The sequence below is a fragment of the Pelodiscus sinensis genome, chromosome 1 (genome assembly GCF_052426305.1).
Source record: "Pelodiscus sinensis isolate ZL-2025 chromosome 1, ASM5242630v1, whole genome shotgun sequence".
Lineage (NCBI taxonomy): Eukaryota > Metazoa > Chordata > Testudines > Trionychidae > Pelodiscus > Pelodiscus sinensis.
Window position 1 is genome coordinate 65,236,436 of NC_143052.1, and position 105,880 is coordinate 65,342,315.

At 43.1% G+C, this 105,880-nt stretch overlaps 1 protein-coding gene across 2 annotated transcripts; it reads left to right on the forward strand.

Moving 5' to 3' along the window:
• Positions 1–24,852: 24,852 nt before the first annotated feature.
• Positions 24,853–99,316, forward strand: RAP1B (RAP1B, member of RAS oncogene family). Of its 2 annotated transcripts, none has more exons than XM_075931443.2 (8): positions 24,853–25,024; positions 72,655–72,740; positions 79,608–79,676; positions 86,039–86,095; positions 87,850–87,990; positions 90,745–90,888; positions 94,530–94,645; positions 98,075–99,316. In XM_075931443.2, exons 2-7 carry the CDS (start codon positions 72,684–72,686, stop codon positions 94,614–94,616), a joined length of 555 nt encoding a protein of 184 aa, XP_075787558.1. In that variant the 5' UTR covers positions 24,853–25,024; positions 72,655–72,683; the 3' UTR covers positions 94,617–94,645; positions 98,075–99,316. The 2 variants fall into 2 exon arrangements, with proteins under 2 accessions (XP_075787558.1, XP_075787564.1); XM_075931449.2 differs by lacking the exon at positions 24,853–25,024 and adding an exon at positions 25,822–25,859.
• The last annotated feature ends 6,564 nt before the right edge of the window (positions 99,317–105,880 follow it).

Sequence of the window (105,880 nt, forward strand, 5' to 3'; positions counted from 1 at the left end):
ACCTTTTCACAATACTGCCAGATATGACTTTGCAGAAATGTATCAGCTGGCTAGGACTGATCTATGACTTTGTCTTTTCACAACTACAAGTAAATGGCCTAAGATTAGAATAATTTGCATTAGAGAGTGAGAGGTAACAGGAATGCCAAAGGTCACCCTTATTATTTGCTGTAACCATAAGAATCAATGGCTGTAAAAATTAGGTCAGAGATAATTTTTCAAAGGGATTAAGATAGATTCATGATAGAATCTCAATATACAGGCAGTACAAGATAGGGACTGTAGGTTTGTTCTTAAGTTGAATTTGTATGTAAGTCGGAACTGGTACATATTGTAGGGGAAACTCTAGCCAAACATTTCTCCAGAGCTCAGTTTTATTCTCCCACACCTCACTTCCCTCAGTCCTTTATTCTCAAGCTGAGGTGTCTGCTGAGAAAAGCCGCTCTTGCGTCTCCTTGGTCTGCTGCGGGGGGGGGGGGGAGCCCAAGCTCCGCGTCTCCCTGGTCTGCTGGGGAGGGGGGAGGGGGCCCTAGCTTCGCGTCTCCCTGGTCTGCTGGGGAGAAGCAGCTAGTGCCGGGTTGCCTCACCCCGTTTGTAAGTAGGGATCCGATGTAAGTCGGACCCATGTAACCCGGGGACTGCCTGTACTCTCAGTATCTTTCTGCCTGGAATAAGCACTCAGGCTCTTGGAATTTGGAGTAGTTATTTGGGATTTAAAGTTAATGAATCCAATTCATATCTGTTCTCCATCTATCTGTGGGCTTTCTATTGCATCCCTCACCATGATATGTATCTAAGCACTGATAAAGTTACATGGCCAGCTGCTAGTGGACATTTGGAAGAGCCTCTACCCTGTGCAGAGGCTAAACATGGTCACTTTTTGCACTCATCTGAGCATAGAGGCCTAGACCTACAAAGATATGTAGGCACTTAGCTCCCCCTGAAATCCATGAAAGTTAGGAGCCTAAATGTCTTTGTGGATCTGGCCAAAGATTGAGAAAATAGCATCACTAGTCATGCCAAAAGGGATGGCAAGGAGACAGGATTATGATTCCTAGCTTTAAAACAACCTCTAATTTGATAAGGATTAAGAAAAACATTTTCTTTGGGCACATTATTACATAATGGATCATTTAAGGTTTCATGCATAATTTTCTGGAGAATCTGGTAATCACTGTAAGAAAAAAAATATAGATAGACTCTCTCGCATGGCAATTCCCATATCTCTTTCCTCTCTCTCCCCTGCACCAGCCTGCAGACATGGTCATCTACAGAGAGAAGGATATGCTGCTCCCTGTTGAAGTGTGAAATAGCCAATACACTCTCATGCACACGCAGGTGTATCTGGGAGGCCCTGTGTGGGCCTGTGACTACAAGGTACAATAGGACCCTCTTGCAAGAAAAAGTGAGTCAATCAAAATTTGTATTTATTTTGGCTCAGCAGTTATCTGTCTGTATGTGCTAACAAAAATACATTCAAAAGCAGATAATTCTTGAACACTCTCTCCAAGGAGATCATCACACAAAAAGTGTGACCAAACCTTCCCCAATCAATCCACCTCCTTTAAAAAAGGGCCAGCTAAACAGATGACCTCAGCAACATGTCTTGAAGGTCAACAGACTTAGGCTCATTTTGATGAACTAACACTGTACTCCATCTTCTTTTATCTCTTATTATCCCAAGAAAAAGTTTGACACTCTTTGAAAGTGAATAGCTAGGTTCATATGGAAAAGCAAACACGCCACAGGTAAGCTAGTCTTTTTAATGTTCATAAGGGAAATATAAGGGATTGCCTTCCTAACTTGCACATAGTACCCCTAAAATATGTAAATAACATGGATACAAATCATGGAAATGCTGACTTGATCAAGGGCTTATATTTACATATCTCTTGAGAGAAAGAGAGAAAAATGTAACATGAAATCCTTTCCTTTGTCTTTCTTTTTCCTCCCTTTTCCCCTCCCCTTCCCATTTTCCCCTTTTATAAAATGAAATCCTTCTCCCTTTTCCCCTTGCCCCCTTTTCCTCCTTTCTCCCTTCTTCCCTTTTCCTCCCCTTTTGTCCCTTTTCCTCCCTTTTGTAAGATGAAAACCTTTCCCTTTCCCCCTTTCCTTCCTTTTTTCCCTTTCCCCCTTCTTCCACCCTTTCCTAAATTCCTCCTGCCTTTTTCCTTAAAGGAAAAATGCATGCTCAGTCCCCCCCAGATATATGATACGACTTCCATTGAAATCAGTGTCCTAAAGGGCACAATTTGTCTCTATATTTTCCTAAAGACAGAATTTTTACCAAGCTTCCCAAAAGCTATTTAACTGTACAGAGTATTTCGAGATGTGGTTTGTGTAGAAGATGCCATACAAAAGCATGTATGTTTTTTGACATGGGATAGGGGAGGTGTTGCCCCCTGAAACTGCAAGCCTGGAGCAGGTGCGAAATTTGCTCCTTCCCCACACATGGCACCATTGGTTTAACTGGAACTGGCCTCTTCCTCAGCTATAGAAGTCAAGGGAGGCCTATGCTCAAAAGATGAGTTAAATATAATACTACAAAGCTAGATTTATCCCTGGCTCTTCTGCGGCGTGTTCGTGGAGAGCACAAGGAGCAACCTTGTAAAGTGACCAAAGACAACAGCATTCCTTGACCCAAGGAAGCAAATGTATTGCCTTTTCTGTGTGCATTTGAAGAGAGAGGAAGGAAGCAGGGTCCTTTCTACATTGAGGAAATGGGCTAACCATCATAAAGGTTGGTTCAGCCTGCACACTCACCCTGTACAGTGGAAAACTAATACCTTAGGCACAATTTCACTCTCAAAAAGCTAGCCTGTCAAAAGGATGTGGTTCTGCATACCCATTTCATCAGACTGTGGGAAGCTGGTACAATGGAATCCATAATGTATTTCAAACAGGCATGAAGGGTTGCCATAAGATCATCTCTTTGGAAGAGAAAGAATTTAACATTTTGAATAACCCAGAGCTGAATTTAGTTTAACACACAATTCTTCCCCCGCCCCCTCACCAAGTTCCTACAATTCCACTATAACACCTTTACACTCTAATTATCTCTTAATGACAAACTTTTAGACACCCCCCCCCCCAGGACCGTTTTCAAGAGACATACTGAACAATGGGAAACATGCCTAAAATGATCTCTAAATTACACTTTGTTTTTTGAAAGAAACTCAGCTAGAAATTAATTCTATAACAACAGCAATGCAAAATGCAGCTGCAGAATAAGAATAATAATTGGCTAATGTTCATAATGAATTTGAAGATATTGCATGATTCTGATGGAAAATAAGGCATTTCCGCAACATTTTGGCACCTGAGGCAGGCAGCTCAAATGACACCCCCATACCCCCTCGCTTGGGCCAAAACTTTGAAAGGTCTCAATTCTGCCCTCTTTCTCCAGCACAGCACTCCACCATCTCTGTGCATCTAGAGCAGAGAGAATACACATGCGCCAGCAGCAGACACAATTTTCTACACTCTGGGTCCTAGTGGTGCCCCCCATCCCCCTCCCCAGTCTGGCTCCTGAGGCGGCCGCCTCAGTTCGCCTCATGGTTAGGCCAGACCTGCATTTCTGAGGTTTTCTGTTCTTTGATACTTTTTGTTTACAGAGAATTGCATGGGTACATGTTACTGTACAAACACAGAGGAAATCAATTTTCTGCACTGCGTTTATAAAGTAATGTTTCAATCCCACAAAGGAATACATGGAAGTAATCTCTTTACAGGATCAGAACCTAAATCCTACAATAGATGCAGCCAAGCTCTACTCAGTGGAAGAATGGAAGGAGTTACAGAGGTACCTTTTATGCCTCTTTTCTACTACCCAGACGTGCCAGTTAAGACCAGAATCCAATTTAGAGCAGCCCTCTAGAACATGCAGCTCAGGTGCAGGGTAGGGGGCACAGAGCCTGGATTCCCCCACCCTGAAATCCTCAAGTGTCTTCTTACCCAAAGGCTTTCCCACTTGTCTGATCTTTAAGCAGACCAGAGCCATCTTATATTATATGCTGTAAATTGCTTGAATATGAAGGGGTGCAGACTTCATTTCTGAGGAGATAGACATTACAAGAATTTGTGAAATAAATGAATTCTAATGAGGCTTTTCTTAAAATGTAGTACATTATAATAAGCCCTTTACAAATACTTACTGCCAACTTCACACCCACACCAGAAACACATTACAATTGGTAACTTCTCCTTCAGGTACTCTCACTTTCTCATCCCTGTTCGAAGTGAGCCACATCCATTCTGATTTAATTAGCACTGATGTCACACTCCCATCTCTGTATCCCTTCCTTTTTTTTCTTTTCTCTTCAAGCATCTGAAGAAATGAGTTGTATCTCACAAAAATGTATGCCCTAATAAATTTGTTAGTCTTTAAGTGCCACTGGACTTCTTGTTTTACATGCAGTTAGTTACCGAATGTGAGGGAAGAAGTCATGCAAATGAAAGAGAAGGGCAAAAAAGGAAATAGTTAAGAGAGTCTGGGAAGAGCAGAGGAACTGGAGAGAGAAGGAGGAAATGAGAGATGAGCTGTAGATGGGGAGAAGTTGTAAAAGCTTGGTGGTGAGATCAAGCTGCTTGTACGCTGTAAATTTAAAGAGGGAAGTAATATGGTAAGAGGAAAGAAAAGTGAGCCATTTGGAATTTACTATTATTTGTTTAATGCAGTGCATTGCTGGCACTTGATGACATATATCATATCACATATATCCTCTAATGTGATATATGCCATCAAGTGCTAGCAATGCCCCTCTGCCATGTATATTGGCCAAAGTGGACAGTGTCTATGAAAAAGGATAAATGGACACAAATCAGACATCAGAAATGGTAACACATATAAACCTTTAGGGGAACATTTTAACTTACCTGGGCACTCAATCACAGATTTTAAAGTAGCCATTCTTCCACAAGGGAATTTCACCAGACAATTACAGAGAGAGAATGCGGAGTTAACATTCATCTGCAAATCTGACACTTTCCCTGGGCTTCAACAAAGACATTAACTGGATATTGTATTATAAAGCCAATCTCCCTTGCCTCTAACACTGTATTTTTACATCAAAAGCCAAGTATGGGACACTTCCAGACCACTTAATTAGCCTCATTAGCATTGGCTCTGCAATTGACAGATACTTTTTTCTGTTATAAAATACCTGGTTTCTGTTATTTCTACTCCAGCTCATCATCTGAGGAAGTGGGTTTTGCCCACAAAACCTCATGATGCTATATACTTTTGCTAGTCTCTAAAGTGCCACAGGACTACCCCTTTTTACAGTTCTCAAAATGTAACCATAAATAGAGAATCATCACGGAGCAAGAGTCTTTCTAATGAGGTCTTGCAAGGATTGTTTCTTGGGCTTACACTATAAAATAGTTTTATCAATGACCTGGAAGAAAACATAAAATTATCACTTAGCAAATCTGCAGAAGAAACTAAAATCGGGGGAGAAGTAAATAACAACTAAGACAAGCCACTGATAAGGACTATCTGGGTCACATGATAAACTGGGCCAAGCAAATAATATGTGTTTTAATATAACTAAATGTAGCTGGATAGATCTGGGAACAGTGCAGGCCATGCCTGCAGGATAGGTGATTCTATCTTGGAAAGCAGTGACTCTGAAAATGACTTGGGGTTCAAGGCTGATAATCAGGTGAACATGATCTCCTAGTGCAATGCTCTGACCCAAAGGGTTAATGCAACCGTTGGATATATAAAAGGGAATATTGAATAAAAGCAGGGGTTATGTGACCTCCCTATTTAGCATTAGTGTGACCAGTCCTGGTGTTCACAATTCAAGAAGAATGTTGATACATTGGAGAGGGTTCAAAGAAGAGTCATGGGAATTATTAGATTGTCTAACATACCATAAAGTGATAGGCTTGAGGAGCTCAATCTATTCAGTTCAACAAAGAGAAAGTTAAGGGGTGTCTTGATCACAGTCTGTGAGTACCTGCATGGGTAACAAGTATTTAAGAGTGGACTCATCAATTTAGTCAAGATATAGCAAGATCCAATGGCTAGAAGTTGAAACTAGACAAGTTCTGACTGCAAATAAAGTACACATTTCTAATAACAGTCAAGGTAAATAATTAGAACAATTAGAACAAATTATTCCGGGTTTTGGTTGATTCTCCATCAATTGAAATTTTTAAATCAAGATTGGATGTGTTTCCAAAAGCTATGCCCTAGTTCAAACACCAGGCTAGTTTATGATCTGTATAATGCAGAAGGACAGATGTGCTGACCACAGCAGTCCTTCCATCCTCATCATCTATGCATTTATAGCTCTTCATGGCTGATAAGACAAAAATGGGTCAGATCCTCAGCTATTAAAAACTGTTATAGCTCCTCTAAAGTTACACTATTGATGTTACCAGAACTGGAGGAAAACTAGGAAAATATGTTGTTCAAGAACTTTTGAGATTCTGTCAAACTAATTGAATTTTTATGAACCGAAGATTCTTGCCCCTTCATAATTCAGTGAGAGTTATGATGAGCAATTCAGGATTGGGTCCTTAATTTTTGTAGAGCTAGGAATATCTGTTACAGGTAAACTGACAACTGTACATTGATACAGACGTTTTAAAAAGAGCTAATTCAGTGATCTCAGACTTTAAGACCAAGAGTGACACATCAAAAGCTCAAAAGTACTTGGCAAATCATCTTTGGCATTTTGATTGGTATGGTTATAATGCAAGGGTGGACAAATTCTGGCCTATGGCCAGATCTAATCTGCAGGGTAAATCCCTGGCAGGCCACAACTGCTATGTTTACCTATGCCTCTGCAGGTATTGGATAATCACAGCTCTCAGTGACTGAGAATGGTGATCTGCGACAAATGAAAGCTATGATCGTCAGATATCTGTGGAGGCACAGGTAAGCATAGTGGCCGCAGCAGCGGTACCAGGGACTAACCCCTGGCAGGCCACTGCTTTTTTATTGCCCACCCTTTATAATGGATTCTTATACTATACCTTTAACCAATCCATAGATCATGTGGTTGCAGCCATGTACAACCAGTACATGTACCACAGTTTGAGAACTCTGTTTAAGTCATTATGAGCTGTTTCTTGCTTACTGTTGGAATAATCTGTTGTTCCCCGTTGTGACAGTGGAGCTGTAAGTCTGGTAGCCTACAGTGGGACTGAGGAATTTGTATCCCAACTTCAGTCAATTAGCAAAAGCCACAGAGTAAAACTTCTACAGAGCCCAGGGTTTGAAGTAGCAGGATTGTGGTGTTAAGATGTTCTTAATTTTAATGAACCACAAATGTTGAAGCAAAAATATTTTTGTTTTTCTGTGAGAGACAAAGTGGGTGAGGTATTAATATATCTTATTGGATCAACTTCTGTTGGTGAGAGAGACAAGCTTTCAAGCTAATGCAGAGCTCTCTGTCAAGTCTGAGAAATATATTCTGAGGCTACATCTATACGACAAGGTTCTGGCACAAAAACGGCCATTTTTGCGCAAAAACCGACAGAGGATCCACACCTCAAGCGTGTTGTTGTACAAGTAAATTGGCAGAACAGAGGGCTTTTGCTGTAGAGTTATTCCTCTCCCCATGAGGAATAACTCCTTTTTATGCTACAGCTCTTGCTTGTAGGGAGCGAAGGGGACTTTGTGCAAGAAAACCCTATTGGCAAAAGCACAGGTGATCTGATGGCCATTCTGTGAAAGGCCATCAGAGCTTTCTTGCACAAGAGTGTCCATGCAGTGTGGACGCTCTCTTGCGCAAAAGTACATCGCTTTTGCAATGCGCTTTGAGGTCTGAATGAGCTTTTGTGTAAGAAGTTTTTGCGGAAGATCTCTTCTGCAAAAGGCTTCTTGAGCAAAAACCCTGCAGTGTAGACAAAGCCTCATGAGGAAATAATTATAGTGCAATTAGTCGCCCATGACTGAGCCATGCTACCTGACTCAGGCTAAGGGGCTTGGGCTAAAAGGTTGTTTAGATACCCATCCAGATATTACCTCACCCACCTTGTCTTTCTAATATCCTGGGACAGACACAGGTAGGACTACCTCATATTCTTATTTCCAGGGACCATTCAAGGCAAAATGGCTTGTTAACACCTCTCCATTCATAATGAGGAAAGAAAGGAAGTAGGGCAAAAGAGGCAGCTGGCAGGAGTGTTAGTGGGTTATCAGTTGATTTTTGGTATTAGTTTTGTGCAGTGGAAAAAGATTGTCACTTGATTGGAACAGCTGAGCGATGTATATAGCATACTTCCTATTGAATTTCACAATTATGTACATCTGGGCCCTGCCTGCAGAGATTCTAACCTTAGGATGGAGCTGAAGCATTGCCAGGAGTCTGGCGTAATGGGGAAGTTATAACTGCCACAAAACAGAAGCCCAGCAGTGCCAACAGCCACCCCGGGCTCCAAGGTAAGGTGTGTGGGGGCCGGCTCTGCACCCCTCAAAAGGGTGGGACCGAGGGCAGTCAGTCCTTGATGCCGGCCAGACCACAGTGCATCTCCTCCTCCCCCAGAACACAGAGACACGTGGAGCAGCACTCCAACACTCTAGCAGCCATTCAGAGGGCCCAGAGCAAGGGTTGCCAGGTGTCCGGTTTTGAACCAGACAGTCCAGTATTTGAGCTTTCTGTTCAGGAAACAAATTGAGAAAATAGAAATGAGAAAATAGAAATGTCTGGTATTTTCTAAATAAGATGTAATGTAGATTGTGATGTAATGTCAAGTGTGTCCGGTATTTTTGTGGAAATCATCTGGCAACCCTACCCAGAGCTCCGGCCACTGTCGCTGCTGCCACAGTAGCAGAGGTGGCAGCTGGGAGATCTAGACCCCTTTGAATCACCGGGCTCAGGGCAATTGCTCTCTTTGCCTCCCCATCAGCAGGCCTGCGGAAGGCTTCCAGTTTGAGGTCTTTCACTGCAGCACTAAATCCACACAATAAAAGTAAAAAAATCCAAACAAACAATCATGAGAATAATTTACAAATTGACTTATAAACAAGAGGCACTAATCTTCCCTGGAACTCTATGCTATGTAAGGAAGAATCTGAAATAAAGATGGGTTTGACAAAAGTGTCTTCAAGAAGCAGCTACATCCCTTTTTGTTTTCTGCCACAAAAGGGGCATAAATGAATAAAATGAGATCAAGTGCTGATCTCAGGGAACAGGTTTTAGTTTTATGGCAGCAGTAGCAGAACTTAAAAATTGTCTTAAAGTTGATTATATCTCAAACCCACACTTCTGAGCTCACTTGAAAACATCTTCAAATTGCTGCATTGAAAGGAAAGGGAGACAAAATAAAACATACAGGGCAAGGGGGAAAGTTTACTATATTGTAAAATAATGGAATAAAATATAATGGAGTCTGGAATACATTATATATTACTACAGCTAATATTCTGTTCATTTTGGAACCAGTCTTGCATTCTTAGGCATGCCACAAACGTCAATTGGTTCTTTTTTTAATGAAAAGAGAATTATGTAGATGACAGCAAGAACAGTTAAGAAAAGCAGGATCAAATAAATCTTTATAGCAATGATGAGAAGCAAAAAAATAAAATACAACACAATTTTTTAAAGACATGTTTAATTTTAGGTTAGATGATTAAGATCATGGCCCAACCTCTTTACTATTGACACTAAGCAACTTCAAAGCCAGTACAGCTTTTATTACTCCAGTACAGATGTTACAAAGCCAGTCTAACATCTCCTACATTATCCCTTTCCTTATGACTGAAGTAGGGGGCATGGCCATGGCACGGGGTGTGCCCCAGGCATCTCTTTATCCTAGCTATCCTAGGTGCAATGGGCACAAGTTAGAACAGCCTTCAGGCTACTGCAAATCACACTAGGAGATTTTCCTGATGCACCTCTGCCACAGAGTAGTGAAATATAACGGTAATTTAAAATCGTCACCTAGCTTGAAGACACGTTTGAATCCATCAACACCCTTCTGAACTGTTTGTAATTCCCACATATACAGCTGAGAATTTAGGCCTATATTTTATGTTGAATATAATTATACGTTAAATATCTGGCTTTTATTAGAACCGGTTGGACCTCTGTGCAGGACCATGGATGCTGCTGAACCAGAGAACACCAGCAGAAGAGGCTGCTGGCAGCTAGGAGCGGAGCCAGCCGGCAGGGAAACAGAGCCCACCGGGGAGCAGAGGCTGCAGCCTATGGGGCAGGGCAGCTGGGGCTGTCAGAACTCATGGGGCCTTAGAGCCCACAGCTGGTGGGGCAGCAAAGCCAGTGGGACTGCTAGAGTTTGTAGGGCAGCAAAGCTGGCGGGCTGGGGGAGCTTGTGGGGCCAGAGTCTGCTGGGCTGCCTGGGGACAGTGGTGCCGGGTGGCTGGGGAAAAAAGCCCCGCGGGAAGGCTGACATCCCCCCTCCCAAAGCTCGCCTGGTATTGCCAACTCCCTTGTCCAGGAATGGTCAGGTCCTGAGGATGCCGGACCAGGGAGGTCTAACTTGTATTAGAAAGCTGTGCTCAGTAATACTTGACAACCACTAGAAGTAAACTAGGACCCAGAACCTTGTGCTATTGAAATCATCAGTAAATTGGAATGTGTAGATCATTCACGTCTCCTGCTTTACCTTCTTGACATCAGGATGGCAGGCCACTGTTGATAATCTCAGAACATTTTTGGTGTTTGTGGTTCTTGTATGCTTCAAACCATGTGAAATGTTGTGTGCTACTCATCTTATGGAAAGGACTGGAAGGCTGGCATTTTGTTATTTATTTACTTGCTGAGTTTTATAAATAACACAAAGCCAAGAAATATAATAATAGAGACGTCATCTTCAAATGAAAGAAATAAATCACAATAGGCACAGGATATTAACAAAGACGTCAAGTGGCCTGAAAAAAGGGGCAGAGGAAGGGTCTATCAATCTAGAAATAGCAGCTTTGGTAAAACAGTGTTTAAAGTGAACTCCTCCGCAACCCAGCTTGATTTAAAAAAATAAATTGCTGAGTGTGTGACTCCCTTGGCACCCCTCACTTTCAGCAATGGTGATCTGATGTACATCCAATCACATTGTATGTGGACAGAGAAGAAAGAAAAGATTTCCATTGATTATAATACAATGTGAAAAAGTCTTGAAATCGTCAAAAACCAGATCATGGGCCAAATCCTGGAACAATGGTTCAAAAATGTGTCATATACACCCTTCAGAAATAATAAAGGTGATTAAAAAAATCAAAACTTTGATATTTTTAAATAATTTTTTTCACTGAAATTTTAAATTTCAACTAAAAAATTTAATTGGAAAACATTTTCATGAAAAGTCATCCTGTTTTTATCAGACTAAAGTTGACAAATACAATATTTTAATCTGAAGTATTGTTTTTGACCAAAAAAGGATTCATTTTTGTGAAAAATGTTCATGAATAATCTTCATGGGTTTTTTTACAAGAATAAAAAATAACATATACTCTTATTCTAGACATCCCCCCCTGTCCTCTGGCTTATGTCCAGTGAGAACATCTTTCCCAGCCAAAGGATATATATGGCAATGCAGAACTTAACTACAAGGAAAGCTAAAAATTAACCAAGAAGAAAATCACCCTAATGAGGGGATAAAATAAATTCTGCTGACCAGGCTCTATGTTTTGTTCTGCTGATCAAGCTGGGCATCAAGCAAACAAAAAATGTGCCCAATTAATTCCTAATGTAACTTAAGTGATTTCAAGTTATTTCAGTGGCATAACACCAGGAGTGCTTTGGGCCCATTGAGTCTAAGGTTGGATTCTGAAGCTGGCAAGAAGAAAAAAAAATCACATTTGTATTTTAATATAAGCCAATGTGCTAACTGAATTCTGCAGTTGGGAGCAGAAGAAAGACAAAAGAAATACAGAATATTTTAGACATGACATTATTAAATATACTAATTCTTGCTCTAATTTGGGTCAAAACAGAAATGGAGATATGATTTTAAAATATCAATTTTGTTAAACATGTCATGGTTTTGGAAGATTTTTTTAATTTAAGGCCTCCTCCAAACACTGTTGAAGTCAATGGAAAAACTCCCATTGACTTTAACAAGCTTTGAATTTGGCCTTTAGAGACTGTTTCAAATATGAAGGAAATAACCAAAAGGTTGCCAGCATTTTGAAACTGACATACAATTCAAAGTATTGTTTTTAAGGTTCAAGAACATTGTTTTTTCAAGTTTAAATGGCATCCTTTTTTGGCAAGGTAAGATAATTTTTCTCTTCCCAGGGGAAAGAGTGGTCTTCAGAGTGACTAGGACACCCTCTAACTTATTACCCTATCCTTCTGATCAAGTTGGGCTGGACTCCGTCACCTGTTAAGCCCATCAGCACAATCCCTGAATCTCAGTTCTAACTCAGGCAAAACTCTCATTTACTTCAATGCAGACCTGCAAGACTTGGCCCAAGTGCTTTCTTTATTACCTGCACCATTTAGGTTTTATTTTAGATGCAGTGTTCTACAAAGTATATAAAAGCAAAGATGAGAGAGGCTTTGTGTCAGTTTCCAGTAATGTGTAATTCCGAACCATCTGGGAGAAACTGGGTTTTGGTTTGTTAAACTCTATGCAGTCTTAGTATCTTGAAATGTGGTTTCATCTGCTTTCATAAGTTAACCAGGGTTGTGCCTTTGATAGTAGACTTCTAAGAAAAATCCAGGTACTGCAGGAAGTAGAGTTGATGATTCAGGGGGCAGTAATCCTCTTTCTGAGTCAGCATTGAACTACTTACTCTTGACGTGCTTATTGCTGGACATACTGTCTCTTGGAAGAAAAGTAAAGTCAAGGTCCCGATCACTTGAAATCATTAAAATACACAGTGAGATATTTTGCAAATTAGGTGTGCTAGTTCCGATTCTGGCTACATTCTCTCTTAGGTAATTACAATCCCTCTCTAGTTCCAACTAGATACTGTGGCAGAGCTCCGATCATATCCCCTGGGTCCTGTGCTGTGGCAGATTTTTGGTATGCCTCAGAGGCTCTCAGTGATCCTCCCACTGTCTCTTGCTTCTCTCAGGGTATGTCTAGATTACATACCTCAGCCGACAGAGGCATGTAAAATAGGCTATGCGACATAGTCAATGAAGCCGGGATTTAAATATCCCCAGCTTCATTAAAATAAAAATGGCCGCCGCACTGTGCCGGCTCAGCTGATAAGTCGGCACAGCGCACGAATCAAGACGCGGATCGGTCGACAGGGAATGCCTTTGTCCACCGCTCCTGTAAACCTCGTTTTACGAGGCATAAGGGAGTGGTCGACAAAGGCTTCCCCTGTCGATCAATCTGCGTCTTGACTCGCGTGCTGTGCCGACTATCAGCTGAGCCAGCACAGTGCGGAGGCCATTTTTATTTTAATGAAGCCGGAGATATTTAAATCCCGGCTTCATTGACTATGTCGGTAGCCTATTTTACATACCTCTGTTAGCAGAGGCATATAGAACCATAGAGCTGGAAAAGACCTCAGAAGGTCATCAAGTCCAGCCCCCTGCTCTAGCCAGGACCAATCCCAACTAAATCAACCCAGCCAGGGCTTTGTCAAGCCGAGAAATGCCAAATGGCAATTGCTGAATTCTAAATAATATTCGTGTCATTATCTAAACTCACAAAATAATACTCCCAACCATTTCTTAAGAATTGCAAAAGCTGTCCCTTTATCATGTATACTATCAAAATCATGCTCTGGTATGATAAACATTCCCTGGAAGAAACATCAAGCTATTTGGTCCACTTACCAGATAAGACAAGGACTTTGCTTCCCCTAAAAGTAAAGCATCCAACCAGACTGGCCAAGTGACATTTCTATTCCTCTTGGGATAAATGTCTAGAAAAGTACACTGCAGTTCATTGGCATTCAGCCAGCATAACATTTTCTGGCACATGCCCATTAAACTTCTGAGTTGCTGACACAGAGCAGCTGCTGCATTCTACCTCAGAGATAGTGGTGTTTCAATGGCAATAATTAAACTGAAATATACATACAGTGCTAAATTCTGCCCTATTACACACAGACAACCTGGCTGAAGACAATCAGAGTAAAGTTATTAGCGTTACCCAGTAATGTAATGACAGCCTTTTATCAAGGAGCTCTTTTTAGAAAAAAATCATAGAATACTAGTACTGGAAAGGACCTCGAGAGGTCATCAAGTCCAGTCTCCTGCCCTCATGGCAGGACCAAGCACCATTCTAGATTATCCCTGATAGATGCCTGTCTAACCTGCTCTTAAATATCTTCAGAGATGGAGATTCCACAACCTCCCTAGGCAATTTATTCCAGTGTTTAACCACCCTGACAGGCAAGACGTTTTTCCTAATGTCCAACCTACCTCCCTTGCTGAAGTTTAAGTCGATTGCTTCTTGTTCTTTCATCAGGGGCCAAGGAGAACAATTTTTCTCCCTCCTCCTTGTGACACCCTTTTAGATACCTGAAAATCGCTATCATGTCCCCTCCCAGTCTTCTCCTTCCTGAATTAAACAAACCCAGTTCTTTCAGTCTTCCCTTATAGCTCATGTTCTCTAGACCTTTAATCATTCTTGTTGCTCTTCATAGAATCATAGAATCATAGAATCATAGAATAATAGGACTGGAAGGGACCTCGAGAGGTCATCGAGTCCAGCCCCCCGCCCTCAAGGCAGGATCAAGCTCCGTCTACACCATCCCTGACAGATGTCTATCTAACCTGTTCTTAAATATCTCCAGAGAGGGAGATTCCACCACCTCCCTTGGCAATTTATTCCAATATTTGACCACCCTGACAGTTAGGAATTTTTTCCTAATGTCCAATCTAAACCTCCCCTGCTGCACTTTAAGCCCATTACTCCTTGTCCTGTCCTCAGAAACCAAGAGGAACAAATTTTCGCCTTCCTCCTTGTGACACCCTTTTAGATATTTGAAAACCGCTATCATGTCCCCCCTTAATCTTCTTTTTTCCAAACTAAACAAGCCCAGTTCATGAAGCCTGGCTTCATAGGTCATGTTCTCTAGACCTTTAATCATTCTTGTCGCTCTTCTCTGTACCCTTTCCAATTTCTCCACATCTTTCTTGAAATGTGGCGCCCAGAACTGGACACAGTACTCCAGCTGAGGCCTAACTAGTGCAGAATAGAGCGGCAGAATGACTTCACGAGTTTTGCTTACAACACACCTGTTGATACAACCTAGAATCATATTTGCTTTTTTTGCAACAGCATCACACTGTTGACTCATATTCAACTTGTGGTCCACTATGACCCCTAGATCCCTTTCCGCCATGCTCCTTCCTAGACAGTCGCTTCCCATCTTGTATGTATGGAACTGATTGTTCCTTCCTAAGTGGAGCACTTTGCATTTCTCTTTATTAAACCTCATCCTGTTTACCTCTGACCATTTCTCTAACTTGCTAAGGTCATTTTGAATTATGTCCCTATCCTCCAAAGAAGTCGCAACCCCAGCCAGTTTGGTATCATCTGCAAACTTAATAAGCGTACTCTCTATCCCAATATCTACATCATTGATGAAGATATTGAATAGTACGGGTCCCAAAACAGACCCTTGAGGAACTCCACTTGTTATCCCTTTCCAGCAGGATTTAGAACCGTTAACAACAACTCTCTGACTACGGTTATCCAGCCAATTATGCACCCACCTTATCGTGGCCCTATCTAAGTTATATTTGCCTAGTTTATCAATAAGAATATCATGCGAGACCGTATCAAATGCCTTACTAAAGTCTAGGTATATGACATCCACCGCTTCTCCCTTATCCACAAGGCTCGTTATCTTATCAAAGAAAGCTATCAGATTAGTTTGGCATGACTTGTTCTTCACAAACCCATGCTGGCTATTCCCTATCACTTTATTACTTTCCAAGTGTTTGCATACGATTTCCTTAATTACCTGCTCCATTATCTTCCCTGGGACAGACGTTAAACTGACCGGTCTATCATTTCCTGGGTTGTTCTTATTCCCCTTTTTATAGATGGGCACAATATTTGCCCTTTTCCAGTCTTTTGGAATCTCCCCTGTCTTCTCTGGACCCTCTCAAATTTTTCCACATCTTTCTTGAACTGGACACAATACTCTGGTCACAGAACTGGGCACAATACTCTGAGGCCCAATCAGTGCAGAATAGATCAGAAGAATGACTTCTTGTGTCTTGTTCACAACACTTTTGTTAATACATCCCAGAAACATGTTTGCTTTTTTTGCAACACTGTCACACTGTCGGCTCAATATTTAGCTTGTGGTCCACTATGACTCCTATATCCCTTTCTGCAGTACTCCTTCCTAGACGGTCACTTTTCATCTGTATGTGTAAAACTGATTGTTCCTTCCTAAGTTGAGTACTTTGCATTTGTCCTTATTAAATTTCATCCTATTTACCTCAGACTATTTCACCAGTTTGCCCAGTGAAGCAGACAGGGGCTGCAGACAGCGGAGTTTAAGAGAGAGAACAAGAAATCCTGCCACTGAACAGACTGCCAGGTGAGTGTACTAGCGTTTGGTATGAGTGAGTTTGCTCGACTGTTTAAATTTTGAATTTTTATTCTGATTTCAGGTGATCTTAGTTTCGGTGGCAGTTGGGATTGTGTGTCTGCGAGTGTTTGATCCTTTATTCCCTTGATCGCCTTTGATCAGCCTCAGGATCACTTCCTGATCTGATTCCTCACTTCCTCAGAAAAATCCATCAATTCCATATTTCTTTTGCCCCCATAAAACAACCCAACTCCATATTTTTTCCCCCACAAGTCCACCAATCCTTCAACAGACCTCAAATCTATCAGTCCTTTCATCCTCCCCACATTCAACTCCATCAGTCTTTTTACTGCCTTAGGGTCTCTAGACTAGAACCAAGAGTAGTGATCAGGCCTGGGCCCCAACCCTCCCCACATTACTACACAGTCTGCTCGGGGGAGGGGAGGAAGGTGCGGGAGACTATGACTATGATTATGACCATGGAGAGGCTTCACCCCAGTCCTTGGATTTGTCTATGATGAGGATGGCTCAGTAAGCGGTGACCCATGCCTCTAGTAAAGGGCACAAGGTTGTGTGGAGGGTCACAGTGAGCCTCTGAGGCATATAAAAGCTACCTAGATGTGCAGGACATGTGGGGTGCGGACAGAGCTTTGCCACACTTCCAATTTGCATTTTTAATCTATATATTGAATTTCTGAGGGAGCTGACAAAAATATACCCTAAAAGAAAACAATACTGAGACACAAATATTCTCGCCTTTGATCAGTAAATGTACTGTGAATAGTCAACATGTGGAACTCCTTGCCAAAGGATGTGGTGAAGACCAGGACTTTAACAGGGTTAAAAAAACTAGATAAATTCAAGTTTACGTTGTTTAGCAACTAATATGTCTCAGAGTAGTCTCTTTCACAGTAAAAATAATTTTAAAAGAATGAACCCTCTCTGTATTTGATTTCTTGTGACCTGAGCTCTCATAAATTTTCTGTCACCTACAAGGATGAATTGTCATAAGAATAGGCATACTGGGTCAGACCAAAGGTCCACCTGGCCCAGCGTCCTGTCTTACAACAGTGTCCAATGCCAGGTGCCCTAGAGGGAATGAATAGAACAGATAATCATCAAGTGATCCCTCACCTGTCACCCATTCCCAGATTCTGACGAACAGAGGCTACCGACACTATCCCTACCCATCCTGGCTAATAGATATTGATGGATTTATCCTCCATGAATTTATCTAGCTCTTTTTGGAACATTGTTGAAGTCCTGGTCTTCACCGCATCCTCTGGCAAGCAGTTCCACAGAATAATTGTGCATTGTGTGAAGAAATACTTCCTTTTGTTTGTTTTAAATCTGCTACCTATTAAATTCATTGGTGACCCTCTAGTTCTTGTGTATGGGAGCATATGTCTACACTAACCCCCTAGTTTGAACTAGGGTGGCTAATGTAGGCATTCTAACTTGCAAATGAAGCCCGGGATTTAAATATCCCGGGCTTCATTTGCATGTTCCCAGGCGGGCGCCATTTTAAAATCCCCTTAGTTTGAACTGACTGCCCATGGCTACACGCAGCAGTCAGAAGTTAATCCGAACTAAGTCTTTGGTTCGGATTAACTGTTACTCCTCCTGCAATGAGATGTAACAGTTAATCCAAGCTAAGGACTTAGTTTGGATTAATTCTGACTGCCGCATGTAGCCATGGGCAGTCAGTTCGAACTAAGGGGATTTAAAAATGGCACCCGCCTGGGAATATTTAAATCCCGGGCTTCATTTGCAAGTTCAAATGCCTACATTAGCCACCCTAGTTTGAACTAGGGGGCTAGTGTAGACATACCCAGAGCGAGTAAATCATTTTCCTTGTATCTACTTTCTTAAAACAGGTAATGATTTTACAGACTTCTATCATATACCCCCTTATTCTCCTCTTTTCTGATCTGAAAAATCCCATTTTCATTAATCTCTCCTCATATGGCAGTCATTCCAAACCCCTAATCACTTTTGTTTCCCTGCCAAGATATCTTTTTGAGATAAGGTGACCACATCTGCATGCAGTATTCAAGATGTATGTGTACCATTGATTTATATAGAGGCAATAAGATACTCTCTATCTTATTCGCTATCCCTTTTTAAATTATTCCTAGCATTCTTTTTGCTTTTTTGACTGCTGATGCACACTGAGTGGATGTTTTCAGAGAACTGTCCACAATGAGTTCAAGACCTCTCTCTTGAGTGGTAATAGCTAATGTAGTTCTCATAATCTTCTAGGGCTTGTCTAGAAGATTAGACTACGCTGAAGTTCTGAAAGAGGATATGCAAATTCCACGTCAATGTGCTTATCTTCTTTCGATCTCACTTTCTAAAGCAGAGCTTTCCAAGTAAAAGTAGTCAAGACATGTTTTTTCTGGCAACTCCCCTTTTTCAAAAAGCCACGTAAACCTCATTTTTTGAGGGAGAGCAGCTTTTTGAAAGAGGGGAAGAGGTTGTCGAAAAAAACACGTCCCGACTTCTTTCACTTTCGGGGTGGAGCTTTTGAAAGTGAGATCGGAAGAATATATGGAAATTTCCATGGAATTTGCATATCCTCTTTCAGAACTTCGAGGTAGTCTAGACATAGCCCTACATATAGTTGGGATTGTTTAGTAATATGCTTTACTTTGCATTTATCAACACTAAAACTGATCTGCCATTTTGTTGCCCAGTCATCTAGTTCCATGGGATCTTTTTGAAGCTCTTTGTAATCTGCTTTGGACTTACAGAACTGCTCAAGATGCAAAGTTTTTAGGCTCTTACTCCCAAGAAAATGAATCAGAGACCCCAGAGAAAAAAGATCATCCCTGGCTTGGAGGGTTAGCTGAAATAAGAACAGTTTTAGGGTAAGCTTGTGATAAGCTTTAGGGTGTTAGTAATAGCTATGCGTTTTCTGTTATTTTAAATTTGTAATTCACTTCGCTCTGTCTGTTTTCACTTGCAACTACTGTGATGAGGTCAGGCTAGAGGACTAGATTAGAAGGGGAATGAGGCAACTTTACAAAGTAGAAAATGCTCTTCTAATTAGCCATAACCTACTGCAGGGCAGCCAGGAACAGCTGACCTGATGTTATCACAGGTGGAGTGGGAATGGCTGAGGCATGAATCAATAAAGGGCCATCTGATTTCACTTCAGGCAGCTACGGGGTCTCTTAAGAAAGCCTTCCCTTTTGGGGGTGAGGGGGAAATGGAAGAGGAGTCACTGCTGATCGAGAACAGCAGCATTGCCAGAGACAGCAGGGAAAGCGAAGGTCTCCAACAGGGAGCACATGGGCTCCCTTCCCCCCAAGTAGCAAGAGAGTCCAGCTGGTAGCTGGGAAGGACTAATCACCCAGCCCAGGCTGATCAGGGGCAAGTGCTCCAACACCCCTTTTTGCCAAGAGACAGAAGCCCAATGTCAGAAAGGTCAAGTGGGACCTATGCCACAGTACCTAGACTGCAGGAATTGTGTACTGAAACAGGGGTCTGGGCCCCAGGAGTGGAACTGACCTTGCCACACCACTTAAATCCTACTGTTTCTACTTAATACAATCCCTTTTATTTACTACCAATCCCAGTGTAAATAATTACCTGAGAGAGCAATTAGTGTGTACATCCTCCTTTCACTATTAAAGGGGGTTTACCTGAATGAGTTCTGATCCTATTTGGAGAGGGGGTTTCCTGGAATCTGTGCTCAAAATTACATTCTCCTCAGACCTGAAGAAGTTCAGTGTCAGTATTGCTCTTTTGTTGGGGGGGGAGGGGAAGGGGAAGGGGAGGTGATCTCAGCTCTGTGTTTTGGCTGGAGGAGACCAGGAGATCTGGCCCAGCAGGACAGGGTAATGAGGAGCCCCAAAGAGCAAGGAGAGTGTCAGTGGCTTTGTCAGCATCCCCAAAGGGGTCTTCTGTAACCACACCCCGTCACAAATATATCTAGTGGATCTCCTTTGTCCAAATGCTTGTTGACACTCCCCACCCCTGAGAATTCTAGTAGGTTAGTGAGGCATGATTTTTCCCTTTACAGAAACTAATGTTGACTTTCCCCAATAAAATATGTTAATCTCTGTGTCTGACAATTCCTTTTGAAATGTACAAGAGCCCTGTTGGACTCTTGCTATAATTCAAAGGCGGAGGTGCCCTTATAGACCAATCATTAACCCACTGGGGCTCTTGTACATTTCAAAAGCAGAATCGCAGCAGAAGCAGCGCAAGTGGAGACTGCTTCAGTATCCGCTCATGCCATTTCCCACTGTCTCTCTACCTCCCCAACCCTCCCAGAGATGATGCTGGGGGGAGCCAGCTTTTAAGCCAGCTCCCACCAGCACCAGCTCCTGATCTTTCTCTCATACTCACCCCCCCCCCCCCATTGCCTCTGATAGAGACAGCAAGGGGGGGAAGTAACTAGTCACATCTCTAGTCGACTCGTTGCTTACATCCCTACTTGTGATATCAATTTTCAAAAAAGGATCTTATTAGCTATCTTCCAGTCATTTGGTACAGAAGCACATTTAAATGTTAGGTTACAAATCACAGTTAGTAGTTCCACATTTCTCATTTGAGTCTTTAGATCTGTTGAGTGAATGCTATCTGGTCCTGGTGACTTGTTACTGGGTAGTTTATCAACTTGTTCTCAAATCTCCTCTAATGACACCTCAATCTGGGACAATTCCTCAGATTTGTCATTTAAAAGAATTTGGGAATCTCCCTAACATCCTTAGCCGTGAAGACCAATGCAAAGAATTCATTTAGGGCATGTCTAGACTATGTTTTGATTTCGAAAGAGGATATGCAAATTCCTTCTGATGACATTTTCGAAACAGGATCTTTCGAAAGTGAAAGTAGTCTGGACGTGTTTTTTTCGGGGAAAAAACCTTTTTCAAAAACTGTGTAAACATCCTTTTTTTAGGAAGAGCGTTTTTTTTCCAAAAAGGTTTTTTTTTCCAAAAAAAACACCCCGTATCCAGACTACCTTCACTTTTGAAAGATCCTCTTTCAAAAATGCGATCAGAAAAGGAATTTGTACATCCTCTTTCGAAAAATCTTTGTAGTTTAGACGTAGCCTTAGTTTCTCACAATGACATTATCTTTGAGTGCTCCTTTAGCATCTCGATCATCTAGTGGTCCCACTGGAAGTTTAGAAGTCTTCCTGCTTCTGATGTACTTTTAAAAAGTTGTTATTTTTTAGCTAGTTTTATCAAAGTACTGTACAGGTTTTAGCTGTAAAACATCAAGACATTTGTCTAGACTTTGGAAGAGATTTTATGATGTTTTGGATTTTATTTTAGTGCAATGCTCTGAAGAAAAATATTTTAAGGTAAAAGTAAGAATTTCTGTGTCACTTGCTTGGTGCCTTAAATCCAGAGGGAACATCTAATACTGAGATTTGTATGCTCTTTTGGTGCACTTTTACCACCTCTGCTCCAATGCTCTGATAGTATTTACTATAAATTTATCATGAGTTTTATGGACTTCAAATAATTTTCCACTAGCATGCAATTTGGGGAAATATATCCTTTTTTTCCTCTTGTCTATCTCTGTACTGCAAACAGAAAGCCGGTACTTCCTCCACACCCACTCCCTTTGCCAACAACCTCAATGCAACTTCCTGTCAGTTTCATGTATTCTGTGGTGAACTTCCTCTGAGCAAGAGCTTTATCTGTACACAGGTTAACCATTTGCTTACAAAGTATTTATCATATACATAAGTAATTTATTTGTAATACTTAAGTCTTTAAAAATATTTTATTCAAATGAGAGAGAACACTTGTGACTTTAAGAAAAAAGGCATTTTGATATTTGACAATTTTACACTAATAAATTGGAGGAGAAGGATCAAGAAAGGTCATAGGTCCTTCAACTTCAATAGGTCTCCTGCCCTGTGGCAATAGAAGCTAATGATAAATTGTAAGTGTTGGAAGGCTTAATAAGGTATGTCCAGAATAATATTTTGTATTTATATGACACCAATTATCCAAGGATCTCAGAGCACAAATGTGGGTAAGAATTGGGGATATATGCATTTGTGTTAATGTTAATGTTACATTTTCCCCACAGATTTTTAAAAATAATTTAAAGTTATTTTCTTCATAGGTTGAGACCAGGATTTAAACCAATCTCATGGTTTTAACTAATCTATAACTATTAAAATTAGGCTAAAACCTTGGTGGGGAAACAGATTCCTCCTTATATGTCTATAACCCCTTATATGGGATTTCTTACATTTCTTTTTGAAGAATCTGATGCTTGCCTAGGTTGGAGACACATAGGAAACAAAACTATACAGACCATAATGCTGATCCAGTAGATAGGGCAATTCCTACATTGCTAGACAAAATTCTCCTAGAACTAGCCTTCTATTTCAGTTCCTGACTGATGGCAATACCACAGGAAGACTTCATTTTGTTCCCCAAACTCTGAGGCAGTCCATGACAAGGATACAGATACCAATATGAGATAGTGGGTGAACAACTGACTTGGGGACGAAGTCCCAGCCTGCCCCTGACCACTCTATGCCCACCTGGCGACAGGTCTCTGCCCTGCACCCCAGCCCCACTAGCATGGCTGCTGGCCCCTGCCTAAGGCTAGTGCCTCCCCTCCTCCCCCAGTGCCGGGCAGCTGCACAGCCCCAGTTCTCACACAGCCTCAGACTCTGGAGCAGCCAGATAGCTTTGGTGCTACACTGGTCCATAGGGCAGCTGTGTGGCTCAGGCTCCAGCCCCAGGAGCAGTTGGGCAGCCATGCCCCAGCCTTCCTGGCCTGCCAGGAAGCCATATGGCCTCAGCTTTCCCAGCTGGGCATGGATGACAAGTGAATGACTGCTTTAAAGAGGCATGCCCACCTGCTCCCTAAGACCCTGTCCCCATATGCTAGAGCCCTAAAGCCTCTCCCCCTGCCTGTAAAAAGAAAAGCCTTAAGGAGGAGCCTGAAGACCAAAGGATCCTTGGCCTGACCCCAGCCACAATGGGCCAAGCTGCTACTACCCTCCCTCCTAGCCCACCAGACTGAACCTCTGTTCCCCTGCGCACCGGGCTGCACCCAGTGCCTGTTTGCATCCCCTCTCCCTGAGTGCCAGATTGTTCTTAGCATTGGGCCAAGCTGCCAGCAGCCTTTCCAAGTGCCAGCTCCCCCTGCCCTAAAGGTGGACTGTGTGCTAGTTGTCCTGCAGTGGGTTGGTGACAGCACCAGGCAAAGGCATTGCCTTCCTTGGCCTATTACAGCAGCTGTACATGAGCATGGGTGGGACCACCTTGGTCTTTGTGGGAAGGCAATGCCTGCCCTTGCCTACATAAGTTGCCAATGGATGCCATTCATGAGTCATTTGCAATTATGCAAATCCTACTCCCGAATGGGGCAGGCAAGAGGGTAGTACGGTAAGGCCTGAGCCCTCAGAGCATGCTGGCAGTTGCGGCTAACGGAGCAAGTCAGTGAGAACCATTTGGTGTGACATGGTGCATGGGGGGTAAAAATGACTCCATATAAACAAACAAGGTGGGTGAAGAAAGAGCTTTTAGGGGGCCAACGTCTACAGATACTGCAAATGTGGGTCACAAGCAGGTACAAACTAGGGATGTTAAATATCACTTAACTGAATAGTCGACTAACCTTATGAATTCTTATTGGTTAGTTGACTATTCTATAGCCCCCGGGGGTGGGGTCCAGCAGCCAGTGCACCTCACTCCTAAAGAGCCCTCTGCTACTCCGTGCTGCTGCCTCTATATCACAGGCATCAGTGCAGAGTATCAGGCAGGTGTTGGTCTGTGAGGGGAGCCAGTTTAAAAAACAGTTCCTGCTCCTGTCACCCTGTGCTGTTGCTTCTGCTAAAAAGATAGCAGCATATGGTGGCAGCAGCTCTTGTCTGGGTGGAAGTCTGAGCTCCTGGACCCGTGCAAGTTGGAACTGAGCTGGGCTGTTTGCCGGCCCAGCCCCAATGCACTTTAAATGCAGAGCCACAGCACGGGTAGGTGCCAGACTTGTGGCAAGCTAGGACTGAGCCAGGCTGCTGGCTAGCCTGCTTAAAAATGTACTGAGTAGGGGGAGGGAGCGCGGAGAAATGCAAGTAACTCATCGCATTAACCTCTAAGTTTTTGCTTACAGGTTAATCAGCTACACTATTGCATGCCTAGTACAAAGCACAGGGAGTGAGGCAGTGCAAGAACATCCTCCCTCCTGCGCCTCTTTGCCCTGTTTGCCCGCAACCCTCCATCAGTTCGGCCCCACCCCGGGACCCTGGCAGGGAGACGTGCCTGCCCCTCCCCCCGCCACTACCCGATGCGGGCGGGGAGCGGAAATCGGCCGGAATGGGCGCGAGAGGGGAGAGGTTCTGCGTGAAGCGAGGGCGGGACCGTGCGCAGCGAGGCTGGGGCTCGCGCGTGCGCAGTTTGGAAGCAGGGCGGCGAAGTTACCTCCTCTCCCCCCCACCCCCGCCGCCGCCGGAACGGGGTAGGGGAACCAGAGCGAGGCTCGGCGTGCGGCGTCACGACGGCTCCAAGCCTCGCCCAGGCAGCGGCAGCGCGAGAGGGAGCGGGCGTGCGGAGCAGGCTCGGCCGGGCAGGAGGCGACTGGGGGGAGCGGCGGCGGCGGCGCTGTCCGGTAGGCGGAGGTGGCGGGGGAGAGGGCGGCCGGGCCTAGCAGGGGGCCGCTCCAGCCCCGGGCGGGCGGTGGCTGCGGCAGCGGCGTGTGTCTGGCGCAGGTGGCCCCGCGGCAGTGGGAGCGGGGCGGGTGGAGGGGCCGGGGCGGCGGCCCCGCCGGCGGGAAGAGCGCGCGGTGCGGACAGGGGGCCGGTGCCTGAACATGGCGGAGCAGGAACCGAGAGCGGCCGCCGCCTCCTGCGCCCGGCAGCGGGGACACCCGGGCGGCCGGAGTCTGGGGCTTGGCTGCTGCTCGCTCCCCCGCCCCTCGCGCTGGGGGTGCCCGGCGCCCGCCCGCCCGCTCGCCCCGAAGTTGGAGCGGAAGCGGAAAGTTGTAACCCTGCAGCTCTGAGCTGCTCGCCTGGGCCGGCCGGGGCGGGGGTCAGGGGCGGCGGGCGGGCGAGCTGTGAAGAAAAGTTCTCGCTCCCGCGGTGGCAGCTCGCTGTGGGAAGTTGAGTTCAGCCCCACCTAGTCCGGCCGTATCAGCCGCTGCTGCTCACAGTTTCCATCATCCTCCCTCGGCGTGGGAGAGTGTCCACCAGCCTGGCACCATAGGCCTCGTCACTTGTATTGGACTGAGGCGATCCTCCGGCCATGGTGTCGGCCCCCAAAGTCTGGGCATCACGGGTAACGCATTGAGACTGTGCTGGATCTTACCTTGTTACAGGTTCTCTCTTCATGCCAGGAGCTCTTTTTGCTTTAAAACTTGTGGTTTTCTGTGTTTTATATAGTGCCTCAACTGTACTTTGGTCGTGGGGCTAAGAAGGCACGGAACCTGCCCAGAAAGAGCTTGCAATGTAAATAGACAACACTGCAGTCATTTTAATGTTTATGAATCTTCTGGTCCTTGTCCCCACCAGACCTTAAGAAAAGGTCTTAAGTCTGGAAAAAAGGTCTTAAGCCTGTAAGGGGCAATCATGATTATCTAGTTTGAATTTCTACACAATACTGGCTTAAAAACCACACTCAATAACTTCTGCATCAACCCCACAATATTTTAGAAAGATTGCCATGCCACCAGCATGTTGTCAAAATGTTGTCAAAATTTATGCTGCAGAAGAATATAATTAGGCTTTGCTAGGGTTGCCAGGTGTCCAGTTTTAAACCGCACAATCCAGTATTTGTGCTTTCTGTTTGGGAAACAAATTTAGAAAATATAAATGTTTTCTAAATAAGATGTAATGTAATGTCAAGTGTGTCCGGTATTTTTGTTGAAACCATCTAGGCTTCTCAGGAAGTGATGATTATACTGTATTCCAAATTGACAAAGTGGACTATGCAACATTTACTGAAATGTTGATGTTCTTTGACTTTTTTAAATGAATGGCTAATAAATGCTATTTAGAAAATATGACTCTTCATTTTGAAAAGAGTTTCTATATTGTGGTATAAGTGTGTAACTTTATGTGGCTTCAAAAAAGACGATTTAGACAACATCATAAACCAAGCGTTTTAGTGGATTTTGGACACACATCTGGAAGTTTTGATGACACATTGAATTAAATCTAGCAACCAGTTCTTGTATATGTGGGGCCACATAATAGGTGTGTGTTAAAATAGTCAGACAAAGCTAATGGAATTGATGTTTTCCAAGGCTCTTTCATAGCATGTACACAAATTCCAAGTTTTTTTTTTTTTTAAGTAAACACTTCTGAGTTTCAGCTATGCTTTTTGACCAGAGGTGGGCAAGATGTGGGCTGAATCCAACTTGTGGGCTTCGCACTGGGATCCTGGGGCGCAAAGCAGCTCCACACCACTTTAAGCCCCTATTGCTTGGTCAGTAGGAGCTAAGAAATTGTGGTGGGGGTAGTGGCAACGTGCAAAGCCACTTCATCCTCCTCTCCTCGCTCTGCCTGAAGCAGAGCGTCATGGGGAGTGTCCAGCCATTTTGAGCAGCATAGGGCTGCAGCAGATAGGGTGCCTGCCTTGGGGTCCTGCAGGGCTGCTGGCAGGGAGCCCTCTAGGTAAGCAGCTACCTGCTGGAGCCTGCTTCTGCCATTCTACTCCCTCCTATACCCCAACTTCCTGTCCCAGGTCACCACCCATACCCTCTGCACCCCCCTCCTCCAGGTCAACTCCCTCCCAGACTCTGTACTCCAAGCCAGAATCCTCTTCTGCACCCATTCTCTCTCCCTGACCCAACACACCATTCATCTGCCCCTGATTGCAATCTCCTCCTTCACTCAAACTTCCTCTCAGACCCCACACTTTCCTGCATCCCAGTCCCCTACCCCTAGCTCTCTTCTGTATCCAACCTCTCAGACTCTGCACCACATCCATAGAAAAGTGCAGTCCTTGGCCACTTACCAGATCTTGGAGTGGGCCCTCCATGAACAATTATTGCTCACTCCTGTTCCTGACTGCCCTACTTATTTTTACCAACTTATGTCGTGTACTGCACAATAACTAGTCAAATGAGACAGTTATATTTCTTAATACAAGGTCACACATTGACACTGGAATGGACTTTTCTATCTTTGGTAAACTTAAAACATCTTAATGCCCAGTTTAAAAGTTTTTGACTTATACATTTTAGATGGAAACCTAAGTAAAGTGCTGAATTCAGTGCTTCTAAATGTTTTTCACTTATTTTGCTCAGGATTCTAGTTTTTTTTTCTCTGTCAATTGCCAGTAGCCTACAACGGGCAGCCTGCAGGCTAGATCTGTCCTGCTGTAGTCCAGCGGGACCCTCAGACAGGCTCCCTTCCTGTTATAGACCCACATGTTGCTCAAAGCAACTTTGAGGAGCACCCTTTGTGTGGAGGAGGTGCTCCAACGCCTTGCCCACACACGCCATCCTAATAGTCTCCCATTGACTACCAGTTTTCATGGTTTTATGTTTCTATATTGTTCACATATTAGTTGACTCCATTGTTATAAAAAAAGACCCAACAAAAGGGTAAAGTGACTATACAGAGGGTATGATGAAATTGATTATCACAGAGTGCTATAAAATGTTCAGAAGGTAAACAAAACTCTTCTTTTAGGCGTGGTAATCTTGTTAGTGTTAATCTGAGTGGGTACTGACAACAGTAGTGTCCCAGTTACAGGCATCTTGGGAGTGGAGGTGACTTGTAACTCTGAAATGCTCACAACTCTGAACAAAACATCTTGACTGTTTTTTTCAAAAGTTTACAGCTTAACATTGATGTGATAGTCTTTGTAACTATTATGTAGAAGAAATTGCTGATTTTAATCATAATTTGAACAAAAACAAGCACATAAATGGTTTCCTTACTTTGTCAAATCCTTTATATGTACCAGTAATGTATAGTGTGTTTTTTTTTTTTTTTTTTTTTTTTTTGTCTGCTGCTTGATTGTGTTCTTTTGGTTCCAAATGGAGGTGTGTGGTTGACCAGTCTGTTTTGTAACTCAGGTATATTTAACTCTGAGGTTCTACTGTACTATTGCCATGTGGGATGTATACATACTACCTTATTTTAAACCCCCATTATTAGGACAATTCAAGACCTGGAGTAAAATTTAGCCAGTATGAGCCAATTTCTGTTTTGTGCTGTTGGAGAAAATGTTGGTATCAAGTAAAGTGGACTACTGTTTCAGTTTTGTTTGAGATTTGCTGGAATAGCAGCACAGGTATTAATCTAGGAGCGAATAAGCCCACAAAAAGGAAAATAAAAAATCTTGAGAGGTTTGAAAGAGAAGAAAGTTAAACTTCAGTACTCTAATAGTCTAACAGCTAGTTCTGTAATCAGAATCAACTAAAACAACTAACTCAACAATCTCTCCCCCCCGCCCCCATTCTTCCTTGTAGACAAAAATGGCATTCTCTCCCCCCCGCCCCCATTCTTCCTTGTAGACAAAAATGGCATTAAAGCACAATTCAGAATAGTGGTGCCCAATTTTATTACATGTGGGGGGCTAGAGATGTAATAGTGTCAGTTAACCCCTGATAAGCAAAAGTTTATAGGTTAATGCTATAGATTACATGCATTTCCCCCTCTCCTCCCGCCAACAAATTTTTTAGCAGGCTGGCCAGCTGCCCAGCTCAGTTGTGGCTTGTGACGTAAGGGGAGTTGTTTTTTAAACAGGCTCCCCTCATGGACCCGCTCTCGCCTGGCACCCTGTGCTGCTGCCTCTGATATAGAGGCAGCAGCACAGAATGGCAGGGGGCTTCTTGGGAGTAAGGCCGGAGCGCACTGGTTGCCATCCCTGCCCCAGGGACTATTGAATAGTTGACTAACCAATAAGAATTTGAGGTTACTTGACTAATCAATGAACCAATATTTAACATCCCTAAAAGGAGCCACATAAGCCCTGCCTTGGGTAGACCAGTGTTTTTCAAACTGCTTAGGCTCTGCGAGGTTGACAAACTGAAAACATGGATAGGTACAATGCATACAATCAGTGGACTGCTGGGGCTCCGCATAAATTTTTACGCATGTAAAGGGCTCCGGCGCTCAAAGTTGAGAACCGCTGGTCTAGAAACATTTTACATCTTTGAATAAGATTTAAGGTCACCTGTGGATTTTTTTTTTTTAATTGCAAGTTACACTTGTTTTCATATGTATTTAGATAGGTTGTTTCAGTGTGCAATAGTGTCTGTTTTCACACTTGTATAAGCTAAAATGATATAAACATATTGGCAAAGTGCTAATTTGCCATTAGTATATTGTATTGAAGCAAGCCATGGGCTGCAGGTTGAGCAACTCTGTTTTAGATTTCTCAGTTCACTTTCCACTAAAACTAAATTAATTTACTGACATAGTATCACTGAAGTTGTGACATACCTCTTTGTCTAACTTGCAATATAGTTATGATAATAACAGAACCTTAAAGTTCAATATGTGACTCTGGTTAATGGCACTTTTCAGTCTACATTGGATATATGTTTTGAGCAGGAGGTGTGTGTTTGCATCCCTGCTGAATTAGAAACAGAGCCTTGTGTTTGCTCAGTTCCAGTGTATCTATGAGAGTAAGGGATGTTTTGGACACAGTCTTGAGTCACAGGTTTGATTTCACTTCTTTTTAAAGTAGCTGAGATGTCTTATGCACTCTTAAACTTCTGGTCGAGCTGATCGCAAGTTGCCTTACATGAGGCAACTGACAGGCATAGCAATAGTGGAATATAGGAATGTCAGCATGTGGAATACTATATCAGAGGCAGCAAGGAGGGCAAGGCAGGAGCCAGTGGGGGGCCCCCGTGCTGCTGCCTCTGATAGAGAGGCATCAGGACGGATGATGGAGGCTGTCAGGGGAGGCTGCCGCGAAGCAGCCTCTGTCTGCAGTGGGCCTGGGTTCACTGCAGGGGGAGGCTGCTTTAGCATCCCATGTAGCAGTCTCTCTCTGCAGGGAGCTCGGGCCTGCCATGGACAGGGGTTACTGCCGCCCCGCACTGCTGCCGCGTCTGTGTTTTAAAACTGACTCCCTTGTCAGACTGGGTCCACCTGCCACCCTGTGCTGATACCTCTAATACCTCTGCCCAGCAGCAGTGTGGGGTGACAGAGCTTCCTGGCAGTGGGGCCAAGAGGGCACTGACTCCCAGTCCCACCAATAGGGACTATTAAATTTTTGTGTAACTGCTAAAATTTGATGCAGTTACAGGAATGTTCAATTATGTGCTATTCAACATCCCTATTGGAATAGCTAGTCATTCATAGTTCAGGGTAGTGCCCACAGACAGAAGTTGTAGTAGCACAGCTCTAGTGGAATAGCTGTTCTGCTATAGCTGTGAGTCAGTTGCTCCTGATGTTAGCACTTGGCTACCCGTTTGACAAGTCCCAAATCTAGACACCTTACTGATTAGATCAATATCTCTCATCTATCATTGTTGTGATATGATTCCTCTTCTAAAAACGAAATTAAAACCTTATGAATTATTTTTAGCTGGTAAGTACCATATCTCCTTTATATAGAAGAACCTATAAAATATGTAAGGCTACTGAAAAAATGGTGGTTTATTAAAAATTGTTCATACACTATTAAATGGATCTCAGCCACTTCCATGCTGTGACTTCATGTTATTACAGAAAAAGGTTTTTGGGCACTTTCTCCCTTGTAGCCATAAATAAAGGAGGGTTGCAACTGCCAAGATTGAGAACCTGTAAAGTAGGTAACTTTGGATACAAAATGAAAGTGCTGCTGATGTATCTCCATCATTCCAAAGATTTTTCTCCTTAGTGTGGCGGTGGGCAATAATTTTTGATTGGGGTCGGGGGGGGGAGGCACTTCAAGATTTTGATAAGTGGTGAAGGGCTGCACTTGTCTATGGATGGGAGGTGATTGGGCTGAGGCCAGGGGCAGTGTGCAAAGTTTCCTCCCTCTCTCTCTCCCCCTGTCCTCCCCCTCCCCCCCTCGGGTATGCAGCACCTAGAGGGAACCACCAGCCATTTGAGCAGCCTCAGGTTGCAGCAGGCAGAGAGCCCGCCTCAGGATCTCAGCAGGGTGGGCCAGATCAAAAGGCTTGGTGGGCTGTATCTTGCCCACCCCTGCCTTAGTGTCATCATATTTTGACTCCTGGCTCTTCTGAGGTGGTTTTCACTAAGTCTGCTCTATTACAGGGGTCGGCAGCCTTTCAGAAGTTCAACTTATTCATGTCTAAGGATCTGCATGCTCTCAGAGTGAATCTCCATGGGCATAAAGCCCTGGAGCCCTGAGTCCCCACCTGCATCCTGTGTGTCCGGGGTCCTCAGCCCCAGCACCACCTCCTTCCACTGCTGCTGGGCACAGTGCACCTTAACCTGCTGCCAGGGAAGGGGGAGGGCACTAGCCACTTGTGCACCCCGAGAGCCCATCCTGCCCATGCCCCGTGCAGCCCACACTGCAGCCTGCCCCATGGATAACCAAGGTGGACATCCAGCAGCGGGCAGGACTTTTCCATGGAGAGGTGCAGGACAGCACTCCTCTACATGTACTCTGCAGCTGGGGCGGAGGTGAGTTTGCGTTCTTCACCTCCCCGCCTGTCTGTTTATTCTTGTGTATAAACTTGGGCACTTACCACAGGAGCAGTAGTGATAGCTAAGTAAACTTGTATAATGGTATCTATTTTATTCACCTGTGTGCAATTAAACAATTTTTTATCTTTTTTTAAAATTGGGTATCTTCTAGGCCAGGGCTACTGAACTTTGGAAGCCTCAGGGGCCACAGTGATGCTCATAGCACATGCTGACTGCCGCAACTTAAGTGTGGTTGCATATGCATGCAAATAGCTTCTTTCACACTGATGGGCATGAATACAAAGATTAAGGCAAGACTATACAACATGCAGGCTCCACTTAAGTCAGTTCTGCTGATATTAATAAAATGCAATAGTTACCTGATTTGCATCCATAGGACGCACTTCTAATGAACAACGACAGTCCAGGAATTTAACTACTAAAACGCATGTCAACAGAAGACCATTATATTTACTACTTTTTTTTTATTTGGCTCCCATCTGCAGGCCGCAAACAGGCTACGGACTGCATGTTGAGTAGCCCTGATCTAGACTTTGCTTTTAAACAAAAGCAAATGGCAAGTGTTTGCAATATTTTTAAAGCTTAAACATTTGGGATTTAAACATGGAATAGAAATGATTATTGAAGTGTCCATGTGAAACTTGTTCTTGATTTCCATTGGACTTTTTGAAAATCTCATTCTTTACAGTTAGCCAAAAAAAAAAAAAACCTATTTGAAGTTTACTAGGCTTGTAGTATTTGCAGCTGAGTTGTTGCATTAATTGGCAGTTCTACTGAGTAGTGAAGCAAGTGTGCTAGGCGTACATGTAGTCTGATGCAGCTACTTTGCAAATGCTCTTTGCGCTGTGACCTCACAAAATGTGAAGGCTTTTGAATGGATTTCTGGTCTCTTTGTACGATACAAGAGCCCTCTAAACTTTCCTCATTTACAAAGCTCTTCAGGTTCTCAGAATAGCTTCTCATCTACTGCAGCAAGAAAAGATGATCAAGTAGAATGTAGCTAAAATAGTGCCTATGTGAGGCTTACATGAGTTGCCAGTTATAAATAAACAGAAAACCTATGTTAGAAGAATGAAAAGATTGTAAAGCAGGGGTGGGGAACCTAAGGCTCATGAGCCAGATGCGATTCCTGTCTTAGCTGGATCTGGCTCTCGAAGTGCCCCCTCAGCATTGGGGAGCCCATGCTAGTGCTCCAACCCTCCCCCCTCACACACATCATTCCCCATGGAGTTGGAGTGCGCACAGTCTACTAGCCTGGGCCGCGCCTCCTTCTCTCCCTCCCCCCCTGCAAGGATTTGGTATGGGAGGAGTGTCTTTCCTCCTCAGTTGGGGGCCATGTTTGAGAGGTTTTGGTTTTTTTTTCTTTTTTCTCTCACTTGTGTGCAGCCCCCAACGGATTTTTCTGTGCATCAGTGGCCTCTGACCCCCCAAAAGTTCCCTATTCCTGTTGTAAAGTCAAGCATTCAAGCATCAGGAAATGCCAGAATTAAGCATCCCTGTAGGACCTTAATTTGGTTGAGGGTGGGTGGGTATGCTGCTGTATGATCATATATATAAAGAGTATCATTTTTTTCCATGGGTGCCCTGTTACATTCAGTGAAGAATAAATAGTGAGTTCAACTCTTTATCTTCATTGTGTAGCCTCATGCCTTTTATTTGCTGTGTTTAAAACCTCAGTTGATTCCTGTTAATTTTATACATAGGTTTTTCTACACAACCACTCATTACCATGACATCTATTTCATGTTTCACAAACTCTAATGAATTTATCTCTTGATAATTATTCCCAATTCTCAGATGGAGAGCTGAGGCATAGACTAAAGCTAAAAATAAAAATTCATTAATTTTGAGTGCCCAAGTTGATATACCTAAGGCATGTCTTCTCAGTGCTTAAGCACTTTGATTTGAACATATGAAGCACTGTAAAAGCTCTCCCATTAACTTGAATTGCATTTTTAAGCATTTATCACATCTGCAAATCAAGCTTGGGTGGCTCAAACTAGGCAGAGAAAATGAGGAACACAGTGACTATCTGGCAAAGTCAGGGACAGAATTCATTTCAGAGTGACATTCGGTTGCCTTAACTGTAAGACCATTCTTTTTCTTCCTGCCCCCCGTTGTTTCATTTACCATGCTTTCCACCTTCAGCAACAAGTGACTAAAACAGCCTTGTTCTCGGTTCTGCATACTGAATGAGGCAAGGGTCCTGATGGGGGAAAAATAGTATAAAATCATGTAATAAAAACACTTTTTTTTCCTGAGCACATGCCCCCAGACACTATTGGCAGGAGGAGCAAGGGGTTGGCTAGCAGTCAGCATGGCAGTGTCTCTGGGCATCCGGGGGTGACTAGCAGGGGACCCTGACCCACAGTAGAGGTCTAGTCTCCCCACACTCGCCAGCAGCTGTGTGGAAAGGGGAAGTGGAGCAATGTGGCCCCAGCTCATTCTGCTTGCCTGGCATTTCCTCATGGGAGGAGAGAAGAGCAGAACTGCCCCTGACACTAACTGGCAGGAAGCAGTGTGATGCGGCTGGGAGAGAAGAGTGAACTAGGGCTCTGTTGCTTTGCTTCCCCTGCTGCTGCCGCCGGTGAGTCTCTGTATCCCTGGAAAGATTATTTGTATTTCTTTGTTTGCTTTAAAAAAATGCATTCCGTTAGTTAGAACTGTATTGATTCTTGCATGTAATCAGAGTTCAGATTCACAGCACAGACTTTTGTGGATAACTAGTAAAGCTTACAGTGGGGTAACTAGTAAAAGTGGTCGGCTGTTATCCTCTGTGCAGATCAGCCACTGAGTGAGTTGAGGCGCACTCTGCCAGTGATATTCACAGCTGTTTGCTGATAACTGAGAAACTTTGAGCAAGTCAGGCAGTGTTTTTATGCTTCTCACAGTGTGCCAGGAAGGAGAACAAGAGTATATATTTCCTTGTAACAGGTTTTAGTGCTTGGAGGAATGAATACAGAGGTAGTATTACTCAACCCTGGAGTAGAGATTATTCAGTCATTCTGTGGGCATCTGTTGCATTCTCAGTTTGGTTAGCATGTAGGAACAGTGGGTATACAATAATCTCAATGCAAATGCATGATAATGCTTTTAACATCTACTGGGCATAAGATCTACTGATGAAAAGTGCCATGTAAGGGATACAATATAATATGTGATCTGAGATTTTTCAGTAATAATAAGGTAGCTAAATTTAGGCAAATTTTCATGTCAGCTGCGTCCCTGACTGCAGGTGCGATCCCTTTGAAAAACTAAGTCTCGGATCTAAAATATAGGGCAGCAGGAATTCAGATATATGGTTTAAAGACATTTTTAATATGCTCAAAACTCCCTCTTTATTTTTGTGTTAATGCCTGATCTGAAAAATTCAGCTTGAGGCAAAGGTCCGGCTTGGAAAATTTCAGCCTGAGTGGTTGAAATTTAGCAAATTTTTGAATAACTGAAAGCAGGGTCTCATACTACAAGCAATATCTGTATTTTGCAAGTTAGCAGAGCTTTGAAATTCTCAAACTCTTTGAAGAGATTATGAAAAAATAATTTAGTGTAGAATTTCAAATTAAATGTATGTGTTCAAGAACTTGAATCAGGAAATGTCAGAATATGTTGTATATCCAGCCTTAAAAGTGACTTAAAGGGGAAAAAAGGAGTCTGTACTTTTAGGCTATGTCTCTAAAGGTGACTGTAGCACTTTAGCCTTTGAAATATTGCAAGAGCCTCACTCTTGCTACAGCCTCTGCTCTGGTAGCAGACAAGTACAGGATGGAAGAACCAATGGAAAACTTTTTAATTTGCAACAAGTTCAAGTATGAATCTGCAACATGCTGGCCTGCCACAGACTAAAAGTACAGTAATTCCTCAGTTAACACTATAGATGTTTCAGAAAATGATCGTGTTAAGTGAAAACGTGTTATGTGGGGTCAATTTTCCCATTGAAAATAATGGAAAAGGTGGGGGTTGTGTTTCAAGCAGTGGTTTCTGTTGGGACTGGGACACAAGGTTGGGGGAGAAAGGGGACTGGGTTACAGCAGGGAGGAGGGGTTTGGTTCTGGGGAAGGGAAGGGGAGGACAGGGGAGGGGGATTGGGTTGGGAGTATGCCCCTCCTGACAGGTCTGCCGGGACCCGTGCTGCTTCAGCGAGGTGGGGGAGGGGGGTCAGTGGGGAATGTCGCGGAAAGCAGAGAACCCTCCATCGCTTTGCAGGGAGGCAGGGGAAGCCCCGCGTAGCCACCGGCGACAGGCCGGCTGGGGAAACCCAGCCGCCGGCCTGCAAGCGAGGGCAGAGTAGAGGGGGAGTCAGCGGGGAACGGCGAGTCCTGCGAGGGGGAGTCAGCGGGAAACGGCACGGTGAGCAGCGAACCCTCTGGCGCTTTTCAGGGAGGCGGGGGAAGTTTCACGCAGTTGCCGGCAACGGAAATTGTGTTATTCTGGGGATGGCTGTGTAATTCAAAAAACGTTCCCTAAAAAAAAAATCATGCTATCGCAAAAACATGTTAAACAGGCATGTGTTAAATGAGGAATTACTGTAATATTGTTCCTTAGAACATAGGTATAAAAAGATATCCTCAGCAGAGCCTGAACTGATGGATTTAAACTTGGAATGGATTAAAACTTTCATATTGGAAGTTGGTTAAAATTTAAAATAGTGACTCTTGGACTCAATTTCTGCCCCTAATATTAAGCTTCACTCAGAATATCCAAATAATTCTGCTGAAATTATTTGCATGACATTATTAAAATTGTAGACTTAAATTGTGAGGTTAGGAGCCTTCAGCAGTAACAAGTCCTCAGATACATTTATTATCACAGCATAAATATCAGAGCTATCAGTGGCTTATACTGAGAGACAGAGGTATTGGCTCACATTTAGAGAGTTAATTTCAGCCATAAGAATTGGGTTTTCTTAATCTGATAGCAGAACCTTTGTGGAGGTTCTAACAATGATCTATAGACTGAGTTGTACTGAATCTATAAAGTAAATTGACATTGGTATTGACTTTACTGGAGAAATGCTATGCTCTTGAAAGTTGCTTATCAAGTCACTTGTCTGTTTAACTCTTGCTTAATTCAGAGTTTACTGATATAAGCTGTAATAATAAAGCAAGATCTTAAAATCTGTTTGGTGTGTGCATCTTGGCAGGGGAAGTTGTATATGTTTAAGCAGATCCATTTAGTTAAACTTATGTAACTTTTTTCTCATTTTTCTCCTCCCTGCTGTATCTACATAAAGCCTTGGCAAAGACTAAAATTGTTCTAGCGCGGTGTGGTAGCTAATGGAGAAATAAACTCTCAATGGTAAATAAGATCAAGAGAACCAGAAATATCCTATCCAATGCTTTGATTCCTTTGACTTAAGGGCTTCCCTTTTTTTGCTTCAAGAGCAGTAATTCAAGAGGTAATGGATAGTTGGGGAGCCCATTTAACACATGTCAATCCACAGAAAATACTCAAAATGAGAAATGAATGAGAATACAAACTTCTTGGCATTAAAGGCAATTACTACTAGTGATCGGGGAACCTAGTTTTCTGTGATTAAACAAAACATTCTCTGATCTGTATTTCTGCAGTTAAAATGAAACACTGAACTTCAGTTTCCCTAGCCACAATATATAGTTATCAGAGCCATGGCTCATAATAAAATTAAGAGAATTGCAATTTGTTTCTTAAATATACTGAATACAGTAAAACCCCCATTTATTTAATCTATTTGGAACTGGCTCCAGATGGGATAATGTGACGAGTGTCAGCCTGTGCAATGGAGTTTGGCATCATTGGGCCCCGTTTGGTTAATGTAGAATGCAGCATGAAACGCAGATAAATGAGGATCTTCTGTGGGGGGGTTTTCCCACAAAGTGTTCAAACTAAAGATTCTGTGCTTTTAAAAAAGATACAAATTCCATGTTTTTCTGTGGCTGAGGATTTCTAGGATTCCTGGTGGTGATTCATCCAAAATCACCAGTTGCTAACATTTAATGATGAATGTAACATCAGTTAGTTGATTCTCCCTGCTTGTTTATAGCAGACAAAGGATTTGTCACAAGAGGATAACATCGGGGTTCCTGAATTGGGTAGAACATCATCTAATGTCAATAAAGGCCAGTCACATCAAGGGAACCAAACACATAGGCTGACTGGCTCAGCAGGCAATCAATATAACAAGCTGAGCTGAGCTAGAATCAGCAAGTATAAGCAGATATCTTGGATAACTCAACTCAAGCTGGATCTTGTTTGTTTCTGCAGACAATGTTAAAATAACTTGCTTTGTTCAGGGGGAAAAATGATAATGGATTTTTATGTAGTAACTTTTCATGTCATCCCTTATTCTAATTGAGCATTATCCTCCAAAAAGCCCAGTGAGTGTCTTTTCAACGAAAAAGTCTTCCATAACTTTCTTAAAACTTCCACAATAAGACCTATGTTAATATGCTCCCATTCTAACTCTAGTTTCCTGACCTTGAAATTATGGGAGTGAGAAGATTTAATCAGATTTAAAACTCATTTTAGCTTCAAAATATTGTACCACCTCTAGGAAGTGTTGAGTTATGGTTTAGACTTAAGTAGTGATTTTTTATAACTCTATGAAAGGGAAATATCTCAAGTGTACTTATGCTTATCAGATGGTTGACTAGTTGTTTCCCTCCCCCCCCTTGCTGCCTCTATCAGGAAGAGGCAGCAAGAGGGGAGGGAGGAAGGGGTGCTTCAAAGTGGCAGCACACATGGAGCCCAGGGCCAGACCCCAGGCTCCACCTGGCACTGCTGCTTTGAAATGCCACGTGCAGCCTGGGGCCAGCTGGGAGTCCCCAGCTGGCCCTGGGCTGCATGTGCCGTTGTTGAAGAGGCAGTGCTGCATGAAGGCGAGGGTCAGTGTGCCGGCGGAAGGCCCTTATCAACTATTCAGGTAGGTGGAAGCACCCTTATCAACTATTCAGTTACCAAATAATCACAATTTTACATCCCTATCCAAGACAGGGCTTCCATTAGTTAAACATCACCCAATTATCTTTCTCATAAATATGTCAGATACTCTTTTGTGTAAAATCTCATTTAGGGTTTTTTTAAACATGTAGTTCCATGTGGAATTTTTTCAGTCCTCTAACCCTAGCCTGAGCTTCTTGATTGTATCAGGTTTGTTTTGACCTCTGGCTAGTCACAAACATAGAGACCCAGGTTACAAGACTTCTGCAAAGTGCGCTTCTATGGCGGCTTTGTGTATGCTGCAGCTCACTAGCCCTAAACTTTACAAAAAAAGCAACAGTGGCTATAGTAGAACTGAATTTGTAGCAGTTCTGTGTTTCTGACTGACTATAAAATACAGAGCATACTGTGATGTTCTCTGAATCCCCCTTGAGACTGTAACCAGGGGTGCTGATCATATATATCACTGAGCCCACCTACTTTCTCTATGGTGGTTCCCTGCGAACTCTCCCAGCAAAGGCATGGAGTTGGGATGATAGTCTCTTGAGCAGAGTAACACAGACACTGAAAACAGTTCAGCTATGGGAAGACTTGATAGTACCTGGGACCAAATGCCCAAACACTGGTGATACGCTGGGGTGCACGTAGGGGCCACATGTACTCCCATAGCACAAAGGAGCCAGCCAGCGGCTAGCACTGGCAGCAGGAGTTGGCTCCCCCCCACCACCACCACCACTCATTGCCAGCGCACGTGGCACAGCTGCAGGGAGTGCTGGGAAGAGACTGCGAGAGGGGGTCGGGTGAGAAGAGGAAGAGCTGGTGTCCCCTTTCTTTGCCTGTCACCAGTAGCTGCTGCCCCCAAATAAATCCACCTTATTCTGTATTAAGAATGTAACCGTGTAGTCGATTAACGCATATGCAAAAGCATATAGATTAATGCTATAGACTATACACATTTCCCCCCCCTCCCCCAATCAGTACATTTTTTTTTTAGTAGGCTGGCTAGTAGCCCAGCTCAGTTCTGGCTCTCACAGGGTCCGGGACCTATCCCCACTGTAGCTCTGCATGTCAAGTGTATTAGGAGCTGGGTGGGCAGGCAGCCCGGCTCAGTTCTGGTTTGTGCAGGGTCTGGGAGTTCAGACCCCCTTTACCCCAGACAGGGCATGATGCCACCCCACACTGCTGCCTCTTTATCAGAGGCAGCAGCAGAGGGCAACAAGCAGTCAGTCCGTGAGAGGAGCTAGTTTTTAAACTGGCTCTCCTTGCAAACTAGCTCCTGCCTGGCACCCTGTGCTGCTGCTGGCCCCATCCCCCAGGGATTATAGAATAGTCGACTAACCAATAAGAATTCACGTGGTTACTCACTGTTCAATTAACTGATATTTAACATCCTGATTCTCTGTGTAAAATTCTTTTATACAGAACTCTTAAGAGTCTCTCTATCAATGAGAGGTACACAGCTGTGGCTCTTTTCCCTCCCTTGGTAACAATTATACTCGGTTTGATGATAAACAAGTGTTTTATTAAGTATATAAAATAGGATTTAAGTGACTGCAAGTGAAAACAGACAGATCAAAGTGAGTTACTAAAACAAAACACTCCAGTTAAGCATAATACACTAAAATGGTTACAGATCACAATTCTCACCCTAGTTCTTATTTCAGTTAAAAATACTTCAAGGCAGAGCTGATATTTTCCTCTGGATTGGGTATAACAGTTTCTTGTCCTCAGAGTTCTTTGTTTTCAGGTTTCTTCATGTGTATACTCTTAGGGTGGGGAGGTAATTTCAAAGGCCAGTTGAAGGCACGTTGATTGCTTCCCATTTCTTAAATAGATTTTCCCCAAGGTGGTAACCCTTCATTTAACTCTCTATGCCCATGGAAAAATAGACTCCAAATGCTATGAATTACCTACTTGCACCCTAACTTGATTAGTTTATTCAACACAAGTAACTTCTTCCTTATATACTCCTGCTTCAGTAACTTCCACTCCAGTTCATCTGATGGAGTGGGTTTTAGCCACGAAATCTTATGCCCTAATAAATTGTTAGTCTCTAATGTGCCACAGGACTCCTTGTTGTATCTTGTGCAAAATGGAAGTAGTGACACTGCTTCTTTTTATGGAAAAACCCCCTTGTGCAAAAAGAAATGGCAGAAAATATGCTAATGAGATTGTGACTTATGCTAACTTTCTGCTGCAAAAATGTGTCCTATAGACATAGCCTTGGTGATTTAAATCAGTCCACTGTGCTCAGCAGTATCTCTTATTCTTGTCACTTCACCATTCAGTTCACTGGTCTCTAATTTTCTGCCTCCCCCTCCCCCCCCGGTATGCTTATGCTTATAGCCAGGGCTTGACAAACAACAGAATCTACTCGCCCATGGCAAGTAGATTTTAGCCGCACGCTCCATTTACCGGTGGCGCATGCATGCACGATGCAGCTGGCAAGCGGCTTTTGCTGCAGTTTGTCAAGCCCTGCTTGTAGCATCGTGGGGAATTAACTACAAAAACTGTCTAGAACAGCCATGGCCAACACCCCGCCCCCGGCAGTTTGTTGTGTGTGGTGGGTGTGGTTTGTTTGTGGGTTTTTTCCCCACTTTCTTGACCAAATGTGGCTGGGGGCTCCTTTTAAAGGGGCAGTCTTCCCTTTCACCTGTCAACAACTTCCCCCCTCCCCTCCTGGCTCTTTGCACTATATTCACAACTGTTTTGGCTCTTAGTGTGTAACTGATTGGCCACTCTGGTCTAGAAGCTACGAAATGTTGAATATTGGGTATAGGAGAATTCCTGTTTTGTAATGAACCTGGAGGGGATTAGGTGTTCATCCACCTTTTTCTTCTCTCCTGTGACAAGAATATAGGAAGCGTTCTGTGACTGGAGAGGCTATCCTCAAGTCAACTTTATGGATATATGTGCAATCAGAGTGGTGTAAGTATGCAGAGCTATTATCATAGCATCATTCATGACACAGAGCTAACGTACTTTCTTAATTATTTGAGAAAGCAATTTCTATCTCTAGGAAATAGTGGTAAGTTTTATCTGAATATTTGTTTTTGAGGGAAGTTACTGCTTCATTTTTGGACTTCATAAGTGTCGTGCTAGCAGAATGTGCTCTTTGTCTAATCTCTCAATATCCAAGTCCTGTTCTTCTCTTGAACATAATAGGTGTTGGTCTCATTTCACAGCTGGGTGTAGAAATTTGATTTGTAAGCTCTCTGGGATTTTTCTTTACTCCCTTCTCCTATTGCTGCTCTGCCCGACTCTGGTAATGGTGGTCCCTTCCCTCTCCAAGTGTACTCATTACTCCCAGCTTGCAACTTTTCTTCCTAGTGCTGCTGTGGTGCAGAGCTCACAGACTTATGAGGGCAGGGGAATTGTCAGTGGCTGCTAAATTAGTTGAGAACAGCCTACAGTGAAGAGAAAAAGATTAAGGCTTTATTGAATGAGTAAAATAAGGGCAGAAGATTAAATATATATTGGCTGAACTGCTCAGTCTCTACTCCAAAGAATAAATGGACACAAATCTGACATCAGAAATAACACAAAAACCTATTTTAACCTGCCAGGGCACTCAGTCATGGATTTACAAGTAGCCATTCTCCAAAGGGATTTCATCAGCCAGTTACAGAGTGCAGAATTGACATTCATCTGCAAATTTGACATGTTTCCTGGGCTTGAACAAAGACAATACTGGATGTTGCATTATAAAGCCACCCTTCCGTGCATTTAACACCTCATTTTTTACATCAAAAGATAAGTATGGGACACTTCCAGCCCACTTAATTAGCCTCATTACCACTGGTTCTACAATTGACAGGTATTCCTCCCCCCCCCTTTTTTCCGTTATAAAATTCTGAGTTATTGTTCTTCCTCTTCAGCTCATCCAATGAAGTGGGTTTTGCCCACAAAAGCTCAAAGGTGCCACAGAACCTCCTTTTTTTTTTTAAAGTTACAAACTAACCTGAGACTTTTTAACATGCAAGGGCCACTGCATTCAGCTGTATGGTATGGAAATCCATCAACTTCATAACGAAACTTGCACATATCCAAGCAGGCATCTTCCTATCCAAGTGCAAACAGATAAGCATCATACCCAGTGGACTAACGGTGAAAAATTCATTACAGTCTGCATACGCCACAGACTACAGTAGAATATTATGCCATACACTCTCAAATTGAGAAACCATCTAATCAGTTTCCTGTACAGCAAACAGATGAAGATCAAGAAGGAACTCTCAATACTAGACTGCCATAAAAAAACAAGCTTCCATATAAACTTCCTCATGGCTGGATTTCACAAAAACTAGACATGCCACTTAAATTGCTTACATCACTTCCCTAGAGAAGAAAAAGGATAATAAACTATCTACATTCCTACATGCTTCAGGGTATTACAAGCCCAGTATCCTCAACTCACCAAACATTGTTAATCTATCCAACCACACACTTAGAATGGACTCTTCTGACAGGCTATCTTGGGGACCCTTTCTGCTCCACCACCCCCACACATAATTCAGTTTGTGTGGTGATCTGGAAGCCTGTCTTCGCCACCTTCATCTGAAGGAATATTTCTAACATACCACTGAATATCGCACTGACCGTCAGGATTCCTCCTGCCAACCCCATCAGAGGAAGATCTCTACATGGCCCCTTCTTGATGGTCATAATGAGAGTCAGGACTCTTCTACGTTAATTGCTTCCACAAATGAGCCCAGATTGATGTTGTTAAACATTAGGTAACACACAACCTCAGCCATGCAGAATGCAATGCAATAATTCACAGTCTCAGAAACAACTAACATAATCCGAGACTGAAAAGGGGATGCTGTAGTTGTCATGAATTGATCCAATTACGAACAGGAGGTTGCCAGACAACTCACTGACACCACATTCCACAGGCCTCTTTTCTGATTCCACTGAGGTATACCAAAAAATGACACCATCTGCTCATGAAATGCCCTGCTCAGGATCAAATCCGTACAATTGCACCTTCAGATCCCTAATCAGGTGTATTCTGTCTGCTACCCAAAATCCATAAACCTGGAAATTCTGGACATCTCATCATCTTGGGCATCAGCACACAACAGGATTATCCAGCTGTGTTGTGAATCTCTCCTCAGATCCTATGCTATCTGCAGCCTAATTATCTTTGAGACACCACTGACTTCCTGAGGAAACTACAGAGCATCAGTAATCTTCCTGAAAACACAATCCTAGCCACAGTGGATGTAGAAGTACTTTATACCAATATTCCACACAAAGATGGACTACTAGCTGTCAGGAACACTGTCCCTGAAGATTCTACCACAGATGTAGTGGCTGAGCTATGCAACTTAGTCTTCACCCACAACTTTTTCCAATTTGGGGACAATTTATACCTTTTAAGTCAGCATTCATGCTGTTGGCACCTGCATGGCCCCACAATATGCCAACATTTTTATGGCTGACCTTGAATGTTTCCTCCAGCTCTCATCCCCTAGCACTCTTCCTGTACTTAGGCTATGTTGATATCTTCATTTTTATGGATCCTTGGGAGGGAGACCCTTGAAGAATTTCACCGGGATTTCAACTATTTCTACCCCACCATCAGTCTTCGCCAGGACCAGTCTTCACAGGATATCCACTTCCTTGATGCTACAGTACGATTAAATGGAGGCCACATTAACACCACCGTGTACTAGAAACTTACTGACCACTATTCTTACCTACACGACTCTAGCTTCCATCCAGGACACATCACACGGTCAATTGTTTACAACCAGATGTGCTCGAATCGCACACACAAACACACGAGATCTTAATTAGCTATTCTTCACTTCCCCAGGTATTTAAATTTTAAGATCTAGATTGAGCCAGGTGAGTACTTGGGAACCTACTTCAAGACACGCCCAACAAAGAAAATAAGAGCACCACTAGTCATCCCCTTCAGCCCGCAACATTAAACACATCATTGACAATCTACAGCCTATACTGGAAAATGATTCCTTACTCACTCTGAGGCCTTGGGAGACAATCCAAACCTTTCCTGTAGACAACTCCTTAACCTGAAGCAAGTACTTTCCAGCAGCCACACATCACTCTTCAGACACTCACCCAGTAACCTAGTCTTGTAACACACCAGGTCGCCAATTTGTCCACAAAGCCATTAACTGGATGTCACATTATAAACCAGCCTTCCCTGCATTCAACACCTCATTTACATAGGAAAAGCTAAATATGGGACACTTCCAGCCCGCTAATTAGCCTCATTAGCACTGGTCTTACAGTTGACAGGTACTGGGGGGAGGGGGGCTTTTTTGTTATAAAATTCTGGATTTCTCTTATTCCTCTCCAGCTCCTCTGATGAAATTGGTTTTGTTCATACTACGTATAACTTTAGTCCCTGTGGCATGTTGGAGACTGTTCATTAATACACAGTAAAAGCTGAGTTATCCAGGCCTGTGCCAACTGTAAAGCTCTTTTTAAACCAGAATTTCTAATCTTCTTTGCAAGTCAGGTTCATAGTCTGGTTGTCACTGGGCTCGCAGGCAACATGTCCCTGCTGCATCCAGGCAGCGTAATGGCCATAGAAGTCTTAGTGCATTACCCTTGCCATGCCCCAAGTGCTGGCTTCGCAGCTCCTATTTGGTTGGGTTCTGTGGTGATGGAAGCTGCATGGGCAGCTCCTGTGTGCAGAGGCAGAACTCGGAGCCTCCTAGGAGCAGGAGAGACTTGTTTGCTATTTGTGGGGAGTTGCTATTTGTGGGGAGTTGCCCAAGGTAAGTGCCACCTGGATCCTAAAACACCATTTGGGCCCCAGTCGCCTGCTCATATCCCTTTCCTGCACCCAAACTCTTACCCAGACCTAATGCCTTGCACCTGATCCTGCTCTCAATTCCTTGGGCCCAGCCTCTTGCTCCCTCTTGAACTCCTATGATTCTATGAGGATTTGAACTCTAGAACTGGAAGGGACCTCGAGAGGTCATTGAGTCTAGTCTCCTGCCCTCACGGCGGGACCAAGCACTGTCTAGAACAGTGGTTCCCAACCTTTTCCGAATGGGGACCCATTTTGACAATTCAGGAAGACTTGGTGACCCGTGGCAATTCAAAAATGGGGGGAGAAGGGAGAGCAGAGCCACCTGGGGAGAATACTTGTTGGTGACCCTTTTGAAATGTAATAGTGACCCATATTTGGGTCCTGACCCATAGGTTGGGAAACCATGGTCTAGACGATCATGCCTGACAGGTGTCTGTCCAACCTGCTCTTAAATATCTCCAGTGATGGAGATCTCTCTTCTCTCCCCTCCTCCTCCTCCCCCCCCCCCCCCCCCCCACACACACCAGGCAATTTATTCTAGTTTTTAACCACCCTGACAGGCAGGAAGTTTTTCCTAATGTCCAACCTAACCCTCCCTTGCTGCAATTTATGCTCATTACTTCTTGTCCTCTCCTCAGAGGCCAAGGAGAACAATTTTTCTCCTCCTTCCTCATGACAACATTTTAGATGCTCGAAAACTACTATCATGTCCTCTCTGTCTTCTCTTTTCTAAACTAAACAAGCCCAGTTCTTTCCGTTGTCTCTCATAGGTCATGTTTTCTAGACTTTTAATCATTTTTGTTGCTGTTCTTTGGACCTTCTTCAATTTCTCCACATCTTTCTTGAAATGCAGTGTCCAGACCTGGACACAACACTCCAATGAGGCCTAATCAGCACAGGATAGAGCAGAAGAATGACTCTCATGTCTTGCTCACAACACTCCTATCCTTGGCACCATCCCAAAGCTTGCTCCCCTTCCCACTGACTCAACCTGGAGTCCCTTACTTCAAAATCAGGATATTTGCCCAACTAGTACCCCCTATTTTCCTAACATGGTAAAATCTTTATCTGTTATATAACTTGATCTCTATGCCAGTTGGTAAGTGTTCTGGAAGTACTTCTATCTCTCTTCCAAAAAGTGAATTTAAAGATTTTAATGTACAGGTGTTAGAATAAGAGGTTCTGTGAATTCTTTGAGCAACTAGTACTGTCTTAATGTAAACATTAAGGCTACGTCTAGACTGGCCCCTAATTCCGGAAAAGCTGGAAAAAAGCGTCTAGACTGGAAGTAGGAATAAGAGATCCTCCGGAAAAGGGATTTATTCCGGAGGATCGCGCCAGTCTAGACGCTTTTTTCCGGCTTTTCCCCCAAGCCGGGAAAAAAGCGGCGGACATGTTTATTTAAATCCCGCGGGGGATTTTTAAATCCCCCGCGGATTTCCCTATTCTGCCTTACTTGCTTTGCATGACTTTTCCGGAATTAGGGGCCAGTCTAGACGTAGCCTAACTTTTTTTCTTAATGAAGTAACATGACTGGCTACTACCAGTCACCCCCTAGCATGCACTGTGTGGTGTGTGTGGGTTTTTTTCATTTTATTTTTGGGAGCAGCTGAGTAGCCACCATGCAGCCCTGGCCCTAGCTTCAGCCCCACATCTCCAGCCCTGGGGAAGGGCTGAAACTGGGATCAGGGCCTTGTGGACCCACGCTGCTGGTATTTACAACCTGAGTCCCATTCCCTACCCTTGCCCACTACACATTCCTATCCACCTGTATGGGATGGGGTATAGCTGCTTGCTGGAGACTCTGTTCTTCCCCTGCCAATGCAGGTAGTCTATGAAAGGAATTCAGGCATTCCTTACACCCTTTATTGCTTTGTGCAGGCACACCATGGTGCTCTAAATTTAGTCCCCTCCTACCCTTTTTATTTTAATTTAAAAATGTGAATCATGAGAGAGTGGATATTATTACTTGCTGAGAGAAACAAAGCAAGCAACCAACAGAAGTATAAAAATTTCAAGTCCTGCCCCCACCCACACCATGGGAGTCCTTTCGACATCACAGCTTACTTCGGACCCAAAGTAAGCACCAGACTCTAACTTTAAGAGAGACAATCTTGTTTCCCTCCTGTCTGATGGGCAGTACAGCTTCCTGGTGGTCCTTTTTCTGGCTGGATTGTATGATTACAATCACCACCATTGGGTTCTACAGATATTGACAGACTCTGATATCTTCAGTTGCATTGCATATCAGCGTGGTTCACAGATAGCTCTGCTGACTTGATTATGACTATTCCTGGGGAACAACAGTACTCAGGGTGAGTAAGAAAATTCCAATCTGCTAGGGAGGAAGAAATCATAAGAGTTTACCCCATCCCGACTGACATCAATGAGATTTGCCCTTGACTTTCATGGGAGCAGATTAAACCACACAATTAAAGTAAAGAGTTAAAATGAAAAACTAATTTGGATCCCAGAATTGTGCGGAGGCCTTCTAAATTTTCTCACTCACTGTTTCTCCAAATATAAGTGAAATTTATCATCTTATCCTTTATACTGGACAGCCCTAAAAACTTAACACTAAAATTTCTTGGAAATTCCAACCTGTTTATGTATTTATACCATGCACTTAATGGTAGCTCTGTAGGCATGTAAACTTTCAAAATAAACAGTTACTGCATATTTAAAAGTTAACACAGTGCAAATAAAATTATACTTCTTCAGTTAAACTGTCCACACTCAACTCAATCTTTCAGAAAAAGCCAGGTTGAGTAGATAGACCGTGCACTGAGACGACATAATTGGTTGGTTAATTGGCATTTAGTAGTGAACAGTGTGGTTTTCTCCCACTGGCAGCTTCCTGAGCTGAGGGCTTCCCTCCCCTCTGGAGCATAGGCTGGAACTGGACTTGTGTTTCTTCTGCTCTCTCTTCTTGGTAGTCACTCCATGGAAGAAGGAATGAAAATATAGTTCTCATGCTCTAGTGCAGTGTCAGGGCCTCTTTTATAGTGAACCTGTTGTACCTACCGTGGTGGTATAGTTCCTTCTCCCCAGAGCTTGTCTTGTGTGTGCCAGCAGGGTGAGAGAGAGAGAGAAATGTTAGAAGAAGTTGGGGTACTAAAAAGCAAGACTGGGCTTTGGGCACATATGCAAATATTACCTAAAGAGAGAAATCTGGAGGACTTGGGATTGGCTTCACCTCTGATCCAAAATAAAATCTAGCCCTGAGACACAATGTCTATGGGAAGAAATATTCAATAAGCTGTTGTCTCGGTGTGCAACAGAGTATATCCTACATAAGCTCAGAAATGTTAGTCTGAAAGGCCAATTAATAAAATTCCCAGAAAGGAGAGCCAGATTTAATTGAGGAGAAATCCCATCTGGGAGAGGGCTATAAACAGAGGAAATAGGCTACTAAAAATTTTGCAGTATTATTTTTCTTTTTTTATTTGACTTATTAAATATTTAAAGTCATGCACCTTAATTATCCCTTGTTTCAGTATTCTTTCTTCTGTAACATACACAAGTACGCATGACCTCCATATCTGTGCACAAGACAAAACTCACTGGCTGTGTCTAGACTGACAAGTTTTTCCGGAAAAACTTGCCAGCTGTCTACACTGGCTGCTTGAATTTCTGGAAAAGCGCTGACGATCTCATGTAAGATTGTCAGTGCTTTTCCGGAAATACTATGGTGTTCCTGTTTGGGCAAAAGTCTTTTTCCGAAAGACTTTTGCACAAAAGGGCCAGTGTAGACAGCACAGTACTGGTTTCCGCAAAAAAAGCCCCGATCGCGAAAATGGCGATCGGGGCTTTTTTGTGGAAAAGCGCATCTAGATTGGCCATAGACACTTTTCCACAAAAAGTGCTTTTGCGGAAAAGCATCCTGCCAATCTAGACGCGCTTTTCCGAAAATGCTTTTAACGGAAAAGTTTTCCATTAAAAGCATTTTCGGAAAATCATGCCAGTGTAGACGTAGCCACTCTGTTCCAGGATGGAAAATCTTAAAGCAGTGGTGTCCAATGCGCTAGCCAAATAGCCACATGTGGCTAGTGGCCAGTTGTGTGACTAGTTCTCTATAGCAGTTCTCTTCAGAACTGGTTGGACAGTCCCTGGTCTTGAAGAGAACACTGCTGTCAGGAATGGTCTAAGTGGTGCATGATCCTGCCATGAGCTCAGGGGACTGGATATGACTCTCAAGTTTCTTCTTATTGCTGTGATAGTCTGATTATTCAAGGGGTGTGAAAGTGAAGTATAGCCATTGTTAACTACTTATAGATGCTACAAACCACTTCAATCCACTTGGCAATATTTGTAATTTTGCAGTTATATGCTCCTTTATCATTCTGTGTTAGCACAGTGTAACACATTCTCCCTTTCATCAGGCAAAACTTGTCTTTTGCTTGCTGCTATAGTCCAATTGTTTCCAATCTGTAGAAGGTGGAAAAAAACCTCTGCTGGCTGTTCTGTTTTGGGCATAATTTTTTTTCTTGACTAATCTAAAACAAGGGCCTGCGGTATTGCAGATCTCTTGCTACAGGTCAGTGTTCCTAATCCTGTCTTTGTTCCTTTCCCTACTTGCTCAGCTTTCCTTAAGGGCTGATGATCTGACTTGTCAGCACAGCCTTGTTACTGAAAACTGTGTAGTAGAGAGACAGCCTGAGACTGAGTTTGAATATGACTGGAGAGGAAGTAGAAGTGACTTTTACCAGAAGAGCAGAGACTGATTTTTCTACTCGAATCCAAGTATCACATGTTGTACATTTGACAATCTGCTGGTGCTAAATTAGGAATGTCAATGGTTAACTGGAAACATCACCCTTATTGGGTGATGGTTACCGGTTAACCAGTGGCCTGGCTGGACTGGACTGGACTGGAGCAGTCCCCTGCCCAATGCCAGGAGGGCAGTTGATAAAGTGGGATTTTTGCATCCCTATGCTAAATATGATTTGACTTTGAGAGGCCATTTATCTCCTAATATTTTTTTTGTTACAGCCTGGCAATTAGACATTTATGCCAAGACTTTTCCAAAGTTGAGTGCCAAAAATAAGGCAAGGCACCTAAATAAGTAGACTGAATTGCCTGTCCCTTCCTATTGTGCCCCTAGTAGTTTCCAGGTTGGGTGCTCAATCTGCAAAAGCTGGGAGTGTTGCTACTCTCGGGGTCTGTCTTAAAACCCCAGTTCCTAGAGTTTGTGTGACTGAGAATCTCACCTTGGTTTTTAGCTTAGCTTTTAAAATAAAACTAAGATAAAAATAGACATCGCTGTTAATGTCATGATTCTTAAACCAATCTCAAAGGTTTTTTTGAACACTGGAGGTTGGCACTGTTTAAAAAAATCTGGGTTTAGCTTTTGCTGCCAGGACATGTTAGTGGTTCTCATTCTTCCACTTTGCAGTTAGGGATGTTAATAAGGTTTAATTAGGTAACTGTAACTGCAGAAAATCTCAGCAGTTACATGCTTTAGGCTCTGAAATACAAAGCTTATGCAGCACAATCAGCTCCTCAGGAGCAGAGCAGGTAACCATTGTGCACTGGGAGCTAACTACTGGCCCCACACTTGAAGAGTTTTATACTGCAGCCAGCGACTTGGGAGCTGGTGCTCACTGTGAGCCAACTGCTGACCTGTGCTGCAGGTTCTGATACAGAGCCAGCAACATAGGGTGGCAGTTGGCTTCCAGGAAGCAGGACCAAGAGCCAGGACGCAACTATTACCATAACCGATAAGCTCATGCTTATTGGTTAACCGTTTTAATTGGTTATACTATTACATCCCTACTCTGCAGTAGTGGGCTTGCCAGATATGCCACTAAAATAAGGTTGACAAGTTACTATCTCAATGAAAGGAATAAATGAAAACTGGATAAGCACACCATTTGGATGTATCTGCAAAAGTGACAAACTGCATATTTTAACTTGTCATGGATTTCTGAGTCTACATTTCACTGAGAAGCTATTGAGGGCATTAGGAGTCTTCTGTGTTACAAAGCTAGGGACCTAGTTACAATACAGCTTAAAATGCGTAGCAAATGCTAACCACACACAATTCAAAACAAAAGACAGAACTGTGTAGCACTTTAAAGACTAACAAGATGGTTTATTAGGTGATGAGCTTATAAACCATCTTGTTAGTCTTTAAAGTGCTACATAGTTCTGTCTTTGGTTTTGGCTAGACCAGACTAACACTGCTGCATCTCTATCACAAAATTCAAAGGCAGTTTGAGGAGGTGGCAGAAGATCAGTTGCTAAAGGTCTGGCAAAAGGAATTTCCCTTAGATCCCCAACCATATCTGCTTTGAAAGTCTTAACTTCCACATAAGTAACATTAGTACTTCAACATAGAAAGGTACTCCTTCAGACTGGTAAGTTAATGATAAAATTCAGTAGAAGTAATGTTAAACATCTAGTCAGTATTATTCCACTGCTGCCACCTCCCTACGCTTCCAACTGTTGCTTGCTGAAGGTGTGAGAATTTGTGAGATGAGTAATTCTGATCTCCCACATGGCAATGTGTTACACAAGAACAGAATCAACTAGCAGCTGGCTTTTTGTTTCTCATTCTACAGTATTCTGTTGGGAATATCTGTTCAGGTTGTTGACTAATCTTAATTATTTAGGTGGGTCAGGGGGACTGTAGTATGAGGAGTACCTGGCATTAAGCTGGTCTTGAAATGTTTAATTGATTACATTTTTGCAACCAATTATTTAATCGGCCTTCAGATTCAGTCAAACTTGGGTTTTGGGCATTTTCCTTTTAATATTACAAGGAAGAGGTTAGTTGATCCTGTCCTGGGAGTCTTATGGTTCAGAAGAGTTGCACCCTACTCCCAACTACTTCCCAAGAGGAATTCTGTTGCTGAAGTTTTCTGGCAAGGCTTCAGCTCCCAGACTGTTTTGTATATTTGAGTTCATGTTTCTGCATTTCTTTTAAAGTGTTCTCATTAAAACAAATATTGTGCAATATGATTTTGAGGATAGCAATTGTTACCTATATTTAAAAAAGATTGTAGGGGTAATCTAGGGAATTGCATTCCGATAAGCCTTACATCTGTACCTGGCAAATTGGTTGAATAAGTTGACTAAAACACCAGGAAGACCATGTAGTAGGATTTTCCTTTGCAGAAATTGCAAATCCATATCTCATTCATCACTTCAAATGTGAACATGTCAGAATAGTGTATTGTAAGAGATCTGGTTGACACGACCAGGCTTGACAAATCAGGCAATCTACTCTCCCATGCCAAGTAGATTTTTAGCTCGGTGCGGCTGCGCAGTGTGGCCTGCGCATGCGCAGCGCGCGCTTCCGCATGGCTGGCAAGCAGGGCTCGCTGCCGCTTGGCGAGCCCTGGACATGACTTATTAGTCTTGCAAAAGTTTTCTGACTATGACCCTCAGGAGAAGCCACTAAAGAAGTGAAATAGGCATGGAATCAGAGAGATAGTTTTGTCATGGATCGAACACTGAGTAGGAGGGAAAGTTTATGTAATGGTCCACTTTCATCATAGCAAAAGGCTAACAGTGGGGGGTACCTTGAGGTTCTTTAGTAACCCTATTGTTAATGATCTGGAAATGAAGATTTAATAGTCTGGCAGCAAAATTTGCAGATGCCATACCTTAGGTTATTAAAGACTGGAGAGCTTATAAGGATCTTGAGTGATTTAAGAAATCTCGATGATTGAGCAACAATAATGATAAATGTTCAGTGATTCTTGCAAGAATACTAGAATAGTAAGGTACCTTGAGAGGTCATAGAGTCCAGTCCCCTGCCCTCATGGCATGACCAAATGCCATCTAGGCTATCCCTGATGGATAGTCTATAACCTGCTCTTAAAATCTCCAGAGATGGAGATTCCACAACCTCCCTAGGCAATTTATTCCAGTGTTTTAATCACCCTGACAGGAACATTTTTCTGATGTCCAACCTAACTCTCCCTCGCTGCAATTTAAGCCATTGCTTCTTGTCCTATCCTCAGAGGCCAAGGAGAACAATTTTTCTCCCTCCTCGTGACACCCTTTTAGATACTTGAAAACCACAATCATGTCTCCTCTCATTCTTCTCCTTCCTAAACTAAAGAAGTCCAATTCTTTCAGTCTTCCCTCTTAGCTCATGTTCTCTAGACTTCTAGTCATTCTTGTTGCTCTTCTTTGGACCCTCTCCAGTTTCTCCATATCCTTCCTGAAATGTGGTGCCCAGAACTGGACACAGTACTCCAATGGAGGCCTAATTATCACAGAGTAGAGCGGAAGAATGACTTCTCAAGTCTTGCTCACAACACTCCTCTGTTCACGCATCCAGAATCATGTTTGCGCTTTAAAAAAAAACAAAAAAAAAAACAGCGTCACGCTGTTGATTTATATTTAGCTTGTGGTCCACTGTGACCCCTAGATCACTATTCCTTCCTAGATAGTCACTTCCCATTCTGTATGTCTGAAAGTGACTGTTCCTTCCAAAGAGGAGTACTTTGCATTTGTCCTTGATGACCTTGAGAATGATGACCCTATTCTCCAAAGCACTTGCAACCCCTCCCAGCAGTATCCTCCAAAGCACTTGCAACTCCTTGGTATCATCTGCAAATTCAATAAGCATACTCTCAATGCCAGTTTCTAAATTGTTAATGCAGATATTCAACAGAACCGGTCCTTGAACAGATCACTGCAGAACCCCACTTGTTATGTCCTATTAGCATGATTGTGAACCATTAATAACTATTCTGAGGGTGTGTCTGTACTACATGGCTCCATTGATGGAGCCATGTAGATTAGGCTGATCGGCAAAGGGAAATGAAGCTGCGATTTAAATAATCGCGGCTTCATTTAAATTTAAATAGCTGCCGTGCTGAGCCAACAAACAACTGATCAGCTGTTTGTTGGCTCAGCGCACTAGTCTGGACGCTCCCGCGCCAACCTGAAAGCCCTTTATCGACCTCCCCGTTACACCTCCATAGGATGAGGTTTACCGGGGAGGTCGATAAAGGGCTTTCAGGTTGGCGCGGGAGCGTCCAGACTAGTGCGCTGAGCCGACAAACAACTGATCAGCTGTTTGTTGGCTCAGCATGGCAGCCATTTAAATTTAAATGAAGCTGCGATTATTTAAATCGCGGTTTCATTTCCCTTTGCCGATCAGCCTAATCTACATGGCTCCATCGATGGAGCCATGTAGTTTAGACGTATCCTGAGAGTGGTTATCCAGCTAGTCATGCACCTACCTTATAATAGCTCCATCTATGTTGTATTTGCCTACTCTCATGCGAGACCATATCAGATGCCTTACTAAAATCTAGGTATATCGTGTCCACCGCTTCTCCCTTATCCACAAGACTACTTATTCTGTCAAAGCTATTAGATTGGTTTGACACGATTTGTTCTTTACAAATCCATTCAGGCTGTTACCTATCACCTTATTTTCTTCTAGATATTTGCAGATGAATTCCTTAATTACTTGCTCCATTATCTTTCCTTGAATAGAAGTTAAAGTGGTCTGTAGTTTCCTGGATTGTTCTTATTCCTTATTTATAGATGGGTGCTACATTTGCCCTTTTCCAGTCTTCTGGAAACTCTCCTGTCTTCCATGATTTTTCAAAGATGACCTCTAAAGGCTCAGATATCACCAAGTCTGAGATACCAACTATCTCATAGTTGTGTTTGTTAGCACTTGAAGTTCTTCCTGCTTATTGCCCATACTCCTTGCATTTGTATATAGGCATCTAAAATACTGATTTGATTTGACTTCCCAGTTCTGCCTTGTCCTTCCTTTTTCTCTGCTCTTGTAGCCCATGTTCCTTCCATTTCCAACCAAATCCCAGGTCTCCGTGTTCTTCACTTACCTGTGGACTTTGGTCACCTGTCCCCGTCGAACCTAGTTTAAAGCCTTCCTCAGTGGGTTAGCCAGTCTGCATCTAAATATGGTCTTTGTCTTCCTCGAAAGCAGAGCCTGTTTAGCAGTCCTTGGAATAGCATCCCATGGTTGAGGAAGCCAAAGCCCTCCTGGCAAAACTATCTTCGCAGCTAGACATTCACCTCCAGGATGCACCTGTTTCTGCCTGGGCCCCTAGCTTTGACAGGAAGTACTCAAGAGAATACCACCTGCGCTTCAGATTCCTTCACCCATACTCCCAGAGCCCTGTAGTCACTCTTGATCTGCTCAAGGTCACACCTTGCGGTATCATTAGTTCCCCCGTGGATGGGTAGCATGGGGTAGTAGTCAGAGAGCCGGATAATTCTCAATAATGCCTCCGTAACGTCTTGGATACGGGCCCCTGGCAGGTACCATTCCTCCCTAGATGACATGTCAGGGTGACAGATGGGTGTTTCCATCTCCCTCAGAAGGAGTCTCCAACCATCACTATCCTATGTTTCCTCCTCGCAGTGGTGGCAACAGACCTCCCAGCCTTGGGGGTACAAGGCTTCTCCTCTTCTGCTGTAGGGGTGTTTCGTTCTCTCCTGTATCCAGAACAGTGTAACCATTCACCAGTACCATGGTGGGAGGGTTGGGAGCAGGGGTGGAGCACTGCCTGCTGACAGAAGTGACCATCTGCCAGTGTTCCCCCTCAGCCGCCATCTCCCCCACCAGTAGTATGTCAGCTGTCTTTGTATTGGGGTTGCTTCCTTAGCCATCTCCATATGAATACAGGCAGTCCCCGGGTTACGTACAAGATAGGGACTGTAGGTTTGTTAAGTTGAATTAGTCGGAACTGGTACATATTGTAGGGGAAACTCTAGCCAAACATTTCTCCAGAGCTCAGTTTTATTCTCCCACACCTCACTTCCTTCAGTCCTTTATTCTCAAGCTGAGGTGTCTGCTGAAAAAGCCGCTCCGCGTCTCCCTGGTCTGCTTGGGGGGAGCGCTAGCTTCGTGTCTCCCTGGTCTGCTGGGGAGAAGCAGCTAGTGCGGGGTTGCCTCACCCCGTTTGTAAGTAGGGATCCGATGTAAGTCGGATCCATGTAACCCGGTGACTGCCTGTACTCTCCAGGAATTCCTCATGGATTTGGATGCTCCTTAGCCTAGCCACTTCCTCCTATAACTTTCCCATCTGTTTCCTGAGAATTCCACCAGCAGGCACCTTTCACATTGGAGGGAAAAACTTAAACTTACCATTTGCAAGGTTCTAAAATAATGATGTTGTGTTTTTTCATCAAATATACGAGATGAGACTGCGTGAATAATGGGATTAAAAATATGAGAAACATTAAGCCACTATATAAATTAATGATGCATAAAATTCTAAAATGGTATGTGAACCACTTCCTACAGTGTGTTGCAGAATGGGGGGAATAGAAGGTGGAGACACATTCGGGTCATGGGAAAAAATGAAGGGATTGAAAAGACTGTTAAAAAGAAATGAGGACATGAAGTATGGAATAGAGAATATGGAGCGGGAATTTCAGTTCTTGTTTCTTGAGAATGCTGATAAAATTGCAGGGTGCAAAATAAAAACTAATAGGAAATACTGCACATTGTGTCACTACAACTGAGTTTGTCTAAGGGCTTGTCTAGACTATGCGGAATTTGCATATCCTCCTCCGATCTCACTTTTGAAAGCAGAGCAACTCCCCCTTTTTCGAAAATCTGCTCTTTCTCAAAAAGAGGTTTACATGGCTTTTCTAAAAAGGGGGGGGGGGGAGTTGCCAAAGTTGTGTCCCAAGTACTTTTTACTTTCGAAAACTCTGCTTTTACTTTCAAAACCTACTTTCAAATCTTCTGCATAGTCTAGACATAGCCTTAGTCATTGAGATCAAGAATTTAGGAGTTTCTTAGCTTCTTTTAATCTCACTGATACAGAATCTTAGAAATGTAAGAGAGGCTGGGACCTGAGTCAGTCATCTAGTCCACGCCCCTACAGTGAGTCGGGACTAAATATTACCTTCGCCAGTGTTTAAGGACCAGTTTGTGGACTGGCCCAGGTTCCTGAGATCTCCCTGAAGTCAGCAAGCCAACCCCTGGTTTTGAAAAGGTTGAGAATCACTGATTGATTTTTAGACCATCCTTGACAGGTATTTGTAGGTTTTTAAGGTCAGGTTTAGACCATGACAAATTCCACAATTTCAAGTGTTTCTGTTCCTGTGTTTAACTACCATTATGTTTAAGAAGTTTTTCCTAATGCAGTGGTTCCCAACCTTTTTGAGGATACAGATCCTTTTTCAATCTAGTAAAATAGTATACTCCCCATCCCCCCCAAACACTATAGCTGTGCCTGCAGCCTGCATGTCCTTCAGCAAATGCTACTTCCCAAGTGCTGTCCCTCAGCCCACTGGGGAAGCAACACGGGTTGAAGGACGTGCTGGATGCAAGAGGCTCTGTGCGGAGCCCCTACAGTACTGCCACGGACACAGTTGAGAACCATGGTCACAGTTGGGAATCACGGTCTTAATGTTTAACACAAATCTTCCTTGCTTCAGTGTGACTTCAGGAGCTGTCATCAGTGGTTAAGCTGACTGATTTCTCATCCTACTTTAACTACCTTTTTATATACTTGAAGACATATGTTTCCTTTCAGTCTTCTCCAAACTAAATTAACCCAATTTATTTTCAGTTTACCCTCATAGACAATGCTTTCTAGACCTCTAATAACTTTTGTTACTTTACTCTAGATTTTATACAGATTTGTCCACATGTTGTCTTAGGTGTGGTTCCTAAACTGAATGCAGTTGAGAGATTATCAGTGATGAGTAGGGCAGAAGAATTACTTGTAAGGAAGACCTGAAAACAGTCCCTGCTAATATCCCAGAATGATGGCTGCTTCTCTCCTCTCCTTCACGCCCCCAAACAATATTATGGCTGTCTCAAAATTCAGTTTGTGGTCCACTATAATCCCCAGATCTCTTCTGCAGAGCTCCTTCCCAGACAGTTTCCCATTTTGTATTTGTGCAATTGATTATTCCTTCCTAAAGATAATATTAACAATTGTCCATTTTGAATTTCATCCTATTTATTTCATGCTTTTTCTCCAGTTTGTCCAGATCATTTTGATTTCTAATCTTGTCCTCCAAAGTGCTTGCAACCCATCTGTTTAGTATTGTCTGCAAATTTTATAAGCATATTCAATACATTATTCAGCAACTTCATTAATTATTTGGATAGATTTGGGCTCATGGCAGATCCTTGTGGAACTCCACTCACTTTACTTTCGAGCTTGATTGTGACCCGTAGATAAATACACTGTGAGTGTGCTTTTCCAACCTGTTGTGTACCACCTTATAGAAGTCTTGGAGGGGTAGCTGTGTTATAACTTTAAAAACTAGTCCAAAAGGGGGGGGGGCCGTGAGTGGTTCTGTAGCACCTTAGAGACTAACAAATAAATATATAGTCTCTCAATCACTCTTCCCTTCCTCCTCTCCCCCCCACATGTTGCTGTCTGTGCATCTGGAGGTGGTGGAAGGGGAGCAGAGGTGCAGTGGGGGACCTGGCACAAGCCAGGACTGTGGAGAGTCAGCTCGTGCTGGGTCCCAGACTGCGATGCCTCTGCTTTCCTCTTCCCCCTGCAGAGACGGTGCAGGGGGGAACTGGCTTTTAAGCTGGCTCCCTTAGCTCTGGCTTCTGTCATCTCCTCGTTGCCTCTGATAAAAGATGGGGGAAAGCAACTAGTTGAGTATTGACTCGACTACTCAATAAGCCTAGGCTTGTTGAGTAGTCAACTATTCAACTAATTGCTCATATCCCGTGTATACATACGCATGACCTTTTGTGAGCACAACCCAGAAAGTTGGTTTTGCCCGCAAAAGCTCATGATACTATCCATCCACCCACCCACCCACCCAACAAGGTGCTACAGGACCACTCATGGGTTTTTCTTTTTTTCACTTTTATAGAAGGTTCATTTAGGCCAGTGACACTTGGACCTCCATGGTTCAGGAGTCAAATTACTGATGAGCATAACCTAAAAGACGTGACAGTAATATACATTCATTTTTATCTATATATTTTTTCACAGCAAAATGACTATTGACAACAATTGATTAATGTAGTGTAAACATCATGATTAGTTAATAACTTTGGTTAATTCAGTGTTTTAATGTGTGCTGCAAAGAGCTGCAAGAGACGCATTAAGCAGTGTTCACTGCAAGGACCACAAGCCAGTGGTGGCTCAAGAGTGGTTCTCTATTGAATACGATCTCCAGTGGTGTAGCAGTGTTTCCTGAGTGGTGTGCCATGGAACCTTGGGGTTCCACTAAGTGAAAATAAGGGTTCCCTGAGAATTGCATTACAATAAAATTTTTTCATTTAAAAAATGTTTTAAAATATGTGCAATTAAACTAAATGTTGATGTCATGACCTTGTTTAGCATTTTTGTTGTTGTTTTTACTTATTTGTAGTCTGCTTTTTTTAGCGCCATATATAAAACCGTTATTAGGGGTTCTGCAAAATTCTTTAGAGTTGAAAAGGATACCATGGCCAAATAAACTTGGGAAACACTGGTGTAGGAGGACTGCCACTAAGGCAGGTTCCTGCATCCTCTGACCCCACGCCACTCCCAGAAGTAGCCAGCACATCCCTGTGGTTCAGTCTGGGGAAAGGGGGTGAGCAGAATTCTTTGCACTCTGCATCTGCCTACAGGCAACCACACCCATAGCTCCATTGGTCGGGGATGGTGTGGGACCAGGGCAGCCCACTTCAATAATAGTCAGGTTTTGAATAGCACTCCTATACCCAGACTTTCATATCCCCTCCTTCACTCCCAAGCCATAGTTCTGAGCCTGTACTCCATACTCCTTCTTGCACCCCAACATTCTGCTCAGCCTAGTCTCCTCCTGCACCTGAACTCCTTCACAAAGCTTGCAGTTTTCACCCCTTTCTGCATCCTAAGCTCCTGCCCCAGCCCTGAGCCCCCTCCCAGACCCTTGTACTCCTAGCAATATTACCAATAACAGTAATACAGTAAAACTCCATTGGTCCAACATCCAATGCTCTAGCACTCCTGATGGTCCGGCACCATCGGGAACCTGGAACTGCTCCAGGCAGCCAGACAATTGGAGCTGCTCTGCGCCCGGCATCCCCCATTCAGCTGCTGCTGAAACTGACCAGCAGCTGAATCAGGGAAGCTGGGGGCACAGCAGCTTGGGTGCTGCTGGGTTGGTCCTGCAGTGCTGAGGGGCAGCCCTACGGGACCAACCCGGCAGCACCCCAGCTGCTCTGCCCCAGGCGTCCCCGATTCAGCCGCTGCTGAAACTGACCAGCGGCTGATTCCGGTCAGCCTCTGGTCAGTTTCAGCAGTGGCTGAATCGGGGACGCCTGGGGCAGAGCCAGACTATTGGAAGGGGGGGCTATGAGGGGTCTGGAGTGGCATTCCCCCACCCTACTCCAGACCCCTCATAGCCCCCCCTTCCGATAGTCCAGCATATCTGATAATCTGGCACCCCCGGGTCCTAAAGGTGCTGGATTATCGGAAGTTTACTGTATTAGCGTATTAACAAAACTCAGTGTTCAACTATTGGATGTTTTTGACTTACTGTAAAGAATGGATTGATTCTCTTTTCCGTTGAAGCAGCAGTGAAAACCGATAGTAATGTGTGGGATATTAATGAAACAAAAATAGGTATACAACCACAGAAAATGAGGAGTCTGGAGAAAGTAGCAGTCATAAGGCCCTAAGTGAGCTACAAGCTTCCCCAAAAAGAAAACGGTACATGCTTTGGAAGCTTAAAAACTGAAAGTTAAAGAAAAGTGGACTGAGTTTTTCTTTGTGCTTAATGATATATGCATGAAGCCTGTTTAATTTGTCAGCAGACTTGTTCCACTTTTAAGCACAGCAAATTAGAAAGCCATTACACAACAGCACATGTAAATTTCAGCAACAATTACCCAAACGTAAGTAACCTAAGAAAGTAAAATTGAAAAACTTGCTGCTTCACTAAAAGGCCAGCAAAACAAGAAGAGATGGAGGTCCATTGCAGAATGTTTGATAGAGGCATCTTTTGAATTGCATGACTTTCAGCAAGGCATAAGGTACTTACTGACACAAATCATTAATGAGTGTTTTCTGGGTTTGTGGAAATCCAGTATACTGATTTCAATAACAAAAATATAAATCTAAAGCAAATAAAAGGGCTGAAAGTGTCTGTCATAACCATAATGAGAAGGGAAGAGGAAATAGGAAAACAAATCTAACAGTAAAATATGGTGTTGCCAAAACATCTGTAGTTAAACTTAGTGTGGATGTGAGTTGTGTGTCTGGGTTCATTTCCCCAAAGAACTGTTATTTTGGAAAGAACTAGTAACTTGTTTTTTTGTAAGTGCTTTTACAAAATGATTTGCTCCATTATCTATCAAGGTACGCAAGTTAAGATGACTGACTTGTTTGTAACTCCCTGGGTTGCCATCATTCCTCTTTTTATAAATAGGTACTATTTTTTTTCTCTTTTTCAAGTCCTCTGAGATCTTTCTAATCCTACTATGTGTTCTCAAAGATAATTGCTAATGGCTCAGATCTTTCATCCTAGAATACTTAAAGAACTCGCTGGATTTCATCAGGCCCTACTGTCTTGAAGACCTCTAATTTGTCTAAGTAATTCTGAATATGTTGTTTTCTTATTTTAGCCTGTAATCCTATCCCATTTACACCGATTCCAAATGTTAGTCATCCAATAACTGCCAACCTTTTTTTGGTGAAAGGGGGAAGGGGCATTTAACTCTTGGACAATTGCTGTGTTTTCTACTATCTTTACCTTGTCATTGAGTAATTGGCCTTGTCTATGGCCTATCTCTTGTTTCCCACGTAGAAATTTTTTGTTGTCCTTGATGTCTCCAGCTAGTTGAATCTCATATTTGATTTTCACCTTTCTAATTTTGTATGTGCATACTTGTTGGGTTTTTGGATTCATCCTTTGTATTTTTTACTACTTTTTGAGTTTTAGGATTTAAATTTTATTTTATAGGTATATAAATATCCAGAGGGTTTTTAATAAATAATGGCTTCTTAACATTTTGGAATGGATATTTAACTTAGATTGTCTTAAGACTCAAGCATAGCTATTTATAATGGGAAGCAGAATACCCAAATCTGTTTACTAAAAGGTTCTTGTCCCTTCCAAAGCATCTGGAAATAGTTGCGGTTAGAGACAGGATTCTGGTAGTAATTAAGGATGTGAATGGGTAACCGTTTAATCATTACTCTTTACTGGCTGCTTACTGGGTAATGGTTAACCAGTGTTTGGGAGCAGCCTCCACAGGCAAAGGGCTGTTTCAGTCCCGCAGGACCCAAGAGAACCCCCTTGTGGGGCTGGGAGCCAGGCTGGAGCTCCCACCTGGGATCCTGCTTAGTTGGTTAACTTATTAAATGTTAGTCCATTGTCAGGCCCACCAGTCTCTCCATAGCTGGTGCTGCTCTGGCACAGCTGGCCATCGACAGATTTGGTCAGACCAGTTAACTGGTAATCTTCACTAGATTCTGTACTATGCATCTCTGGTACGTTCTATTATGGCTGTTCTTTCACAAGTGTAATTGTTAGCTCTGGCATTTGATAGCACTTATCCAAAAACCAGCAAAACTTCCTCTTCTTCCTTGGGGAAGAAAATGCTATCTTCTCTCTCATTCCCTATACCTTATATTGCTTTTTCTCAGAACGTATTACACATAAATTCTAGTACACTAAAACTCAGTTCACCCAGAACAATTGTTCATTTCCTAACTTTTAACTTCCATTATTTTACAAACATGATTTTAAAAAAAAGTGGTCTTGTAGTACCTAGAGCAAGGGTGGCCAACCTTCAGCTCTTGAGCCACATGTGGCTCTTTGCTCAAAGAAATGCGGCTTTCGCTAGTTTGGAGCCCGGAGTGCTCACGGCCGCTCTGTGCATGTGCCCAAACGCCTGGAGGGGGAAGTGCGTGGCGGCAGCTCCATTGAGACCCAGGCATTGGGTTAGAGCAGGGAGGCTGAGGTGCCTGGCTCTGGGAGAGGGGAGGAACATTGGATTAGAGCGTGGGGGGAGAGGGGACTGAAGCACCTTAAACTCAAAGTCTTCATGGATGCAGAATAAGGCAGCCAACACAGATGACACACATTTAAATTCCAGGCAAAAAAAAAATCAGCATGTACCTGGTTTACTGTGTGTTTCTTTAAAGAAAATTCAAAGGCTATTGTTTGCCAGGTTGAAGCAATTATTCTGAGAATTGAGTCTCTCCTTTATTGTTTTTGAACTTGTCATATTTGCAGTCTGGGACAGACCTGAACTTTTGGAACTATAAAAAAGCCATAATCTTCAAAAGTGGGGGGAAAAAAATGAGGAAACCTTACTAGAGATCAACAAGCTGGAGTGAAACAGGCACTTCAAATGGTGCTAATTTACTTCAGTTAAGTTTAATTTTAAAATAAGTCACAGGTAATAATAGAGCAATAATGTTACATTTAAAATACATGGTGGGGGATGCTAATTTTTAGTCTGAGACTATTACTGTATTTTTAAAGGTTTATTTATTTATTTGATGATTGTTCCTTGTCAGGTTCTCTGAAGATGTATGGACTGGCTGTGAATTTAAGTGACGAGACTTTTGTATTGGTTTTTGTCCAAAATGTCCTGTAATGTTATTTTTATCACTACATTTTGTGTATTATAGATAGGTAGGTAGACAGATAAAAATAAATATATAATACGTGGCTCTTTGCACTCTATCTACAGCTATTTTGGCTCTTAGTGTAACTGATTGGCCACCCCGACCTAGGCAGTGGTTCTCAAAGTGCAGTTTGTGGACCACTAGTGGTCCATGGCTGCCTCCCAAGTAGTCTGTGGCTTGAGCTCAATGTGTGCTCCCTCCACTCCCAAATGCATCAGAGAGCCCTTGCGGTCACTGTGAAGCTGCAACACCAGCTCTGGCTTCCCAGTCTAAGGGAGGCGAGGGCATAAAGAAAGCCCCGACTTGGAGGGGAGGAGGGGGTGTAGAGAAGTGTGGCCACCAAGCAGCTGTGGTGGGGGTGTGGCTTTCTCACTGCATCTGTCCCCTCCAGCTGGAAATGTGAGAGCAAGATGTCTGGGGATTTCAGGGCAGTGGCGCTTCCTAGCACAGAACCTCCCCACTGTTGCTTGGCCAGGGGCTTGGTCCAGCTTCCCCGGGAACTGCTGGAGTTGCTGCTCTTCACAGGCACCCCAGTAGGCACCGATGCCTCCTGCGCCTAGACAGAGCAACTCACTAAACCCTCCCCACCCAGTCCCACATAAATTTGGGAGCTCCTGGAATGCAGGGCTTTCTGCCAGGATGGTTTAAGACTGCAGAGCCCCATGTCCTGTTGTTGCTTGCACGGATTCTACTAGCTGTGCCTCTGGTTGTTGAGACACAGACAGGAGAGAGCCGGGAGCTGTGTCTGCTAGGCAGAAGGGCATGGCCAAGGCAGGAGATCTCAGTGAATGAGGGTGTTTATCTGGGGCGGCTTCTCAGTAGGTAAGGGCAGTAGCTTTGGGGATTTCTATGTGAAGTGTGGGTGGAGAGGTAACTTGGAGTTTGAGTTGTGGGGATCTCAGTACATTGGGGTGCCCCCTTCTCTGTGTGAGGATCAGCGGAGGTGTCAGTGCCCCCCACCCACACTGCATTCTCCTTCGCTCTTGCTCCCTCCCCCTGGTCAGACACCCTACTTCCAGCCTGCTTCTGTACCATACCTCCCACCCAACTGCGTACCCTCAATTCCTCCTGCACCCTATCTGCCCAGATCTCTTATTGACAGAGGAGTGAGGTGTCTCAATTGGGGGCCACATCAGTAAGGGGTTTTTTACTTCTCACTCATGTGGTCCCCAACTGATGTTTTTGTGGGACAGTGGCCCCCCCAACCCAAAAAAGGTTCCCTACTCCTGCCATAAATAAAGAAAACATTGAAACCTTTTGTGATGTTTTGTGTTGGACATAAATTAATCTTTTACTTTATTTAAAATGAAGTTTGATAAGCGTTTTCTCTCTGTCATATTAGTTTATTCTGTTTAATCATTTAAATCATGCTCTCTAGCTACAGCACTAGCAAAACGGATTGAGGGTAATTATGTAGTTAACGTTGAGTTTCCATGAACAACTGGTGGTCCATTGAAAGGTTTGCATTGAGCCAGGTGGTCCATGGGCCAAAAAGTTTGAGGACCACTGGTTTAGAGATTGACAAAAAAATATATACAGTATCATGCGCTTTCATGGGCACAGCCCACCACGAAAGCCCATGGCACTATAGATATTATATTGGTCTCTAAGGTGTTACAGGACCACTCATTGTTTGAAGTTACCCTTCTGGTTTTAGAAAACCGAGATAAGATGCTGATTAATGAAAGTAAGTTGTTTTCATTCTAATTGTACTACTGTCACTTTGTAAAAATAAAAGTGAATGAAATATTGCTATATAACCAGGGCGTGACAAATTATGGAAAACCCTACTCACCAGACAAAGGGACTCGCACCCCCCCCCCCCAAGTATTTTTTTTAATGGCATAAATTCCTAATAAGAATAAGAACAGTAATTACTAATACGTTCTTAATAAATATCTTATAAACTTCTACTTTTTCCCTCTGCTGCCATGTCTCCTCCCCTTGCTCCATCAGCTCCCCTGGTGCCTCCTGCCCCCCAACCCCTCACCCTCCTCTGCTGTCCTGACTCCTGCCTTTCTGCTTCACCCCCAGAATCTCCTGGCACCTGCACCCTCCAGGTTCCTCCCCCTTCCCTCATTGCCCCTGCCCCCTTTTTCCCTGATACTCCGCCCCTCAGCCGCCATTCCCCTCTCTCATGCCTTGCTCCATCCCCACCTTCCTCATGTCCACCCCTTCTTTCAAGCCTTCTCCCAGCACCTCCCCCTCCTCCCTCTAGCCCCCAGTGCCCTTACCCTCTCCTCTCCCAGCATCACCCTGTTCCCCCTCCCACTGACAGCTCCCCTCCTGCCCTTTTCCTCATTGTCTGCTCTTGGCCCCCTGGGATTTGTCTCTCCTGCACCCCTGTCCCATGGTGCCTTCCCCTTTCTTCTTCTTCTCCTGGCCTCCTCCCCTCCCCTCAGCACAAGCCCCTTCCCCATATTTTTCCCCTCCCCACAGCCCAGCCCAGCTGCTTCCCCTCCCCCAGGGCCAAGCAAAACATTCCCTCCCTTTTTTGTTGTCATTTTTACACGTTTGCATTTTGCAATGGGTTTTTTCTTTGTTTTCATTTGTCCCAGCATTTTAGCTCTATAAATAGCAAACAGCATTTTCATTCATTTTTTTCCATAAAGGCAAAGGCGCTTCAAGTGAACTCCCCCTTTCACTGCTGCTGGGTCACAGCAGCCTTTTCCCTGCCCTGTCCAGCGCCTCCCTATGGGCAAGCACCCCTCACTCCCAACCCACAGTGGAAACAGGGTGCAGGGACAGTACAGAGCCAGGGGGAGGGAGAGAGGGGAACAGGAGGCACAGAGGCGGAGGGACGTGGGGAGCAGGGTGCGGTGGAGGCACGGGGAATGGGATGCGGGGAACAGGAGGGGCAGAGGGATCGGGGTCTAGGGGCAGTGCAGGGAATGGGCAGCACGGAGCGGGGGGAGCAGAGTGCGGGGTGCAAGGGTGGCGCAGAGCCAAGGGAGAGCAGGGAATCCGGGGTGCAGGGGTGGTGGGAGCCAGATGGGGCGCGGGGTGGGTGCAACGAGCCGGGCAGTTGGCAGGGAGGGTCTCTCGCCGATGAGGAGCTGCGGCCGTGGCAGGACTGAAGCCAGTAGGACGGTGCCTAGCTCCGCCGAGCGCCGCAGCCAGCTGCCGGGGACACGCAGTCAGCTGCCGGGGCTAAGTCCCACCAGTGTCCTGGCGTCTGCCGGCTCCGCCTCCTTGTGCCGCAGCTGCACGCGGGCAGCAAGGCGCTGAGAATCGCCGCAGTTTCCCCTCCCCAGCAGCGCTCTGCTCCTCCGCTGGCCAGTGGATTGGATGGGGCCACGCCGCTTGTAGTGCGGGCTTCAGCCAGTCCATTACAACGGCCCACCAGGCCAGTCCGCCCTTGCACTTGCCAGCAGGCAAAATCTACTCGCCACGGGCGAGTGCATTTCTGAGCCCTGTATATAACTGTTTTGATATCCAGAGTACCATTTTGTACCTATAAAACGTATTCACAAGCAATGCCCAATTCTGTGTACTTTTTGAGAGTTGATATTTTACATTCAGAAACAAATTCTGGGCACTGCTTCATCAAAGTTAAAATGACAATACCACAGCTATGATTGTATGCATGCTTGGTTAGGTCAAAATAATTCTTAGGTTTCCTGTGTGTTTTGCCAGTATATTATTTCTGTTCCTGCTGATGCTTTGTGGAGCAAGTATACAATGGATATTGTCAGGATCTCAATTAAGACTTGGCTCCTTGTCACCTTAGTAGTGCTTGACTGTCATAACACCTGAGTGACAAGGTGAATGAGGTAATATCATTTATTTAACCAAATTCTGCTGGTGGAAGAGATGCTTTTGAGCTTTGTGTAAACATTGAAAGCTTATCTTTCATCAACAGAAGTTGGGCCACTAAAAGTTTTTACCTCACTCAAGGTCTCTAATGACCTGGAATGAAGACTGCTACTGTAACATTTTACACAACTACATAGTCTTGCTAACAGTGATGATCCCTTGTAGCTAACTTGTATAATAGGAAATGAGGTTTTGGGGAGCATGAATAGATGGCATTGCAGCAAAGAGGTGAAGAACTGTGGTAGTATTAGTATTTCAGACACAAGCACAACATTGAATGTTATGGTCATAGTTAATTGCTAGATCAGCTGGTGATCTCGAATATTGTGAAACTTCCATGGCAACAGGTGTTTTACTGAAAAATGACATTTTGTTAGGTTACGGGGCATCTTGACAGTGTATGAAACTAAGTTCTTTTGTTTGTAGAGCATCTTTATTCTTGCTATGAAGAAATCTATAGCTAGTATATGCACTTCTGTTTAAAACTCTCAAGTATTTAGAACACTAAGAAAGGAGAGGATAAAATTATCTGCTTTCTAAACTGGTATAACTGATAGTTGGAATGCTTATTTTTTTTCCAAGCAAGTGAAAGCAAACAATTCTTAAAGATGCTCCTTTTATTTATACAGGTTGGACCTCCCTGGTCCAATGTGACAGAATTTGCTGCTAAGGGCTCCAAGCCAGCCGGCTCCCTCCGCCCTGGGCTGCCTTTGGCGGCTGGGATTCTCTGGCTCTGGCTTGTGCTGCTGTATGCAGCCATATTTCCCCAGCCCTGTGCTGCCGCTGGTTGTCAGGTTTCTCTGGCTCTGTGCTGCCGCGGGCTGCCATAGGCAGCTAGGCTTCTCCGATCCCTGAACCTGTGCTGCTGCGGGCACCTGGGCTTCTGTGACTGCTGGCTCTGCGCTGCTGCGGGCTGCTGAGGTTCTCCAGTCCCTGACCTCAGCACTGCTGTGGGTCTTCCCCGGCTCTGGCTCCGCTGCTGGCCCTCCTGACATTAGGCTCTGGGACGCACTGGTCCAAGAGCATCCGTGTATCTCCAGGCTTTCAGTGGAGATTGGAAGCAAAATACCTTGGCTAAATATTACTACTAAATAATTTTACTCACCATAGTTTATGCTCCAGACTAGACAGCTCTTTAAGTCCTGTCCCAAAGGCCTTCTACACCGCTTTAATAGGTGTCATTTTCAAAGTCCTATGAAACCATCTAGGAATTTTGCTATGTGGACTCTTAGGCTATGTCTAGACTGCAGGCTTCTTTCAGAAGAAGCTTTTCCGGAAGAGATCTTCTGAAAACTCTTTTTTTCCAAAATAGTCTACACAGCAAAAGTGCATCGAAAAAGAGATCTGCTTTTTCAAAAGATAGTGTCCATTTGGTGTGGGCGCTATCTCACATTTAAGCTGTGATTACTATGGTGCTTTTTCCTCTTTCCTCTTCTTTCGAAAAAACTCCCTCTTCCCCATCCACACATGCCTTTTTCTGAAAGAGCTCTTTCGGAAAAAGGCTTCTTCCTTGTAGAAAGAGGTTTACCAATGTTGGAAAAACTTCTCTGTTCTTTCAAATTTTTTTTCGAAAACGCAATTGCAGTGTGGACATAACTGGAGGGGTTTTTTTTCCAGAAATATGTCTGTTTTTCTGAAAAAACTCTTCAGTGTAGACATCCTCTGTGCCATAAAATATTACCCTCACACTTAACCCAGATCTGTTGTGTTATCAGACGTTCATATGTTAAGTTAACATTGTGAACCACAAATTTAGAATTCAAGGGATCTCTCCTAAACCCAATACCACTCACTATTTATATCAATAGTCTGGAAGAGTGTACATGTAAAATAGCTGCTGACTTGTAAAAGTTTGTGACACAGATTGGTGGAGTGCTAAATGCTGATGACAGGGTAGTCAGTGATTTTCACTGCTTAGTAAGCTGAATTTATTTGATCAAAGACCAATTACTGTCATGAGGGCAAAGATTTTGTCTCGGATATTTTTAGTAAAAGTCCTGGTTAGGTCACAGGCAATAAAGAAGTGCATGGAAGCCCATGACCTGTCCCTGACTTGTACTAAAATATCCAGGACAAAATAGCCACTGAGTAGCTTTTGAGCTGGATGATCACTGCAGGGGTCTCCCCTCTCATGGAGATAGAGCTCCAGGGTCCCTCCGTGACCTGGGGCTTCAGGAAGTCCCCCTGCTGCCTTGTGTGTGGAGGAGTAACCCACAAATCCTGGCTGCTTTAGGAAACAGAGGGATCCTGCATCTCCCAGCCAGTGCACTGTGAAGTCATAAAGGTCTTTAAAAGTCACGGATTCCATGACACAATCATAGCCTTAATTGCCAAATATAAAGCTGTGAATTTAGAAGCAAAAAAATGAAGGCCATACTTGCAGAACTAAAGACAGTATACTTGGGAGCAGTGACTCTGAAAAGAGTTTAAAGACCTCTAATGAGGCTCTGTTATATTCACAGTCTATTTTGGTTAATCTCAGTCATAGGATTTTTCTTAAATGTATTTTATTACTTCAGCTATTTAAATCTGAAATTGGTGTCGTAGTTATAGGCAGGGCTTGACAAATCACTGAATGGGCGAGTAGATTTCAGCCGGTCACCCCGTTCACCGGTGGCATGCGCATGCGCAATGCGGGTCTTGCGTATGTGCAGTGCGGGGCTGGCAAGTAGGTTTCGCCGCCGTTTGTCAAGCCCTGGTTATAGGGGTCCTCACCAAAGGAGGAGTGGGGGGGGATTGCAATATTATGGGGGGCATGGGTGGTCGGTGCAGCCATGTGGAGGGGCAGGGACCCAGCCCCACTTACAGTCTATCCCCCTCTGCTGAGGCCCTGCCCTCACCCCCACCCTCACCCCCACCCCCACCATGGGCAGGAGAGCAAGTAGGGCAGGGTGCTGAGTGCGCATGCACCCCATCACCACTGTTGTGTGGCTATGCCTGGCGGTTTGGGAAGGTAAAGCCTTCCCCCGCCTAGCATACTGGACTCCCATGGAGGGGAAGAGGTTGTAAGCTACCCTTCCTAGTTTGTTGCTGCTCATGGCAGTTCTGCCTTCAGAGCTGGGCAACTAGATAGTGGTGGCTGCTGGCTAGGAGCTCAGCTCTAAAAACATAGCTACCACCAGAATTAACACAGTATGAATGGCATAGTATGGTATTGTCTCCTCTTGTTTCTGTGCTGTTGGTAGAGGGTTGCTGCCTTCAGAACTGGGTGCCTGGTCAACAGCTCCCACTCGCTAGCTACCTAGTTCAGAAGAAAGGGCACCCGGTCTTCCCCCATTAAATCTGGATAGTATAGTGTAAAATACACTAGATCAGGTTTCCTGGCCTGATGTGTGGTGGTTTTTTTTTCCAAGGTTGTAAACTTGGTATGGGCCTAATCATCAGTGGAGTAACAACTGAACATGAGCTCCCAGTGTAGTGCTGGAACAAAACAGGTTAATACGATCCTTGGACATGTAATTAGGGAAGCAGTGGTGACAGATTAAATATTGAATGCAGTTCTGGTGTCAACCTTCTTTTTTAAGGATGTTGAAAAATTGGAGAGGATGCATAGCTTCAGAACCACTTTTTTGAGGACTGAAAAGTCTTACAGCAAGAGACTAAAGATGCCAAGTTTGTTTCGTTCCTTTAGCCAAGTCACCCCCTAATTTTTTTTTAATGTTGTGCAGATACACTCTCAGAAAATACCAGGTACTAGAGAGCTGTTATATCTATCAAAAGGTATAGCAAGACCAACAGCTGACATTCAAGGTAGTCAAATTCAAATTAGAAGCAAGGAACAGATTTTTAATTAACCATTGGAACAAATTACCAAGGGAAGTGATGTATTCTGTCCTGAGATCAAGACTGGGTGTTGTCTGGCAGATGTGCTTTAGTCATACACAACTTATTGATTCACAGAAGTAACTGGATGAAATTCTATGTCTTGTGTTGTACATAAGATGAAATGATTTAATGATCCCTTCTGATTTAGTCTCTGAATATTGTCCATGTGTAAGTGCTTCAGTTAATGGAAAGCCTGCATGTAGGTAAAGAAAATGGCTGTCAGCTTCAAAATACTTGGGAGAGAATCAGCTGTTCAGTCAATCAGTAGAGATGTTGGTCAAGATAAAGACATTCTAAACCTAAGAGTGCAGTAAAAGCTGTTTTACAGAGTGGAAAAACTAGTTACTGATATATAATTGTATTCACAAAGAGGAAATATTTTGTAATGGAGCTTAATGCATGCAACACATGCAGAGATACAAAATGTAATTATTTGATATTGAAAATGGGGATATTTGTTTTTAAACTAGGTGGATAAGAAGAATTACTGACATTAATAGTAATCCTGAATACAGATTGACGGTTAGGGTTTGTTGTTTCTGTGTTGTGTAGTAAATCAAGAGGTAGCTTACTTAGATTATGCCTGCCGTAGTTTATGTATTAGTATTATGAAGCTATCAGCTGACTAAAATTAGTGTTAAATTAGTTTTGTCACACTGTAAACATCAGATGGGTACATAGCTATGAGCACTGTTTAGTATGGAACACTGTAAAATAATTTAAGTTCTTCTAATGCAGTTGTCCTTTAGAGTTTGGGATGTAATTTTTTTCTTATGTATTTTAGGTATCAAGGAGTGACTCAACACTTGCACCATGCGTGAATACAAGCTAGTTGTTCTTGGCTCAGGAGGTGTTGGAAAATCTGCTTTGGTAAGTAGTATTACATTAACCACTGTAACTAATAGATCTCTTGAAGCAGGTTGGACACTTTTTCCTACTAATTTGAGGCCTTGTTTTTAGTTAGCAGGTAGATGTGCTTTCATGCATACACAATTCACCTCTAAAATCTGGGATTCTGTGGTCTGGCAATATCTGTGGTCAGGCATGACCATGGATGTTCCAGGATCAGAGTCCTAGTGTGCTGCACAGGGGTTGGGTGCTGGGATCCGGCGTGTGGCTCAGCTGGGCTGCAAACGGGAGAGCTGGGAGTGGTGCACAGCTCAGCTGGGCTGCGGGGGATGGGGGAATATAGCGATCACTCATAGCACCAGTATTCCTATGTTGGCAAACCCTGGCGGTATGCTCACTCAGCACGAGGTGCCAAACTCTTGTGTTCAGAGGAGATGTTAGATTGGGGTCATTAACTGATGCCTTCCTTTTGTAATGGTTACAAGGTCTTCTATATGTCTTTCCATCAATTTCCAGGATAAAGTTAAAATTAAATGAAATGACCACAAATATATGTCCATCAGTCTGTGTCACTCCCAGACTGCCCAGATCTAATCTCATGTCGGTGCACCAGTCAGCGTGGCCGTTAGCTGAATACCACACACTGCTACCTACAAATCCTAAAATAAGAGGTTCTTGATCTGGATAGCCCAACATAGACTGGGTCCAGATGAAGCCTCAGTAATAGATTTTGTGCTGCCTGTTGCACTTAAAACAGATGGTCATTCATTAAGATCTTTTAAGATCAGCAATCAGCTTCCCATCAAGGTTCCCTGAAGCTCTGTGCCCGCATAGGCATGCAGCCCTTTTCTGAGCCCCCCACAGAGGTTCAGAGCTCCCTGTACAGGCAGAGAGCTTAGCTAATCAGCTGGGGAAGGGAGAGTGGGGCAGCTGCTGCCTGCTATAAATGGAGAAGCTGGCTCCAGCCCCTATTCCAGGGCTGGGCAAAAGATGATATGTGGGCTGATTCTGGCTGAGAGAGCCTCCACTGGCTCCCTGCCTGCCTTGCAGCAGCTCTGCACTCTGGAAGCTGGGTGCAGGGCCACATGTGTCTTTGAACACTGAGAGCCTGGAGGGAGGGTAGACAGGTTTCTCATTCTGCCCCCACCCCTAGTAGCTCCCATTGACCGGTTATAACCAATAGCAGCTGCCTGTTTGCATGACAGGCAGCATGTGAAGTGCCCCTCCTCCCTCATTCCCCAGGCTCATAGCATTCCGTTCAGAACAATAAACATGGTTCTGCAGCTCCCCTGAGCACGTACAGAGGGTCGAAGATAGGGACCCTGGCTAAGCAACCTACTGGGCTGCTGGCTGGGAGGTAGGTAAGGTCTCCCAGCCAGAGCCTATCTCTAGCACCCCAGCCCCTCCTTTCCTTCCCCAATCCTCTGTCCCCTTTCTGCCCTCCTACCTCATGTAACCCAAATCTTCTGCATCCCTGCTCCAGCCCCCATACACCTTCCCAGGCACTGCATCCCCTCCTCAGGTCACAACCCTTTCTCAGATCTTGCACCCCAATCTGCTATCTCTGGTCAGAGCCCAAATCCCTGCACCCACTCCTGCCCTAGGTCACAGTTGCCTCCCAGGCCTTGCACCCCCTCCCCCTCCTCACACCAGACGGTTGCCCCAGGTCACAATCCCCTACTTCACCCAAACTCCCTCCTAGATCCCACACCCCAGTCCCTTACTCCAAATTCCCTTCTGCATCCAACCTCCATCCCAGATCCCTGCACCTCCTCCAGTAATATAATAGAAGAATGTAGCCCTCAATCACTTACCAAATTCTTGGAGTGGTCCCCCATAAAAAATTATTGCCCACCCTTGTGTTAATGGCTTAAGATAAGAGATTTTTTTAATAAAATTTTTTTGAGTGGTGTAGATATCTAAAACTCTGATCTTAAATGATTTTTTTTTAAATCCTGTTACTAATATGTGGTAAACTGTATTGCATTAAGGATCTGTGGTAGAGTTCTGGCTCTTATGAATCAGAAGTAGCAAATATTGGGTGTGATCCTAGCTGTTTTGTAGGATGAAACCATTTGCAACATTTTGAAACCTGCATCTGTCTGTTAGAAAGGATGATGATACATGTACTTCAAGATCTGAGGAGTAGCAGTCATGTTAGTCTGTAACTAAAAAAACTTAAATAACACTGGTCCTGTAGCACCTTAGGGTGTGTCTAGACTACAAGGTTTTGTCGACAAAAGTGGACTTTTGTTGACAAAACTATACCTGCATCTACACTACCGCCGCGTTCTGTCGACATAACGTCAACAGAACTCAGCAGTTTTTTCGATGATGGTAAACCTAATTCTACGAGGAATAACGCCTTTTGTCGTCAGAGCTCTGTTGAGAAAAGGCGTTATTGCATCTACACTGTCCTTTGCGTCCACACTGTCATGTCGACAAAGCGGCTTGCTTTGTTGACAGAACTGGATGTAATCTAGACGCTCTTTGTCGACAGAAGCTTTGTCGACAGCATCTGTTGACAAAACCTCTGTCAACAAAAGCCTGTTGTCTAGATGTACCCTTAGGCTAACAAAAATATATAAATTGTATCCTGAGCTTTAACGGGCACAACTCACTTCTTCAGCCAAGGATAGTGTTAATTTTCTTTTTATTTGATTTCATATTAAATAATCATCAGCATTTCTCCTTGTTAATTATCCCTTATTTTAATATATTTTCTTCCACACCTATGGGCTATCTAAAATATTTATTTAGAGCTACAGTTTTGTTTGTGCTGGTGGGTGCATATCCACACACTACCTCAATATTTGTGTTGCACATAAAAAATTTCAACCCGTTCAAGGATAGAAAATCTTAGAGAGGGATCACTGCTTCCCATTCTCCTGTATAGTCATACTCAGTCTTTCTCATCTAAGTTTAGGGTGACCATCTGTGCCATTTTTACTAGGACTTCCCCATATTTAAGCTGTCTTCCAGGCGTCCCAACTTTTTTTTTAAAAAGGGGCAAAATGTCCTGTATTTGGATGCCCCCTGGTGGTTCTTGAGCTCGCCAGTCAGTGCAGCCGCAGCAGCCTACTGTTTTGTTGCCAGCAGTAAGGCCAGGCACTGGCACATGATGTCTGGAGTCAGGTAGGGTGCCTAGGGAGAAACATAGAAAGAAACCAGGTAGGAGTGTCTTCCCTCCATGTGTACCCTAAAGAAGTGGGGAAGTCTGCCAGCCTTTCCAGAACATGGGGCTGAAGCCCTGAGCGCGCACACGCACACACACACACTGGCTGAAACCTCTTTCCCTCTTGCCCCCACTGCTGTCTGCAGTCCTATTCCCAGGCAGCCCTCGCTGTGGTGCTGAAGCCATTTGCCATCGCAGGGCTCAAGTCCTGTTCCTGGGTGACCCCCGCTGCAGGGCTCAAGTCCCCGCCCATCCCATTTCCTCCCCTGGCAGTCCCCCCCCTTTCTGTCCCATATTGGGCATAGGGAAATATGATAACCCTATCTAAGTTTCTCAAAGACCTATTTGCATGCTTATCCACCAGAGACCCTCCTCCCACTTAGAATCTCAACAAAGTGCTTCTTAGACTGGTGGACCCTCCTGCTGAATAACTTTTAAAATGGTCTTTTGATGGCTGTTCTAGTGGCTACAACTTTAGCCATAAAATGAGCAAGCTTGAAGCACTTATGGCTGAAACTCCATATGACATTCCAGAGGACTGGCATACGGTCGCACTAACTCCTCATTTATCACACTCGACATTAGGAGAAATTGTGCGCCCACTCAGTGTTTCCAGGACTTTTATGCTGTTATATTCACAAGACTAGACTGATCAGAAATAGATGGTGACAGTCTGGCTGTAGGCACGTGTTCTAAAAAGTCAGGCCATCTTTTCACAGAATATTGAAATAGGTAACACGTCTCACATTACCAGCTGGCTAATATACCTCTCCCACCAAACCTTAAGGCTCATCCCACCAAAGTTCATGTGGCATCCTTCTCCTGCTTCAGAAATGTGTGGATAGAAATCTGCAAAGCTCTCTCCCTGAAATGGAATAACTCACTGTCAAGCATTATGCTTTGGATTTGGATTTGGACCTGGCTGCTAAGTTCAGGAGAGCAGTTCTAAAATCACTTTTTGACAACACAGATGCAGCACAAGGCACATGCATGGTTCTGACGGATTCTTCTGTTATGAGACGCTTATCTCGCATGTGAGGGATTCTGCTTACCACAGCTGGAAGGAAGGGAAAAATCCTGAGTGGGGAGGGACACAATGACGGATCTGTTTACTGGAGTTGACAGCCACAGGTAGATTGCTCTTTGGGGCAGCAAGTTTTGTTCTGACTCTCACAATCACTTGCTGAAAAATATTTAAATCTTACTAGCGGACTGCGCCTGCTCTCGCTGTGCTTGCCAAACCCTTTCTCTTTGGCCGCTTTCACTTTCATGTCCAAAGTGGTGCAAGTGTGTGATGATGCTGTTCTGTCGCCTGTCAGGAAACACTTTTTTTATATCGAGAGAGAGAGCACTTTTCACCCAAACAGCAGTGTACTTTGCAGAGATGGGTAGATATCGTCAGGGCTTGACAAATAATACAATCTACTCGCCTGTGGCGAGTAGATTGCAACCCAGAAGAGCCAGGTTCAGGCGATCTGCACATGTGCAGAACGATCTGTGCATGCGCAAATCGCTGGATAGCGCGGCTGGCGAGCAGGGCTCGCCGCAATTCAGCGAGCCCTGGATATTGTTATCCTCATTTTTTGGATGGGGAAACTGAGTTACAAAAGAGAGGATCATTAAAAGCCGGAGTAGAACTGGGGTGTCTCTATTCCTGTCAGCTGAATCGTTTTCACTGTGACCTTTTTCTTGGCAGGGAGACACGTATATCATTATGTTCATATTCTGAGTGACATATGGAGGCTTCATCTTGCTGATGAGTCTAAATTCAATGAAGACCTAATATCTGAATGTTTTGACACTGTTACAGCATACTTTGATACAGGTGTTTGACAGGTTTTTTTTAAAAAATGCACCTTGAAGTGCTTACACTATTATTTCCCAAACTATTGAAAGATGAATGTCCTCTCCAGGGAAATGAGTTGTGTGTGCAGCATCCTGTCCAGTGTCAGCCAATGCTAATAAACTTGACATGAAAATGAGTAATGTGATTGGTACTTTGGCTCTTTAATTTTAAATGAAGTTGTTGCAGAATCTTCAGTTTCCTGCACCAGGACACCATAGAATTTAGATCTAGTTTCCCATGGGTTACATGGGTTTCAAAATTAGGGAGCAAAGCAGGTAGATGAGATTGGGAATAACATAGGGTGAAAGAAAATGAGCAGACAGTGTAATGGAGACAAGATTATGCAGGTAATAAGACATAGAATTAGTCCTTGAGCTGATTTGTAGCTGCACACTCCAGCCCAACAGGAGTCCCTGTACAATGTTTAATTTATGCTATTATTTATCATGTCAATTACCAGTAAGTTATGTTTTCAGTCATGCAAATGGGTGTTCTTATACGGCTCTTTGTAGACCACTTGTTCTGAATTTTGATGTAGTTTGGCTCTTAGGTTTGAAAAGGTTGCTTTCCTAACTTAAAGCAAGGTCAGGGTTTGGTTGTGCCAGGACAACCAGAAGCCCCAGGAAAACTAGAGTTTTCCATAACATGCAAAGGGAAGGGCTGCTGTTCAGAGAGACATAATATGAAAGTGTCTACTGGGGGCAGGGATCCTGCAGTGTGTCCACTGGGGGCAGCTGTACCACCAATGGAGTAGCCAGCAGGGCTGGGGCTCTGCTGTCTTTCCTGCCAGCACACCAGTAAGTAGCCCTCCTGCCCCAAATCCTTGCCTTGCCTCCTAGCCCTTGGCTGCAGTACCGGTGGTGAAGAGGGGGGGGGGGGGGGGGGAACAGGTCCCAGTGGGCTGAGGGGAGAACAGGCTCCTGGAAAGAGATGCACATCTTGAATTTATAGTACTAATAAAGTTGTGGACAGTACAAAATAGCCCTTGCATTTTGTATTAAAGCTTGTATAACATGCACACAACAGGAGTATCTGTTTACTAACTGTATTAGGTTGACTTTTTCTCTGGGGTATGTAAATATAACTTTGAAATAATGTATGTCTGAAAGACTAAAGCTGTGAACTCTCATTTGCTTTAGACGGTAATTTATATAATGATATATCCACCCTAACTTGGGTGGATAAAAACTTGTAAGTATTAAAACTGGGGATGTTAAATTTTGTTTAATTAGCTAATAGACTATGGAATTTCCATCGACTACTCAATTAGTCAATGGGGGAAACTGTAGAGCCACAGCAGGGTTAGCGCCTGGCCTCAGGAGCTAACCCCGCTGTGGCTCTGTCTTTTAAACGTAGTAAGAACCACCTAGCTCTTAATACATTTGAGACGGAGGCACCAGTGGGGGGACCAGGCATGAGCTGGGAATTAACTGATTCACAGCTCACGCCTCGTCTGCCGCTGCGCCTCTGCCTCCTTTTCCCCCACTCCCAGCACAGCTGGTGCAGGGGGGAACCTGCTTTAAACTGGCTTCCTTCTCCTCCTCCTCCTCCTCCTCCCCCCCCCCCCAGCATTGGCCCATGCTTCTCCCCTCCCCCCTGCTGCCTCTGATAGAGGCAGCAATGCGGGGGAAGCAACTAGTTGAGAAGTCACTCATATTACCTCTAATGTACTCTTGCTTACCGTTTGGGGTACCTGTTACCTTTTATCTGATTATGTACATTACATCTAGACATATTTCTGCCTTCAGTAAATACAAGAAGGTACTCTTGTCAATGCTATGTACACCTAGAACAATATTATGTTTGTATATTTTCACATTTATATAAACATCTTAAAGTTGTATAAGATAACTTCTTTGTGTTGCAGACTGTACAGTTTGTTCAAGGAATATTTGTTGAAAAATACGATCCTACGATAGAAGACTCCTACAGAAAGGTAATGCCATGAATATACAATGATACTATCCTGACAGGACTTTAATATCATTTTTGGAACTCTAAAATGAACATTTTTAAAAAAATAGAAAATCCTTGACCATAAAATCTGAATGGTAAAAGATTATTACACCTCCAGTATCACCAACTCGTATGAAATTTATGAAATATAAATATTCATAAGTCAATGAACCAGAGTCTGCGCATATCAATATGGTTTCTGCTGAGGACAGCCACGTTTTGAAGAGCCTACTTAAATACATAATGCAAATACAACTTTCTAATATTGCAATTTAAGATTAAATGTTTTCCTATTTATAAAAAGTTAAAGTACAACTTTGAGGTGTTGATATTGTTTATGTAAGGTATCATAACCCTAATTGTCAGAAAATTCAATGGCTGAATTCTCTAAACATGTCTAACTGCTTAAGCATTTACTATACCATACAATAGCAGTTAAAAGTATTTGATCAAGGTATTTACAAACAGATTAGACCTAATGTTTTCAAACCCATATTGGTTGGCTCCAAACTGGTATGGCAGATACTGTCAGTGAACCCTCCAAAAGTCTATCTTTTTATATTCTCTAGTAAACAAGTAATGTCGTTGCCAGTTGCTAACTTCTGCTAAAAAAACAGTTTGGGATTTACTCCTTTCCCATCCTTAAATAAAAACAATTCTAGGTCTGGGCCCTCTTGACGATAACATTGGTTTATTATATTACAAAACAGCATCTTTGTTGGTTAAAACCAGTTTGTAACTATAACTTAGTCTTTTGTCAGAAATTCTTTTCTCATTAACCACAAACTTGTCTTGCTTTAGATGCCACATTTATTCTAACTTTTGAACCTAATATTTTCAAGATCTCAATTTTTCTCCCTATATTTTCAAAGCCTTTTCGTGGCTTCCAGATCCCCTTTATTTTACCTAAATTACAAAACCATATTTTCCTTAATTTGTACATGGGAGATACTGAATAGACTAGGCTTCCTGCTGAAAGCTGTCTACTAAGGTGGGTTGGTGCCTACTGTTGAAATTGGTGCAAGTCCCACTTGAGTCAGTAGTTATAACAGGGTTGCATTTGTGAAGTGAATAAAACAGTGGTTTCAAACTCTATCCCATAATGAACCGCTTAAGACTATTCATTATAGATACTGCTAATGAAATATTAAAATAGCCTTACCTTGATGTGACTTTAATGGGATGGATGAATATGTGTAGGTAGCTTATCCAGATGAGGTAAGAGTGACCTAGACTGAAACTGCAGTGATATGAGTGAGCCTTGTCCTGTTTTCAGCTGGAGAGGGTGAGGTAGGCTGTGGATGTTAAATGGTGAACAAGTAAGCATACTGGTAACCATTAGGCTTATTAGTATGCTTACTAGTTAACCGGCCCTTGCCAGTGAACCAGCTCTTGCCAGTGAACTCTGGTGGCAGGCAGCTGCAAACAAGCTAGTGGGAGCAGCAGCTAGACCTCATGGTCACAGCAGGTCCCAAATTAAACGGTTAACTGGTTAAGAGCTAATGGTTGACTGTTTTAACATCCCCAGTTTCCCACTACTTTCTACCTCAACTTCCTATTATCAGTGTACGTTAGCAGCTAGCTACCGGCTTTGTGCTGCCTGGGTGATAGCAGGGGAATCACAGAGAACCAAAAATATGTCAATTACTTTCCTGGTAACCAAATAGTCATTGTAATTGGAAAATGTTACTCACGTGAGACTTGTTCTAGCTCTAACTATATAGGAAATCTACTAAAAATCTGTTTAAAAAATTGATTGTACTCGTTTTTAATCTTAGCCTTCAAATTGAGGAGCAAGAATTTCAGGTCCTATCCAGTTATTTTGGACCCTCATCACTTCAAAGTACTTGTAGTAAACTATAAAAAATGGTAGCAAGCCTTAGGAAAGTGGTGAAATGGTTGTTACTGCATGTATTTAGATCACATTTGATGTGACATTTGCAAATATTTGAGCAAGTGCTCAGGGAATGAATCAGGGCCATGCGCAGCTTGACCTGCTGCTCACAAACAGGGGGAACTAGTAGGGAAAGTAGATATGGGTGGCAACCTGGGAAGCCGTGATCGTGAGAGAGTTGATTTCAGGATCCTGACAAAAGGAAGAAAGGAGAGCAGCAAAATAAACATCCTGAGCTTCAGAAAAGCAGACTTTGACTCCTCAAAGAACTGATGGGCAGGATCCCCTGAGATGCTAACATGTGGGGGAAGGGAGTGCAGGAGAACTAGCAGTATTTTAAAGAAGCCATATTGAAGGCACAGGAACAAATCATCCTGATGTGTAGTAAGAAAAAAAAATGAGGCAGACAACCAGTTTGGCCTAACAGTGGAATCCATGGTAAGCTTAAACACAAAGGGAAGCTTACAAGAAGTGGAAACATGGACAGGTGACCAGGAAGGAGTATAAATATAATTCTCAAGAACGCAGGGGAGTAATCTGGAAAGTGAAAGTGCAGTTGGAATTGTAGTTAGCAAGAAAGGTTTCAACAGGCATGTTAGCAATAAGAGGGTGATCAGGGAGGGTATGGGGTCCTTACTGGATGAGGGAGGTAACCTAGTGACAGCTGAAGTAGTTAATGCTTTTTTTGCCTCTGTCTTCACAGATGAGGTCAGCTCCCAGACTACTGCACTAGGCAACACAGTATGAGAAGTAGGTGGGCAGCCCTTAGTAGAGAGAGAACAGGTTAAGAACTATTTAGAAAAGCTAGACATGCACAAATCCATGAGTCCGAATTGAATGCATCTGAGGGTACTGAGGGAGTTGGCAAATGTCATTGCAGAACCTTTGACCATTATTTTTGAAAACTCATGGAGATCGGGAGAGGTCCCAGATGATTGGAAAAAGGTAAATGTAGTGCCCATCTTTAAAAAAGGGAAGGAGGACAATCCAGAGAACTAGACTGATCAGCCTCAGCTCAATTCCCAGAAAAATCATGGAGTAGATCCTCAAAGAATCCATTTTGAAGCACTTGGAAGAGGGGAAAGTGATCGGGAATAGTCAACATGGATTCACCAAGGGCAAGTCATGCATGACCAACCTGATTAGCTTCTATGATGAGGTAACTGGCTCTTTGGACAAGAGGAAGTAGTGGATGTGATGTATCTTGACTTAAGCAAAGCTTTTGATAGTTTCCCACAATATTCTTGCAAGCAAATTAAGGAAGTATGGATTGGATAAATGGACTATAAGATGGATAGAAAGCTGGCTAGACTGCCGGGCCCAAGGGGTAGTGATCAATGGCTTGATGTCTGGTTGGCAGTCGGTTTCAAGTGTAGTGCCCCAAGGATGAGTTCTAGGGCCGGTTTTGTTCAACATCTTTATTAATGACCTGGATGAGAGGATGGATTGCACCCTCAGCAAGTTTGCAGATGACACTAAGCTAGGGGGAGAGGTAGATACATTGGAGGGTAGGAATAGGGTCCAGAGTGACCTAGACAAATGGGAGGATTGGACCAAAATAAATCTGATGAGGTTCAACGAGGACAAGTGCGGAGTCCTGCACTTGGGACGGAAGAATCCTAAGCATTGTTACAGGCTGGGGACTGACTGGCTAAGTAGCAGTTCAGCAGAAATGAACCTGGAGATTAGAGGATGAGAAGCTGGATGAAAGTTAACAGTGTGCCCTTGTAGCCAAGAAGGCTATTGGCATATTAGGTTGCATTAAGAGGAACATTGCCAGATCTAGAGAAGTTGCTGTACCCCTATTATTTGGCATTGGTGAGACCACATCTGGAGCACTGCGTCCAGTTCTGGGCCCACCACTATAGAAAAGATGTGGAGTCATTGGAGAGGGTCCAGCAGAGGGCAACCAAAATGATTAGGGGGCTAGATCACATGACCTACGAGGAGAGGCTGAGGGATTTGGGCTTATTTAGTCTGCAGAAGAGAAGAATGAGGGGGGATTTGATAGCAGCCTTCAACTTCCGGAAAGGAGGTTCCAAAGAGGATGGAGAGAGGCTGTTCTCAGTAGTTACGGATGGCAGAATAAGGAGCAATGGGTCTCAAGTTACAGTGGGAGAGGTCTAGGTTGGATATTAGGAAAATCTATTTCACTAGGAAGGTGGTGAAGTACTGTGATGGTTACCTAGGGAGGTGGTGGAATCTCCATCCCTAGAGCTTTTTAAGTCCCGGCTTGACGAAGTCCTGGCTGGGATTATTTAATTGGGGATGGTCCTGCTTTGGGCAGGGGGCTGGACTCGACTTCCTGAGTTCTCTTCCAGCCTTAGGATTCTATGATCAGCTTTTAAAAGAAAACTAAAGGCACTAGTTATTTTTATGAAGTATGAAAAGGTCACATGATTTCAAACAAATTAATCTTGTTTGATTAATGGCAAATGAAATTTAATGTGGATAAGTGTAAAGTAATGCACATTGGGAAAAATAACCCCAACTATACGTACAGTATGATGGGGGGCTAATTTGGCTACGACAAATCAGGAAAGAGATCTTGGAGTTATCGTGGACAGTTCTCTGAAAACTTCCACACAGTGTGCAGCAGCGGTCAAAAAGGCAAATAGGATGCTAGGAATTATTAAGAAAGGGATAGAAAATAAGACCCAGAATATCTTACTGCCCCCAAAAACTATGGTACACCCACATCTTAAATACTGTGTACAGATGTAGTCACCTCAAAAAAGATATTTTGGCCTTGGAAAGGGTTCAGAAAAGGGCAACTAAAATTATTAGGGATTTGGAACGGGTCCCATATGAGCAGAGGTTAAAGCGACTGGGACTTTTCAATTTAGAAAAGAGGAGACTGAGGGGGGATATGATAGAGGTTATATAAAATCATGAGTGGTGTAGAGAGGGCCGATAAAGAAAAGTTATTTATTCCCTAAATAGAAGAACTAGAGGACACCAAATGAAATTAATGGGTAGCAGGTTTAAAACTAATAAAAGAAAGTTCTTCTTCACACAGCATGTAGTCAACCTGTGGAACTCCTTGACAGAGGAGGCTGTGAAGGCTAGGACTATAATAGAGTTTAAAGAGAAGCTAGATAATTTCATGGAGGTTAGGTCCATAAAAGGCTATTAGCCAGGGGATAAAATGGTGTCCTTGGCCTCTGTTTGTCAGAGGCTGGAGAGGGATGACAGGAGACAAATCGCTTGATCATTGTCTTCGGTCCACCCTCTCTGGGGCACCTGGTGCTGGCCACTGTTGGCAGACAGGATACTGGGCTAGATGGACCTTTGGTCTGACCCAGTACGGCCGTTCTTATGTTCTTAATCTTGGCTTTTGACTAGTGTTCTTAAAAATTAACATCTGTCTGACTACACGTGGTCCTGGAATAACTAAGAAACCCATAAGTTTATTGTTCTGTGAATTGATCTGATTCTGGTAATAGCAATGACATTCTCACTTGCTTTGTGGCTTCTGTGCTTTTGAAAGCATTGTTTTGGCAATTGCTGTGGTTATGTACACAGCTTATTAAATCTTAATCTTAACTAATACTAAATAAAAACATTATATGAATTTCAGATTGTAATCTGTTTTGAGTATTAAACTGCTTTTTAAATGTTCAGAATTCTATTATTACAATATCTAAATTATTTCAATGTACTGTTGACTTGAGATTTCAAGCCATGCCTTACAAAAGAAATGGTGCATCCATTTGTAGCCCATCTGCAGTACAGTAGTGACTACTGAAGAGGCATAATATTATTCAGGAGAAGAAAATGAAGGGAGGATATGTGGAAAAAACAATCTTTCGGAAAATAAGCTTTACAGTTTGTTTAATCATACAGTAAAAAATTAAGTAGGATGCTCCTTGAAAGATATCACTGTGCAAAGCAACTTTGCCAGTCCTCCTTTATGGGTAGAGTGACATGAGATGGACCCATGTACCTTGAGGGAGAAAGATGCTGTTATATTATTACATACTTAAAGCAAAGTGTTAAGTGTTAATTCCCTGATGCAATCTACTCCTACCTCTCTATTGATCCAATTTGCCCTTTTAACAATCATCAATATGCCCCTTTGACTTTCTAGCTTTGATCTGTACTTTTCCTGACAAAGTGTGTATGTTTGTTTGTAAGTGCCCATTGAACCTAGTATAAACTAGCTTTGTTCTCTGATTATAAATCCTTAGTCTATTACAATATTCTTTAGTATATAGGTAACATTAGTCCCTAAGTACCACTTTGAAATTAGGCTCCTAAATCACTTAAGGGCTTCTGAAAACTTATCTCCTGCTTTCAAAATACACACACAAACTTATTAAAAGCCAGGATTTTATTTTTCCTTATTTTGTCTTGTGTATTGTTATAGTCATAATAAAGGGAAATTAGTTGCCTATTTCTTGCATTGAAAATAACCATTTTTAACCTGATCTTTCTTTTCTTGGCAGCAAGTTGAAGTAGATGCACAACAGTGTATGCTTGAAATCCTAGATACTGCAGGAACGGTATGTAAAACTAATTAGATTCTCTAGGTAGGTAGGTAGGTATAACACTCAAGAATCTGAAAGACTTCCAGAGTAGAAAAGTGGAATGACAATCAGTGGTACGCTCGTATTTAATTATCCTCTGAACAACACTGACCATATTTACCCTCTTACACACAACACTTAACCAGTATTTAAGCAGAACTGGCAGTAACACTGCAGAAAGTAAGTTGTATGCTGCCTATGATTCTTGCTTTACTCCTAATAGGAAAAGCTATGTTAACCTACTTGGGCACTTATTAATGGATTTTTAAAAGTAGCCATCCTACACAGGAATTTCAGGAACCAACTAGAGAGAAATTGCGGAACTGGCCATCATATTCAAATTTGACACTATCTCTCTCATGGCCTGAACAAAGACATGAACTGGATGGGCCATTGTATTTAACACCCAAATAACATAAAAAAATCTAAGTATGGGTGCTTACACTCAATTAGTCTCATTAGCACCAGCACTACAATTGATATGATTTTTTTTTTCCTCCTCCTCTTCCTCTCTCCTTTTTTTTTATCATCATTTGGGAGGTTTCCCTTTTTTTTCCCCCCCCCTACACTCTTATCTGAGGAAGTGGATTTTGCCCACAAAAGATACTATTATCTATATCTATATTTTTTTTGTTAGTCTAAGGTGCTACAGGACTACTTATTTTTTCAGCATATGACTAGAGAGGAAAGATGTCTCCATGCCTTGGACATCAGGAGGGTGCTTCTATCTGGACTGTATGAGGCACTTTTGCAAATCCTCACAGCTCTTTGTCCTCTACTTCATATGTTTGGAGAGTCTTCCATTTTTTCACAGCATATTTCCAAGTGGATCACTTCTGCATCAGAACATGCTGAGCTAGCAGGTGCCCAGCCTCTGCCACTGAGGGGGGCAGACTCCACCAGGCTCAAGCCTCTTCTGCTGCCTTCCTGGCCAATGTCCCCATAGTGGACCTCTGTATGGCTGCAACATGGTCTTTGGTCTACACATTTAAATGAGTACAGGATCTTTTGAAAAAGGGGTGGGTTTTTTGAAAGAACCGCGTCTAGACAGCGGTTTCACTTTCAAAATATTTTTTCAAAACACTGTGATGCAATTATGCAAATGAAGCATGAGATATTTAAATCCCCGCTTCATTTGCACTTTCAATCTGTCTAATTTACATCCCACTTTAGAAAGAAGGATGTAGTTTACTCATAGCCTTGAATTCTGTTTCTACTCCCACTTCATCAGATGAGTTGGTCTTACCCACAAAAGTGCATGATACTACATATTTTTGTTAATCTCTAAGGTGCCACAGAACAACTCATTTTTAAAGTTAGACTAACATGGTTATCCCACGAGACTCTGAAATAGTGTTTAATACTAGTAAACTGTTTTATTGTTTTTACATTATATTTATGATATACAAGTCAGTGTAGAGCTTTTTTGTTGAGCATTTAAAAAAAATCTGTATCTTTAAGAGGTGTATATCTCCACTTACAGTTTGTGTAAGGTTGTTTTAACATACTCTACAATATTAATTTCCTTGAATAAAAAGCACCAGCTAAACAAATCTGTAATAGCCTATTTCTCAGTTAGAATTTTGGTATAGTTTTGTTACATGTTGTATATGTTTAAAGTCTAAAGAATCAGATGTTTCTCAAATATATAAATAAATAAAGCCCAGTTTCTTAAAACTAAAGTCTGTAATGAAATTCAAATTCACAACTGTGTGTCCTTTTCATTATAGGAACAGTTCACAGCAATGAGAGACCTCTACATGAAAAATGGACAAGGCTTCGCATTAGTATATTCCATCACAGCACAGTCAACATTTAATGACTTACAAGACCTAAGAGAACAGATTCTTCGAGTCAAAGACACTGATGATGTGAGTAGTCCCCTATTGTAGAAAACTGATATTTAAAGTCCTCATTATAAATGCTTTTAAAGCTGTACTTGCTTTGATCAAATACATCATTTGAATTCATTCCCAGCTTTAATTTGAAAGGCAAATGGACCAGTATGTGCATTATACTGAAAATGCATCTTCTAGAGCAAGAAGTCGGGGGGGGGGCGGAGGCAGGGAGGGAAATCATATGCACTTTTACATGGTGTCTAAAGTGAATCTGTGCATAGTCTGTTCAACTTGCTTTTAAATACTGTCTGAAAGAACATATTAGTTTATTTTGACTAGTACTTTTAAAACCAAAAATACTGCAGAAGATAATTGTCTTTAAAGCTGCTGAGTTTGGTTTTACAATTTCAGTCTCCATTATTGTTCTGTGAGTGCTTATAACACAGTTAGCTCTAACCCAATTTTTGCTTCCAACAGTATTGTTATAAAATGAGTATTTTAGCTGTGGACACATCTTTGAATTTTTTGCTTACAGAGAGATGTATTGTAATCGCTAATCAATATGGGTTATTTTGAGTTTCCTGAGGGTATGTCTACACTAGCCACCCGAGTTCGAACTAGGGTGGCTAATGTAGTCATTCGAACTTGCAAATGAAGCCTGGGATTAAAATATCCCGGGCTTTATTTGCATGTTCCCGGGCACCGCCATTTTTAAATGCCCCAGTAGTTCGGACTCCCTGCTCGCAGCTACACGCAGCACAGGCAGGAGGAGTAACGGTAGTCCGAATGAGGGGCTTTAGTTTGAACTACCTAGCCTGTGCTGCGTGTAGCCGCGGGCCAGATATTTTAATCCCGGGCTTCATTTGCAAGTTCGAATGACTACATTAGCCACCCTAGTTTGAACTACGATGGCTAGTGTAAACATACCCTCAGTGTGTAACTTGCAAGACTAAACTATGTATTACTTTCACACAGTCTTAATTTGTATATCCCTCTGTTGTTAATGCTTGATCTTGACAATCTTAATGAGACAATCTTTCAGCATTTAATTGGGGCTATATTATTACTACAGAATAGAAAGTACAGAAGTAATTTCACTTTTGAGTGAGGGATAACTTCCCAGAGTTTTAAAGTGAATAGTTCTGTGGCACGTTAGAGACTAACAAAATATATAGGATTATGAGCTTTTGTAGGTAAAACCCACTTCAGATGAATTGAGTTTAACCATGAAAGCTCATGATCCTATATATGTTTAGTCTCTAAGGTGCCACAAGACTGCTCATTTTTAAAGTTACAGATTCTCACAGCTACCCCCTGAGTCTTTTTTCCAAAATCTGAAGTTTTATTGTTGCTTACACTTGCATTGAGCTAAAGCAGCTATTGCATAAAGTAGAGGTGAAGAACTTTTTTGGATTGGGAACTGCTGACCACAGGAAAAAATGAGTCAGGGCCACACACAAGTGAGAAGCAAAAAGGAAAAAAAAGCTCACTGATGTCATGTGTCTCTTCCCCGTCCCTCCCCCCCCCCCCACCCCCACCTCTGACTGAGGAGGAGGAGAGACACTCCTTTGAACACCATAGCATAGTAGGCCCAGGCTGTGCTCCATCCTCACAGGGGTGGGGGTGGTTGTTGGAGTGTCAGCACAGGCTCCCCAATTCTAGGAAGGGAGTCCCAACCCTCGGAGGCCAGATCCAGGCAAGCCGGGGGCAGCATCCAGTGGGCCTTAGGTTCCCCACCCCTGGCATAAAGGGAGAGAGATTAAATGTGAACTGCTGAGTAACAAAGGTCTTAATCTAAAGTATTTTAAGGGGATGACTATCAATTAGCCAACACCCTGTTCCACTTCCTCCTTAGAATCATTTGTTTTGTAGGCTGAAGATCATAATCTTGTTTACTGTAACAAACATTAACTGGGGGATGGAGAGGGAGCTGCTTCCAGCTTTTAATCTATTTTAATGTTCATGAGGGATCTTGACTAATCTTCCTTAATAGATATAGCTACATCTGCTACTGCATGGACCCAGGAGACCTCAAACTCCTCCATTTCTGGAAAATTCATTGTGGGTGGCCTAGTACATGCACAATGATCCAGTACATTTCTTCACCTCAGTTCATTCTCTTCTCTAATGGAACCATAAGAGCAAATGTTATCTCAGTGTCATTACGGAACAACTTCATTTCTAGATAGTGTGCCTCTTATTTCCATCTAAACCTGAATAAGTTTTTAAATTTAGCAGCCAGGGAGCAAAACTGAGTTGTAATTCAGGTTGTCAGGCTTTTATGGGCAAATAGCCAAAGTGGTATATTTAGAATGATTTGGTCCTAAAACATGTATATTTTTATAAACTCTCTTAAATCTGAAAGTCATTCCAAAACAAAATGAAGGAAGAAGAGCATCAGTATAAAGGATGAGAATTCCAGGGTGTCATTGGCTAAAAACTAATTCTCTTTACGTAGTTTCATAGTTTTCCTGTTAAATCAAGACTGGAAATAAGGTATACATTTTTAAGAGTAACCAACCATTGGAATAACTTATCAGTAGTTGTGGGTTCTCTGTTACTGACCATTTTTAATCTAGACTGAATGCTTTTCTAAAAAATATTTTCTAGAAATTTCTTCCAATCAAAATGACTTGATGTAACTGCTAACAGGTAGCCCCCAAAAGCTGCTTCATGGACGATTTCAGATTATTCTTGTGCTGCCTTTTTTCCTCATCAGTTGTAATGATTCAGCTTCTGGCTTCAGGCTTATATATCAATGAAAATTAAAATATCTGTCCTGTTTAGGTGCCAATGATTCTAGTTGGCAACAAGTGTGACTTGGAAGATGAAAGAGTTGTGGGAAAGGAGCAAGGACAGAATCTAGCGAGGCAGTGGAATAACTGTGCATTCTTAGAGTCTTCTGCAAAATCAAAAATAAATGTTAATGAGGTAAGGCTTAATACTTTATGAAAAAATGAACTGCTTTTCTAACAACTTGCTGCTGCTTGCTGTCTAAGGACAAAATTTTGAGCTTCATGATAAGTTCCCTTCGATGTCATGGACAGAATTGTACCCTAATGCTGCAAGGAATTGTCATATGCTTGATTACAGCTAGCTTCCTACTTATAAATTTAAGGCTTTGGACTTGCAACTGCTTTTGGTTCTGCTTGTTGCAGATTTTTCACCTAAGATGTAGGCATTTAGTTATTGTACTCAATTATTCATTGAAAACACATTTGACAGAACAATTGTTCTTGCTTTGTCACATTTTTCACTCTTATGATAGAGGGGGAGCTGCAAGGTAGCTTTTAATATCAGTAGGGAGGATCCCAGCCACTTCCCACAAGAAATGTCTTGCACAAATTATCAACTCTGTGAATATAAATTATTTGTTTTTTGGGGTCTTGTGGGCCTTAAATCAGTGGTTCTCGATCTATGGTCCAAAGACCACTTGTGATCCACGGCTCAAGCTCTGTCCCCTCCCTTCCCCCTGCAGCAGGGAGCCCGCTATGTTGCTTCAGCCTCACTCACCCTCCCCACCCACTGTGCGGTTGGAGCACCAGCGTTGGCTTCCCTCTGGAGGGGGGGGGGGGGAGATCCCCAAGCTTTGCTGTGAAATCCAAGTTTCGTGGGGAAGAAGTGCTCCCCCTCCCCCAGCTGGGAGAACAGCAGTGTGCGGGTGTGCTGTTTGGAGACTATCTTTACTGTTCCTATTGGCCAGAATCTGGTCAATGGGAGCAGAAAGAGGCGGTGAGTGGGGCTCAAAGACAAGTGTTCTCGCCCCCCCCCCTCCCCTCATGCCCCAAGCCCCTGGACCTTCAGCCCGCTCCTGCACCCTCCCCCGGCCAGACCTCCTGACCCCATACTGCACCTTCCCTTGATCTTGCCCCTCCCTCTGGTCAGACACCCTACTCCCAGCCAGACCTTGCACCTTAACCCCCTCCTACACCTCCATCCCTTTCGCTGGCAGCCCTGTCCAGCAAACTGAATCCCTCGTTTTTGTCCCAACCCCAGAGCCTGGGAGGGTTCACAAAATCCACTAACCCTGGAACCCCAGAAGAGTTCATCTGGCTGATGGGAAGCCCTGAACCTCAGTCCTCCCTGTCCCTTCCCCTCGCCCCAAGGGGCTGGAATGCCAGAGGAGTGAAGTGGTCTCAATTGGGGGGGGGGGCACCTCAGTGAGGCTTGGGGATTTTTGGAGGGGGCTTGATAGGTTTTTGTTTTGTTTTTCTCTTGTCTGGTCCCCAATTGCTGTTCTGTGGGTCAGTGGCTCCTGACCTAAAAAAGGTTCCCCACCCCTGCCATAAAGAAAACATTGAAACCTTTTGTGCTGGACATACTTGAATATTTTACTTGATTTAAAGTGAAGTTTGATAAACTAACATGAGAAAGTTAAAGTGCTTACTCCGTTTAATATAAATTAATATTTCCTTTCTTACTGGTTAAATTAAACCGTTCCCCTAGCTGCAGCACTAGCAAAATGGCTCGGGTGTAATTAATGGCAAGTTTCCATTAGCAACTGGTGGTCCACAGAAAGGTTTGCATTGCGCCAGGTGGGCCATGGGCCAAAAGGTTTGAGAACCACTGCTTTAAGCTGATCTCATTTTAAAATATATAATAGCTAATACAGTAAAACCTGTGGTATCCGGCACATAACTAGCTGGAAAACTTTAGAAACCGGCAAATTTCCGAGCCAGGAAAAAACTTGTTAAAAGCCCCCCCAAAAAAGGGAACCTGGTGCTTTAAGATGGGCTGCTCCTCAGATCCCCTCTCACCACCCTCCCCCCCCCCGCCAGATGTGCATGCAGCACGTACCTGGGGGGGGGGGTGAACTGCTGTTCCTGCCCCCCCCCCCCCTCCTCCACAGCACCCGGCACCCCCGCAGCTCATTCCCGGCAGGTCAGACCCCCGTGGCTCCTGGAAATTTTAGAAAACCAGCACGACTTAATCGCCAGGTGTGCCAGATAACATAGGTTTTACTGTACATATATTTTCTTGTTGAGAATTTCAGGAGACTACCTGTTAGCCATTAGATCAGGGCTACTCAACATGCGGCTCATGGTCCGCATGTGGTCTGCAGCCCGTTTGTTTGCAGGCCACTGTGAGGTTTGGGTTTACGCAGAGCTCGACACGTGGCTTGCGGGTGGGATCCTTTGAACATGGCCTCCAGTGGGAATTCGCTCCACAACAGCGAGGTGTCTCCCAGGTGGAGTGAACATTGAAAGATGCAAGCAGACAGGCTGGCTAGAACAGATAGAAATGCTGACGCCCTGTACCTAGTACCCACAGGGAGGTTCTGGGAGCGCAAGGGCATTGTGGGAAGTGCTTTGTATTGGTAAAAGAAGCTATTTGATGTATATGCAACCACACTTAAGTTGCTACCCTCCGCATGTGCTGAGAGTATCATTGTGGCTCCCGGGACTTCCAAATTGAGTAGCCCTGCATTAGATAAATCCATTTTGTTAGTGGTAAAATAAATCCATTTTAACGGATTAAACTTCATGCAGTAGAAATGGATAGGAATAGAATGCTCCAACATGGAAAATGCCCAGGAAATAACTACTGGTACAACTACAACTTATTAATTTGTTTTAAGACATTCAGAAATTAAGAGCAGATATTACTGGAGGAGATGATATTCACTTATAAATAAGTGAAGCAGATGCTAAATAACTGTAGTACATGCCATCCTCGCTAGAAGTCCAAGATATTTTCAAAAAAACTTGGACTTGTAGCAACACAACTTAAAGCAACGGAACTTAAAGTGGGGAATTTTTTTCCCATGGCTGACTTCCATTTGTGCAAATTGGGCTTTTAGGGGTTCTTTTTGCATGGCTTAAGAGCGAAGAATGAGAGGACTAATAATGCATCAGTTCCCACAAGCATCAATGACTTCAGTGTGGAATGGATGTATACTGGGGCCACTTATAGCAGGGATGCCATGAATTTAGATCTGATTAACTTGCATCTAAATTAATGTTCTCATGAAATTGTATTCATACAATTCCAATTAGATATGTATTCTTGTATTTCCTGTCCTAGTTTACATATTTTTGCTGTGAACTTTTCAGTTATTGCAACATTTTACCCCGAGGAAGCTGCTGAAAACCTTTTTTATTAAAAATTCGGATAATAGTAATTAAATTAGACTGAGTATCTAATCAGAATAATAGACAGTTATTTAAATTAGATTAAGTTTTCATATCTTTAAAGTTAATTTAATAGCTCTTATCAAATGTGTAACTTATAACGGACAGATGGGTTACAAAAATGTAAAATTCTAAAATATACAATTCTTCTAGAGTTGTCTTAAATATTCTCTCTTTAAGAGGAGTAATGCTACAAAAAGTAGATAAATGGCTTATGGCTCATTTTTATGCCCTGTATTTGACTTGAATTCTTAATTACAGATCATAATTCTGCATACAGTTAATCAGTTGGAATGGGAAATAGTTACTTGCAGTTTAAATAAGTCTCAAAACATGAAGGTTAAAAGTGTGCACTTTAAGTACATGAATGAAAAGCTTAGAGACTACAAGTCAGAGAAGGGGCTTGAATTGCCTAAATTAAGCATTTACCTGTGTTCACAGATCTTTTATGACCTTGTGCGACAAATTAACAGAAAAACTCCAGTGCCTGGAAAAGCACGCAAAAAGTCATCATGTCAACTACTTTAATTCATAGATGTACTGTAGGTCTGAGCCAGGTAAGCTCTCTTAGTTTTATTGTTGACCTATTATTATTGTAATATGAGTGCAAAATAGAATCAGATTTTATTTATTTTAACATAGAAATAAAGGTATTTGAAATAGTTCTGTGGGCTCTGCCACTCAAGTCTCATCAAAGGCATACATAAGATCTGCCTCTCGTATTTATTGGTGGACCAAAATATCATGATGGGCTGAAGGAATAACTTTTCATAGACATAAGAAAATGCAAATATGAGCTCTTAAATCATTAAACATAGCTAGCAAAAATAAGCAGGCTTGTACAAAGTCTGATTAAACAAAATATATCTTACTGAAAAGGAACTGCTGTTCTGAAAGATTGTAATATATTACCTGTACAGCTTAAATTTAATTTTTTGCTTTGTGATCTTCTGTAAATATGTACATAGAGGCTTATAAATTGTGTTAAGCCAGATTTTTAAAAAACTTGCTATGGACTGAAAAGATTGTGTAGGCTTTCATAACTTAAAACATACATTGGCCTGAAAAGGGAGTTACATTTTCAAAAAAAGAAATATGTTGCAATGTGTATATTTAGAAATGTGTTGTTTCATATGTCCCTCTTTGAAACTTTTACTTAGTTATTGGTTTACTAGATTAACATTTTTAGTGTGACAATTAACTAGTGCCTTACATATTTTAAGAAGGCTAAGAGCAAGCTCAAGTCTGCTCTTTTGGGGGCAAGATTTTTGAGAAATTGATAGTAAATCACTAACCTGAGGCTGTCCTTAGATTTCCTTTTTCCTGTCCAATGCATTTGCATCCTGAGTATGGAGTCAATGCTGTATTTTCATGGTGGTTCTGTTAGTACACAACTGTCACCTATTCATCTTGATTCTTTAAGGTGTGTTGTCAGCCTTCAGTAGCCTATTTAAATGGATAGGATTGCATTTCAATGGTTCTGTTCTTTCTCAATGTTCTGATATAGGATTGTGTCATCCCTCCCACTCAGTGTATTTGAGGATTGTGCAGGTGGAGGGAGTTTTGCTATCTGAGCTATGGTATCATTAGTACAATAACATGCAGACCTGTCTTAAAATCCAGATAGTGCATTGTCTTTTCTCTCTTCCACTATCTGGCCAAAATGTCTAAGCAGATTGAAGTGTCTGAATTCAAATAACATTTCAGATTGGTTGGTTGCCAGAAGCATCTGTAGAAAATGGCAAGACAAAAGTAAACTCATGGTTCTGAACTAAAACCCCGATCCAAATGCTCCTGAACATTGTTAGAAGTGGCAATATTCTATGCACCAATAACCACAACTTTAACTGCATGGTTTGAGCTCACCAGAGTAAAATATAAACTGGTACAGGGGAAGTAAAAATAATCTGTTGAATTTCAATCACACAGGCAAGTCTACACTGCCAGTTCATTGCATTGCAACATTCTGGCGTGGGGTATGAAAAGTCATGCACACTCCCTCCCTCCCCCCAAGTGCAGCAAAGTTGCAGTGCTCTAAAGCATTAATGTAAAACAGGCTAGAGTGCTGGAGCTGCTTTCCCAGTGCAGTTAGCTATTCCTCTCCAAGGAGGTGGTTTTCTTAGAGCATTGGGAAAACTCATTCCAAGCATTCCTACCATGGCCACAATCCATGTTAAAGTGCTACTACCGCTGTGCTTTAAACTTTCAAGTATAGACAAAGTTGTAAAGTTTATCTAGGAATCAGGCAAACTGGAGAGAATGTTTTTCACGGTTGACCTAGTGACATTTTAAACATGGTACTGGTGCTACAAGTTAGGGTTTTGATACTTGCTGCTGCATAATCTTACTAGTCACTCGATATCAGAATCCCATGGTTAAAGGTTGTTACCGTGAATGATTAGTGTTGGACATTTTAAATGCATTCTGCCAATATTTCCCTAATCTTGTTAAACTATCACTGACAGTGTGCCTGTGATATCAGAATCCATCTGTTTTAATTTATTTTTTGCTTCCTGTCTAATGTCTTTACAAATCCAAGTGTCAGAGGTTGGTAGGTCATGTTTAAAGGAAAGAAACTACTGCTTTTCTCATTGCTGCTTTATAACTTTGCTTGTTAAATATTAAGGTAGAAACTACACTTATTTTTCATTCACGTGGAGTACTACTTTGAATAGTTCTTTGTTCCTCTTGCCCATGTAATACTACTGCTTCTGAGTTTTTATCATGACTTTCATTATTTTTAACATAACTTCTCCATCTGATTTGTGTTCTGAAACTTTTTTAAAACTATATCTTCTGGGGCTGTTTTCATTGAAAGGGTGAAAGTGCAGTTACAGTAAATACCCACAACTTTGGGATATTGAGGCAGATGGTTAAGTGGTACACTTGTACATAAGTAATAAACATTAACTTATCAAAATGTAGCGCTGTTTTTATAAAACTTCAGTTTGCTATAAGTTGGCCAATGGTTCCTTATAGGTAATTCCACTTCCTCACAATATCTTTATCGACCAATCTGACTTCCTTTTTGAAGGTTCCTTTTATAACTAATTGTAGTTAATGTACAGGTTGTCCCTCCACTGGTCCAGTACACTGGGATCTAACTGGTCTCAAATGAGGGAATTTGCCAGACCAGGGAAGGTCCCCTGCCACTGGTCCCCCAGCCCGCTGCACCTCCCCCCTGCTGGCTCTGCTTCTGCCTCCAACTGGCTATCCTGCCAGCTCTGGCTTCTGGCTGGGCTTGCTGGACACACTCCCCCCAGGCACCTGGCTGCACCATCAGCCCTCTGTTCCCCCTTCCCCTCTGCCCCCCACACATGCACTTCCTTCCGGGCTATTTAGTCCATGGATGTTGATGAACCAGAGAGTCCTGGTGTAGGGCAGTACAACCTGTAAAGTGTTGCTTTGACCAAAATACATATGGAAAAATATCTTTAAAACCAATTTCATTGGGCTTTTATACTAAATCACTTAATGAAGGATTATATTAAGTGTGCTATAAAAGTTTTAGATAGTTTAAATAAAAAACAATGCTGAGAGCCCTTTTAACAATTTTTATAAGTCTTCCATTCTAACTGTTCCAAAATCAGTCAAATGCATATTTCACATGGATTAAAGTAAATAAAAAGTTGCAGATACAAATGTTACAACTTTTTCAGTGTGAAGTTCAGGATATTGTGTTTTCTAAACATGTGCATGAGCCGTTTCAGACATGTAGAACTCTTGAGACCTAGTTTGGGGGAGAGGGAAAAATATGTTGGTTCTAGGCAATTTTTAAAGGGGACATTATTTAAATCAAACTTTTTACCTATTGTTGCAAGTTGCACTTAATTAGTTGATGTCTCTAGATCTTTATGCACTATTATTTAGGGTCTTAAATGCTACTTTCATAATTTACTCATTCACCTTAGTTACAGAGAGATGCAGAACTGTAGTCCTAGGAAATTGCTTTAATACTGCTTTAATCTCTGATTTTATTGTTACAGGTCTGAAGAACTGTTGCCCAATTCAACAGTGCCAGCATTCCAACTTTATTAAATCTACCAACATTTTAAATGGACTTTCCTGTGGTGGTACCCTTTAAGAAGTGGATGAAAGCTACTACATCAGTTTGCACATTCTAATCACTTTCCAGTGTCACAAGAGATTTTTACTTATAAATATTCTAAGTGTATGCAACTGGTAAAACCAGAGCCTACATCCAGTATTACTGATAAGAGACATTCATCCACCAATGTTGTACATGTATGAAAACTGTGTACTGTATACTTCAATAATCCCCATACTTTCTATTGGAGAGTACAATAATGTAAATCCTGAAAGCACCACTATTTTAGCATAATGAAAGAAAGTCCAAAGAGCTCCTATATAGACTACTCCAGATAACTTTGCTTCATCGGTATTTGTAGCTTATTGTAACTTTTTTTAAAGAAATACAGGATCATCATCATATTATACAAAACCGCTTTGATTAACACAACAGCTTTAGTTTTTTAATTTTAGGAAAAACCTGTGGAGACAGTGATCTAGTCTTTAAAATAAGAGTCCTTTCAGTATGTCTGACTAAAGACATTGCCTTTAATATCTGTTGGGAAGGAAATGTCCAGACTTTTCAACCTTTTATTGTATGTTTCCTTTTCCTTGTTTACATAGGGAATAATGTTTATAGTTGTGTGTACAGTGGGGGTCTACAACAAGAAGTGTATATTTTAAAATGATTTTTTAATGATTTAACAATTTTGTAAAATCATCGTCAGGCTTTGCAGCTGTAGATTCTCACTGTTAATTCCCTTGCTTGCTCATGCATAAGTGTATTTGCAATACCAAATATACAGGTTTTAGTACTTTTGCCTGTTAGTGATTGTTTTACATGTGTAACGTTTTGGTTGAGATGTTAAATGGTGGAAGAGTACTGTGGATGTGAATGTGGGGAAGTAATTTTAATCATGTGTAATTGGTCACAGGGCTTAAGTTGCAGTAATTAACTTTTTGCTGATTTATTTAACAATGCCTTGTTGCTTTGTATGAATTAACGTTTGGATGTAAAGATTGTGTGTATATCCAACAGGGAGCCACAGTATTTAAATTGACCAACCTAATGTTACAACTGCTTTGAGGTGGCCAAATGTAAACTAAAAGCCTTAATTAAAAGTGGTGCAATTTTGTATGACTTAGCATCAGTAGTTCAATAAATTTGGATTGCCATGCAAGGGCTTGCATTACAATTATCTACTACTTGAATGTTTTGTGTAGTGTTTTAATAAGGCCAGTAAAATACGGGTTTAACAAATTTAAACACATTTTGTACTGTGAGGCTTCATAGCTCTTAGGACCAAAAGGGACTGTTACGACCATACGATCTGGCATCCTGCATAACACAGGCTATAGGAATTCATCCATTTAACATGGGTGAGTGTGTAGCTTTTGATGATATCTGGTATTACCTAGGTAGACGTTAGGGCTTTTTTAGAGCACTAGTGGTACCACATTGAATTTTTTCTTTCCCTGTGGAAAAAACATTTTACTAAAGGAAGCAATGTATTTAAAAAAAGGGTTTTGATGTTTAGTGCTGCTTTGGGATACTTAAAAGTGTTCTCTGTAACTTGTTTGACTTTCTATACAATGATCTTTCTAAAGTCAGCATCTTATGTCTATAAACGCTCCTGGATGAAGTGGACTAACATACTGCTTCTTTCTAGATTAAAACATTTCCATTTGATCTTGGGTAAACTTACTTATTCTAACACACACGCTATTTAGAAATTAAACTTTAAACTTGCAAAGTTAAGCACTTGGAATTAGGAAACAATAGAATTAAGTTTGCCTGTGCCACCTTAGTTCAGTCCTTTTTTTGCATAGACATTGATAGTCTTTTACAAGACATCACATATTGTTTTTCCACAAGACCCCTGCCTCAGTTATCACACAATGGATGGTACTCACAAAATGAACAGTTACTCCCCAGCTGATCCAGGGCTTCAAGCTGCTTTGAAATGCTCAAGGAGCCCAGGGTCAGCTAGGAACTCCCCAGCTGACCCTGGGCTCAGTGTGGTGCTGCTGCTTTGAGTGCTGGGGGGAACCTGGGATCAGCTGGGGACTCCCCAGCTGATCCTGGGCTCTGTTCAGCGCTGCCCCTTTGAAATGCCTCCAGTGTTTCAAAGCAGCAGCACAGAGCCTGGGACCCTGGATTCTGCAACATTGCAGCTTTGAAGTACCCTCCTCTTCTCCCCCACCCCCCCCCTTGCTGTCTGTATCTGATAAGGCAGCAAGGGGAGGGGAAGTGGTTAGTTGACTATCTGATAAGCATTTGCTTATTGGATAGTCAACTAGTCCTTAACAACCCTATCCCCACTCCTCCCCCTTCCCAGAGCCTCCAGCATGCTGGGAAACATGTTGATGGCAGCAAGTGAGAAGTGCTGGGAGGAAGGGAGAAGTTAATCTGCGAGTGGGAGGCCCTGGGAGTGGGGAACTGGTTGCTGCTGGCTGCTAAACACCTTTCTTTCCTCCCTCCTCTTCCCCTCCCCCTGTGGGTGCTCTAGCCCTTGAACACCCAATGGATTCAGCACCTATGCATTTTCAAAAGCTGCTGCTTCTATGGAAAGGTGAACAGCTGATTCATGGCACTCTGGGACGAAGCCCCTGCTTCTTCCATCCCACCCCACCTGTTTACCTGAGCACCACAAATAGCTGATTCACAGCACTCCCAGAGGGAGCAGGACTGGATTAACATGAGCTCTAGGGGCTGCAACACAGGATGCTGGGTTAAGAGAAGCCCCACAAAAAGATCTGAGTTGCAAAAAAGTCCAGATGGTTTTTCAGTGTCCTGCTTAGCTTGGGATATTGGGCTGCAGGCTCTGAAACTCCTGGGTTAACCCAACTGACAGGGAGGCAGCTCCGAGTGCTGTAGGTCTGGTGCTGTGCAGCCATCAGGGGAAGCTACAATGCTCTGTGCAGGTGCTGCCCTCACCTGAAGACACTGCCACTGCAGCTCTCAGTGGCCAGGGGTTTCAATCAATGAAAGCTATGGGGATGTGGTGCCTGCTGGGTACCACCTGCCCCTCCCATATTAGCTTCTTATATGACGCGGTGGAGTTGGCAAGGGTAATTAGGGATCCTGTCTCAGCCCTGTTGTGCCACAAAAAGGGGCTGCCTGAGATAAGTGCCCTGCCATATCTTAACTCCAGCATAGGACCCTACACCTCTGCCCCAATATTCTGCCCTGAGCATGCTCCTGCACTCCAAAGGTCTTCCCCAGCCAGGGATCTCCTCCAGCATTGTGAACCCCTCACACAAATAAGCTAGCTCAATACAACAAAAATTAAATTGAACATGTATTTGAAAACATTAGTCTACATTATGGCTATGTCTACACTGGCACCCTTTTCCGGAAATGCTTAAAACGGAAGTTTTTCCATTATAAGTAGTTCCAGAAAAGCACATCTACATTGGCAGGATGCTTTTCTGGAAAAGCACTTTTTCCGGAAAAGCATCCGTGCCAATGTAGACGCACTTTTCCACAAAAAAGCCCCGATCGTCATTTTCGCGATCGGGGCTTTTTTGCGGAAAAGACTACTGTGCTGTCTACACTGGCTCTTTTCTGGAACAGTTTTTGCGGAAAAGGACTTTTGCCCAAACGGGAGCAGCATACTTTTTCCGGAAAAACACTATTTTAGAGTAGATCGTCGTTGCTTTTCTGGAAAAACAAGCGGCCAGTGTAGACAGCTCGCAGCTTATTCCGGAAAAGCGGCTGCTTTTCCAGAATAAGTGGCCCAGTGTAGACACAGCCTATATGTATAGTTACATACTGAATACTGTGTGGTGAAGTGGAACACAGCGCACCCAGTAGTCATGGGGCATTTTTGGTTAATGCTAGTTGCAAATGTGGCTGCTGAGTCACATACCTGTGAGCACTGCTGCTCTATATTATATAGATTTCCCTGGGGAGACCAGCATTTCTCAAATTGGGGGGCTTGCCCCAAATGGGAGTTGCTAGTGGGTTACAAACAGTGTTTCCTGTAAGCCATTTGGTTGAGTGGCAACCCAGCTGATTAGCAGAGTGTCTACAGCTATATTTTGTGTTTCTATTGGTGGTGCACATTCACACATACATCATTGGACATAAAAACGTACTCCACACATGGATGGAAAAGTTTAGTGAACATTGATCACCAGGTTATTTTAGGGGGGCATCCCTATTTTCTCTGCTGACTTCAGAGCAGGGCAACCAGAGAACAAACAGCTGTTGGGTTGGCTCCTAGGTCTGAAAGCAGCACCCCACTAGCAGCACCACAGAATTAAGGGTGGCAGTAGCATACCATGCCACTTACTACTTTGCTGCTCCCTTCAGAGCTGGGTGACTGGACAGTGGTGGCTAATGACTGAGGGCCCAGCTCTACAATTAGCTGCATAGAAGTAATGTGGTGATACCATCTTTCTGTGCTGCTGCTGGTGGTAGCTTTGCCCTCAGAGCTGGACGCTTAGGGTACATCTAGACTACATGCCTCTGGCGACAGCTGTTTGTTGGCTCAGCGCGGCAGCCATGTAAATTTAAATGAAGCAGCGATTATTTAAATCGCCGCTTCATTTTACTATGTCCGGTAGCCTAATCTACATGCCTCTGTTGCCAGAGGCATGTAGTCTAGACGTACCCTAAGTCAGCAACTGCCTCTCTTCAGCTGCCCAGCTCCAAAGGCAGCACTGCCACCAGCAGAAGTACAGAAGTAAGGGTAGTATTACTGGAACTAGTGTTCCCTATAAAAGATGTGCACTTGTGCAACTGCTCAGGAGAAATCCAAATGCCACCCTACTGATTAGCAGAGTGCCCACAGCTTGGTTTTGTGTTTCTACTGGTGGTGCAGGTTTGCACATGCCTCAGTGCACATAAAATTTATTCTGCCCATGGAAAAAATCTGCACATGGATGGAAAATATTAGAGGGAACATTGACCACAACCCTCCCATACACTCTTTTTGGGTCAGGACTCCTACAACTACAACACTGTGAAATTTCAGATTTAAATAGCTGAAATCATTACAATTATTTTTAAAATCTTATGACACTGAATTTGGTTTGTCTTCTTATCTCACATAGGATTTTGAGGCTTTATTTGTAAAATGCTTTCTAACCCCCAACTGAAGACTAAATGCAAATTATTACTCTTAGGTATTCATATCTTGCAGAAATGCTCACTTGGTTTCATAATGAGATGTTGATAAAATAGAAGGGGGGGAGGGGTTAACAGAGTTTACAACTTGTAATAACTGGTAACTTCTTGGGTGGAAAAGGGGTATATATTCATATCCATACTTTAAATCCCAGCTCACAAACAAAATTCTGTGTCTGTACAGAGCCTAGCACAATGAAGTCCATTCTTGTGTGGCCACCAGCCCTTACCATAATAATTTATTGTTTTACATTATTTATAATTTTCCACTCTGTTGGGATTTTCATTTTAGACTTAATAGTTTTAAAGACTCTGCAAGCATCTCTGTCTGTCCGTTATAAAGAAAAGGCCATTGAGTTCTGTATCCCCTAGTAGACCCATCACCATATGGACAAAATCCGCTACTACCCCCATTGCATTGTAGCAGTGGCACCAACAGCCAACTCAGGTGCTTTCTTGGATGTGTTCCCCCAATTGAGGCAAACCCAGCCATGCTATGTTTCCCTCCAGCTTCTTTTCCACCAGCTGTCTAGCAATGACTACACCATCTATCGTAATTTTTAATTTTCTAAAACTAAAGCACTCAACTATTTGGCTCTTTTGGACAGTTTCATGCAGTGGGATGATAGCTTAATTCCTTGGTACTCTGGCCCTATGTGTCACATTTTTATTTGTACCAATTAGTCTCCACTCTGTTGGGATTTTCTTCTCTCTTCAATTTGCATACAGGACTCACATGAATCAGCATTTGCCAACCTCTCTCAAGGCTCTGATGGTTTCTGTTGTGACTTTGATGAGTCCTGTTGCTTTTCCAGATAACATCATCTGCACTGCAGCCTGGACATCTGCATCTCAGAGATCAACATCCATAATAATTGGTTCACATTACGGTAGTGTAGCATATCTTAAGTATATCACAGTGTTTTCACTGTTACTTACAAGTCTTCTATCACAAGAGGTCTGCTCCCTATATTTATGAATGGTATGTTCCCTCCCTTCCTTCCTTTTTTTTCCCTTGTTCACATGACTGCATATTTTTTTGAGAGTAGTTGTTGATCTCATAGAGCTTATCTAAATTTAGGGTTCCTGACTGGCTGCTTGCTTGGAAGCTCTATATGTGGCCACGTGTTCTTCCAAAGAGGTCTTTTTTCTTTGCTTGTTAAACTATTTTTTCATGAGACACTGGTCTCCCCAGCTGTTTAACTTCAGATCAAAACATTCTTAGATAGACCACTCTAATTCTGCTGTTACAATTTGTGTACCTTTTGCCTCAAACCTTTCAGCTCTTTCCCTAAACTTATCAACAGTACCCCACACAGTCTCTGTATCCTTGTTCATGTCTCACTGGCACAAAGATCATGCCAGGACCATTTGTCAGTTGAAACTGTACCAGTGGCTTCTGTTGGGATGTGATCATTTTGCTCAACATAAATTTACAATCCATAACCTCCTCCTCTAGCTCATTCAGACTAGCAAGAAATCTATTTGCCTGCTTTTTTTGCTGCTTCAGAAGGTGCAAAGATGACTTTCTCTTCTTTTGAACTAAGTGTCATTTATCCACTGTAGGGATATTACATTTTGACTAATCACTAATCTAGTACTCAGTGGATTTTCCGAGTACTCAATTGGTCGATAAGCGATGGGGGGAGGAGGGGGCGCTTGCAATCCCAGCTGCGCCATTGCCTTTTAAATGTAGCAAAAGCTCTGCAGGGTTCTTACTACATCTAAAGGCAGAGGCACAGTAGAGGGTCCCAACTGCTGCGCCTCCACTTTTTAAACGTAGCAAGAGCCCCGAGGGACTCTTGCTCTATTTAAAAGACAGAGGGGCAGTGGGGAACTTGGGGCAAGTGGGAACTCAGGCAGTATGGGGTTCTTGGTACACTTAAAAGGCTGAAGCGCAGCAGTCAGACCCGGTGCGAGTGGGCACTACTTGAGTCCCCGCACATGCTGTTTTCCCCGCTTCGCCTCCGCCTCCCTTGCTCCCCCCCACAGATGGTACTGTGGGGAGACGGTTTTTAAGCCAGCTCCCCCCAGCATTGGTTCCTGTTCTTCTCCCCCCCCCCCCCGGCCTCCCTTCTTCTTCCCCCCCTGCCTCATACAGAGGCAGCAAGGGGAGAGGAAGCAACTAGTGGAGTAGTGACTCGACTAGTTGCTTACATCTCTAATCCACTTATTACCTGAACCCATCTCTAGCAGTGCAGCCACATTTACATTCTGTAATTCCAGTGCATACTATCCTGAATCTGGTCATAGCCTGATTGACTTGAGCCCCCAGCAATAATTCCTATGGTCTGGCCATAACTTCTAGTTTCTGTAGGCCCTGCCTAACCTTTTCTTCAGGACATTGGTTGTCACCAGCTCTGAGACACTGGCCATTTGGAATGTTTTTATAGGATTGAGACCTTGACACTGACCTTCCCCAGGCCATAGCAATCCTTTGGGAGATATGCCTCAGTGCCATTGACCCCCCTGTAATCACACCTACACTCTCCTCCCCCTTCCCCCACTGCCCTGACTTCTGCATCCCCCACATCGTCCAACCCTGACTCCTGGACCCTCTCACAACCAGCCTCCTCCCCCTGCCCCAAGCTCCTGCTATCTTCCACAACATTGCCACCGCCTGCTGAGC

Bases quoted from the DNA above. Each gene is read 5' to 3' on its own strand.
- RAP1B (XM_075931443.2), top strand. From the start codon at position 72,684: ATGCGTGAATACAAGCTAGTTGTTCTTGGCTCAGGAGGTGTTGGAAAA. The intron at 72,741-79,607 runs GTAAGTAGTATT...TTTGTGTTGCAG, and splicing joins GTGTTGGAAAATCTGCTTTG to ACTGTACAGTTTGTTCAAGG. The intron at 79,677-86,038 runs GTAATGCCATGA...TTTTCTTGGCAG, and splicing joins TAGAAGACTCCTACAGAAAG to CAAGTTGAAGTAGATGCACA.